This window comes from Panthera leo, chromosome A2 (genome assembly GCF_018350215.1).
Source record: "Panthera leo isolate Ple1 chromosome A2, P.leo_Ple1_pat1.1, whole genome shotgun sequence".
NCBI lineage: Eukaryota > Metazoa > Chordata > Mammalia > Carnivora > Felidae > Panthera > Panthera leo.
Genome location: NC_056680.1, coordinates 21,478,212 through 21,619,460, shown reverse-complemented (window position 1 = coordinate 21,619,460; position 141,249 = coordinate 21,478,212). Strand labels below are relative to the sequence as shown.

General features: G+C 50.7%; 3 protein-coding genes and 1 long non-coding RNA gene across 9 annotated transcripts in view; 2 read left to right on the top strand and 2 right to left on the bottom strand.

Moving 5' to 3' along the window:
• The window catches only part of DCP1A (decapping mRNA 1A), a 56,541-nt gene extending 25,356 nt beyond the window's left edge, over positions 1-31,185 (top strand). For all 5 annotated transcript variants that reach the window (XM_042929671.1, XM_042929674.1, XM_042929672.1 and 2 more), the window contains 7 exons: positions 3,092-3,158; positions 8,590-8,728; positions 13,774-13,887; positions 22,521-23,270; positions 25,219-25,284; positions 26,683-26,901; positions 27,212-31,185. In XM_042929671.1, coding sequence (XP_042785605.1) covers positions 3,092-3,158; positions 8,590-8,728; positions 13,774-13,887; positions 22,521-23,270; positions 25,219-25,284; positions 26,683-26,901; positions 27,212-27,292 — 1,436 coding nt within the window. In that variant the 3' untranslated portion in view covers positions 27,293-31,185. The remainder of the gene's footprint in view (positions 1-3,091; positions 3,159-8,589; positions 8,729-13,773; positions 13,888-22,520; positions 23,271-25,218; positions 25,285-26,682; positions 26,902-27,211) is intronic.
• Positions 13,742-32,921, bottom strand: LOC122214457. Its single transcript, XR_006199871.1, has 2 exons — positions 32,654-32,921; positions 13,742-13,870 (listed from the first exon to the last, which is right to left on the bottom strand). It is a non-coding gene; the product is annotated as an uncharacterized LOC122214457 (long non-coding RNA).
• Positions 32,922-53,832: 20,911 nt separating this feature from the next.
• On the top strand, positions 53,833-79,808 carry TKT (transketolase). 2 transcript variants are annotated; one of them, XM_042929670.1, is made up of 15 exons: positions 61,770-62,211; positions 62,743-62,788; positions 64,150-64,267; positions 65,127-65,240; positions 65,997-66,094; positions 69,915-70,106; positions 72,090-72,208; positions 73,668-73,861; positions 74,638-74,802; positions 75,890-76,046; positions 76,177-76,307; positions 77,201-77,284; positions 77,392-77,485; positions 78,690-78,812; positions 79,532-79,808. In XM_042929670.1, the coding sequence occupies exons 1-15, from the start codon at positions 62,130-62,132 to the stop codon at positions 79,705-79,707; spliced, it is 1,893 nt and encodes a 630-aa protein (XP_042785604.1). In that variant the 5' UTR covers positions 61,770-62,129; the 3' UTR covers positions 79,708-79,808. The 2 variants fall into 2 exon arrangements, with proteins under 2 accessions (XP_042785603.1, XP_042785604.1); XM_042929669.1 differs by lacking the exons at positions 61,770-62,211; positions 62,743-62,788 and adding an exon at positions 53,833-54,050.
• A 20,124-nt stretch (positions 79,809-99,932) lies between these two features.
• On the bottom strand, positions 99,933-129,679 carry PRKCD (protein kinase C delta). The gene is made up of 19 exons (XM_042929668.1): positions 129,462-129,679; positions 125,625-125,738; positions 113,407-113,540; positions 112,100-112,299; positions 110,722-110,782; positions 110,389-110,551; positions 110,267-110,298; positions 108,870-108,955; positions 108,449-108,578; positions 107,664-107,764; positions 106,896-106,983; positions 106,579-106,676; positions 106,234-106,407; positions 105,953-106,044; positions 105,301-105,363; positions 104,152-104,290; positions 103,800-103,988; positions 103,068-103,196; positions 99,933-100,658 (listed from the first exon to the last, which is right to left on the bottom strand). Exons 3-19 carry the CDS (start codon positions 113,519-113,521, stop codon positions 100,500-100,502), a joined length of 2,019 nt encoding a protein of 672 aa, XP_042785602.1. The 5' UTR covers positions 113,522-113,540; positions 125,625-125,738; positions 129,462-129,679; the 3' UTR covers positions 99,933-100,499.
• Between the last annotated feature and the right edge of the window lie 11,570 nt (positions 129,680-141,249).

Genomic DNA, 141,249 nt, shown 5'->3' with positions numbered 1-141,249 from the left:
CTTAACCTAAACCTTTTTATGCAAAAATTAACTCAAAATCAATTACCAACTGATGGAGCGCCTGGGTGGCTCAGTTGGTTAAGCGTCTGACTTCAGCTCAGGCCATGATGTCATGGTTCTTGGGTACAAGCCTGCATCAGGCTCTGTGCTGACAGCTTAGAGCCTGGAACCTGCTTCAGATTCTGTGGCTCTCTTTCTCTCTGCTCCTGACCCTCCCCCCCCCCCCAAATCTTTCTCAAGAATAAATAAAACATTTTAAAAAAGTGATTACCTACTGAAATGTAAAACTATAAACCTTTTAGGAAAAATCATAGAAAATTTTGTTACTGCGGGTCCATCAGGAAAGAATCCTTGACACCAAAAGCATGATCCATAAAAGGAAAAATTGGTAAGTTGGGCCTTGTCAAAGTTAAAAATCTTTGCTCTGGAAGGACCTTACTAAGAATGAAAAACAAGCTCCAGATAGAAAATATCTTCAAACCACATATCCAACAAAGGCCTAGTATCTTGAATATCTAAAGAACTCATAAAATTCAACAGTAAAAAACGTCCAATTAGAAGGGGCAAAAGACATGAACAGACATTTGACTAAACAAAATATGGATGACAGAGAAGCACATGAAAAGATGTTCAGCATCATTATTAGCTTCTAGGGAGATGTAAACTAAAACCACAGTGAGATGCCACTATATACCTGTCAGAATGGATGAAGTTAAAAATAGAAGAACAGATGCTGGCAAGGATGCAGAGAAACTGGATTGCTCATGTTACTGGTAGGAATATAAAATAGTACCAACACTCTAGAGAACAGAGTTTCTTCTTTAAACTGGACATGCAACTTCTGTGACTCAGTAACTGTGCTTTGGGGCATTTAACCCAGAGATGAAGACTTACATTCACACGAAAACCTGTGCGTGAACATTCATAGCTGCTTATTTGTTAACTCAAAACTGGAAACACACCATGTGTCCATCAGTGGATGAACATTTGAACAGGTATGGCCACACCATGAAATACTACACAGCCGAAAAAGAGAGTGGGGGTGGGGATGAACAATTGGTGCAAGCAACAACTTGGATGAATATCCAGAGAATTATGTTGGGTTAGAAAACTCAATCTCAAAAAGTTGCATGTTATATGATTCCCTTTATATTCTGTAACATTCTTGAAATGACAACATTAAAGAAACAGAGAACAGATTAGTGTGTCTGCCAGGAGTCAGAGATGGGGGAGAGGGACCAAGGGAAGAGGGTGTGGCTATAAAAGTCCACCAGGGATCTTTGTGGCCACAGCAATGTTCTGTAACTTGACTGTATCAATGTCAGAATCCTGGCTGTGAAATCATACTATAGTTTTACCAAACGTTACCAATGGAAGAAACAAAGGGCACATACAGTCTCTGTTTATTTTTTCCAAGTGTGTGTGAAGCTACAATTATTTCAAAATTAAAAGTTTAATTTAGCCCTTTTCCTTTGGAGCGCCACTGAAAATCCTGGTGTCGCCATGGTGTTACCAGTATTGCAAGAACAAAACATACCCAAAGTCTCACTTCGGCAGAAGTGTCCCTGATGCCAATATCCACATCTTTGACCTGGGGCAGAAGAAGGCAAAAGTGAATGGGTTCCCACTATGTGGCACATGACGTCAGATGAATATGAGCAGCTCTCCTCTGAAGCCCTGGAGACTGCCTGTATTTTTGCCAGCAAGTACATGGTGAAAAGCTATGGCAAAGATGGTTTTCATATCCAAGTGCAACTCCACCCCATCCCCATCATCTGTATCAACAAGATGTTGTCCTGTGCTGGGTGGGGTTGACGGGCTCCAGACAGGTATGTGGAGTGCCTTTGGAAAACCCCAGGGCACATGGTTAGGGTCCACAGTGGCCATGTCATCATGTCCTTCCAGAAGCGTGTGATTGAGGCCCTACGCAGAGCCAAGTTCAGGTCCTCTGGCCACCAGAAGATCTTCATTTCCAAGAAATAGGGCTAAGTTTAATGTGGACAAATTTGGAGACATGATGGCTGAAAAGCAGCTCATCCCAGATGGCTGTGGGGTCAAATACATTCCTACTCATGGCCTCTTAGACAAACGACAGGCTCTGCACTCATGAGAACCTCAGCACTGCTCCCTCCTTATTCATGCCCACCAATAAATTCTACTTCCTGTCTTAAAAAAAAAAAAAAAGTTTAATTTTTAAAAAAAGACATAATGATATCTGCACTGCCTGTACCAGTCATTTTAAGTATGAAGGAAGGTGCAGCCTGGGCCAAGCTGTGAGTATCATGGTGGGCGCACGTGGTAGCAATGAGCCATAGCTATTCATATGTTTGTTTTGACTTATAATTCAGTATTTCTGTTCCACCTTATCCAAAAAGTGTTTACAGTGGTTTTTATGTATTGTTAACCTTTAATTATAAAGTTCATTTATCTATTCACCAAATAGTTTTTGAAGGTTTTCTTAGTGTTGATCACACCACACGTGCTGGGAATGAAAAAGGAAAAGAAGTGTGATAGGCTGAGCTCAGCCCCAGCATTTCCATTTCCTGCGTGAACGATGTTGATCATAGGCTGGATCTGGAGCTGGTGTTTGTTTTTATTGTAATTACTGATTCCATATTTCAAGCTTCGAAAGATTGATGGAGGTTCTGTTGTTTGGTTCTGCTGGTGGGTGAACTTGGTTTTCGATAATTAAGACACTTTTTTTCACATTTCACTGTCAATTTGAAATGCATCTCTCAATGTTGATTCTTAGTTTAACAGCACTTTCCTTTCTTGGTAACACAGAAAATAATGGTACCTCTTACACTTAGTGGCACCTTAGGCTCAATGAGATCTGGAAATCATGTCTGAAAACTTTCTTTCGCAATTTTCATCTGAATATTTTACCTATCTTAATTTTATTAATAATTTTATTAAGCAATTTGAGAGGCTTTTTTTTCTTTAGAGGAACTCTTAACAATTTGAGGGTTTGATGGTAAATTCTGTTGGTGGTAAATTCTCTGACATTCCGTGGTAATAATATAGTATTTACATATACTCAAATGTTGAAACCGCATTTCCCATTATCTTTTTTTCTCCTTTGTTTTTCAAGTGTCAATATACAGCATCTGGTTTTACGATAAGAATGACTGTCACCGCATAGCCAAACTCATGGCCGAGTAAGTATTTCTTTTACAACATAGATCTAATTAATGATATATGAGAGATGAAAAATCACTTTCCCCCTCACTTCTGTTTGCTACTGAGTCTACTAATTTGTTTCTCCCCTGATTTCCTGCTTATTGTCCAAAAATTGGAAGAGGCAGAAAAGCTTAAAACTAGAATTATCTGTAACCCTACTACTCCCATTGTTAGTGTTTTAGTCTGTTTCCTTCCCGTCTTTTTATTTGTACATTAGGTCGGTGTGTGTGGTGGTTTTTTTACAAAAACAGATCACCCTGTACCTCCTACTTTTCAGTTCAACAGCCTTTTTCCAGTTTACGCTAAAGAGTCCTCTGTGGCATTTGTAATTTTATCCAGTCCTGAAGACAAATCTTAATTTAACCAAACCCTTATTGTTAAGCATGTGCTTAGGGCTGACCCCAAAGGACGCTATCACGCCCAGGGCACAGGCAGGTGGCGCTAGGCTCTGGCGAGTGGAGTGGTGCGGCGCTCCGCAGCCAGTAGAGAACTCCTGCCCACGCCTCCTTGACGTGAACTCCGCTGTGGCGCCGACTCTAGGTGTAGTGGTCCCCCAGTTCACTGATGGGCTGTGTTCCAGGAGATGCTTTGTATGTCAGAATCTTGGAATTGGAAAGCAATTTCATTGAATGAGAGTTCTAAAGGGTGGCTTACTGTCTTTTCTCAAGCTAGCCCGCAGGAGCCACCCCTCATCTGGCTTCTCTGTGCTGCTGGTGCTGCTGGTCTGGGTTCTGGGAGCCCGAGACACCGTGGCGCTGGAGAGGCCTGCGGTGCTGCGGCCACCAGTGTATTCTGGCTCACCTGTGTTTCCTTTTCGGTTTTTGCCTAAATCTCCCCAGAGGTGTGAACCCCCACCCCATCATCGGAATTCCTTTTGTTCTCCTGCAAGATTTTTATCTACATCTTTGGAAGAAAACTGTCTTAATTTTTTAAGAAACAGTCCAATTTCACACTAATTTCTATAAAAGTGTAAATAAATAAGCCCCAAACCTCAATTCCAGGCATATTTGCATTTTAAAAGAAGCCCATATGGCTAAAGCAAAGTTTTAATCGAAGACCACTGTCATGTCCTGATTGGATGTCTGTCCGCCTTCTGCTTTGATGGCTCTGGCCGTGAGCTCACAGGATAGGCTGTGTTTATTACTGTGGGCACACACCCCTGAAGACATTGTTCCAAATGAACTTGCATCAGTCATGTTGGAAAACATGTTGCCTCTCTAGAAACACCCTTCCTTCCTTCCTTTCCTTTCCTTCCCTTCCTTCCTTTCTTTTTTTTTTTAATTTATTTATTTTTTTAATGTGTTTATTTATTTTTAAGACAAAGAGAGACAGAACATGAGCAGGGGAGGCGCAGAGAGAGGGGGAGACACAGAAGCAGAAGCAGGCTCCAGGCTCTGAGCTGTCAGCACAGAGCCTGACGCGGGGCTCGAACTCACAGACCACGAGATCATGACCTGAGCCAAAGTCAGACGCTCAACCAACTGAGCCACCCAGGCGCCCCCTTCCTCCCTTTCTTTTAATGTTTTACTTATTTTTGAAAGAGAGAGAGAGAGAGAGAGCAGGGGGAGGGGCAGAGAGAGAGGGGGACAGAGGATCCGAAGCGGGCTCCCTGGCTCTGCACTGACAGCAGAGAGCCTGACGTGAGGCTCCAACTCACTAACCTCAAGGTCATCATCTGAGCTTTGCGAAGTTGGACACATAGCAACTGAGCACACTTTATTTTTACAACACCTTTCCCTGGAAATGAATTAAAACTACTTTTTTTACAAAGCCATTTACTTATTTGATGACTACTTTTTGTATTTTTGAAAGTGACAGCAAAGGCAGTTTACTTCAAATTACTTAGAAGACACAGATGTATTGATTCTTGGTTATCCTGAAATCCAGAATATTTTTCTGAAATATCTAAACTTTGGAATATGTTAGTATATAGACTTTCTCCTGCAGGTTGAGAACTTTTGGGCCCCAAGTAAGAAATATGTTTCTTTTAGCTTTAATAGCCACTTACAGGAAACCATTTTGAGCTTTTGTCTAAACTGTCAGGGCCAGTGGTACCCCTCATACAAGACTTCAGGTGGTAAATGAGGCAGAAGACTGAAGGCCTATCTGAAAATATTGTACTGAAACCAAAAGTAGGATGAGGAAGTAGAAACAGAAAGCAAAAGGGAAAAGGAGCATTTGAGTTTCTTTCACAAGAAATGCCCAAAAGAAGCACATTTGCTTACGCTTCCAGCTGGTTTTACTAGAAGCAGGGGAGTTATTGAAAGTGATTAGAGAGTGTCCTCATGAAACTGTTAGTAATGAGTTTTCAAGTGCCTGGCCTATTTATGGCCGAAGAGAACACCTTATATGTTAACATGAACTTTGTGATAAATGGTGTCGTGGTCACCAAAGATAAAGAAAAGACTGCTTTATCTTTCTTTGCTCTGACTTTGCCTGTGTACAGCCTCTGTTTGCTACATAATTCAGAATATTATCTCTGCCCACCAGAAATACAGGTGTGTATTGGCATATTGTGTTTGTGTCTCAATAAATGTGCCTGTCGGTGCCCATTCTGTTAAATCACTGTTTCAACAGCTGCAATATAATAAAAATTCTCCAAGTAAAGAAGTTGACTTATTCCAAAAGATGTTTATAAAAACTGAGAAGCTCTGCGGTAGAGCATGCACACCTCTAAACCTGTACTGTATCCGAATTTAGAAATCCTCTCTGGTCAGTGGCAGGGTTGAAAATCCACTAAACTTGGGAAATGCTGACTCTCCTAAAGAGGAAATCCACCCTGCCAGAAACTCTTCCTAACAATAAATACTTGTTTGAACGGTTGCCTACGAAGACTGAAATTTGGAGAACTCATGGAAGTGAGCCTTATTCCTGATTTATGGGTAGTCTTGAGGGCATATTTGAGAAGAGGGTGCTCCTCAGAGAGTTTGGATTGGAAGAGGCCTGATAGAGTCCTGGCATCTTTCCTGTCCCTTCTTGCCACCTGGACATGCTGTTGAAAGCAGAAGTGAACATTGTAAAGAGGCCTCTTCCACTGGTCTAATAGTGGTGACTATTAGAAATGTTTTTGGGGCACCTGAGTGGCTCAGTGGGTTGAGCGTCCAACTTCAGCTCAGGTCATGATCTCACAGTTCACGAGTTCAAGCCCCGCATCGGGTTCTGTGCTGACAGCTCAGAGCCTGGAGCCTGCTTTGGATTCTGAGTCTCTCCCTCTCTCTCTGCCCCTCCCCCGCTTGTACTCTGTCTCTCTCAAAAATCAAACATTTTTTTAAAATTAAAAAAAAGAAAGAAAGAAATGTTCTTTTGGGGGGTGCCTGGCTGGCTCAATCAGTAGAGCATGCAGTTCTTGATCTCAGAGTCTTGAATTGCAAACCCCATGTTGGGCATAAAGCTTACTTTATTAAAAAAAAAAAAAAAAAAAACTGAACCAAAATTACAGATCCAGATACAGTCTGGAGCAGGGATGAGGGGAATACCAGGATGGACAAACCAGGCAGCCTGGCAAGAGGGAGGAGAAACAGGCTGTGTGACCGGAGTCTTCAATGAAGGTGAATTCAAGCTGGTGCAGCTTGTAACTGAGTACAAATACAAGTCTCTTGAAATAGCACTCTTTTTTTCCCCCTCGTTATTAAAGGAGTGCCTGTTAATTATGGAAAATGAAGAAACGGACAAAAAAGGAACGGGAAATTGCTTGTGATCTACCATCAAGAAATAACCAACGTATATCTCTCCAGTCTTTTTCTCCTTTGCAACAGGCCTCACAGTTGGGGCCATATAGTCTTTCTTGACTGGTATGGATATAAATGAGACAATATGGATGCTAATTGGTCTGATCTTCATATCACATACCAGTCTTCTTTCATTCTACTGTAAAGTCTGTGACTGTACATTTATTTCAGAAATAATCATCGTATTCAGAGCTATAAGCATCTAGATAGAGAAATAACACCATTACTGCAAAGCAAGATCTTCTAAACAGAAATCTTGCCTTAGGAGAAGATTCTGGTCAAGTAAATTTGGGGAAATGTATAAGCCCACCCTTCTTGGAGAATCAAATATACTTTAGTACGTTAAAAACTCAGAATGAGTCTGCTGTTGAAAAAAAAAAAAAAAGTGCTTAATACTGTTTAACCCAGTGTTTTCAAATAAAAGAACCATCCCACGCACATGAATGGGAGCTCCTAGGCAGGTTGTTTTAAAGCAGTGAACTGACACTAAAGTGGCCTATTCTTGTCCTATTCCTGTTGTTCAAAAAAACCCAAGGGGGCACCTGGGTGGCTCAGTCGGTTAAGCGGCTGACTTTGGCTCAGGTCATGATCTCGTGGTCCATGAGTTGGAGCCCCGCATCGGGCTCTGTGCTGATAGCTCAGAGCCTGGAGCCTGTTTCAGATTCTGTGTCTCCCTCTCTCTGACCCTCCCCCGTTCACACTCTGTCTCTCTCTGTCTCAAAAATAAATAAACGTTAAAAAAATTAAAAAAAAAAAAAAAAAAAACCAAGAAACAGATCTTCTGCTACTGAATTGTTTTATTGCCTGTCCTTATCACCATCCAGAAAGTTTTCAGCTTATACAATAATCAAGTTATGCTGTGCCCATAATATCCTGTGGCAGGTAATCCTGTTCATTAGAGCTGGGATTAAAACCTAAATGAATCTTAAAAAGAAAAAGACCCCAGCCCTCTCTGGCATTCTTAACCCTCAACTTTTCTTGCTTTATTTTCAAGTGCAGAATTAGCCTGAGCACCAATCAGAATGAATAGCACTGCCATGATCACCCTGACCTCACCACCCACTTGGTGATTTCTAAGGAGAGAATAAGGGAAACCTTTGAAGATTTGCTGAAATCTTTTTTTTTTTTTTTTAAGAAGCTCCTCTCCCTCCCTCTCCCTCCCTCCCTCTCCCTCCCTCCCTCTCCCTCCCTCTCTCTCCCTCCCTCTCTCTTCCTCCCTCTCTCTCCCTCCCTCTCTCTCTCCTTCTCTCTCCTTCTCCCCCCCTCCCCCAGTCCAGTGTCAGTACAGACTTGCCACAGTGGTTGCTCAGCTATGCACCCTGCCTGTGTCTTGCTGACTACATGCTTTTGAAAATGTACTTCACCTGGTAGTTTGAGTTTGAGACTTCAAAAAAGAGAAATAATTTGGTCATTTTTAACATATCTGCTCCTACCATCTCTAGAAAAGAATTCTGTACTCTGCCCTTCTAACAGTGAGACACATCAGTTGGCATTGTTGCACATGAGCTGGTAAAGCAGTTAGTTATGTACTCCCAATACAGACCGAGGCCCTGCAATTGTATTCGGAGGAAGCGTACCCTATGACATTCTTCCCGCATCCTCAGAAGACAAACACCAGGAGAGTTCGTGGGTCAGATTGTGCCTAAAGAAGTCTTTCTAAAATCTGGTTCTCCTCCTCTAGTGTGGTAGAAGAGGAGACACGGCGGTCCCAGCAAGCTGCTCGGGACAAACAGAGTCCCAGCCAGGCTAACGGCTGCAGTGACCACAGGCCCATCGACATTCTGGAGATGCTAAGCAGAGCCAAGGATGAATATGAGAGGGTGAGACGGACTGGGAGGACCAAGAGGGGAGAAGGAGGCAGGTGGGGAGTAGGGGGAGGGGGCGTGGGGGCATGTGCTGGGGAAGTCACCCCTAGGCCAGCAGAGATAATTAGTCCAGAAAGAATACATGTCTCACAGTTTTTAGCCTAAAAGGGAAAGAAATTTGCTTACGTCCAAGCCCTTGACTTGGTGTGAAAGTTTAGAATGCTCTTTTTCTATTCCCATAAAATTACTGAAAAATGGTTTCAGGGTGCAAAAGTTAGCCTGCAGCAGGTAGTTCTTCAAAAGCTTCTTGCCTGTTCTTCACCCCTGCGGCCTCTGCTAGGGCTTAGGAATATGTGTAGCCTGATCATTTGCACCTGCTAATACAAAGGGTATATTTATGGTCTGCAGTTGGTGGTAGGTTCACAGCCTTCATTAAGCATTATTTGGAATTCTACCCACTTGTGAAGCTTTTCTAGATTTTTTTTCTTTTCTGTATATTAGTTTAAAAGTGAAAGGATGGCGTTTTCTCCCTGAAATTGAATAAAATGGAAGTTGTAGTGCATTTGTTAACTTATTCACTACACACTTACGAACCGTCCACTATGCGTCACGCAGTGGGCATTTCATTAGTGGTCTTCAAACTGCGTGGCTTTGGAACTGCCCTGACTTTTCACTTGACATGGGCCCCTGAGAGCTTCACACTTCATAGGAGGCAGACTGAAGGTTTCCACTGCTGCGCTTTGTTTCAGTGGAATTGTAATTGTCACCTTACTCTTTACTCATATGTGATTAAGTACTTTTCTTTTGTTTTTTGTGTAATCCTCACCTCACCAAAAGTTCCAGGGACAGGTGTGAAAAGCACTCTCTATGGTGTGTTTCCCAAACAATTCTGCTCTAACACTAGACTCTACATAGTTAACAGGTGACCCTTAGGAAAGGTTCCAGTTGGTCAAGTGAGTTAAGGAAATGTTGTTAACATGGCTCCTCCTCCCCATCCTCCTGGGGCTTTGGGCTTTGCAATGCTCAAGACTCTGAGGGGCCCTACAATAAGTACAGCAGCACCGATTCCCAGGTTGATCGAACTATGGGACCATTTTTCTCATATTCCACTTCAGCATCTCAAGAATCTAGAGTTTAGGGAGCAGACTTTGAAACAGTGCTCTGGAAGGTAGTTTCCTCTAACAGTGCTCTGGAAGGTTGAAAAGTCCTATTCAAACACCAAAGGAAATCTCACTTCTGAGGTGGAGAAGTGTACATTAGAGCCCCTGAGAAGTTCAAGTTGCATCCCATTCCTCAGTGTCTCATAGAGAATTAAGAGGAATTTATGCAACTCTGAAAATTAATATAGGAAAAGCAGTCATCTCTGTAGTGGATGCATGAACACTTAGGATCCTAACTGGATGAGAATAAATTCCGAGAATAATTGTTCTTTTAGGTCACCTTATATTCCCCCAAATTCCCTCTCATATCCTTAATGAGATCTGGCTATCTATATAGATGACTTGTTCTGTTTTTATAGAGGCCTTTTTGTGTTCTGAGAACAGGTAGCTAATAAATCCAGGGCTCTGTCACGCATTCCTAGTGATGACTAGATCACGGTGCCACACGGGACAGAAAGCGTAGGTGCTGTGCACCAGAGCTGGTGCTCTGGGAGGTGGCCTGGCTTACTCCTCAGCCTAAGAAGCAAGTAGCCACAAAATGAAAGAAGGAACAGAGCCTTGGTTTTGTCCACAAAGCTATAAAGGAACTCTAGGTCAAGCAGGCAATCTGAAAATGTGACACATTGCAAAAGGTAAGAATATGGAGAGCACGGTAATTACCGTTGTAAAGAAAATTCCCCCATGCTATGGAATAAGTAAAGTGATGTCTATGGCTAGATTAAAACTAATAAACCTTTGGGAATTTTGTAAATCTTTGGTACTTCCTTTTTATAATGCATTCTTTCTGGTTTTGAAAACTATCTGTAAATAGGTGGAGCTTCCTGAAAGAGCAGGTTTTTTTTGTGTCTACACTTGCCTGTCGTCCAACCAAATGGGAGTTGGAATTCGCAGTGACCCGTGAATTCATAGCCAAGTGTTTGCATGGGCGCTCTCAGCTGCCGCGCAGCTCCAGATGGCCCTTTGTTTATCTGTAGTAGAGACTTAGATTGACAGTCTAGGGCAGAGGTGCAAGCCATGCCTCAGTGATGGCATGTAACCCCAATCCTAAATCTCCCCCACCCACCGTGAATGAAATTCCACGCTTTGCGGTGAAGGATTTATAGTAAAGACTGTTGGGAAATTACAACTCTATAGTAAACATTTTCTCCTAAAGTCCTATAGTTTGTTTTAACCAACTTACCTTTTTTAAAGGTAAGAAACAGGCCCCCAGGTGGCTGAGTCGGTTGAGCGTCCAACTTTGGCTCAGGTCACGATCTCACGGTTCATGAGTTTGAGCCCCGAGTCAGGCTCACTGCTATCAGCATGGAGCCCGCTTTAGATCCTCTGTCCCCCTCTCTCTCTGCCCCTCCCCTGTCATACTCTCTCTCTAAACAATAAACAAAACATTAAAAAGTAATAATAATAAAGGTAAGAAAGATAGCTAAAGCCACAATCCTTTACAGCGGCCCCTTACTGAGTTGCTTGTAGCCACAGGATATAATCCTGGATTTTGGTTGAGAGGTTGTTTGTATTTCATATTTAAAGATTAGAGTAAAAGAAAAAAACATAATCCCACCTCCTAGAAATAATCACTGATAATACTTTGTATCCTTCCAAAAATATGTGTAAATGTGTCCCAGAGTGTGTGGTATGCTTCTCTACACTAGTTTTATTATTAACTAGTTTTAAAAGTCGCTTTTATTAACTCTTTTGTAACCAGGTTTTTTTTTCAAAGAACAATACCTTGATGACAGTAGCTATTTATTCATCTCACAGGGGAGTCCCTGTGAGATTTCTTTCGGTAGAATGAAAACTTTTTGAAAAAGAGAAGAGTGGTATTCATAGCTGCATGTTTTTTCTCCCGTGCTTTACGTAAACAATATGCTGTTCTTTTCTGATTCTCTTAAGAACTCAGAAATATATCCTGTGGCTAAGTCTTCGTGTTCAGCATTTTCTCTTAAGATAAACTATTTGAAATACAATTGGTAGATCGAAGGATTTTGTCATTTTTAAGGTTTATACTAAATATTATAATAAAATTACCCTCCAGAAAGTTTGATTGTCCATTTCCCCGAATCTGTACAAATAGCAAGTGTCCTCTACAAACTCAGATTAAACCTTCCGAGAACAGCCCTGCACGTGTATAAAAAAAATGTCTGAGACCTTTTAAAGCACAGCCCATCTTGTAGTTCATGTTGAGTTAAGTAGAGGAGACTAAACTGCCCCAAAAACCACATGGGCCATGGAAGCACATGTAGTGGGTGGGCCAGGGTAGCCCTGATGCAAACAGAACCCGGCCCTGCATCAGAGAGTCATGTGCAGCTCAGCTCCAGCCAGTTGTTGCAAAGGTGTCCAGCTTCTCTCCGAAAATAACAAGCTGGGATTTTTATGTGAAAACTCCCAATTTTGAAAATGTTTCTGAACATTGTATACCCTCTGCTCTTAGGAACTTGTTATGAACATTGTTTTGAGCTTTTCTGTGATGCAGTTTAATTCCAAGCATTCTCCATAATGTGTTAGTACATACTGATGGTGGTGTTGCACAAAGGGGTAGAAAATAAGATATTTCATAGGCAGTTGAATGGGGTTAAGAGGTACAGACTTCCAGTTATAAAATGAGTAAGTGATGGGGATGAAAAATACAGCACAGGGAATATAATCAGTAATGCTGTAATAACTTTGCATGGTGACCACACTTGCCTGGGTGAACCCTGTGTGATAGGTAGAATTGTCTAATCACTATGTTGTGCACCTGAAACCAATATAACATTGTGTGTCAACTGTATTTCAGTAATAGATGTTTTTAAAAAGATATTTCATAGGCTGTCCCAGGCTATTTCACCTCTGTCTAAATGGATAACACTGAATAAAAAGTGTTATGAGGATTACGTCATTTGAATAGAATAAATGCATTTTAGCCATTCATTTAACATTGGAGTACCTAACGCTGTGCTAAGTACATGTACTTATTCTCTGCTATCAAAATTAATGTGTCCCTGGACTGAAGTTTGGGGCTTCGTTTTTAAATCTGGTCTCCTGAGTGTTCTAAACTGTTTCTGGTGTCCATTGTGACATGGGTAATGGATCACATAGCCCAAATATAATAACTTCAGTTCCTAAGAATTCATAATTCTGTGCCCACCTAATGATCTGTTTTTAGGATTCTCTGTGCCCACCTAATGATCTGTTTTTAGGATTCTCTTTAAGACCAAAAGTATTTTCACTTTTGGTGTTACATATAAGTTAACAGGAATTTTAAAACATTTAATGACTGTCATCTTGATGGTGATGCTTAGAGATCTTTTTAGTTTAAGTTTTAAGAGTATACAATGATTTCAACCAATAGTGTTGGGAACAATTGGCCATCCACATACATAAAAAAGAAAAAAAAATCCATAACATAAACCCTATACAAAAATCAACTCAAAATGGATCCTAAATCTAAATTTAAAACTACAAAAATTTAGAAGAAAAATGCATTTTACCATATGACCTAGGTATACCACCGCTAGGTATTTACTCTAGAGAAATGATGCTTTTGTCCACACAAAAACCCGTGCATGAGGTTTTATGAATATAAAAGCTCTATACGTAATTACCAAAAACTGGAAATAGCACAAATGACCTCCTATGGGTGAGTGTTCCACAAGACAGTAATGTGATCATACAGTGCAACACTACTTAGCAGTAATATATGCACTTCAAGGGATATAAAAACAATTGTCACTATTATCTAAAACCAAGTGCTCAACTGTCTAGAAATTTTGTTTTTTAAGTTACTTACCTGAGGGTCCAAAGCAAAACATTTGGGGGAATTTTTGCTTGTTTTTAAAATAGCATTGCTGATAACCTCAGATGTCTTATGAGCCAAATAGTAGTCAGCAAACTGTTCACATGATATACTTTTCCTTTTAATTTCAGAATCAGATGGGCGACTCCAATATCTCCAGCCCTGGGTTACAGCCAAGCACTCAGCTCTCCAATCTGGGAAGCACCGAGACTCTAGAAGAGATGCCATCTGGGTCACAAGATAAGGTTTGTACAATTAAAGCCCTAGCTTTGCCCAGGGTACAAAACACAGAGTAATATTTTGTAAGGATATCAGTGAGGTACAAAAAATATTTGTTGTTTACCTATCGAGGTGGATACATACAGGCAACAACATGGTAACTCCTGTCATTTGCCCTGTGTTTCCGTCTGGATTTTGCAGGAGCCTCCACTCTGGTTATAGAGCTTTTGCCATTGCCACTCCCTTCCCTGCTCTTCACCCAGCAGCCAGAGTAATCCTGATAAACCAGAAGTTAGAGCATGACATCACTCTGCTCAAAACCGCCCAGTAGTGTCCCATCGCCCTCCATTAAAAGCCAGGGCCTTGTCACTGGTCCATGGCCTCCTGACCCCTGCCTCATCTCTTACTTCCTGCCTTGCTTGCTTGGCCCCGGTCTCATTGGCCCTTCTGCCTTTCCACAAATGTGCCACGCTTGCTCCTGCCTCAGGACAGGCCTTTGCACTTGTTGCCTTCGCCTGGAGTACTTTCCTCCCATATAGGGCTTGCTCCCTTTCTTCCTTCAAATCTCAAGCATTCTCCATACAGGTGAGGCCTTCTCTGGTCACCCTGTTTTAAAGAACCCTTACCCCTGTCCTCCCATGCCTTATTTTCTCCCTAAGGCTTCACCAGCTAACCTGGTTTGCTGTTTTCTTACTGTGTGCACTATGTCTCCTCCCCATCCGAATGTAAGCTCTCGTGGGGGCAGGCACTTCTGTCTGCCTTGTTTGTTGCCATATCCCCCGCACTTAGCATTGTAAATATTTTTTGACTAAATTAGTTTTCTTTATAACCAATGGCTTGATAAATGAACAAATACCAAGTAAAACCCATAGCTTTTTAATTAAACTTATTTTGAGATAATTACAGATTCACATGCAGTTACAAGAAATAATACAGAGGGGCACCTGGGTGGCTCAGTAAGCTAAGCGTCCAAGTCTAAATCAAGACATCTCAGGTCATGATCTCATGGTTCGTGAGTTTGAGCCCTGCATGGGGCTCCGCACTGTCAGATTGGGGTTCTCTTTCCCTCTCTCTCTGCCTCTACCCCTCCTGCGTGCACGCATGTGCACACGTACGCTCTCTCTCTCTCAAAATAAACTTTAAAAAATAAATACAGAAAGATCCCATTTCTGTATTTACCCTTTACCCATTCCCCCCACTGATGACAGCTTGCAAAATAAAGTACAATATCACAACTAGGATACCGGTAATATCTACCCATCTGGTTCACATTTCCTCAGTTTTATTCATATTCACTTCTGTGTTTATGTGCATATCTGTATTTCTGTGCAATTTTATGTCATACGTAGCTTTGTATATCCAACACCACAGTCAAGATACCGAAGACTTACATCAACACAAGGATCCTTTGTGTTGTGCTTGTATTCTCACACTGACTCCCCTGTCATACTTCCTTTCCCTCTCCTCCCATCCTTAACCTTGGTAGCCACGAAGCTGTCCCCATTTCTATAATGTCATTTCAAGGATGTTATGTAAATGGAATGATATAGAAACCTTTGGGATTTTCTTTCTTCATTTAGCATGATTTCATTGAAATTATTAGGTTTTTCAGTAGTTTGTTCCTTTTTACTCTTCCACCCAGTCAAGTAGAAGTACCAAAATGTGTTTAACCATTTCTGGCAGTTTGCCTGTTGAAGGACATCTGGGTAGTTTTCAGTTTTTAGCTGTTGCAAATAAAACTTCTGTGAACATTTCTGTACAGGTTTTTGTGCAGAAATTTCCATTTGTCTCGGATAAATGCTCAGGAGTGCAGATGTTGGGTCATTTGGTAATTTCATGTTTTAGTTTATTAAGAAACTGCCATAGTGTTTTCCAGAAAGGCTGTACCATTTTACATTCCCATCAGCAATATATCCATAATGTTTTTAGATATTTAGATGATGATTTAAGCCAGTTTTTTAATACTATATTCCCAAGCTTCATTTTTACTGTGTTTGCATTTAGAGTCCTGAAGGTCAAACATATATTAAAAACTGTGCTATATAAAATGCAATTTTTGCAAAACATGTGTTGAGGGAGAGAAGGAACAGCCTGCCTGTGTTCCTTCTGGTCCGGCTTATCCGCCCTGGGTGTTCAGTGGAGGCAGTCACTTCCCCTTTGCTTTCTGAATGATGGGCTTAAGGGTTCTTGCACTGCCAACTCCCAGAGTTCTTGTCAGAACCAAATGAAGAAACAGACCCAGGACCCAGAGAACCATTTAGAGCACAGACCTTAGGATAAAAGAGGTTTCCTATTACTGATCAGTATTATAATTCAAACCAGGCTCAGGAAGACAATGCCTGCTTTCTGAAAAGGTAAACAAAGCTTCCCAGAGCCCTGCCCAATATCCAGAGTCTGGCCTCGGCACCGCAGCAGAGTACTCTCACATCTCAAGAGTACAGCAGGTGGCAGGCCACACTCTTCTTGGCTGGATAGATTTTGCAGTGGGTTGGAGCAGCACGTATTACCATGGCCAGGAGAAGGGCGGGGAGGAAATGAGAACTACGAAGAGATTTCCAGGCAATTGCAAACAATCAAAATGCTCTTAAGCTTTGTTTCTTAAGTCCAGTAGCACCTGGTGTCAGCATTTTTATTGTACAGAGAATAGCTCTTCACATGGCAACATAAATTATATAATCATGAGATGAAGGTAGCATTAATACCAGTATTGTATGTGTGTGAAAACTGAGACCCAGGCTAATTTTTTTTTTAATTTTATTTTAAGCAGGCTCCACATCCAATGTGGGACGTGAACTCACAACCCCGAGACCAAGAGTCACATGCCCTATTGACTGAGCCAGCCAGACACCCTGAGACTCACATTAATTTTGTAAAACTCTAGCCGCTCTAGGATTTGAACAGTTTCTTACTGGGATATAATTAATACATAGTATACATATTCAAATCTAAAGTGTCAACCTTGTAACATTTTATAAATGTAACTTAAACATTGTAACTACCACCAAGATCAAGAGATAAAAAATTTCCATCACCTTAAAAGCAATAAAAAATGAGTTCATTTGCCGCAAATAGGGCAACTGCAATGAAAAGGAGAAAAAAATCTTAATCATTAAGTTTATTTTATTTTTTTTTTAACGTTTATTTATTTTTGAGACAGAGAGAGACAGAGCATGAACGGGGGAGGGTCAGAGAGAGAGCGGGAGGCACAGAATCTGAAACAGGCTCCAGGCTCTGAGCTGTTAGCACAGAGCCCAACGCGGGGCTCGAACTCACGAACCGCGAGATCATGACCTGAGCCGAAATCGGACGCTTAACCGACTGAGTCACCCAGGAGCCCCTTAATCATTAAGTTTAAAGACATTTATTTTTATGCATAGCTTCCATTGTATTATACATTAGAGACTCTTTGTAATAAACTTTCAAACCAAGTTAATAACAGGGGGAGTGAGAAATGGACCCCAAAGAATGCCTTAAGAACCATAAAACACTGTCCATTGAAAGATGAAGGAAGAGTGTGAGGGGCACCTGGGTGGCTCCACCAGTTAAGCATCCGACTCTTGATTTCGGCTCAGGTCATGATCTCACGGTTCATGAGTTGAAACCCGGCATCGGGCTCTGCCCTGACGGCTCAGAGCCTGCGTGGGGCTTGTTCGTTCTCTGTCTGTCTGTCTGTCTCTCTCTCTCTCTCTTTCTCTTCCCCACCCCCTTTTCCTCTCTTTCTCTCTGTCCCTTCCCTGTTCACACTCACACACTCTCTTTTTCTCTCAAAATAAATAAACTTAAAAAAGAAAGAAAGGAAAGATGAAGGGGAGTATGACGAGCTGTAGCTGCTCAGCCTGTCAGCAAAAGCTCCGGTGTTGGATCTGTGGGCGCACAGGGTTCCGCTGGGCACACAGAGAATTGTACCCTCCCGTGAGAATAGTGCTGCCGCTATTCCCTCCTTCTCACAGTCTTCTGAGATCCCAGTTTATAGGTCAAAGTGATCTGGATATTGTCAGAAGCCATGTGATTGACTAAAATTAGCTTAAATCCATAATCAACCCTCCACACAGATTGTACACGTGTTTAGTAACACTGCCACCTGGTGATGAGGAACAAATGCTGTCAAGTCCCGATAATATTAGGTTCCATTTCAGTTTCACAATTCACAAGTCCCTTGGGACTATTTCCCTGGTATGTTTTATATTGCTTTTTGGTTCCTAAATAATACATAGCTTCTGGTGTGCCCAGTACACTGACCAGGTCGGAAATCTGACATGGACACCATAGGTCCAGACAGAACTAGGAAATTCCCTAAGTGACAAGAGCTGTGGGGTGAGGAAGGAATAGAAAAGCCTAATTCAGTATATTGGAATTTGGCGGTGCACGTACTCTTCCTCCCAGAATCCCATTTCACAGGGTGAAATGGTGAGACTAACCCTTGATGTAAGGGAAGCATTGCAAAACATGGAGTCCAGACTTGAAGCATATTCAGACATGAGGCAAGAAGAAAATTCCCCTTTTCTGTGGATGAGGCGAGGTGAATCCATGAATAAGTAAGTCCAAGTACCAGAGCAGTGCAGCCAGTTTTTCTTGTCCTGGGCAGAAGGTAGAAGGGTCCTCTCAAATGCAGAGACCGTAAAGCTTTTGTGTGGAGAAGCATGCTTCGTTCGCGTGTCTCTTGTGACTGATTCAGCAGCCGGGTACATATTTCCAAAAGTTGGGCACGGTTTGACCTGTAGCCATCTCTTAGGTGTATCTCTGTTTTCCGGAAGTCCTTATCGTTATCCAGTTGAGTAGGTGTCCTAGACTATACTTATTTGACATCTCAGTGCAGGGGCATAAGGGTCAAGAGCATGGACTTACTGTTAGCACTGGGTTGGAGTCTGGGTCTGTTGTACTTGGGTGTCACCTACAAAGTGGCAGTGCTACTAGCACTGCCCTCACTGATGAGTGATGCGTGTCAGGTGTGCAGCACAGGGACCCCCCCCCCCCCCCCCAACACACACACACAGTACATGTCCTGTCTGAGGTCAGTCTTCCTGCTGTCGTAACTTCGTTTATCTCTTCTTACAGAGATTCCTCTGAAACCCTAATGAATTACCACACATCCTATTCCAGAGACAGTCAGAATGTTTTTGACCTGGCAGAAGTTGTAGGGAGGCTGCATGGAGAAATCTCGAAGCTTTCTGCTACTTTTGCAATCAGGGTTCAGGGCTCTCCAATATGGTTTCTTTTTTTTTTTTTTTTTCTTTTTCTTTTTAAAATTCTTTTTTTAATGTTTATTTATTTTTAAGAGAGAGTGCAAGTGGGAGAAGAGCAGAGAGAGAGCAGACCCCAGGCTCTGAGCTGTCAGCACAGAGCCCGACACAGGGCTCGAACTCATGAGCAGCAAGATCATGATCTGAGCCTAAGTTGGACACTCCTCCAACTGAGCCACCCAGGTGCCCCAGTTTCATTTTTTAATGTGAAGTCAATTTTAAACTGTTAGAAATACTTTTTTTTTTAAGCATAAGTGTAAAAACATTCAATATGTACATGCAGGTAATCTTAATTGTTCAAAAGTCCATTTATGTTCCACTAGACAGGTAAAAATTGCTACCTGAATCATGCCATTTTTGAAGCCAAAGGTGTATTTCATGTTGAGTTATCTCTATGTCGTGTTGATTGCTCCTTTTCTTATAATGTAAAATATCTGTATTCTTACCTGGGAAAGACTCAAGTTTTTGCAAAGTAGAATAGCCCCAATGTGGTCTGTATTTCCAAAGTATGTACATCCACACGTTGTTTTGTGTGTATATACATACATATAAAACAGGATGTGGTGGTTAAGATTGACATTTGTATTAATGAATAAAAATTAGTGTAGTTTTCCAGTACTTTTTGCCAAGCAGTCTTGACCATTTTGTTCTAAACGTAATGTGTATAAAAAGAGAATTAACCCAACTCAAAAATGGGCAAATGACTTACATAGTCATTTTTTCAAATCTACAAGTGGCCGATGTGTTGGCAAGAACGTAGAGAAGTTAGAACCATTTTGCATCATTGTTAGAAATATAAAATGGTGCAACAGCTTTGGAAAACAGTTTGGAAGGTCCTCAATTCTATTCCTGGGTGTATACCCAAAAGAATTGAAAACAAGGATTAAACATACTTTACACCAGTGTTTGTAGCAGCATTATTCACAATAGCCAAAAGGTGAAAACAGCCCAAGTGTCAATGCTCAGATGAATGGGTAGACAAGATGTGGTATATGCATACAAATGGAGTATTTGTCAGCGTTTTTAAAAGGAAGGAAATTCTGACACATGGTACAGCATAGATGAATTTTGGGGACACTGTGCCAAGAGCGAAGTCAGCCAGTCACAAAAGGCTATGTACCTCTACGAGGTACGTAGAGTAGGCAAATTCATAGGAACAGAAAGTAGAATAGAGATTATCAGGGGCTGTGAGTGAGGAAGTAGATAATGGTGGTAGTTATACAGCATTGTGAATGTACTGAATGCTGCTGAGTTTTACACTTAAATATGGCTAAAATGGTAACTTTGGTTATGTATATTTTGCCATCACTGTCAGAAATCGGTGGGGAGGAGTGGAATTATGTCTGTGCTCATCAGTGGACATTTATGATGGCAGAGATCTAAAAGTGCATAAATCCTAGTGCCCATCTGGGGAAATGGAACCTATGCACCCCTACTACTAGTTATGTGGCCTGGACAGAGAGGACGAGAAGTGTGTCCCAAATGGGAATTTGCTGTCTGTTTTTGAATTACCTTGAATGGATTTGAAATGATACCAGTGAGTTTTAAATAAACAACTATGTCTTTTTTTTATATTTAACGTTTATTTTTGAGAGAGAGAGAGAGAGAGAGAGAGAGACAGAGCACAAGCAGGGAGGGGCAGAGAGAGAAGGAGACACAGAATCCTAAACAGGCTCCAGGCTCTGAGCTGTTAGCACAGAGCCTGATTGCAGGGCTTGAACTCATGAACTGTGAGATCATGACCTGAGCCGAAGTCAGACGCTTAACTGACTGAGCCACCCAGGAGCCCCAACAACTGTGTCTTTAATGAGTCATTGCATCAGGGCATGACGGATTTATAATACTACAGCCTTGATAGCCCATCAGGTGGTAGTGTTATTTTGCATCACGGGGTATGATATTCCAGAAGGATTTGATGAATTTTTAATATTCTAACATAGTATTTGATGTTTCTTAAAACATGTACAAACACAGGTTTATTATGATTGCTAGTAAGACTGTCTGGTGTTCATATAATGATAATAGCCAACTTCCATTTATCGAATGCTTGTTGGGCACCAGGTATCATATTGAGAAATTAACTTTCACATCAGCTCTGCGAGAAGTAATTGCCATTATTGCCCCCATTTTTCAGATGAGGTAACTAAATAGACTATGATTTTCCCAGCTAAGCTGGGAATTAAATCTGGGTGTCTTTGATTTCAGATCCTAAACTCTGCAACTTTTTCAGAAGTAAAAATATAAGGAAATTAAACTGTATACAATCTTTTGCATTTTTTTTTTTTTTTTTTTTTTTTACCTCCCCCTTCAGAGAGCAGGGAAACCTGTAACTACTTGTCACACGGATGCAGCGAACACTTGCTTGGGAAAACCAGTGCTTTTTTCCTGTAGAAATGTGGTCACACCATAGTGCACTCATCCTTCTGCTTCAGGGGGCATGTGGTGTCGGGCCTTTATCGGCCTTCTGAGGAACCGAAAACCGTGTGTTTCAGTGAACCGTCTTTTTCCACGTGAATATATATCTGAGCAGCTAAGTAGTGTACACGCTTATGGAATAAAACCATATGTCGAGGCTGTATGTGTTTTCAAAGTACTTAGGTTAGTTCCCCACTGGAACACAAGCCCTGTCAGGGTCAGACTTTGTTTGTTACTCCCTACTGTGTCCTGGGGGCACAGGTCAGCACAGGTCCTGGCACCCTGCAGGCACTCTGAAAATAAAGGGCAAACGAATATGACCATAGCACATGAAGGGAAGGTGTAGGAAAGCTCAGGAGTGGAAAGCGTAAATATTCCCCCTCCACATCATTGCAGTGGTATCAGTAAGCCAGACCACTACAGCAGATGCAAAGTGAACATTCTCAGATGTTCACATGTCTGCTTCTTCTGAAGGAATCTGTGATCTTGTAGTAGAAAGGAGGAATGGCCTGCTATTTTAAAAAACAGTTCAGTTTATTTTCTGGTACTTAAGACCTAGTCCTCAAGGTGCAGTGCCTAGCTTTTTATCAAGAACTATGAAAATAAAGATAGGATTACTTACTCAGCGTTTGGTCCCTCTGTCCTCTTGAGTATTATTTCCTTGCTTGTGTTACTGATACAGGGCAACCAAGCACTATTAACTTTGTAATATTTCTCCTTTACGTTATATCACTTTGCCAAGAAAACAAGGTGAATTCTAACACTATCCTGGGAGTCCCTAAAACTTGGATCTTAGTACGAATGCAGATTTCTGCCCACCAGCTTGGGGAGACAAGATGCATTTTGGCCTTAGTCCCTAGCACATCTTCAGTTTGTTCCATTTCCTTATTTTCAGACTCCATCTATCGTTGCTTCTGCAAAATGTTTTGGTTAATGGGAAAGAAGTCTGGTTACACTGGTTTGCAAGAGATTTCTTTCATTGGGCAGTTTGATTTGTTTTTCAGTCTGCTCCATCTGGACACAAACATCTGACAGTGGAAGAATTATTTGGAACCTCTTTGCCAAAAGAACAGCCAAGTGTGGGTCTGGATTCAGAAGAAGTGGAGAAGCTGCCAGGAGATGCCTCCCAGAAAGAGCCCAGCTCATTCTTACCATTTCCCTTTGAGCAGTCAGGAGGAGCCCCTCAGTCGGACAACCTGGGTGTCCATCCTGCCGCCCACCACTCAGTCCAACCTGAAGTCCCCACCCCGGTGCTGATCACTCCCGCCTCCATCACACAGTCCAGTGAAAAACAGGCCCCCGTCTATGCCGTCCCGTTGCGCCCTGTGCTCAGTCCGACTCTACCAGCAGAAGCTCCTACGGCACAGGTTCCCCCCAGCTTACCCCGAAACGCCACCATGATACAGGCGGTGAAGACCACGCCGAGACAGAGGTCTCCACTCCTGAGCCAGCCAGTCCCTGAGCTGAGCCACGCCAATCTGACTGCCACCCAGAGCCCCTTCAGGGCCCCACTGAGTGTGACAAACACAGCTGGTACCTCGCTCCCAAGTGTTGATCTTCTCCAGAAACTCAGGTTGACCCCACAGCATGACCAAATACAGACGCAGTCACTTGGGAAAAGTGCCATGACATCCGGCTTTTGTTCAGCAGCCGGCCAGCTGGCCACACCTGAGAGCTTCATAGAGCCTCCCCCTAAGACTGCAGCCGCGCGAGCCTCAGCATCCCTCAGCAACATGGTGCTTGCTCCCCTTCAGGTACCGGCAGGAGGGTGGGGGGCTCTAACTGGGTAGGATGGGGCTGCAGAGGCCTTGATGTTGACGCCCATGAGACAGTCGCTTCAAAGAGACGACTGTTCCGTACATCCAGGGCCGGAAGACAGGAGGTGGAAAGCCCAGTAATGAACAGCTAGACCGTTGGTACACGGTGTTGTGACTCAGTTCCACTTCCCCAGATATCTCAACTGATACAAGCTAAAAAACAATATCGGTATTTTCCTGTCAGGGCATGCGTTGTAGGGGGTTTTGTTTGTTTCTGTGTGACAATTCCAGGAGTCTGCATTTGACTCAGGACCATAGATCCAGATTATCCCCAGCGTTGTCCCATCCCCAACTCCCTTGGTACTCACTGAGTGCCCACCTCGGGCCATAATCACATCCCAGATTTGGAGATACGGGATCAAGTAAAACTTCCCAATGAAGCTCATATTCAGCTGAGATCTGAAGACTCAGTAGGAGTTAGTCAGCTCTTTCCTAGACGTAGAGAAAGTGTTTGAGATAAGGAAAATAGTGTGTGCAGAGGCCTGGAGATGAGAGGCATTTGCTGAACTTAAAGACCTGTAGTGTGGCCGGGCCTCCTCTGGGAGGACCTTGGGGGCATAGGTACTGGCTGAGGAGCAGGACTTTGTAAACTCCGTGAAGCAGTCCAAGGCTTGTTCTCACAGCCCCAGGGGGCCTTTCTAGGGCTTTAAGGGGAGGTGGTGAGCTGGGAAAGGAGAAGCTGGAAGTAGGGCCACCCGAAGGAGGCCAGACAGTTACCCAGGCTTGAACTGGTGCGGCCTGACTTCGAGAGTGTGGACCAGCAGGTTTGTTAACAGGTGTGGGCAGTGGGGCCTGGTGGTCGATTGGGGGTGGGGTGTGAAGAAGAGGCTTGCCACTCAGAGAGGGATGAGGCTGGTGAGTGTGCAGATGAGAGTCAGCTCCAACGGCGGTGATGCGTACGAGATCACACAGCTTCTCGAGAGGGGCAGAGTCTTCTGCTTGAGAGCAGTGTTGCTTGCCTCCCAAAACTTCAGTCCTGTGCCCTTTGACAAGAATCCACATCATACCGAATCTTAACATCATACCGAATAGTATTATACAGACGAGCCCATCATAATAATCGTGTGTGATTTCTTAGTTAGTGGACTGTTCTGTTCCAGTCCTTTAAAATCTTGCACAGAAAGAAAGGGAGTTCAGTATCTTGGTTATATTGTTCAATTTTCATTTGGGGCCATTTCTGTTGAGGTTCTCTGTAGTATAAGCAGAGAGAATGTTATAACAGATGGGTGTCACCCCCTGACACACCCGTGCCACCACTGTTCTGCCCCCTCCATGTTTTGGCCTTGGGGACAGCTCCCAGCTCTCCAGTGAGCCTCCTCACAGGGGACACTTACATACGTGTATATTTCCATTTCCATTTCATTTAAGGCCTGGGGCTTCACTGAATTCTAATGCATTTGCTCTACAGCAAGAAGTTCTTTGTCTCCCAGTGAAGGAGGACAAAATGTAGCAAGCACATGGAAGGAAGGTGACTCTGCATGAGGACTGTTTAGTGCCGCCCTGTGCAGAGTCCACACGGCCTTAGCAAGGTCTCGTGCTGCCAGAACATGGCATCTCTACAGACTCAACAGCAAAAATGTGCTTGGGCTGTCCCAAGCTCTTAGATACAGGTTTCTGCTTTCCTTAGAGACCTCTTGACAGCTCTGCACACAGCCCCTCTCTTAGGGAACCCGAGCGGTTCGGAGGCTGTCCCAGAGCCCTGGCCTCACAGATGACACATTGGTTACGTTGTTAAATGTTGCTGTCAGCCTCTTCCCTCAGGAATCTAGGAGCTAGTTAATGTCTGAACTATTCCTTATTGCTAATGTGGGTTTATCCCCGGTCGCTGGGAAATCTTCATGGAAACTTGTTAGGTCTGTTCATCTTTTCTTTTTAAACATTGCAGTCTATGCAGCAAAACCAGGATCCTGAAGTCTTTGTCCAGCCTAAGGTGTTACCCAGTGCCATCCCGGTAAGGACCCCCTTTCTCTGAAGAACACATTATATTTAAGTTCTTCTGCTGTGTGTGCCATAGAATGTTGTACCTTTCAAGCCTAGAGCCCTCTTAGATGCCCCTCCTAGGCCAGGCTCCCCTGCCACCCCAGCCGAGTTCATCGCCACGGCCCCTGTGGGCTTCCAGTCACCCAGTCACCCTGGGCCTCCAGTCACCATCTCTGTACTGATGTCTTCCCTGACCGTACGCGGGGCAGGATCAGCCACCGGCTGGGCTGGGCGCTCTCTGTGTGTCAGCTGAGTGCACGTCAGCCTGGTTTCTGTGAGGAGGAGGTGCTCTTTGCCCCGGAAGAGCTGTGATGCCCTGGTTACGAGTCGCTGTTGTGCTCTGGGCGCTCATTGCTTCCCGCAGCCATAACGACAGCGCCTCCCGGGCCTGTGCACTCTGTCCTCTGCTTGTTCTCTCCTGCTTCACTTTTTAAATGTTTTCCCCACCCTCCATTACCTACCAACCTCAAAGTGCACACTTATTTTTTTCAGTTCCTAAACTTCTATGTTCCCATTTGCCTTTGAGCCTTTGCACCCTCCTCAAGTCTTAGAACTTCAACTGCAGCCAGCTCCTGACTGGTGGTATGAACTGGTCTTCCCTATATCTCATCCTGCTGCGTGGGGATCAGCAGGGGCGCTCAGCCTGGCGTGGCACCAAACTGTGGCAGTTTATGAATGGGAGGGGTGACAGAAGACAGGAATGTAAATGTCTGCTGATTGTATCAAATGTGGGAATTATTAAAAATGCTGATTATTACTGGCTTAGTGTAGAGAGAGAGCAAGACAGACTGTGAGCAGGGGAGGGGCAGAGAGAGAGGGAGACACAGAATCTGAAACAGGATCCAGGCTCTGAGCTGTCAGCACAGAGCCCGACGCGGGGCTCAAACCCACGAACTGTGAGATCATGACCTGAGCTGAAGTGGGATGCTTAACCAACTGAGCCACCCAAGTGCCCCAAGAGGTTGTATCTTTGATACCTGTAGTGGTATAATAAATGTATTAAACACTACAGAAGAAACTAATGCTTCATATAACTGGATTTTTTTTATTCCCCCCATTTTTTTTTGAAGTAAAATACAGATAAAGTGCAGGTGTTTTATGAGTTTTAACACACATATATTCCTTGGGTAACCACCCAGTCAAGACATGTAACATTTCCATCACCCCAGAAAGTTCCCTCTTGCCCTCTTCCAATCATTCCTGTGCTCCCCATATAAAACTTTACATTTTTAATTACCATAGGATTGTTCTTACTGTTCATATCTGGCTGTGGTCCTATTTCCTTTCTATGATGATCAGACTTGGCATCCCAATAAACAGGCCCTTCGTCCTTTAACAAGCTTTGTTCATGACCATTGCTCCCCTGCAGGTCGCAGGCCCCACGCTGGTCACTGCAACAACCATGGCAGTGTCCTCAGTCCTGCTGTCCCCAAGTGTTTTCCAGCAGACAGTTACAAGGTCCGCAGACCTTGAGAGGAAAACAGGCGCCCCCTCTCCCCTGACTGTTGGAACATCAGAAAATCAGAGAAAGCCTTCCATTATTCTCAGCAAGTCTCAGCTCCAGGATACATTAATACATCTAATAAAGGTATGTAGGACATCAATGGAGTCTTTAAACTTTCATTCTTTAATTAAAAAAAAATATGTAAGTTCTTCTTAGAAAATCAGTTCATGAAGTAAATTCAAGCCTAGCCAGGAGTAACGTTTCTCTCTTTCTGAACATACACTCCTAGTGGAAAAGTGACTGAGTGAATTCCGAAGTATGGTTTGCACTTGTCTCTGGGTGGTGAGATTCTTTGGGTGATTAGTTCTACAAAGCATTATACAGGTTTTTTCCTAAACTTTTGTCAAGGAAGTAAGTTCTACTGAGGTAAATGAAACATTACCATCTCTTCCAGAATGATTCCAGCTTCCTCAGTACACTTCACGAAGTCTACTTGCAGGTTCTGACCAAGAACAAAGACAACCACAACTTATGACTGGAGCAGGAGAAATCCGAAGGCAGAATGTCGACCTCAGAAACAAATAGGCCTCGTCATGGAAACTTCTAAACAGAACTTTAAGTTGTGAGAATCCTGAAATTGAGCCTATGAGAAAGAGACTCATTCCTTAAGAATGTTTTCCAAGTGACGTTCTCAGTGATAATGGAGGTTTCACTGTGAAGCATCACCAGCAGACCTTTGTTTTGACAAAAAAAAAAAAACAAAAACAAAAAAAGACCATTGTGTTAAAATTGTGTGGGTGTTTTCATCAGCTCTAAGAAAGGATGTGAAATTAGGAGTCTGATTTTCAGCTTGCTTTCACTTTCAAGGTCTTAGGAGGGGTCACCAGCCTTGCAGCAGAATTCAGCCCAGCCGCGCCCCTTCCCCTGCTCCTCCCCACCCTAGAAACTCGAGTCTTAGGCTCATAGTCAAGTTCTGAAAAGAGCAGAAGTCTGCTCTGTGCAAAGTAGCTTTGAGTTTTAAGGATCAGAGTTTAAGTTGGCGAATTAAGACTGATTTGTTCCAAGTGAAGTATATTTTATATGAATGCCCCGTCTGGGCCTTAAAAGTTCTGAAATTTCTCAGTTGTGCTTTGTTTCTAAGTGTCCCCCGTGCTGCCATGCAGCGGCTCCCAGGGCAGTGATACCATGAGAAGAGGGCCCCGCCAGGCCCTGTGACAGTATGGGAGTAGCATGTCACACCTTGGAAGCAAAGGCTGGGGCTGGTAAAGACCGAACGCGATCAGAAACCTTCACTTTACGTTAAACTCTTGAGTGGTTTGGACAGTGTTAAGTTTTGTGTGAAGTGTAGCCTTATTTTCCTTTTCTGTCTAAACGCAGAAATCATTGTTGATTGTTTTCCTTAACACTTTGACAAAAGGACCAGTGGACCAATCTGACAAAGCCATTCTGGTTCCATTCCTCGAGTCTACTGAGAGTAGTTTTAAAGCTATGCAGAAAAGGGAGCTTTTATTCACACTGCCCTTACTTTATTGTAGAATATGGAGGTAAAAACAAAGTGTGAAATTCAGAACTTTACCAATGTATTCCTAGGCTGTGAGTACTTGTGCAGCCCAGAGTGTGAAGATGTGTAAAGATGCTTTGTTATGCTGCTATTGACCTGCCATGATTTATATTTATTCTTTTATGGCATGTAATGGTGATTAGTAATATTTTAATGTAGATTTTGATTTATTTCAGCAATAGTAATTTTAAGATACTCTTTGAATGAAAGTGTCTTCGTTTCTATGATACAGATCATTTTGTAGTATTTAACCAATTAAGATGCACTGCTTACTTTTCTGAGCACTATTTAATGATGGGGTAAAAACCCAATTGGCTCAACCAGCTAGCATAAGGATTAGCTATGAATAATGCTGATGGATGTGATGGTTCCTCGGAACAATCATTTAAGCTTTAATGGTAACTCAATCATAAATCCATAGATTTTTTTTTTTTTTCCTAGCTGAGATTTTAGAAAACTACTTGTGAATGACATACTTGTTTTAGTTTGGTCTTAGTTCTTTTTTAGCATAAAGAATACTTTAATTGGCTTTTGTTGGTCTAAACATGCTTCCTGGGCAACTTTTCTGCTTGTCAACTTAGTGTCTTCTCTTCCTGTCTACCTGGTTATTTGTGAATTGTTCAAAAGTCAGGGAAGCTCATACATTCTCATACTCCATTGGGAATAGTTTGTTTTCAAAAGTAGTGTGTAAATTCAGCAACCAAAAATGAATTGCTCGTACATCACCCAGGAAGGAGAACATCGAAGTAAGATACAGAGTGTTACAGCAGGAGATGGTGTTGGGGGAGCCCATGTGACTCCAGAAACAGGTTTTCTCAGAGAAGAGGTTTGACTACACCCCCAGTGTAGCTTCAGTGGGCTTTGGCACGTGGAAGAATCAAGGGATTCTTGTTGTGATAGGCATTTGACTTGAAATGCCTTGAGTATGTATAATATTATGTGGGAGTTAAGAGCGACTATCTTAAAGAGGGTCTGCAGTCAGATCTGTTAACGTTCACCCTTTAATTCTAAGCAAGGAATATGTTAGACAGAAAAGAGAATCTATGATAAGGTTTCTTTAGTGGGAAGATAAACTTTTAAGTGCCCAAGTCATGGAGACCTGAAAAGGGTAAGCCTGTTTCAACTCTAAGATTCATGTATGATTAACTTAAAATTCAGAAGCCAGAAGTTCACTGTCACGATTACCAGGAAGTTTAGGCCAGAATGAGTCCCCAGAAAAGTCAGGCCAAGCCTAAACAGTTGCAGTTGTATGACCCTGGCCCGGAAGTCACAGCTCAGTTGCCTTACTCCTCGGTCACACTTACTATCCAGAACCTCATGCTGGCTTAGGTTGCATGTTTATGTTGCTGCGGTGACTTCACTGGAACCTTCACTTCAAACCTTAGTTCAATCAGAATGGACATCAAAACACAGATGCTTCTTGCTAGTTCTGCATTTATGCCACCATGTCCATCTGTGCGCCACCCCCCCCCCCCCGCCCCGCCGCCCCAGGCCAGTGGGTGGCCCTGCTCTTGTGTTGTAGTCACATGGTGTCCTGAATGGACTCCTGCACCTCCCAGACAGCCTTGTTCCTTTAAGGCAGAAACCCCTCCTCGTCGTGCGTCTCTCCAGAGTTCCTAAGGTGGGACTTTGAATCCTAAGTTTCCAAGTGACTGTCAGTGTCAGGAGACGCCTCTCATACTGTCTACGTGGGAGTGTCCACAGCTCACCTTCCAAGGCTTTTCAGCAGGCTTCACAGAGTGGTGTCTTGCAAAGAGCCCAAGTTGACTTGGGTCCTTCTCTGCTGAAGGCTGCACACACCTTGTTTAGAATGTGTCCGGCCCAATTTTGCATGTCAAGCATCTGTTCTTTTCCTGCCTGTGTTTCCTTGTAAGAACTATAAACCCTATCAAATCCTGTACTAGGTAAATATGTTTAAACCATGCAGCTTTATTCTTCCCCCCCACCCCCCCAAGAATGTAGCTTGAAGTTTTCTCATTTGGGTAGAAGAGGCCATAACTGCCATTGTATTACTAATAATGCAACATGAAATTGAAGGTGCCTAACTGCTTAAAAAACAAAATCAGCCATCACACAGTAACTGGGCAAAAGGTAGAAACAGGAATGAGAGGGGGCACAGGCACGGGGCGTCTGGTCCACGTGAGTGAGGACAAGGATTCACGGGGACGGGTGTCCCGCATTCTTGCTGCATATTTGCTGCTGAGCACACGTTTCTTTCTTACCTAGCTTTGGTTTTCTTCGGTTGTGTTCAGAGTACCTTCTGGAACCAAGAGTGCCCTGTGTTTTCAGGTGTATAAAATGTTAAGATCTAAACCAAGTAAAGCACCTTGCACGGGCTTTTTAAAAGCTGTGCCTGAGAACATTTCCCTGAGTGGGCCGGGGCCTCAAGGAGCCTGTTTTCCAGCAAATTCAGCAGGAGAGATGTGTGCAATGTTTCACTCGGTTTTGTATTTGACATCATTTAAAATGCTAAGATGCAATATCATTCACTTTGGGGAAAATGCAGAAGCGTGTTTCCCTTTTACCTGTGTGATCCTTAAGAAATGTGTTTTTAAAATATGTGTTCTAAATGGTTTTTTATTCTGTATTACTGCTTTGGCCATGTGGCTCTCATGACTTTCCGTGTACCAGATTCTCCGCTCCCTGAGACGCGGGGGTGAGAAGCTCTGGAATTACAGCAAGATTTTGTTCCATGAGCGCAATACTGCATCATTAACATTTTTAATGGTATGGATTTTATACCATCTGTGTATGTTTGCAAATATTAAGTTATTACATGTTTTCAAATGAGCATTTTTCATCCTAAATTTTATATGTTTGCAAATATATTTTTTTAATAAAAGTTCAAAACCAAGTTTTAGCACCTACTACATTTTAATTGTGTTTTTATTTAATTTATAGAAATGGAACTTCTAAATGAGTTGCTACTGTTTGCCAGAGCCTCGCACTGGTGAGATGGGTTAAGGTGAGAGAGCAAAGCTGCCAGAGAAAGCCTTTGGCTGTGTGTTTCCATCCTGGGCCCGGCCAGCTGGGCCACAGGCCACACGGGCTCCTGGGCCTGAAGACCCTGAGTCCTGGCGTCTGTGGATGAGGGCCTCCTTCCCTGGTAGCTAAACATTAAGTGTGTAACTTCTGTGAGTAGACAGCTAAAGAACTTCATTTACTCTGCTGTGGTTTCCCCAGATACAGAGTATGCTTTTTCTTTTTTCAAAATTTTATTTAAACTCTAGTTAGTTAACATACTGTGCAATATTGGTTTCAGGAGAATTCAATGACAACAACTAGTGCTCATCATGATAGAGGGTATGCTTTTTTTTTTTTTTTTTTTTAGAGAGAACAAGCACAATCCAGGGAGAGGGGCAGAGGGAGAGGGAGAGAGGGAGAGAGAGAATCCCAAGGAAGGTCCATGCCATCAGTACAGAGCCCAACATGGGGCTCAATCTCATGAACTGTGAGATTATGATGTGAGCCTAAATCAAGAGTTAAAACACTTAACCTACTGAGCCACCCAGGCGCACTGAGAGAGGATCTTAAGCAGGCTACACGCTCTGCATGGAGCCCAACTCAGGGCTCTATCCCATGACCCTGGGATCAGGACCTGAGCTGAAATCAGGAGTCGACCACTCAATTGAGCCACCCAGGTGCGTCTAGGTTACGCTTCTAATCACAGACAAAAACACTGTTCTGTGGGAGACTCTACAATCTGGGGTCAGTTCCCACATTCACTCCATTCATGAGTATCGAGCTATAATGTGCCCGGCATCCAGGATGGTAAGGGAAGAAAGAGGGAGGAAACTAGAATATAATCATTATAGGAAATAGAGAAAAGTTTAAAGAGGAAAAAACTGGTTAATCACCCATCTCCCTAACAACTGTTAACATTTTAGTAAAATCCAAACGAAATTTAGTTTAAATTGTCAACAATTTAGTTTCCAAGCAAAATTCTCCATAAAATGTTTGTTATTCGTGCCTACTTTCTTTTTTTTTTAATTTTTTTTTTTTTAATGTTTATTTATTTTTGAGACAGAGAGAGACAGAGCATGAATGGGGGAGGGGCAGAGAGAGAGGGAGACACAGAATCGGAAGCAGGTTCCAGGCTCCAAGCCATCAGCCCAGAGCCTGACGCGGGGCTCAAACTCACGGACCGTGAGATCGTGACCTGAGCTGAAGTCGGACGCTCAACCGACTGAGCCACCCAGGCACCCCACGTGCCTACTTTCTTAAGGCAGAGGATAAGCTAGCCTGTGTTTTATGGCTGTTTATACACACGCGCGCACACACACACACACACACACAGCCCAGTCATGTACAGCCGCATGCTCCTTCAATACTTACGGATTGCTGTTCCTTATTTTCTTGGATCTTCACGGTGAACCATTTTAGGGAGAGGAAGTCGAACCTAAGAGCGGCTGGGGTTATGTGCCAAAGGTCGCTTATTAAGCCAGAATGAGGTCACAGACCTGAAGCCAAGCAGGCCGGAGAGCTGGTCTAGAATTCCTTTCTTGACTCTGCTGTCTCCATGATCAATCATCCTGGATTGCTTTTTGTAGTTTCTTAGGTCTCGTTACCACCTCTACCAGTGTTTGTTAAAAGCTAGAGTGGTCTGCTCACCTGCTGGTTTGTATCTGTCAGCGCCTAGGAAACCAGGTAACTAGGCTCATTGGAATTTCTTGAAAAACTAAGGTCAGTGGGTTCTGAATAAGAGCTGTAGCAGATGGGTTTTAGGTTTCTTAGTTGTCTCTAATGACGTGTTTGTGTGTTTGGTTTTTGGGGGGGGGTTTTGGCCAGAGGCACTGGTTGTGCTTAGACTGATGTCAGTCCATCAGTCTGAAAAGGGCCCCAGAATGTGGAGCCCAGAAGACAGCCACAGTCCACAGGAACTGTTTTCTTACCAGGTCCCTGTCACTCCAGAAAAACGAGTCTGGTGCTGCCTCAGCCCTGGCAAGGCCTGGGTGGCTCCCTCAGCCAAACCCCCGCCCCCCATTTTCTGTGAAGTCTCTCGAAGATTTGGCAGCGGTGCCCTGGTTTCTGAAACAGGTGCAAACCTGAACCCCTGCACACATTGCTACCCAAGCCCCACTTTGTTCTTTCCCTGACATGTCCCCACTCCCAGAGATTGTCCTTGCCAGGCCTCTCACGGGCAGGGGTCTCTGCCCGAACAGAGCTGGACACCCTCTTTGTCCCACTGGCACTGAGAAGCTTTCCCGACTGAGGTCGGACCCCCACCCTCCACCAGGCTCTCTGGGTGGGGAAGGGGAGTCTAGTAATGGCGTGTGGGCTGTCGCCCCCGTTGAACATGAACGTCCAGGGGCTCTACCCCAGCAGGCACCTCGCCCCCTTTTTAAACAAATATTTTGTGATTCCTCCTTTATTATCCTGACCTGGAATTCACATAGAATATACCTATGCCTGCACACACAATTTTAAAATAATATCCTGGGGCACCTGGGTGGCTCCGTCAGTTGAGCATCTGACTTTGGCTCAGGTCCTGATCTCACACTTTCATGAGTCCGAGCCCCACGTTGGACTCTGCTGTCAGTGTAGAGCCTGCTTTGGATTGCCTGTCCCTCTCTCCTCCCATCCCCTGCTTATGCACTCTCTCTCTCTCAAAAATAAATAAATATTTTTTTAATAAAATAATATCCTAATTGTGATATAAAGGAGAAATTTTAGGGGTGCCTGGGTGGCTCAGTCGGTTAAGTGTCCAGCTCTTGATCTTGGCCCAGATCATGATCTCATGGTTTGCAGGTTCAAGCCATACCTCAGGCTCTGTGTTGACTGGGCAGATTTTCTCTCCCTCTCCCTCTCTGTCTTCCCCTACCCTGCTTACACACATGCACGCTCTCACTCTCAAAAATAAACATTTGAAATTTTTTTTAATTTAAAGGAGAAATTTTTAAGTATTATAATGAAATGCTCCATATTAAGTATGTAAATGTTTGAGCACAACGACACACATTCCCCAAATTTGTAGAGAAGCCCTGCTTCACTCTGACACTTGTCCCCAGCCCACTCAAAAGATGGCTGCTCTCTGGGCACCTCGGTAGCTCAATGGGTTAAGCCTCCAACTTTGGCTCAGGTCATGATCTTGCAGTTCATGAGTTTGAGCCCCACATCAGTTCTGTGCTGACAGCTCAGAGCCTGAAGCCTGCCTCAGATTCTGTGTCGCCTCCTCTCTCTGCCCCTCCAGCACTCATGCAGTCTCGCTTGCTCTCTCTCTCTCTCTCTCTCTCTCTCAAAAGTAAATGAGCATTGGGGCACCTGGATGTCTCAGTCGGTTGAGTATCCGAATTCGGTTCAGGTCACGATCTCACGGTTCATGGGTTCGAGTCCCACATCAGACTCACTGCTGTCAGCCTGTCAGCATGGAGCCCACTTCAGATTTTCTGTCTCCCTCTCTCTGCCCCTCCCCTGCTTGTGTTCTCCCAAAAATAAATAAATATTTAAAAAATCAAATCAAACGATCAACATTTTTAAAAAATTAAAAAAAAAAAAAAAATGATGGCCCTCTCCCACAACCACAAAGGGCCTGGCCAGGGCCCCGCACACCTGGGAGCCAGCCTCCTCCACCCCTCCGTCACCGCAGCCTGGCTCTCTGCTCTCCGTGCCCAGACTCACTGTGCCTCTCCCAGAAAGGAAACTGAGGAGCCCTTTCGGTTCTTCAGACCTTGGAGAGAGCGAGGTCATTAATTAGGACTCCTGGAGGGCCCTGGGGTCCTGAAATGATGGGCCGGTGCCATGGCTGCTGCTCTCTCGACCAACCACCACCTCCCCAGGCTGTGTCTCAGGGAGAGGGCAGAGGAAGGCCGTGGGAAAGGCGGGAGGAGGCGACACACCAGACACTACTTGTTAGTCCTCATCTGCCCCTCTCGGGTGGGGGCGTCGGCCCTTCAGCCCCAGACACCTTGCTTGACACCAGGTGTGCATGCTCGAGCAGAGGCACCCACACCCACGCATGCGTGTGCCGCTCCCGTTACACCGTGACTCCCTGCGAACCGGACTGCTGGAGCCCCTCTGCACCCACACCACGGCCCACGGTAGGGATGCGTGTTACAATTGGTGGAATCGAGTGAATTTCACCCTCAGGACCACCTGGGAGACACAGGTCGTTACTTCATTTGTCTGATGAGGGAACTGGTGATTGAGTCATTTGCCAAAGAGAATCAGCCCAAGTTCACCCAGATAGAGGGCAGCAGAGGCCAGAGTTGAACCCAGCTGGGCATGCCACCTCCCTCTGGGTTTGTGGTTTGTGGAGAAAGCCATGGAGGTTCCTAGACAATTGCAAAGAGCATTTTGAAATGGCAGTGGTGTTGCTCCCCCTGACAGGGGCCACTTATCCGTTAAAGGACTGCCTCACCTGTTGTGATTACTCCCAGTCACCTCCACACATGTGGCTATCATAGGTCTTCCTCAGCCCTAGGCCTGAAGGGGACAGGGCAGGCCCAGAGGCATCCTGTCGAGACACTGCCTAAGCAGGGTAACTGAGGCCCAGGGCAGGAGGCAGGTGTAGACCCAGCCTGCTTTGCCCCTCCACAGCCATTGCTGCTTTCCAATTCAGTGTTTTAGAATTTGAAATGGGTTTACTGTTTTGTTTTGTTTTTTAAATTTTTTTAACGTTTATTTATTTTTGAGACAGAGAGAGACAGAGCATGAACGGGGGAGGGTCAGAGAGAGGGAGACACAGAATCTGAAACAGGCTCCAGGCTCTGAGCTGTCAGCACAGAGCCCGATGCGGGGCTCGAACTCACGGACCGCGAGATCATGACCTGAGCCAAAGTCGGCCCCGCTTAACCGACTGAGCCACCCAGGTGCCCCATGGGTTTACTGTTTAAAAAAAAAAAAAAAAGGCACAAAATGGAGCTACTTGTGCTAAGCCCCAAGTCAGCAAATTAATTCCTAACCTACTTGCAGATTCAACCACTCCCTGGGAGTGGAATTATATTTTGTTGTTGTTGTTGTTGTTGTTGTTGTTGTTTCAAATTTTTGTTTAAATTCTAGTTAGTAATAGCCAAATTATGGAAAGAGACTGAATGTCCATTCATCAACTGATGAATGGATAAAGAAGATGTGGTTTATATATTCAATGGAATACTACGTGGCAATGAGAAAGAATAAAATCAGGTCATTTTCAGCAATGTGGATGGAACTGGAGGGTATTACGCTAAGTAAAGTAAGTCAGTCAGAGGAAGACAGATATGTTTTCACTCATATGTGGATCTTGAGAAAGTTAACAGAAGGCCATGGGGGAAGGGTAGGGGAAAAGAAAAATAGTTACAGAGAGGGAAGCAAACCATAAGAGATTCTTAAATACTGAGAAAAAACTGAGGGTTGGTGGAAGGTGGGATAGAGGGGGAAATGGGTGATGGGCATTGAGGAGGGCACTTGTTGGGATGAGCACTGGGTGTTGTATGGAAGCCAATTTGACAATAAATTATATTAATAAATAAATAAATAAATAAATAAATAAATAAATTCTAGTTAGTTAGCATACAGCGTAATATTGGTTTCAGGACTGATGGGTTTTGCCTGGAGTGGAATTTCAAACCAATCAGTCTAGAATTTCCTAATCAACACTAGTAAAGTAATTATGATAGACTTTGGCCCTTCCCCCAGAGGAAGGTAACCTTGCCTGAAATAATCCTTTGTTTTGTTTGTGACTTCCTTGTCCCTGCCCACTTCTGCCTACAAAAGCCTTCTACTTTGTAAGCTCCTCCTTGCTCCTTCTCCATGCTACAGGAGATGCTGCCCCAGTCATAATCCATTAGATCTCAAATGCACTCCATCGAATTTTGTTTTTTAGCAGAGTTGGTGGCACCAGTGGATTCTGGCGTGAACTTCCACCAGCATTTGGGGATCAGAAACACAGGTGTGGTACCCATGGGAACCCCATTTTGATCCTCTTTCTTGCCATTTCCGAGGGCCATGGGTAAGTTCTTCTTGGTCCTGAGCTCTGCCCTCTTTGCATTGAGGACCTGATCTAACTGGCTTTCCAATACAGGGCTGGTCAGCTTGAGCTGGCAGACAGTTCCACCTGGAGCCAAGCCCCTAGCCTTTCAGACCAAACTCCCAGGTTTCTGATGGAAGACCCTCAACCCTTAGTTCTGTCCAAAGATCCGCATAGGAACTGTTCACGTCACACACAGTTCTCCAACCATGCACAGCCCCTAGCCCACAGTTTGGAGCTGCTGGTTCAAGGTGACATAACTCCTACTGCTTCCCTCTATCCTCCTCTCAGTGCTCAGTCTAGTAATCCTCCATCCAAATGGTCTTTCCACTCCAGAGACTATTAAACGTTTATTTATCTTTTGAAATAATACCACCAACCACTACAGGTGAGCCTCTCAGGCATCTTTCACCCCTCAGTCAAAGGCCAATCTAAGGGCCATGGTCATGTTGTCCCTTCATTTCCAAATCTAGGCCACTGGTTATTGATCTTTGGGGGTGACTCTAGATCTTATGAAGATGATATCTTCTGCACCCTCTTTAAGGATGCCTCTCAGGTCCATGGGGTTGTTTAATACTGCCAGAAATACTTGACATTTTGTAACTGAGTCCAACCTGGTTACGCTCGATGAACAACAAGCCAGTTGGGGTAGGGAAAGCCAGCAAAACCAGGAGATGGCAGACTACTGTCCCAAAGAACCATTTCCTCTGGGCATGAATTTTGAGCTTCTTTTTAAGTTAGCAAAAGGAGGGAGAAGGAAGGTGCTGGAGTCAAAGGTGACTGGCATCTGTAGACATCCAAGGAAAGTCCTGTAATTTCTTTGCACCTGTTCATTTGATCTTTGTGTGTAGGAATCCGATCATGTCACTCCTGTAGATATTAAACATTGCATAGTCATTTCTGTACTCCCTTATCTCCTTGAATGAGGCTGATTTTGGGGAAAACACTTTTTTGCAAATCTCAGCTATAAACAAAATTTCTTTGATGACTAACATGCCTATGTGCAGGGCTAAGCAGAAGTTTCCAAGCTCTGTGTCACAGCAGCAAGGGAAATGGAAGCAACATGGAGTCAGACATGCTAAGTTTCTCCCTGTGACAGTTTGTCCCAGCTAAACACTGACAAGATATGTGAAGAAATGTGTAAGTAGCTCTGTGGTCAGAGGTTATCCAGGTTGGGGGCTGATATTCAGAGTCTGATATTCAGATATTCTGATATTCAGATATTCAGATATTCTGATATTCAGAACTTTTTTAGTTAGATCTTTTCCCCTAAGCTAAATGTACCCCCGGGGGGAATAAAGACATCCCAACACAGGTGGGTGGGTGTGTCAGTCCTTTGATACCATTTAGACAGTAACATAATTCGTTGAGGAGATAAAAACAGCAGCTCTTGTGTTTCCAATCTAGTCAGGGTTACAAGACCAGAGGTGTGGCCCCAGAAACAGTTCAGAGTCCACCACCAATCCTTTTTACCAATCCCAAACCTCCCCTATTTATCTCAAAAGCCTAGTCCTTGTGCCTTTGAGATGTAAATGTCCCACGTAGTCTTCTCCGTGCACGTTCATGTGTGTCCCACATAAATGTGTGGGAGATGTGTGGAATTTTACACCTCCAGGTGGTATTGACAAAATTAATTTGTAAACGAGCTCTAGTTTAATTGGCTTAAAGAAAATTAAGTGCTGAAATAAGTTAAACTCTGAGAAATATAAGAAACTTAATCCAAATGAATTTCTGGTTCACATGATCTGGGAAACTATTTGGTATTAAAGCTAGTTTAAGTTCGTTGGTTTAATTAAAACAAGCATGTCTATTTTTTTAAAATTATTCTTTAATGTGTATTTATTTTTGAGAGAGAGCAAAAGCAGGGGAGGGGTAGAGAGAGAAGAAGACACAAAATCCTAAGCAGGCTCCAGGCTCTGAGCTATTAGCTCAGAGCCTGACACGGGCCTCAAACTTACTTACAAACAGTGAGATCATGACCTGAGCCAAAGTCGGACGCTCAACCCAGTGAGCCACCCAGGCACCCCTGAAACAGGCAAGTTTCTAGAGTTATCAGCGCTAAATATAATACTTTTTTTCTACCCAGGTTTCCTAACTGGTCAAATGTCATATTTGTGTAGGTGTATGTTGTCAGTGTTCCAAAAATTGTATGCAATTCCTAAAGTCTGATATGTACTGGCATTAATGTTATCATCATAATTTCAGTTATTTAAAAATATTGTGTTTCACAGAAATGACCAAATTTCCTTTTCAACTCCATGATAATGAATTCTCATCAGATCTTTAACAATGGACATTTCTAAGTCTTTGTCATTTGCAAAGAGCTGGTATTTTACTCTGATGCTTGTGCCTGTAAAAGTGCCCCATCTTCTGGGAGACTCATGAAGCATGCTCTAGGGTACAGGTTCCTGGTAACTTGAAGATCATAAAACTGAACTGGTAAGAATTTCCAGAAGGGATAGACAACCTGGATCCAAGGAGAACAAGAGTTAATAACACGAGAACCGAAGAGCATGATTACAGTTGTTAGGACATGCCTGTAACTGGACGGAGTCCTGAATTCTTCTAGTTTCCTCTATCTGGCTCCAACTCAGCAACCTAATATTTCCAATTTTCTCCCATCCTTCCAATTTGGAATCACTAAAAACAAAGACTGCCCTTAGATCTCCTTAGAAGGAATTACATCAGGTCCTCCTCACCACCCAGATGGCTGCCAAACTTCAGGGACTTGAGTCTTGGTACACTTCCATTTTTTTTTTAAGGTTTTTTTGTTTTTTTTTTTTTTTAAGTAATCTCTACACACAACATGGGGCTGGAACTCACAACCTCGAGATCAAGAGTTGCACACCACCAACTGAGCCAGCCAGGTGCCCCTCACCTGGGTACACTTCTTACAGCTGAAGGAGGCCCCACCAGACACCTGGTCCTATACAGACCTGTATCTTTCCAGGTTGTTGCTAAGGGCAGGTAACCTTTCAGACTGCTGGATTTGTCATCAAAAACTCTGATCTGTCCATGATGCTAGAGACCCCCTGGTCTGTTTCCCTATGTCTGGTTAACAGCCCTAAACTTGGGGAGCATTGTGTCCAAGCTCTACGCAAAATAAGGACACAAGGGGAGCTCCTGGGTGGCTCAGTAGGTTGAGCGTCAGACTTCTGCTCAGATCATGATTTCATGGCTGGTGGGTTTGAGCCTCATGTCAGGGTCTGTGCTGACAGCTCAGAGCCTGGAGTCTGCTTTGAATTCTGGATCTCCGGCTCTCTCTACCCCTCCCCCGCTCGTGCTCTGTCTCTCTCTCTCTCTCTCTCTCAAAAATAAATAAATATTAAAAAAAAAAAAAAAAGACACAAGGAAGGGTAACCAAAACTGCCTGTGTTGTCTACCAACCCTTAAAATTACACACGTCTCCGTGGCAGTTACCTTTCCAGTCCTGACCCAGAAAGTCAAATGGAATTACCAGGAGGCATTCATGATTCAGCTTTGGCTTCCTTTGGCAGGGGCCCTGCTTCCCTACTTAGGAGTAAATGTAAATGAGGAACATCTCAAATGTAAATCAGGAACATCTCCTTTTTTGTTTGTTTGTTTATTTATTCCCATGAGATCATGACCTGAGCCAAAGTCAGGCACCCAACCAACTGAGCCACCCAGGAGCCCCAGGAACCTCTCCTTCATTCTTGAAAATACTGCAGAATCTGCTGGCCAACAGAAATGCTTAGACTGTCTGGCCAAAGTTGTTCTTGATTACATGATAGCCCTTGATTATCTTTTAGTTGAGCAAGGAGGTGTCCACGCTGGGGCCGACACCACCTGTGGCACGTGGATTAACACTTTTGGGGAAGTTGAAACTCAATTACATAGGATCACTTAGCAAACCGCTCAGTTTAAAAAGGTGACTCCTGGAAGGAGCCTGGGTGGCTCCGTTGGTCAAGCATCCTACCCTTGATTTCAGCTCAGGTCATGATCTCAGCCCCGCATTGGGCTCTGGCAGCACGGAGCCTGCTTGGGATTCTCTGCCTCCCCCTCTCCCTGCCCCCTCCCTCACGTGCGTGTGCTCCTCTGTGTGTGTGTGTGTGTGTGTGTGTGTGTACACGCGCATGCTCTCTCTCTCTCTCCCACCCTCACAAAATAAAGAAATAAGCATTAAAAACAAAAAAAGTGACCCTTCAAGGGGGGTTGACTTACGTTACTTCGATTGCTTTGAGTCTCGGCTCCTAAGTACACTCTAGACGTTGGGACTTATCTATTTATAATAGTCATAGTTATCTCCCTGGCGCATTGTATTCTTGCCAAAGCTTTAAATGCACGTTTACAGCTGCTAACCACCAAGGCAATGACCTCCCTAAAACTGGAATGTCAAGAAAGGACTAAACAAAATAACCGACTAAAAAATTGTGAGCCTGAATTGTGGCCTATGAATACTACAAAGATTCAGCAAAAACAAACAAACCCTGCCTGACCTGCGAATGTCTCCCAGAGGGTCAGGAAAAGCTGTAAGAATTGGCAGAGCAGTAGCTAAGAGTAGCTGGCTCTGATGCCGTAAGTGTGGATCGCATCTCCCTCAGGCTGAGATTCTGATCAAAATGGGGGAGTTATTAAAAAAAAAAAAAATGGCCCCAAATGGAGTAATTTGTACTAAGCTTCACGTCAGCAAACCAAAACTTAGTACCTAACCTGATTGCTCAACTCAGCCTTTTCTGGGAGTGGAATTTTAAAGCAGCCTGGAATTTCCTGACCAGCACTGGTGAGGTCACCTTCATGATAGACCCCTGGCCTTTCGGTTCCCGCAAAGGAAAGTACCTTTCCTGAAATAATCCTTTCTTTTGTTTGGGACTTCCTGGTCCCTGCCCCCTTCTGCCTGCAAAAGCCTTCCACTTTGTACAGCTCTTCTGAGCTCCTTTCTACTTGCTAGATAGGACGCTGTCTGATTCCTGACTCCTTGAATAAAGCCAATTAGATCTCCAAATTTACTTAGTTGAACTTTGTTTGTTAACAATTGTCTCAATTGCCCTCACCCATACCAGCTTGGCACAGGTACAATTTTTTTTTTTTTTTTTTTTTTTTTTTTGCAGGGAATACTATTCTTTCAAAACATGCTGTCCATGGTCACCTCTTCCTTGGAGCCTTCCTTGATCTGCAGCCTCAGCAGGCAATTCTTTGTCCAGATCACAAGACAGATGCACACATGGCCCCTGCTAACCTGTGACATCCTCAGAGCCAAGTACAGAGACAGGACCACCTTCCTTCCCTGAGCATCTAGCACAGCACCGGCACACAGGCCTCGGTACGTGGAATGAATGAGTAGACATGGAGTCAGACATGGAATGAATGGTGAATGAATCACAGGCCAGTGATGGCAGCAGCTCTTCTCTGTCCTGACTGGGTGACTGGCTGCAGCTGTGCTTCTGTTTTGCACAGGAGCACAGAGCAGATGCTTTCCGGAGGCCTCACCTAAGTCACCAGAACAGGACAGCAGACTGGGTGCCTGGGTGCCGTTGCTAATTGTGGGGAGAGATAGTAGAAGGCCCTGTGTTTGGAGGGCTTGGGACTTTATCTCCTCACTAATCCTCCCACTCCGCCCTCTGAGGGAGGCCCCGCTAACGGCTTCATGTTTCCCAGGAGGAGCTGTGGCTCAAAACAGGAAACAATCCCTCTCCGTGCCTTTCTCCGGAGAGCTATAGTCCTGCCCTAAGTAACCATTCACTTCAGCTATTCCTCAACAACCCCCCCTACCCGGGACAAAATCCACTTAATCTCTCCACACTTAAACAAACATATTCATCTTCAATATCCACGGGAACAGTCTAGCCACCTCCACCAGCCTGGCTTACTCAGGAGCTAGCGGAGAGAAGGACGAAACTGAGGTTCTCCCCACTCAGTCCTGCAGACCACGCAAGGCAGGGCCCAGCTGCCCTAAACGTGCCCTGAGTGTCAACAGTGCTGCCCTAGCCGGGCCTGGCACGGCGCCCCTGGGAAGGAGCTGACGGAGACTGTTGAGGCAGCTCCCTGCTCCCCACCCAGGGAGGCGCCCAGGCTGCACTGTTCACACTACAATGACGAGGCACCTTTCCTTTGTGCACAAGGAACGCGGTCCTGGTGGCGCTTGGCTGGGCTCCACACTGGTGCTCGCCTTCCATCAGTGCCAGGTCTCTACAGCCCCAGGCCTTCCGGGGCGACTCCAAGGGTCAACCCCCCGGGTTAGCCCTGGTCTGCAGGAGCAGCCAGAAAAAAAAACCTTCTTCCAGAAGCACAGTGCTGGCTAGAGCGAGAGCACAAGTATTCCTGTTATAGTGTGAACCCAGGAGCAATGCAAGCATCCACCCAAAGGGGACAACAGCTGACTTCCTCCGAGCCGGCGACAATCCTGGGGGAGAAAAGCATGCAGACTCTGTGGGGAAAGACTTAAGATGCACAGTGACAAAAGCAAAAGCAACACGTGTAAAGGGTTTGAGACCTTTTTAAATTTAAATTTAAATTTTTAAAAAATGTTTTAATGTTTATTATTTTTGAGAGACAGCATGAGTGGGGGAGAGGCAGAGAAAGAGGGAGACACAGAATCTGAAGCAGTTTCCAGGCTCTGAGCTGTCAGGACTGAGCCTGACGCAGGGCTCAAACTCATGAACCATGAGATCACGACCCGAGCCGAAGTTGGATGCTCAACCAACTGAGCCACCCAAGCGCCTCTTCATTTTAATTTTAATTTTTTTATTTTTATTTTTTCCAAGCAGGCTCCACGCCTAGTGCAGATCCTAATGCGGGGCTTGAACTCATAATACTGAGATCAAGACCTGAGCTGAGATCAAGAGTCGGATGCTTAACTGACTGAGCCACCCAGACACCCTCTTATTTAATTAAAAAAGAAATTGTTTTTATTCAGTAATTTCTGTGCCCAACATGGGGCCTGACGTCATGACCCCAAAATCAATGGTCAAATGTTCTACTGACTGAGACTGCCAGACGCCCTGCAACCTGGGTAGAAAAAGGGGGTGGGGGGGCGCCTGGGTGGTGCAGTCGGTTAAGCGTCCGACTTCAGCCAGGTCACGATCTCGCGGTCCGTGAGTTCGAGCCCCGCGTCAGGCTCTGGGCTGATGGCGCGTCAGGCTCTGGGCTGATGGCTCGGAGCCTGGAGCCTGTTTCTGATTCTGTGTCTCCCTCTCTCTCTGCCCCTCCCCCGTTCATGCTCTGTCTCTCTCTGTCCCAAAAATAAATAAAAAACGTTGAAAAAAAAAATTAAAAAAAAAAAAAGGGGGGGTGGGGGGGAGACTGGAAGGAAATACACAAAATGTTGACCGTGATGATCTCTGGATGGTGTGATTTTGGGGGATTAAGGGATCCTTCTGTGTGTGTATCAGTCGAGGTTCAGAGAAACAGAACTCAAAGGAGGTCTATATTAAGAGCTTTGTTGAAAGGGATTGACTTATCCATCGTGGGCACTGGCCAGGCAAATCGTGGACATGCAGGGCAGGCCTAAGGAAGGGCAGCTGGGCTTTTAGGCACTGCTGCTTCAAGGACAGTAACTTTTTTTTAATAAGATTTTCTCTTTTTTTCTTTTTTTAAGGTTTATTTATTATTTTGAGAGAGACAAAGACAGGGCACATGGGGGAGGGGCAGAGAGAGAGGGAGAGAGAATCCTAAGCAGGCTCTGCTCTGTCAGTGCAGAGCCTTATGGGGAGCTCGAACTCACGAAACCGTTAGGTCATGACCTGAGCTGAAATCAAGAGTTGGACGCTCAACCGATTGAGTACCCAGGTTCCCCTTAAGATTTTGTTTTTGAGTAATCTCTACACCCAGCATGGTGCTTGAACTCACAAACCCGAAATCAAGAGTCTCATGCTCTACCAACTAAGCCAGCCAGGTGCCCCACTTTTTTTCTTTAGCCTTTCAACTGAATGAATCAGATCGACCCAGATTACATCTAGAACAGTCTCCTTTACTGAAAGTCAATTGATCACAGACTTCAAACACACCTAAAAATACTTTTCTAGCAATATCTAGTTATTGTTTGAACAACTGGGAGACTATAGCCTAGCCAAAATGACACCTAAAAATGGACCATCACAGTATTTTTGTTAAATTTCCTAATTTTCTACAAGGAACATGTGTTACTTATATAATGTGGGTTTTTTTAAAGCAATGAATGACTACCATGAGATACCATTTTGCATCTACAAGATGGTTAAAATAAAAAAGACCTGGGGTGGGGCACCTGGGTTGGGTATCCAACTTCCCGCTCAGGTCATGATCTCACAGTTCATAGGTTTGAGCCCTGTTTCAGGCTCTGTGTTGACAGCTCAGAGCCTGGAGCCTGCAGCCTGCAGCCTGCTTCAGATTCTGTGTCTCCCCCTCTCTCTGCCCCTCCCCTGCTAGAACTCTCTCAAAAATAAGTAAACATTAAAAACAATTTTTTTTAATAAAATAAAAAAGACCTATGATAACAAACGTTGACAAGGATATGAGGAAATTGGAACCTTCATCCACTGCTGGTAAAATTATGTAACCGTTTTGGAAAACCTTTGGTGGTTCTTCAAACAGTTGTTTAAAAAAAGACACAATATGGGGCACCTGGGTGTCTCAGTTGGTTGAGCGTCCGACTTCAGCTCAGGTCATGATCTCGCAGTCTGTGAGTTCGAGCCCCACGTCAGGCTCTGTGCTGACAGCTCAGTGCCTGGAACCTGCTTCGGATTCTGTGTCTCCCTCTCTCTCTGCCTCTCCCCCCGCTCATGCTCTCTCTCTCTGTCAAAAATAAATAAGCATTAAAAAAAATAATAATAAAATAAAATTTAAAAAGACACAATAGGGGTGCCTGGATGGCTCAGTGAGTTGAGCATCCAACTTCAGCTCAGGTCATGATCTCATGGGAGTTTGTGAGTTCAAGCCCCACATTGGGCTCGTTGCTGTCAGCACAGAGCCAACTTTGGATTCTCTGCACCGCCCCTCTCTGTCCCTCCCCCACTCATGCTCTCTCTCTCAAAACTTAATAAACACTTATTAAAAAAAAAAGATAAAAAAGACACAATAGACCCAAAAAGGAGTCATTTGTGCTAACGCCCACATAAGCAAACCTAACTTAATTGCAGATTCAGCATCTCTCAGGAGTGGAATTTTATTTATTTATTTACTTTTTAATGTTTATTTATTTTTGAGACAGAGAGAGACAGATCATGAACAGGGGAGGGTCAGAGAGAGAGGGAGACACAGAATCTGAAACAGGCTCCAGGCTCTGAGCTGTCAGCACAGAGCCCGACACGGATCTTGAACTCACGGACCGCGAGGTCATGACCTGAGCTGAAGTCGGATGCCTAACCGACTGAACCACCCAGGCGCCCCATCAGGAGTGGAATTTTAAACCAGATCAGTCTGGAAACTCCTGACAAGCATTAGTGAGGTGATGTGTGTAAAAGACCCCTTCACTCTCTTCCACCAAGAAGGATGACCTTGCCTAAAATAAGCCTTTGTTTTGTTTATGACTTCCTGTCTCTTCCCCCTTCTGCCTGTAAAAGCCTTTTCTGTTCCTTTCTGCTTGCTAGGTGGGATGCTGCCCAATTTGTGATTTGTCAAATAAAGCCAATTAGTTCTTCAAGTTTACTTGTGTAACACAAGTAAGCACAGAATTGCTGTATAATCCACGCCTAGATGTATGCCCAAGAGAATTGAAAACCTATGTCCAAGGGTGCCTGGGTGGCTCAGTAGGTTAAGCATCTGACTCTTGGTTTCAGCTCAAGTCATGATCTCACAGGTTTGTGAGTTCAAGTCCAGCATTGGGCTCTGCCCTGGCAGCGTGGAGCCTGCTTGGGATTCTCTGTCTCCCTCCCTCTCTCTCTGCCCCTCTCCTCTCTCTTTCTCTCTCTCCAAAAAATAAATAAGTAAACTTAAAAAAAGAAAATATCTATCCACACAGTTTTACATCACCATTTAAAGCAGCATTATTCATAACAGCAAAAAAATGGAAGCAACCCAAATGTCCATCAACCCATAAATGCATGAACAAAATGTGGTCTGTCCATACAATGGAAAATGATTCCTCAATTTAAAAAAAAGGAATAATGCACTGATTTGTGCTACATACAACATGGATGAGCCCTGAACATATGAAGTGAAAGGAGTCCGTCCCCCAAAACATGTATTGTAGGATTCCATTTATCTGACACATCTAGAATAGGCAAATTCATGGATACAGAAAGTAGCTTTGAGGTAGCCCTGGCCTGGCAGGGAGGGGTAAATAAGGAGCAACCAGTAATAGGTGTGAGTTTCTTTTTGGGGTGATGAAAATGTCCTAAAATTGGATCATGGTAACGATTGTACAATTCTAGAATTCTATGATTGCACAATTCCAAAAATCACAGAATTGTACACTTTAAAAGGGTGGATTTTGTGATGTGTTAATTATATCTCAGTGAAGCCATAGTTTTTAAAAAGAAGCATTACATGAGAAAGGAAGGAGCCACGTGTGTCTGGGTCCCAGGAAGTCAAGGAGCTGGTGCGTCATCTCCTGTCTCCAGGTTCCCTTTCCCATCCGCGCCTCCTCCCCATGTGCCTAGGGCCCCAGGGTCTGCAGATGTCCAGGAGAAAGTCATGTACAAAATTCTATTCAATCAAAGAGGATTCTCTCTTCTCATTAATCTTCCCTTGGCATGCTGGCCACTGGGGTCCAACCCCTCTTACTGCCAGCATAACACCGCCAAGAATAGCTCCCAAGCCTGTGAAAAAGACAGCAGCCTTGCAGCCCTGCTAAACTCACTTGAACTGGCTTCCTGCAGGCAGAGAGTAGCCCAGCAAGGCTCTGAGCCAGCACTCTGGGCCTGGCACAAAGAGGAAACTCAGCCTCTGTGTTGCAAACATGAACCCATTTCCTAGATATGAAGAAATTGAGGTCCCGTTCAGAAGGGCAGGGATCCACCCAAGGCCATGCAGGTTTCAGATTCCCTCTTCCACTTTCTACCCTGAGTGCATGCTGGGACATCTCCAGTGAGAGACAAAGGTGACTGAGTCACAGAACCACTTTCTAGAGAGTTCTTTGCCAAATATGTATCAAGAGCTCTAGAAGGGTTGCCACCCTCTGACCCAGTACTTTCCTATTTAGAACTCTGGGTTCTGGAGATAACCTGCCAGGAGGACAAAGGTTATAGGCACCAAAATGTTCACTGCAGGGTAATATAGAATGGTGAAAAATGGACACACTCCAAATATCCATCACTAAGGGGGGGCTAGTAAATGAGGACATCACTCTATGACAGGACGATACACAGCTAGTAAAAATGAAGTCTCGGAAAAATTTTAGAATGCTGATGAGAAAATGTAGGAGAAAAATGGCAAATTGTATACGATCCTGACAATGTGTTAAAAATAATAATTTTTAAAAAGAACCCGTAATAGCAAGCACATATTGAGCAATGACTCTAGTTTTCAGCCGCACCTGATACCTGGGGTCCAGATGTGTCCTGCTCCCCCTCTCCAGCCCTTCTCCAAGACCTTGACCTTTGACCCTGCTTTATTTTCTTTATAACAATCCTAATGAATCAATATTCGTCAAATGAACAACTTTTAACCTTCTTTGGATGGAATTATGCATGATTTTATTTTACTTTAAAATTTTTCTGTACCTTCTAGGTGTTTTTTTAAGCTAATTAATCAATTATTTTATGTATTTATTTTAAGTAGACTCCATGCCCAAGATGGGGCTTGAACTCACAACTTTAAGACTGAGAGTAACATACTGTACCAACTGAGCCAACCATATGCCCCTATACCTTCTAGGTTTTTGCCCAAAGCATGTTTTACTTTTATTTTTATTTATTTAAAAAAAATGTTTAGTGTTTATTTATTTTTGAGAGAGAAAGAGACAGACAGAGCATGAGCAGGGGAGGGGCAGAGAGAGAGGGAGACACAGAATCTGAAGCAGGCTCCAGGCTTTGAGCTGTCAGCACAGAGCCTGACGTGGGGCTTGAACTCATGAACCGCAAGATCATGACCTGAGTGGAAGTCAGACTCTTAACCGACTGAGTCACCCAGGCACCCAAAAACCTGTTTTTAAAAATAAAAACAAAAGCAAAAACAAAAGTCAACTAAAAAAAACCAAAAAACAAAAACAGAGTTTTCATGAGTTGAAGCTTATGTGATCTCACCTTCCTGGGGGCAACATTATCAAAAAAGGCATTTTCCCAAACATGCCTCCAGAATGAAATTTGGGGCATTGAGAGGAAAGATGGGTTTATGAAAACGTAATCAATGTACAAGCCTATAGAGAATGCCCGCGGTGGGCCCTCTACTCAACCTCGGTGGCCATGAGGCTAGACACACACTCACATAGGAATTATTCCAGTTCCCTGCAGGCCGCAGCCCTGGATAGGAGTCCAGGAAAGTGTCTGGAGGCCCCGGACTCGGATGCTGGCTCCGATGCAAGCCCAATGCCAGTGCCCAGCCCAGGCGTGCCGCAGGAGCATACACATGGGCCTAGAGCTGCCAAAGCGATGCCCAGCACTGTCACTCAGGAATGCAGCTGCTTGGGACTGTTCACGCCTCATCAGTGCCTACTCAGTGGATGTGCAGGAGCACATCAGGGCAGCTCTGCCCCAAGCTTCACGTGGATAGCAAAGCAAGGACGGGAGGACGAGCACCCACCGCCTGGGGGTGTGCTCCCAACCCCAAAACAGCCAGGGCCGCAGCCTGGCTTATGAAACACAGGGGCAGCTTTACATAATCATGGAAAATCAGGAGAAAAAGTGTCTTCATAAAAAGGCATCTCCTGACCTCAACAACATTTTTTCAAGACAGAATTTTGTTTTGCTTTTTTTGGACTAGAAAAGTCATCCGTGTTCACTGGCACTAAATTCCAACAAAAGAGAAATCTGAGAGTCCACCTGCCTATCTCTGCCGGCTCTCCTCGTCCACACAAACTTACAAACACGCACATACAGGGGCAGCATGCACACACATGCTTTTAGCTTTTTTTTTTTTTTTTTTTTTTTTTTTTTGAGAGAAAGAGTGCAAGCAGGGGAGGGGCAGAGGGGGAACAGAGGATCCAAAACGGGCTCTGAGACAGCATGACCTGAGCCGAAGTCAGATGTTCAACCTACTGAGCTACCCAGGCACCCCGTTTTGTGTGTTTTTTTTTTTCTTTGACAGAAGTAGAATCACACTCAACCTGCTGTTATACATCTTGCTTTCACCCTGTTACCAACATATCACAACATCTTCCCACCAGATGCTGAAATTTCAATGCCTAACCAGCTGTAGCATATTCAGCCCTAGAGGGCACCCAGCAAAGTATTGACCCCAGGTCTGTTCAGCTCCAGAACCCAAGTCCTAATAGTCTTCTCGATGTTTTTCTCTGCAGAGCTCTTAGAACCCCCAAACAGAATTGCCTGAGAATCTTCTTAGAAGCGCAGGCCCCACCTCAGAGACTCTTGTTTCAGAAGGTTAGATGTGGTGCCCAGGGAGCCGCATGCTGAGTAACTGCTTCAGGCAATTCTAATGATGTAGCCACTGAAAGGACTGCCAAGTCTGGTCGTAGGGGCCATTAAGGAGCTGCATTTCCCCCACAGGCCCTCCTGATTGTGGTCCCCAAGTCAATAAACTCTGAGTAAATGAGTAAACCCATTTCTGAGGTTTGGTCTTCATGCTGATCTGGTAAAATGACCACTCAGGCCTCTGCCAGTCCCTGTCCTCTGCTGCCCAGACCTGTTTGCAGCCGGGGTTTCCCTCAGGATCATCTCCCAGGTACGGAGCTTGCTGTCTAAGGGCGTGAGCATTGTGGGAGCCTTTGTGCTGGAAGGGCTGGCTGGATGCCATGGGCCAAGCAGCAGAAGAAGCTGGGCCTTGGCTCTGCCCTGTGCCTTAGTTAAAGCACACAGGCTTTACAGGGGGCTACGAAGGTGCTGTGGTGATGCCGCCTGCACTCTCCAGGGCAGGCAAGAGAGGGAAATGGCATGAGTGAGTGTACGTGTGTGTGTGAATGTGTGTGTGTGTGACCATGTGGCAGTCCCATGGTTCCAGCCATCTCTGCTCCCGCTCGCCCGGCCCGGCTCCCCGCAGTACCCAGCAGAAGTGGGAAAAGCATGCCTCCCACTCCCAGTCTCCCATACCAGTCGCCTCTGCTCAGCATTGCTGATGGGTCCTGGCATTTCCTTCTGAAATGTAGCTCAGAATTCTGTGGTCAACATTCAGCTCCAGGCAGCCATTACAATCCATCAGCACTGTCGTGGTGACCAAAAGCTACCCCCAATAACAGTGCTAGGCTGTATGTTACCCCTCAGCACCCCAGTTTCCCTCTCAAGCCCCTTCCAGTGATCCTGGAGGTCCCTGGGGAGCCGGCTGTGGAAACTTACATGGGGACTTGCATTGCCCAGGTTGCCCTAAGTGTGCCCTTCTCCCCAAGTGCTGTGTGGGTCCTGGGGATGGCTCAGCCTCCTGTGCATGACTCTGCTTTCAGGTCGCTGTGGCCTTTTGCTGACACCTGATGCTGGCAGCAGGACAGCTGTGCCACCTCCTATCCTCCAGCAGTGTCCCTTTGTGTCCCAACTCCTAAAAAGCCAGATTCCCTGCCCTGATGTCTCCCAGGGACACTCTGTCCCTGGGTGCAGCTCTAGCAGTTGCTGGCTGTGTGACCTTGGACAAATCATGCAACATTATACTTTCATTCCCAAGGCATTTACTGAGCACCTACTGTATATGAGACACAGTCGTAGTCCCTGGGATAAAGCTCTCCAGGAGGTGGCAGGGGACACCACAGATGGGAAGGAGGGCTGCTCTGGATCCAGGCCACGCGAAGGGTTCAGGAATGGCATTACTGACTTGGGGAATAACACATGCAAAAACCTCTAGGTGGAGTGGGCTTAGTGTTTTTTAAGGAAAGCAAAAAGGGTAGTGTGGCTGGAATGGTGTGGGTGTGGGGCACCATCAGAGGACAAGGGAGAGAGGTGGGAGTAGCAGAGCATGCACACCACAAGGAAATGTGTTCTACGGGTGGAGGGAGAGCAAGGGGAGCTTAGCTGGGAGGCAGCAGAAGTTCTCTCTAGCAGCCCCAGGGAGCATAACCAGGAGGCTGAAAGAGGATGGGGGTGATGGGAAGGGAGTAGAGGAGCAAAATGGCAGCTTGACACCAGGCATAAAGCCGTGACCAGCAGGACCCAAGGTCTCCCTCCCGATTGCCATGTGATTTATGAGGTGCATGTGGCTGAATAATGACTCAGGACCTGGGGACAGGAGTACCCACTTGGACAAACACCTCCAGTCAACTCAGGATTCTGGTCCCGAAGTGGACCCTGGGGAAAGAAAGCCAGGAGCCCCTGAAATACGATTGAAGCCAGGATGAAACAGATCTCATTCACCTGGACCCAGGATGAGAAGCTGCCCCCAGGGGACCCTAGAGCCCCATGGTGGGGAGGGGGGCTCCATCACTACTGGGTCTCCAGAGCCTGGTTGAGTGTCCTGCCATCATCAGAGACCAGGGTGGGTGCAGAGTGGCAAGGATTAGTCCCACCGGGCAGATGGGGAAATTGAGGTTTGGAATAGGAAACCACTGCTCTAAAGGAAATAGAGTTGGAAGACACAGAGCTCTCAAATGGTTTCAAAGCCATGTCCTCTTTTTAAAAAAATTGTTAATGTTTATTGATATATTTTGAAACATAGTGCAAGTGGGGGGAGGGGCAGAGAAAGACAGAGACAGAGACAGAGAATCCAAAGCAGGTTCTAGGCTCTAAGCTGTCAGCACAGAGCCTGACCCGGGGCTCCAACTCATGAACCTCGAGACAATGACCTGAGCCAAAGTCAGATGCTTAACTGACTCAGCCACCCAGGCACCCCAAAAGTCATGTCTTCTTTATTCAGACCCTGCCAGGCCTCTGACCATGATATACCCTGGTGATACCTCCCTTTGATCTTGCAGCCCTTAGGCCCTAATAATTTGTGAAAGGCCTGCCACTTGTAATTTCTCAGTTAACGTCAGCTGGTATTATCATTACTACTACTGCTAATTCTCATTTTCATAATCCCCATCTTATAGGCCCCCAAAGCCCTGGGGCTTACTCTCTTGGGACTGGGGCTTGTAGATGGAGCCATTCTGCTAGGGAAGACCTCTGCACCCACAAGCCATGTGACCTTGGCTGGTCTCAATTTGCTCATCTGTAAAATGGGTTACCAATGAAACCTCCCCTCTCAATTCCACCAGAGCTGTGCGGAGGAAGGAGACAGAACATTCTGCAGTGAAGATGTGAGTCAGGCAAATTGAGCTAAGCCTAGAACCTGGAGTTATTATTACTTGTCTGTATAGTTAATTCTGGCAGGGCAGTTCTGTTTCAGGAGCCTGGCAGCCCCAAGCTGCCCAGCAAATGTCTGGGTCCGAACAGGGGGAGGGGGAGGTTAGGCAGGTGGATAGACTGGGGCTGGGTCCCTAGGCGCCCAGGACGGCGTGGTCCTGGGTTTCCCAGAACGGCGCGGGAAGGCTAGGCCACTGGCCGCTCTTGCGGCCAGGGGGCGGGGCGGGGGCGGGACGAGGAGGGCTCCGCGGCGCAGCGGCCTGGGGTGATGCCGGCGCCCCGCCCTCGTGGGCGGGTCCGGGGAATCTTAACTCGCCCCTCGCGGCGCCAGGCCTAGGCCCTGCCAGTCATCGCCGGAGCGGTAGTGCAACCCGTGCGTCTCCGCGACCGCGTCCTCGTCCTCCCCATCCGCTTGCCCGCCCGGCCGCGCCATGGAGGGCTACCATAAACCTGATCAGCAGAAGCTGCAGGCCCTGAAGGATACGGCCAACCGTCTGCGCATAAGCTCCATCCAGGCCACCACGGCGGCCGGCTCGGGGTGAGTGCCAGACGCGTGGCGGGGGAGGGCGCCGTTCCGAAGGCCGCGGTAACTGTGGGCGCGCCAGCTCCGTGTCGCGCTGCACTAAGCCTCCTCGAGGGAGGCGGCCGGGTCGCGGTCAGGTAGCAGAGGCGCGCGCCTTGCAGGGCCCGGGCCGGAGGCGCCTCCCGCCGCGGCGCGCGCTCTCTGGCCGGCTTCCATCCGGTGGGCCGCGGCTCCCGCTGCGTCTCGGGCCCGCCCTGCCCCTCGCCGGGCGCCTGCTCCCTTGCTGCTCCGCGGCGCGCGGACTGCGCTTGGGAATCCGGAGCCGAGAGGGCCACTATTGTTGCACTGTGGCCGAGAGCCCGGCCCTGTGCCATGCGCTCTGCACGCGCGGCCCTCTGTGGGCGGCACCGCCAACGTTCCACCTTGCGGATGGGGAAACCGAGGCTCCGAGTTTGAGTCAGTTGCTCAAGGTGACACACGGCGAGGGCTGCAATTGAAATGCAAGCTGCCCTACGCGAGAGCGTCTGTTTTAACCCTTCATTTTGCAGGTTGAGTGGGGCCGGGCCCTCTGTCCGCCTCACGACCTCTCCCCTTCGCCTCTTCACGTTCCTGCCACCCTTGCTTTTGGGTCTGATTCTGGAGCAGGGGTCTGCTGAGATGCAGAGTGGGGAGGAAGTGGCCGTGTGGATGCAGAACCTCGGCACGCGGCGTGCAGGGGAGGTCTAAGACGTGACCTGCGGGCTGGAGGCGGGAGGAATGGGAGCGGGGATTTGGAAGGCTGAGAGAACCGAGGATAGAGGACAAGGTCCCAGGGCATGGCCAGCCGCCAGGGGCAGGGGCGGGAGGCCCATCCCCCAACATCCTTTCCCGCCAGGCTTTCTGGCTGAGAAGGTGCTGAAAGGCTGCTGCTGACCCCAGGGAGCCGCCTCCGAAGGTAGCAGGGACATAATGACAGGGCGCTGTGCTGCTGGAGGCAGTCGGTGAGGTCCGTTGAGAGGGTGGGCCAGTGAGTTAGTTACTCCACAGGCTTTCTCACTCTGTAAAATGGGAACAGTGGTAGCTCCCACTGAAACTGGGTGGTTTCAGGGATTCCAGCACCTCCCTTGGGGCCTGGCATGAGGCTGCAGAGACTGCCCTGTGCTGGATTGATGAAGTGATCTTGAGGGTTGGGTAGGGGTGATTTTCCAGGAATCTCTCCAATCAAGCTGTGTGTTTAGAACAACCCCAAAATTCTGGCTTCTGGCCAGTGTCATACAGGGTACATTAATAAGTAAATCTCTTCTGACTTTCAGGATGGGTACTCACTTTTTATGCCTTCAAGACCTCCAGTTCTCAGAAGGGATTAGACCTCCCCTGGCGGGCAGCTTCTCCTGCCCCCCCCCCCCCCCCCCCCCCCCATGCATGCTTTAGAGCTGTTATTTCTATCGGGTTTATGTCAGACTTGCCCATTCTGTGTGACGTCCCTTGCCTAGGCAAGGATTTGCCTTACTCGCAGTGCCTCTCCCCTGCCAGACACCTTGCAGTGCCCCTCCCCTGCCTGACACACAGTAGGTCCGCACACCTTGTGTTGCTTGCTGGGTACTACTAGATCTCCTTCCCTTGACCATTTCAATGGGGTCATTCACCCTGCAGGGCCTTATTGATCCCTACTGTGTGCTAGGACCTGTCTAGCCAGGCTCTTGGGGATCTAGCTGCAGAGACAGCAGTTACCCGACTAAGTGGTGTTACATATCTGAGCATCTTGCAAGGCTAGATATGACCTGCAGACAATTGCAGGGTCCTGCCCCCAAATGGGTATCCCTGGCATGACACAAAGCATCCTTTATTGCTAATGTTGTCTCATGCGTTTTGAGAATAACCGTATGAGATAGATGCTGTTACCTGCACACTTTACAGATGAAGAAACTGAGTTTAGGGTGTTAAGTGAGCTGCCCAAGCTGCTCATTGGTGGCTAGCTATTCTGTGCTCCCAGTGAGGGGCTAGGGTTGATAGGAAGACTCACGGGGCTGGCAGGGAGTGCCAGGCTGGAGAACGGAAGTTGGGGAAAGGAGAAGGCCAGATGCAGTAATGGCAGGTATCAGTCAAGTCAGTCTGAAGGCACTTGGAGAAATGAAGTAACATTATAATGGAAGGGGCCTCCCAGGGGGAACTTGGAAAAGGGAAGACCAGGTGCAGTGATGGCAGATGTCACTCAGTCTGAAAGCATTTTGAGAGAAATAAGATAACATTACAGCTGTTGGGGGTGGGATCAGTGGCTCTCCTGGGTCTCTGTTACGTGGTTAAAAACCTACAGGAAGAAGATACAGTGTGTGGCCCTGAGAGACACTCAAGTTTACATTGTAATGCCTTTTGGAGAAACTCACTGATCTCAAAAAGTGTCCAGTTGCCAAAAGGAAAAAAAGAGCATAGAAGACATGATTCCTGTGTTGTTTGTGAGTGTGTAAAGACGCAGGAGAGACTTAGAGAAAACTTCTTTTTCAGAAGGAAGTAACACTGCTACACAACCCCTGTCACGAGGGGTGTTCGAGGGTGTGTGCTGAGCTCTGTGTGTGCACAAAAGATGGCAACAGAGGACTCTGGATGTTCACCTTGAGGCCCTACCCACTCCCCACAGGGAGTGAGGCCCTGGCCCAGTCTGGGCAGCAGCCACAGCCAAAGTGACCATCCCTTCGGGACACCCCTTTTCTGGGGAGCTTACGCCCTGGGGGAGAAACAGTGCTTGGGCCAGATCTTTTCATGGCCCCCCACAGGGGCTGCGCTCACACGTTCTGGGTTCAGGAGGGTTCTGGATTCTCAGGAGCTTTCCCATTCCTCTGCCATCGCTGACCCCATGTCAGCTCCCCAGGCCCCAGGGAGTAAGGACACTGGCCTCTGTGTCAGAGGCGCTGAGGGACAGAGCCTCACAGAGGGCTCTTTGTGGAGGCAGCTTCAACAATGGCCAGGCTTCTCCGGGGTCCTATCCCTGCACATGCTGAGGGAACTGTGGCAGGGAGCCAGCTCATCTAGGCCTTAAAAAAGTGAAACCTGGTGGCCTTGTCAGAAGTGGCCTGGCTGCTGAGGCTGGTGATGAAGATTTTGTAGCTCTCATTGACCGGGGCTCTGGGCTGTGGCATTATCCAAATAGTGCTGAGTGCTGTTGGAGGACACCTTTAGAATTAGGCCTGAAGTGTGGGGTGGGGGGAGAGGGGGCATGATTTGTGCCTGTAGCGAGTCCCTTGGGTTCTGACCCACAGTGTTGGGAAGGATACCTGGGAATATAATGTCTGGCCAGACCTGGCTGGTGAGCAGAAGATGACAGGAACCTAACCCAGGCCCTGTTCTGAGCATCTGCAGCGTCCGACTTCAGCTCAGGTCATAATCTCCCAGTTTGTGAGTTCGAGCCCCATGTCCGGCTCAGAGCCTGGAGCCTGCTTCAGATTCTGTGTTTCAGTCTCTCTCTGCCCCTCTGCCACTTGTGCTCCGTCTCTCTCTGTCTCTCAAAAATAAATAAAAATGTAAAAAAAAAGAAAGAAAGGCCCTTCCCATCCCAGGGAAGTTTCCCCATCTTGAAAGGAGAAGTCCTTAGGTGGTTTTCAAACTAGATCCCTCACGAGTAGCCTGGGGGAACGGACTGAGCAAGCTCTGGGGTCCTGCCATCTGCTGTTATGAGCTCCACTTTCTGGTAGTCCCTGTAACTTTGAAGTGACAGGAAGGACATACCCAGCTTTGGCATTCGAGGATGCTTTGGCTGAGTGCTCAGAGGGCCCCTTCATGGCCTAGGCCCTTTTGAGTCTCTGGCCCCATGTATGCCCTGTCTCTCTGGGCAGAAAGCTGCTGCCTGGGCCTCCTTTTCCTTGGGGGCTGATTTCCACCCTATCCTGATGCTGACTGAGGCAAGAGCACACACAGCCCATTGAGATTTCCCCAGCAGCAGCATTTCCCAACTCAGTGTGAAAACACCAGCCTAGAGTGACTCAGTTCTTCGCCTGAGTGACCTTGGAACTCAGCAGTGCTGGTGGTCAGTGTTTCTTGAAACCAAGAACCAGCTTAAGGTCTGACTGAGACGTTCCATGGTTTCCCGTCAGCTCTGAACGCATTGTGGCCCCTGTCACAGCCCTGGTCCCTGGGCTTTACTTCCTTAGGCAGCTCTGTGGTCACTAGAGCCTGGGTCACAGCATCTGGAACTTCCACAGCTGTTTGCCCCGGATGCCTGGAGTGCCCTGAGGGTGGGGGCCTGCCCGGAGGTCTCTGTGCTCTTGCACTGACCAGTAAGGCAGAGTCTGCTCAGGCTGTTTGTGGGGGTCTAGGTGAATGACTCCAGCGGCAGGTGGGCCCGGCTGGCTGGGCCTGCACGGTTTGGGCTTCTTGTTCAGAAGTTGCACTTGTGGCCTGAATGGATCTCTGAGGGCTGTACGACGGGACAGGGAAACGCGGACATTCGAGAACTTCCTCCACTGGGGGCTCCCCACCCCTTTTCCTCCTTTGAAAAACAAATCTGGGGGCACCTGGGTGGCTCAGTTGGTTAAGTGTCCGACTTCCATTCTGGTCACGGTCTCACGGTTGGTGAGTTCGAGCCCCACAGCAGGCTCTGCGCTGACAGTGAGGAGCCTGCTTGGTACTCTCTCTGCCCCCACCCCCACCTCCTCTCTGCCCCTCCCCTGTTCACTGTCTCTCTCAAAATAAATAAATAAACTTAAAAACAATCTGCGACAGCTCTATTGGGTATTATATGCAAATCATAACATTTTAAGTGTATAGGCCATGGCTTTTAGTAAACTTAGTAAATTAACCGTGATTGATCATAAGTTTTAGGACACTTCATCATTCCTAAAAGGCCCCTCTTGCTCATTTGCACACACTCCCAGCTCCCAGGCGACCACTAATCTAGTTTCTGTAAATTTAATTCTTCTGGGCATTTCATATCCGTGGAATCATACATAATGAAATCTTTAGGGTCTGGTTTTTTTCACTTAGCATAATGTCTGGAAGGTCCTGCATATTGTAGCATGTGGCTGCAGCACTTAGTTATTTTTGTTGCTGAATATTCTATTGTGCGGGGATATACCACATTTTATCTGTTTAGCAGTTTCTCTTAGTATTTAAATTTTTTTTTTAACATTTATTTATTATTGAGAGAGAGACAGAGCATGAGTCAGGGAGGAGCAGAGAGAGAGGGAGACACAGAATCCGAAGCAGGCTCCAGGCTCTGAGCTGTCGGCATAGAGCCTGATACGGGGCTCGAACTCACAAACCACAAAATTATGACCTGAGCTGACGTCGGATGTTTAACCAGCTGAGCCACCCAGGCGCCCTGATTTTCTCATAGCATTTGCTTTTGTCCTAGCTCTTCTGTTGGTAGACTCTGTGACCTTGGGCAAGGCACTTCCCTTCTGTGAGCCTTAGTGGTTCCATACTCAAAATGAGGAAGAGGTTAACTTAATCTCTGATATGTTAAGTGCAAATATCGAACAACTGCCATTTTTCTGTGCACTGTGCCCAGCTCTTTACACATACACTACCTCATTCCGTGAGGTTCTGTTACTATCTCCATGTTTACCGAGGCTTAGAGAGGTCACATCCTTAGAGGCTGAGGGCCAGATACACCATTTATTCATTTGTGCATTGTGTGCCAGGAGCTGTTCAGGCCTGAGGATACGACAGTGAAAAGGCTCAAAGTCCCTGCCTGCCTGGAGCTTGTGTTGCAGTAGGATAGACAGGCAGAAAATAGGCATGTGATGTCAGGTGGTGGCAAGTGTCAATGCGGGGAAGAAGAGGTCTTTTTATTTAATTTATTTATTTGTCTATTTATTTCTTTAGAGAGAAAGAGAGAGAAAGAAAGAATCTTAAGCAGGCTCCATGCTCAGCACGGAGCCCAACGCAGGGCTCGATCTCTTGACCATGAGATCATGAGCCGAAAATCAAAAGTTGGACGCTTAACAGACTGAGCCACTCAGCCGGCCAGAAGAGGTATTTTTAGATAATGTGGTCAGGTAGGGCTTCTCAGAGGAGGTGGCATGGGATAAAGCTGGGAAAGTCTGGAGGCAGTCTTTCCAGGCAGGAGCCAGCTAGGACCGTCTGGGAACAGAAAGAGGTTAGGACTGCTTTCAAGGTTCACTTCCACCTTGCACCCTGGGATTCCCTCCTGAGTATTTTTGTTTAAATAAATATATGCCTAAACAAGAATATAAATAATGCTGGGGCACTTGGGTGGCTCAGTCAGTTGGGTGTCTGACTCTTGATTTCAGCTCAGGTCATGATCTCAAAGTTCATGACCTGGAACCCCACATTGGGATTCTATCTCCTCTCTCTCTGCTCCTCCCCTCCCCCAAATAAATAAACTTTTTTTTAAAGATATATAAATAATGCACATGTTATAAATAATACACTGTATGCACCTACCACCAGGCTTAAGAACCTAGGACATTACAGTGCTTTAACATTCCTGGGTGTCCCTCCTCCTCCAGAAAGAGCTACACCCTGAATTTTGCATTTTCAGCCCATTATTTTCCTTATTGTTTTAAAATATTTGTATATCTCTGTAAGTAGGATGGTCTTCTCTGGTCTGCAGATCCTTCTGTAGTGCACTTTGCTCACATGTGGGTGTTGGGTCTGTGTCATTTGCTCATTGTCCCTGTGCTGCAATGTATTCCCTTACCTGAGCATAATATGATGAGTCTATTTTGTTGATGCACACATGGGTGGCCTCCAGGAGTGGCCATTGTAAACGATGCAGGGACAACTCCTGTGTTTCCTAGAGGACACATTTTGCTGGGGGAACGTTCCTACTAGTGGAGTTGCTGGGCCTTAGTGAATGTGCATCTGCAGCTGCTAATTGGTTTCTTTGTAACAATTCGAAGATTACTTGGGTTTTCTATTTCTTCTTGAGTCAGTTTTGATAAGTTATTTTTTTCTTAAACATTTTCCTGTTTTGAAACTTATTTGCATCAGGTTGTTTAGAGTATTGTATCATCTGGTATGCCTGTCCTTCCGCTTCTGACACTGGCCTTCTCTTTTTCTGGATCTTGCCTTATAAGAAGTTTTCTAAATTTGTACTCTTTTGTTAAGAGCTATCTCTTGGCTTTGATTTTTTTTTTTCTTATTGTATATTTGCTTCCTGTTTCATGAATTTCTATTTTTTATTATCTTTCTACTGTCTGAGCTCACTCCATTTTTCTAACCTTCTAAGTTGTTTCTTGACTATGGGTTTTCAACACTTGTGATTTTTACTTTCTTCATTGGGTACTTACTTCCTCTTCACAGTAGATGACTTCCTTTGTACTTTTACACGTTGGGGTCTCCCTTGGTGAGGCTGTTTGGCATCCCTGGTTTGTTCTTTTGCTGAGAAGCCTTGTGACTCCTTGTGATTTGGCCCAGCTTGAGTATGCGTGGAGAAGCGTCATTTTTATGGAGACTCGAAGCCATATTGATAATGGAGAGTAGCCTAGTCAGAGGGGTGAGGGACCTTCTCTGCACTTTTCCTGCAGAGAAACTGGTGAAGATATGGAGTGCATGCTAAAGGGAAGAGGGGGAACACCTGGAAGAATGTGTCTTCTGCTAAGTGGGACCATTGAGACACTTATCAAGCCTTACTCTAAGCAGCCAGTGCCCCCTTCATAGGTTGAACAAATCGAGACTGAGAGTGGACCGTTTACTTTGGACAAACTTGTAGTCCCCATGCGTCACAGGGAGTAGGATGTAGAGTACCCTACAGCCCCCCACCCGTCTCTAGCCAGTCCCGCCCCCCACCCGTCTCTAGCCAGTTTGTATCCATGCGTGTGTCACAACACCAGGGGTGGGGCCTCCACCCCCAGAAGTCTGCCCCCAGGCAGGCGGGGGTTGCTGGGAAAACTCAGGCTCTGAAGCCACAGACTCCATACACTTTGGTCCCTGAAGTCCCTGTAGTAGGTTGAGCTTACAAGTAACCATCTCCTGTGTGCTCAGCACTCTATAGTTTACAGCCACATCTCAATCTTTGGCTTGTTTCTTTCCTCCTGCCTGCCGCATGGTCAGCAAGGCGTCATGGTCCCAGCCAGCACGTGAAGAGTTGGAGTAGCACTGAGAGGTTTGGCATCAGGTCCTCCAGCAGATGGTGTGGCCAGTGGTGACAGATGCATTATGTTACCAGGCCTCCCGGCACCCACCCCGCCTCCCACCACAGCATCCCCATTTACAAGTGAAGGACCTGAGCCTTGGGGAGGTGAAGCACTTGTTCTTTCTTTACTCTGTGGGTACCAGGCCAGCAGTGAGGCTGGGATGCAGGCTTTGGAGGGAATAACACTGTAGGCTCACTCACCATGGACCTAGCAAGGAAGGGTTAAAATCAACACTCTTCAGCTTCTGGTGTGTCTTCACAGCTGACCTTCTGCCTCCCTCCGCGTCTCCTCTGCCCAGGCCTGGGCATGAAGCCCCTGTGGGGAATGTCACCTGGGTTCACATGGTGGGCGGGGCGGGTTGAGCTGTTGCACCTGCCTTCCTTCCTTCTTCTCTGAGAGGTTGGCCCACTCTCCACCCGCCTCCTTCCCCAACTTCTCATCATGGGGTCATAACTTCCGAAACATGGGGTCCTCAGAGACTGGGCCACCCTGGGAGGCTCGGGAGGCCTGACATCAGCCTAACTGGTATTGATGGGGATATCCTCCAGCTGAAGGTCAGCACAGGAATGAGGGAGCGGGGTTCCTGCCGGCAGAGCAAGGTTTCCTATTTACATCTCCTCACCTCCCTCTTTCAGGCCTAGTGTCTTTTCCCCATGACCAGGAGTTCATAGAGATGGCTAAGTATAAGATGATTGTGTGCCGGGAATGTGGTACTAAACCAGCATGGGCAGTTCTGGGTTTCTCTACTAATGTGTCTGCGCTGGGAGTGACTCACCCCCTAACCCAGTGGGGGGAGCAGACTGGCAGGGGAGGAGGGAGGTGCGCGTGAACTCCAGATGTTGCATGCCCCCTTGGGTTTGGCATTGGGCATGTTTCCACGTGGACCTCCGAGCAGCATCAGAGGGCTATGCTAAGCTGCATGGAGTGGGTGGCTGGGAGGCACTGGGCTCTGAGGCTAACATATTGACAAAACTGTGGACAAGGGAGGCTTCTTCAGGACCAGCCAGGAATTATAGCATGTCCCCCAGTCTCTAGCCCCAGTGCTGGGCTAATTGTGTGGGGCCCAAAGAGACCTGAACAACTCTCAGCTAAGGTAGAACCTTTGCACTTTCTGTTGTTAACACAGGTTGTTATTTGTTTTCTCAAGTAACTGTATTTCATAGAGCAAGAGGCTAAAGAAAGGGGAGACCCCTTGACCCCACCACTCCAGGGCCGGAAGGGCAGTCTCTTGTGTCAGCGCCCCCTGCAACCCTTGTCATAGAAAGGGTTTTCATTTTTTCATGATCTTAGCCTTTGTGGAAGATGAGATTATATGTTTTGCCTTTTAAATTCTGCACAAAGGCTTGGCTTTTAATGGCTATACCAGCTTTTAAAATGCCCGTTGAAAAGCTTCCAGGTAACCAGTGATGTCTCGGAGAGCCCGAAGCCCCACTTTTCCGACTGCTGACCCCATGGACTGAGGCTGCTGGGAGATTTGTATTCATTCTATGAGCCTTACTACCTCACCCCCCTGCCCATGGCCTGAGAGAGCCAGCACGCTTGGCAGCCTGGGAGGGCAGGGTATCCCTCACAAGTGGGCACCGTCCTGAGCAGTGCCTCCGGGATATAGCTCACGGGTCGGACATAAAGGGGTCACTGCTTCCCGGTTGCTGAGCTCTCCCAACTGCTGTTAGGAGCCGTGAGGTAAGAACTAGGCTCTACTTTCCAGCCTCGACACTGCCTTGCACCGGGTCTGTTCTGGGCCCAGTCTCCAGGGCCCCTTCTTTCTTATTCTAGTCTGGCCCCAGAAATATTCAGTTGCTGTGTCTCTGGGGATCTGGACTCTTGGGCCCCAGGAGGGTGAGACCCCGTGCCACCAATACAGCATCCTTGAGACCCCGTGCAGCCCTCCCAGGAATAGGAGCACGTGGCTCTGATTAGCCAGGCCTGTGACTCCTTAGCACATGCACCCCCCAGGACCCCATATGTGGGCCTGAGGTGAGTGCTGTAGGTCAGAGGCCCAGGGCCATGATGCATGCGTCTGTCTCTCTCCTGGCCCACAGCCACCCCACGTCATGCTGCAGTGCCGCGGAGATCATGGCTGTCCTCTTTTTCCACACCATGCGCTACAAGCCCCTGGACCCCCGGAACCCTCACAACGACCGCTTTATACTCTCCAAGGTAGGAGCCCAGCCTGCCAGCCTTCTCCTGGGCCAGGTGTCTCACGGGCCCTGGAATGGTGAGAAGGTGCCAGCAGCGAGTGATCTCCAAGGAGACCTACCCCCTAGTGTAAGCCTGGCCCTGGCCCACCCTCTCCACCCACGCTCCTCGTCCACCGGCTCGGCCCAGCCTGTCTCTTGGTGTCTTTGTCTGTGCTGACCCAGCTGGCACACTAAATCCACGTTAAGAAATAAACAGCTGTTGATAGGGGACCGTGAGAATGATCTGCCAGGTGTTCTCCCCTGTTTCGTGTCAACAGGTAGGACTCAAGTCCATGTCTGGGGTACAGCTTTGTGGCTTTGTGCACACATCTTTCTGTGCTGGGCCAGCACTCCAGGGCCACTGTGTGCTCCCTGAGGAGTGGCGCACCACAGCAGGGTTTGGGATGAGCCGCCCTGTCCTGCCACTCACTCATGAGAATCACAGCCACAAACTATTCCACAGACCCCTGAAATCCACCTGTACCCAGCTCTGGCCCTGTGGCCTCTGGGCTCCCAGGGCAGGCATGAGAGCTTAGAAGGCTGTCCAAGTCTGCTCACATGCCAGAAACCAGGGATTAGGGCTGCCGGCTGTCTGCTGGGGATTTGGCATCGACCGGCCCCACAGCTGTGCTCCCCCTGCACCTGTCCCGGAGCCCACTCGGCCTTGGCTGTGGGAGCTTTGAGCTGGAGTGGGATGAAGGGGGAATGTGGCCTTCACTTGCTACTGCCCTGGAAGGGCCAGCGGGATCGGCCAGGCCCCGCTTTCAGTGTGTGGCAGGAACAGCCCCCAAGTCTCAGCTCCCCAGCTGATGCCCCCTCCACCGTTGATCCCCTGGCAGGGCCACGCGGCTCCCATCCTGTATGCTGTATGGGCTGAGGCCGGCTTCCTGCCTGAGGAGGAGCTGCTGAACCTGAGGAAGATCACCTCTGACTTGGACGGGCACCCTGTTCCGGTAAGCAGCCCCCACCTCGAGCAGCACAGGCCTCTGTCTCCACTTCCTATTTTTCAAGGGCTGTGGGAAAAGGGGGCAGGGTGCTCACCGAGAAACCGATGGTGTGGAAAGGGGGAAGAGGGCGTTGAGGTGAAGACGGAAGGATGTAGTGGGGGTTTCCAGGGCACAGTCTTCACCCCAAGCTGGTCCTTAAAGACAAGCAAGGCGTTTTGAGGCCCCAGCCCAAGGATCAGCTGCAGAGACGACCTCTCCTCAGGCACCACACATCCAGCCTCCTTGCCCCACTGGGCTTCCCTGGCTGTGCAGACAGGTCCACCGGGAAGTCAGTGAGGGTGTCACAGTAGGATGCTGGTGACACCCCAGGGAAGGGTCCCAGCTTACTCCTTGAGGTGCTGGCTCCTGCGAATGTTCGGAATTTGTGGGTCACCATGAAAACTCACCCCTGCCCCTCCCACCGAGCCGGGCACACACAAGGGTCAAATGTTTCATCAGTCTTGTCATAGACTCCTCCCGGACACTGTGTAGTAAGGTGGGTGATGTGGGAGCCTGAGGTCACACAGCAACCTTGTGGGCAGGGCTGGCACAGTTACCGTTACAGGAGAGTGAGAGGTCACACCCTGGGTGGAGGCTGCCTGCCCTGCACCTGGATCAGCGGTGGGGGAGGGCGGGCCCAAGACCGGGTTCTGGGAGGGTAGTTGGGAAATGCTATTGCCTGCTGTTTCCCCTGTGAGTAACTGTGGCTCTCTGCTATGACAGAAACAAGCTTTCACCGATGTGGCCACTGGCTCCCTGGGCCAGGGCCTTGGGGCCGCTTGTGGGATGGCCTACACGGGCAAATACTTCGACAAAGCCAGGTAACACTCGCACTCCCCAAATGCTACCCTCAGTAGTTTTGGGAGGGGTCCTCAGTGGCCCGCCTTACCGTTGCACCCAGGTACCTCCTCTTGGGGTGGGGAATAGAAGCTGAGTAACCATGCATGCGGGACCATGACCGGCCCCATTTCTAGATGAGGAAATAGGCTCATAGGAGCAGAGACATGCCCAGTGTCCCTTCCTAGTGACGGCAGGGCCAGGAGTACACCGAGAGTCATTGGGCTGGTAAATTCCTGTGGCATTCCCCAAGACCAGCATCTGGACCCTGAAGTCTCAGAAGGCCCCACCCCTCCGGTGTCTGGCCACATGCCCAGGCTCGAGCCACATGCCTTCGTCGTGGGGAAGGAGATTATGTGTTCTGCAGGGTTCTGGGCATCCCTGAGCCCCACCTGTCAGCCAAAGAAGAAACAAACACTGGGGAGATTGACCTGCAGAGGGTGGGCAGAGAGGTTTGCCCCTCCAGCCCAGGGACGTGTGGAGGAGAACCCCCTTGCGCCAGATCTCAGTCACAAGGCTATGTAGTGTGGCCAGATTGGGCCTGCAGACCGGTGTCTTTATTGGTAGGAGGGGAGAAGTGTTGGCTGCGTCAGATGGTTCCTTCATTCCTTTATTGACTGGGACCCTGTGCGGTGCTTTCTAGGGTTTCACCTTGATAAGCCCCCTGTGGGCTGGGTGGTGACATGACTACACTTACCCCTCTCACAGATGGGAAAACTGAGGTAAAATACTTTCCTAGTGGTGGCGGCAGGATTTGCACCCAGGACCAGCATCCAGAGTGTATTAAGAGGCCCCAGGCTGCTCTGAGGAGCCCGAGGGAAGCAGATTCTGGGAGCCCGTGAGTAGGATTCCTGGAGGAGTCCCTTCCCCAGTGCCCTGCAGTCCACTGGCAGGACAAGGACCACAGCCAGGGCAGTCAAGAGGGTATGGTGGTCACTGTGGATCCAGTGAAGAGAAGGGCTACAGAGAGCCTCATAGGATGTGACACTATGTGCAGGGGAAGGGGCTCCTGAGACCACTCTCCAGGAGGTGAGCTGAGGCTGGGGGCTTTCAGACCCTCTTGGGGCCAAGCTCAGCTCCACCAGAAGTGATTCACCATGAGGTGAAAGGCACAAAGAATGGGATGTATGTTTAAGAGTATTTTATTTGGCCCAGAACCAGAGATGTGAGTTAATTATTCCCTACAGATGCTTGAAATAATTCCCTGTGAAGGGTCATTTCCTGACCCTAACATAATGGAACAAGCCAGTGTAGGGAGAAGGGGTTTAGCTGGGTTCTCAGCAGCCAGGGCTGGCTAAGGCTCAGGCCCTTAGACTGTACCTTGTCGGGAGCGGGCGGGGATGTCAAGGGAATTACCTGGCTCCGGGAGGTAGCGGCAGCGGCCTGATCGAATAGATCTGGCCTCGGGTCACGTCTCTCCTGTCATTCAACCAAGAAACATACGTCAAGTTGGCTCACTTTCATTTCTCTTTTAAATAATTTTGTTTGAGTTGTCGAGTACAGTTACAGCTCATGTGAAAAATATGGAACAGCATTAAAAAGAAATGAACCATTTTCCTAGTCTCAGCTACCTCCCATTTGAATCTCATTTAATGTACCATATTTCCTCTATGTTATTGAGAGAAGAAACTTAGAAATTTGTAATCTTAGTATGTATACAATTTTACATTCTGCTTTTTAGAAAAATCTAAGCATCGTGAATATTTCTCCCTTAACTGTCAAGAGCTAGTTTTTTGCTTTTTTTTTTTTAATGTTTATATTATTTTTGAGAGACAGAGAGACAGAACACAAGCGGGGAAGAGGCAGAGGGAAAGGAGACACAGAATCCAAAGTGGGCTCCAGGCTCTGAGCTGTCAGCGCAGAGCCTGACGCAGGGCTCGAACCCACAAGCCATGAGATCATGACCTGAGCCGAAGTCGGATGCTTAACCAACTGAGCCACCCAGGCGCCCTGAGAGCTAGTTTTAATGATTGCGTAGTGTTCTCTTTTATGGATATAAACCTGTTAGGCAGTCCTGTTGGACATTTGAGGTGCTCTTCAGATAACTTCTGCAGCAAAGGTAGGCCTCTCTTTAGGGTTCCTTCTCTTCAGGGTAGTTCATGACCGTGGGCATTTGCAGCCCCCTCTCCAAATCTAGCAACTTCAGTACAGAGCCTCAGGGTTAGCCCCAGCTTCCGTGGGGCCCCTTTCCTGCTCATGGGCTGCCAAGTGTCTCCTCAGGATCTTAGCACGCCCTCCTGATCTGAGCCTGAGGCTATGCTCCACCCTTGGCCCCAGTGTGACTTCCCTAGAAGTGGGCTTGGCCTTGGGAAGGCAGCCAGTGTGCTTCCGTGCAGTCTCCTGGGGAAGTCAGGTTCCCTACCAGTCTCCATCAGGCTCCTCACTTTCTGGAGCTTCTGTACCAGATGCAACCCCTGCAGCATCTCTGGGCCCCCTTGCAGCCTGCAGAGGGGACAGGAGACCAGCGTGGGGACAGAACACAGCTTCAGACAGGCCTCTTCGAGTGTGGGCCCTGAAACTCCTGCTCTTGGCCCAGGACCCAGCGGCCTGGCCTGCTGGAGGCCACAGAAGGGAAGGCACAGGCAGAGGGAGGATGCTGGAGCCCTCCCTGACCTGGCGGCCTGCAGAAGTGCTGAGTCATGCTGACAGCACACCCCGGCTGTCCCTGCCTCTTTTCCAGCTCCCCTGCCTTGGCCTGGAAGTCGGAGGCCCTGAAGCTAGAACAGTTCAACTGCGGCCCACTCCAGGGCTTGCCTGCTGCAGCAGCAGGCAGCTGTGTCCCCTCTGAGCCTCACTCCCTGGGGCCACACAGCTGGACCCCAGGCCAGGAAAGGGAAGGATCTCCATGTCCTGTCACTGCTTCCTCTGTGTGTGTTCCTAGACAGCAAGGAATGAACAGTGTGGGCTAAGGTCCCCAGCTGCGTGATCTTTAGACAAGACCCTCGATTTTTGAGCCTGTTTTCTTGTCCGTGTGATTTGGGAACAGCAAGTACGCTTACCTCAAGGACAGGGCTACTCAGTACAGGGAACCCCTAGGTGCCACACACAGGCCCGTGGATGATGAGGTCATTGGATCTAACGCCTGTGGCCGCTGTCCCTCAGCCACCTCCGTCCCCCCACATCTCAGAGTCTCTGAACTGGTGTCCCTTCCTCTAGCCTCATCCCCTTGGCTCCACCCTCCCTGGGATCTAAGGAAGGCTCTGTTCACTAGGTAACTTGCCCCCAAGTTCAGTGCTCTTTTTATCAGGTAGCACTGCCTTTGAAGCCATCATGATTGCCTTGTGGACTCAGGACAAGGCCCCCAGGACAGAGAAAGGGCTGGGCCTAGCGTGAGTCTTGGGGTGAGAAGCAGCCTTGGAGCCTCAGGGAGAGCCCATCCTAGGATGCACTGTTCCCACCGTGATCCCGGTCCTCAGATGCCCCTGTTAGTGACCCTTCTCTCACCTGACAAATTGCCCTGGGATGCTCCTGGTGCCATGTCTCGGCCTCCCCATCCTGCCCCTGGGATCGAGTCCCCAGGGCTCCCCAACAATACTAGTTGGAGAGGTGGAGAGAAGTAGACCCACCCCATGCAGGTGTCTCAAGTCCCGTGCCCCCAGTGAGAGTAACCCCACCAACTGTTCATTTACTCAGCAGAGCCCTGGGTGTGGCCCCAGCTGGGCAGCAGGGACCTGACGGATGGCACTGTCGGATGTCTTGTGCGGCTGCTGTGCCCTTCTCTGGGGACAGCTCTCCAGGAGGGATGGGCTGGGAGCACGGGGCCCCGGATGAGGGGTTAGCCTCTGACCCACTTCCTTTCTGCAGCTACCGCGTCTACTGCATGATGGGAGACGGGGAGCTGTCGGAGGGCTCTGTGTGGGAGGCCATGGCCTTCGCCAGCATCTACAAGCTGGACAACCTGATTGCCATTCTTGACATCAACCGCCTGGGCCAGAGCGACCCCACCCCGCTGCAGCACCAGGTGGACGTCTACCAGAAGCGTTGCGAGGCCTTTGGGTAAGTACAGGGAGGGCTGTGGCCTGAGCACGCTCACGGCAAAGGAGCCATCCCAGCTGGAAGCTTTTCAGGTTCAGGGGCTGAGTCAGCTGCGAGCCAAGCCCCATCTAAAGAAGGTGTCTGTTTTTCAGCGTTCGACTCAAAATTTCAGACTTAAACTAGCAACCCAGGCCTCCAGCTGGAGTTGTGGGCTGAGGCCCACTGTGAGTGAGTTCCTTTATTGGCGAGGCTGTGGGACATGATAGTTCTCGAGGGGTTTGAGCATCCGTCCGGTGGCTACTACCTGTGCGTGGCCCTAGCCAGCCTGAAGGGCAGAAGCAGGCCCCCTCTCCTGGTGAAGTGGGAAACACGGGGTTTTCAGATTTCCTCAAGGGGCCATGAATGGTTGGGAATTTGGGGTCACGTACTCCCAAGCAGGGAGGTCATCTGGTGGGTGTTAGCCAAGGGGGGCTCTCACCTCAGTGTCCCTCCCCTGACCCAAATAAAAGCTGTGCTTGGTTGAGGCTCTAGGGAACCCAGGCCCCCGCACTCATCCTCTGCTGAGGAGGCCCTGGGCTGGGGCTGTGCACGGTTCCAGGGGCCAAGGGCCTCCAGGGCCGCTCTTGTAGAGGAGTCTACCTGGCAGAGGTCAAAGGTGGGATTGCAGTCTGTGGTTACATAGCAGCCACAGGTTGTTCTCTCTGGTGACTGACCTGACAGAGGAGGACACTGGGCCACCGGTGTCTCTAGAGCCTCCCCAGGCTGTGTTGGCTGGGGACTTGCAGCATAACCCTGGCAGTGTCCCTGGGTCTGTGTCCATAACCTGTGTCCACAAGTCCTGGTTGTGTCAACAACTTGCATTGTGAACTTGGGCAGGCAGGCTTGTTCCATCCTCGGTGCCTCAGTTCATGTGTCTATAAAATGGAGGAAACAGAGTGCCTGGGTGGCTCAGTCGGTTAAGCGTCTGACTTCAGCTCAGGTCATGATCTCGTGATCTGTGAGTTGGAGCCATGCGTCGGGCTCTGTGCTGACAGCTCAGAGCCTGGAGCTGTTTCAGATTCTGTGTCCCCACCTCTCTCTGCCTCCCCCCTGCCCCATCTCTCAGAAATAATAAACACTAAAAAAAAACATCTTTACATTAAAAAAAAAAAATGGGGGAAACAACAGTACCCAGCCCAAGGGATTGTGGTGAGGCTGCAGTGGGTTCATATGTGTGGTGCTCGGTGAGTGCCCACAGAGTGAACACTCAGGACACGTTAGCTGCTATCTTATTGCTACTAATTTTGTTGCTGTTGATTGCTACTGGAGTCCCAGAAAGGAGGGCCTAAGAGAGAAAGTTCAGCCTGTCCAGGCTCCTTCCCTTCTATCTTTGTCAGCCTGGCTCACTTTGTGTTTCCAGCACCACATCCAGCATTTATGGAGTGATGAGATGTGTTCCCTGAATAAAAGGCCAACAGCAGACACATTCCAGACCCAGTGCATTGTCCCCAATGCAGCTTTCAGGAAATGAGTAGATTTCAGGGAAACCAGTAGATCAGAAATGAAAGAGAAAATAAATGGACCAAGCTTTGCAATACTTAGGAAAGAGAAAGAAAATCTATTCAGAGGCAAATAAGAGGAAGTAAAAGAATATGTACAAAGGAGAAAGAAAAAGAGAAAATGAAACCAAAAGTGGAAAAGAAAGTCCAAAGTCTTTTTTTTTTCTTTTTTTAATGTTTACTTTTGAGAAAGAGCAAGTGGAGGAGGGGCAGAGAGAGAAAAGGAGACAATCGGTAGCAGGCCCCTGGAGGTTGGTGCAGAGCCTGATGTGGAGCTCGAACTCCCTAACCACGAGGTCATGACCTGAGCTGAAATCAAGGGTTGGATGCCCAATCGACTGAGCCACCCAGGCGCCCCTGACACTCTTCAGTGTTTCCCAGCCTATGGCTGTGCAGCAGAGTGAGGGCAGCCCCTCGGGGGGTGGGCCCCGTCCCTCACTGCTCACTCTCCTTCCTCTGTCCCCAGCTGGCACACTGTCATCGTGGATGGACACAGTGTGGAGGAGCTGTGCAAGGCCTTTGGCCAGGCCAAGCACCAGCCGACGGCCATCATCGCTAAGACCTTCAAGGGCCGGGGGATCTCAGGTCTGTCTGCACACCCTGCCTCGCTCACCCCACCCCTGGGACCAGGCCCTGTGGCCAGCGGAGGCAGTAGGGCTTTCCACAGGTGGGGGTGGTCTCTGAGGTCCTGTGTCTGGGGTAGTACTGACCCTTTGCCACCTTACACCGCATGCACCTGTCTGGGGAAGGGGAGGCAGGCGATGCTGTGCTCTGAGAAGTGACTCAGTGGTCAGCGTGGCTGAGCCAGGATTGAAGCCCAGGTTGGGCAGGAGGAGAGGAGGGCCTGCAGGAGGACTCACGAGTGACACAGTCCCCCACACCTTTCCTGGTTGTCATTTGCACGGCATCCTTGGCAGCTCTCGCCGTCTGCCCTGAGTGGAAGGGCTGGCACAGAGGGTCCAGAGAACCTGGGAAGACCGGGTAAAGTGCGTCCAGAGTCCTGTATGAGCAGAGGGCCTAGAAGGGTCTGGAAGATGTTCCTGGCTGGGCCTGAGAGCATGATGCAGGTGTAAGCCTCCTCCCCAGCACTCAGGCTCCTGGGGCTCCAGACCCCTCGGGCTGAGGCAGCCCTGGCCCATGGTAGACATGGGAAAACATGGCTAGAAGTGGTCAGGGAACTTGCCCAGGGACATGGGGCGTAACTGTAGACCTCGGGCCAGCTTCCCTGTGCCACGCACTGTGGCAGCCCACCTGCCCACGTGGACTCAGGAAATGAGGACAAGTAGTGCTGTGTGGGAGAAGGTGCGTGGGTCTGGAGCCTTCTGGTAGAGGGTGGACATCAAGGAGAAGACCCCTGGGTATCCTCCCCACCCCAGTGCTGCTGCCTGGCACTGATGCCTCAGGTGTTACCATCAAGTGGGATCTGGAAACCGCAAAGCTTCTGGGGCAGCGGTGGTCTGTGGGGGTGCTGCATGCTATGTGGGAGGGTCAGTCCTTGGCTCTGCCTGGGCCGCAGTGACCTCAGAGGAGGGGGCTCTTAAGCCTTGCTGGTCCTCACACAGCAAGGCAGCATGGTGAGGAACGCGCCTGGGTGCCATTCTGCTGCATACCAGTGTGTTGGGTGACCTTGACCGTGCTCCCTCTGCTCTGGGCCTCAGCTTTGCCTCTCTCATGGGCAGCATTCCTCCTGACCAACCCATTCAACAAACTGAGTAGGTTTCTACAACAGATCCCTCCCTGCAGGTAGGGAGGCAGTACAGCGGCCCATGCATGCTCCCCTCCCCCATTGGCTGTGGGCTCCTGGAGAACTGCCGGCTACTTGGTGGGCACCAGGCATGTGGACTCCTGGTCACCACGACCCTCTTTTCCTGACCCCCGTAGCTCCCAGTACAGGGCTCTGCCTCACTGGGGCAGCATCCTTCCTGCCCTGTATTTTCCCCTCCATGGAGGCCTTCTGGCCTGCCCTCAACTGGTGGAGCAGTTTCCTGGCCCTCGGGAACTACTGTCTTACTGGGCCCTCTGCCCTCCTCTGTTGCACCCACAGGCATAGAGGACAAGGAGGCTTGGCACGGGAAGCCCCTCCCCAAAAACATGGCCGATCAGATTGTCCAGGAAATCTGCAGCCAGATCCAGAGCACAAAGAAGATCCTTGTGACTCCCCCACAAGAGGATGCCCCCTTAGTGGACATCACCAACATCCGCATGCCCAGCCCACCCAGCTACAAAGTTGGCGACAAGGTACAGAGTTGGGCCTTGCTTTTCTGGCCTGGCTGGCGTGGTCGTTGTTCTCTGGTTTCCAGAGCCTGGGGCAGAGATGTGTCTCTGGGAGGCTCAGAAAGGGAGAGAAGAGGGATTTGCTGGTGAGGAGGAACCCTGAGGTGTTGGTCCTGCCATCTCCTCCGTGCGGACTGCCAGCTCTGGAACTATTTACCTGCACAGGCTCAGAGAGGACAAGAGACTTGCCCAGTCACACAGCAACCTACTGGCAGTGCTGGGATCAAAGCCCACAGCACCTGAGTGTCTCTCCATCCCTGGCCCTTCACCCTGAGTCCCTAGGTCTGAGCTCAGGACTCTTTCCCCCCCCCCCCACCCCCCACCCTCTGGTGTGTGGCCTAGCAGAGCCTCAGCAGGCCTATCCTGCTCCAGGGCCCTCCCCTGTGTGAACCATTACCAGGCTTTATGACTCCCAGGCCCTCTGTGTATTCCTGTGTGGAGTGGGGTAGATTCATGGACCTCTGTCACAGGAGTGGGGGGATCTGTTAGAACATCTGCAGCTTGGAGGGCTCACAGCTGGGCTCAGGACAAGAGGCTGCAGGCACTTCCAAGACCTGTAGAAGTTCTCATTGGCAACCTTACAGAACTTAAATTTCCATGGGACTGGGTGTTGCCGGGCCTCCTTTTTCTGCCCCTATTGTTCTCCTTTTCCTCCCTAAAAGCTGCAGCCCCTCCGCTGAGGCCAAGCCAGGCTTCAGGCCATCCCGGTGCTCAGAGCCCTCATGCTCTATCCCCCACAGATAGCTACCCGCAAGGCCTATGGACAGGCCCTGGCAAAGCTGGGCCGCGTCAACGACCGCATCATCGCCCTGGATGGGGATACCAAGAATTCCACCTTCTCAGAGATCTTCAAAAAGGAGCACCCAGACCGATTCATTGAGTGCTACATTGCTGAGCAGAACATGGTGGGTGCTGGGGTAGGCAGGCGGGCACAGGGCCAGCCACAGCCTTGGGGCTGAGGTCCTCCTGTTCCCCTGGGGCAGCTATGTTGGCAGTGTTAGGTGCCTGCTGGAGGCCATCCCAGGGAGACCACAGGAACCGCCAGGACCTGGCATTGACCTCGAGTACTATAGTGGCAAGGGAGAGGGATGTGCCCGTGATCGTCGGGTGCACATATCCCAGATGAGGGTACAGACAGGAGCTGAGTGAGGCTGAGATCGCACGCAGGAAATGCGGTGTTGAAGCCACGCGTGCTGGTGAAAGGTGTGCGAGGCCTGTCTCTTGGGGTAAAGGGCCTTCCAGGTGGTAGGACAGGCACAGTCACAGGCTGGAACCTAATGGGTCCAACAGCCCTGGTCCTCTGGCCAAACTGCCCAGCCTGGCCTACAAGCCCCCAGCGACTGGGAGCTTCCTCTGTCTGAAGGCCGTCTGGCCCTACCCTATCCAAAATTCTTTCTCCCGCTGAAGTTCTGTCTCTGAGGCTTCTAGTCTGGGCAGCTGGAGGGTCCAGACCAAACTGGCAGGGTGTGTGGGCTGGCGTGGGCCCAGGGGCTGGGGAAGGAGGACTCACATCAGGAGGCAGCCAGTTTGGAACCACTGCCTGCATTCGGTGCTTCTAAGCAGGGATTTGGGTCTGGAACTTCCTCAGGCATAAAGAGGGTTGGGGAGGACTGGTGTCTGTAGAGGGCTGGGGGTTGGCCAGGAAGATGGGGCCTGGGGTTTTGCAGAACCCCAGGAAAGAACATCTGTGTCCAAGTTTATTAGCCTACCCTCTGCAAGGTCTTGCTTATTTGCTAGAAAAAAAATCCCCAGGAAAGTAATTTTAAGAGAATTTTTGACATGGCTATTCCAAGTCAAAGGAGTTTGATGTTCAGAGACAGACTGTGGAATCCGTGGGTACCCAGGGATCTCTTGCATGGGGAGAAGGGAATTCACTTACTAGGATGACTGAATCCTCCGACCCTCAAGAGGGGTGAGATGTTCTGGGCTCTCCGGCCACCCTCTCCCCCCTCTTTGGGGCCGACACTGACCACCCCCCTACCTGCTTCCCAGGTGAGTGTCGCCGTGGGCTGTGCCACACGCAACCGGACAGTGCCCTTCTGCAGCGCTTTCGGGGCCTTCTTCACACGGGCCTTCGACCAGATTCGCATGGCGGCCATCTCGGAGAGCAACATCAATTTCTGTGGCTCCCACTGTGGTGTGTCCATCGGTGAGTTGAACGGGACCAGGACGCTTGCACCTGTAACTTCCCCAGACTTTCAGATCAGGAGGTTGGGGATACAGGATTCCATTCCATGAGTGGGGGGCTTATTTCAGTTGTATCCTTTCCCACACCCCAGGGGAAGACGGGCCCTCTCAGATGGCTCTGGAAGATCTGGCCATGTTTCGGTCAATCCCCACTGCAACCGTCTTTTACCCAAGTGATGGTGTGTCTACGGAAAAGGCAGTGGAATTAGCAGCCAATACAAAGGTTGGTCACATGGCTATTCTTTTTTTTTTTTTTTAAATGTTTGTTTATTTTTGAGAGCAAGTGGGACAGAGGATCTGAAGCGGGCTCCATGCTGACAGCAGAGAGCCTGATGCAGGGCTTAAACCCACAAACCGAACCACGAGATCACGACCTGAGCCAAAGTCAGACACTTAACCGACTGAGCCACCCACAGGGCCTGGTCGGTCACGTGGCTATTCTTGACCAGTATGGGCGGGTTGGTGTCAGCATGCCAGCCAAGAGCTGGTCTGGTCATTGACTGCCCCACAGTGGTGTCTCCTGAGCTTGCCACTGGTGTTTGTAGTTTGTAGAGGTTAGATCAGGAAAAACAAAATACACATGCCCCTTCCTGCCGCATAGCAGACATTGCTAACCCAGCCCTGTACTCTCCCCACTGAGAATCTGCAGCTCCTGCACCATCGGGCCGTTGACGCCTGTCTGCTCCGCCAAGCTGGGCTCTCCAACACCGAAAGAATGGGCTGAGTAATATGGTTTGGACCAAGAGCCACAATGCGTAGACTGGGGTGCCCCCATGGGTCCCCTTCCTCTGCCAGATGCCTTCTGAGGGAAAGCCCGACTTAGAGACCAGCCTACCTGAAAGAACAGCCATTTTCTGTCTGGGGCCTGGGGCTGGCCAAGCTGCTGGGCTGCTCTCGCTCAGGAGGAGTGTCTGGAGACGTCCACCCTGTTGAGGAATGACAGTCCCTTTTCCTACTGGAGGGGCAGCCAGCATGAGGTGGCTTGTCACACACCCATGGGGGGACAGCATGGTGGAGATTTGCAAATGAGGAAGGCTGGCCTTTCTAGAAGGAATCCACTCCCTGAGGTTGGCCGCGCCGCCTCCTATAATCCTTTGTCATTCTGCTCTGTTCCAGGGTATCTGCTTCATCCGGACCAGTCGCCCAGAAAACGCCATCATCTATAACAGCAATGAGGATTTCCAAATCAAACAAGCCAAGGTCAGTGCCATACATGGCCCTGGTGAGATCCCCAAAGCATGCCCGAAGCCAGGGCTCATCCCAGGCCACCAATCCCTGAGCCTCATTGGCATCCATGTCCTCCCCAGGTGGTCCTGAAGAGCAAGGATGACCAGGTGACTGTGATTGGGGCCGGGGTGACCCTGCACGAGGCCTTGGCTGCTGCCGACCTACTGAAGAAAGGTGAGCAGGGAGGGACCCAGCACGTCCCAGATCGGGTGCTGATGGTGTACTAGGTCTTGGGGGTGAGAATGAGTCTCCTCGAATTAAATGGTAGTGATAAAAGCCACCTTTTGAGCACTTGTGACTATGTGGCCAGCATGATGCTAAATGCTGGGGCTGCAGTGGCCATAGGCCCAGGGCCACGGGGCCGGACTTGAGGTGCCTCAGCACGGTGGTCAGAGCAGAGGTCTAGAGCCTGCCAATAGGCCTGAATCGCCACTTAGTGGGGGCACTGGTTATTAAGCATCACCATGCCTCAGTTTCCCCACCCATAAAATAGAGATACTGTTTCCCTCCCGGTGGGGCTGTCCTGAGGATTTAATAAATGTGACCTAGCATTGTTATCACTGCAGGCTCACAGATGTTAGCTACTGATACAGTAGGGGAATTAGCCCCCACCCACACCGCAGAATCGCAACAGACGCCTCGTCGTAGCTGTGCTGAGCAGGAAGGAGAAGGCAGACATGGGTGTCCTTAGGAAAATGACCTCAGATGTGGGTAGGAACTGATAAGCAGAGAGGCCCAGGCAGAAGGAACAGTGTGTACAGAGCTCCAAGTTGCTGGAGAGAAGCCAGGGGCAGCCCAGCCCTGTCAGGGATGGAGACCCAGGGGGAAGACTTGAAGCAGGCACGGGACAGTCAGACTTGTCCTTCTGAGGCCATTCTGCTGGGTCCCCGCCTGACCTGGCACCTGGGCCTGCAGCCACCGCACCCCGTGAGCCCTGGCCCTGTCTCGCGTCAGACACCTGGAGCTGTCCTCTGGCTTTCCCTGTATCTTCAAAGGCACCTGGGAGGATGAAGCAAAACTGTGCAGGTCCCTGCCGTGCCACTCCACACTCTTTGGTGGTGCAAAGGCTGAGATCTCCTGACCCAGGATACGAGGGAAGAGAGGGGCGCTTCTGTTCCCCGAGACCAGATGCTCCTAAACCAGGGAGTGCGGGATGCCAGAGGATGTGGGCATCACAGATCAGCAGAGATAGAGGGCAAGCCACTGAGGGTTGGCAAACACTAGCCAGGTGGAGGGAACAGAGGGACGGAGGATGCAGGCCTGTAACTGTGCAGCGACTCTTCAGACACCTCTGCCTGCCCCCACCTATCAGAGGACACACCCACAGCATCCAGCACATTCTGCTCAAACCGCGCCCTTGTGTTTTCTCCCCTCACAGAGAAGATCAACATTCGTGTGTTGGACCCCTTCACCATCAAGCCCCTGGACAGGAATCTCATTCTCAGCAGCGCCCGAGCTACCAAGGGGAGGATCCTCACCGTGGAGGACCATTACTACGAAGGTGACGAGCCCGAGCTAGAGAGGCAGGGGCAGACGGGTCAGGGGAGGGCCAGGGCCACAGGACCACAGTCAGAGGGCTGGACGTCTCTCCATCCCCCGCCCCAGGAAACCCAGAGCCGTCCTGCGGAGCAGCTAGTACTTGGCCTCTTAACGGGCCCCAGGCTTGGCCAGGGACCCAGCAAACGCAGCTGCTGGCATGGCTCCTTGGAGCCCCTGCCTCCCAGGGAGCCCGTGAGGATCTTGACCTTGCCTCTAAGAGTAGAAAAGGTGGCCTGTGTCCCTGACATAGTTGGGCATTAAGGCTGTTGTACAGGATCGCACTGGGAAAGCAACACAGAATCTCTGTCTTGTACGGTCCTGTGCACAGCAGCCCCTCACTAGCACACTCCATGTGTCCTCCAGGACAGGCTTCACGCCAGGGGAAGAGATGGACCTAGTCTCTGGGGTCAAGTCCAGATGCTCATTCGTTTATAACCGCTGCCCAGAGGATGGTGTTAAAAATGATACAGAGGCTGCATTTGGGCCTATGACAAAACATAAGTATCGTGAGTGATTGGTGATGTCTGCTCTGGCCGCAGGCCCGGAGGAAGGTGTATGTGTGCGGTCTCTGTCATCCTTGGGTAAAGGAATAAACTCAGATTAGCAGAGGGCCGGGGAGGAGGTGCCCACTGCTCACCCTGAGGCCCACATCACCTGACTCACCTCCTTTCCTTTACCCAGGTGGCATAGGTGAGGCAGTGTCCTCCGCCTTAGTGGGTGAGCCTGGCATCACTGTCTCCCGCCTCGCCGTTGGCGAGGTACCAAGAAGTGGGAAGCCAGCTGAGCTGCTGAAGATGTTTGGCATCGACAGGGATGCCATTGCACAAGCTGTGAGGGACCTTGTCGCCAAGGCCTAGTAAGGGTAAAGTGTGCAAAGGGTTCTACACATTCCCGAGATTCTGGCAAAGGTGCTCAAAGATGTAGTGAGAGGATAATAAATTTATGTTTTGAGAAAAAATGAATTATCCCTGAAGTGTTTATTTGACGTGAATGCAGCCAGTGCTGGTAGAGGGCGAGGGAAGGCATCTGGGTCTTGGTCAGTCACCTCCCCTGGGCCCAGCATCTGCCCTCAACCGCCAGAACTGCTCCTGCCCCCAGACACTGCCAGACAATATTAAACTGCAGCCTGCCTTCCAGCCCAGAGGCCACAACGCAATCTCACCTCACCCTCAGCCAGCGGCCCCGTGGAGGTGAGGGAGCCTCCTCCTAGTCTGGAGGGCCCCTCAGGGCCGCCTCACCTTCCTCACAGCCCTGTAGTCAGAGGTCTCCCTGGGTAGGGAGGTGCATTTGTTTATTGTCCCAGCTCCTCAGGTCCTCTTAACCAGTAGCCTCAGAGAAGCAGAGAGAAACAGGGCAGCCCCTCTCCTGGGGAAGGTGACCCCCTCAGGTTGGCATCAGAGCGGCAGGTGGTGAGGCAAACGAGGAGGCCCAGCTGCGACCCGGCACCACAGACCAGAAGTTCTCAATCCCGTGTGCAGAGTTTATGAAGATGCAGGTTCCCAGGCCTTGCCTCTGGAGCCTGGGATTCCATGTGACAGCGGGTCCAGGAGCTTCTGTTTTCACGCTTAATGGGCTCCGCAGACCTGTGTGCCAGGCCTGCCCCACTGCTGGTTCTCTCATCCTGTGACCAGAGGATTAGTTCTCCCCCTACCAGCCTGAGCTCAGCTGGGGGGCGAGGGGGGAGCAGGCACTACAGAAGGCCCACATGTGGGGGCCGTGGGAAGCAGTCTAGACCTCTCTTACTGCATGGGAAAGGGAGGTGGGGGGAGGATAACTGTCAGCCACAGCACTGGGTCCTGACACAAGTGTGATTGCCCCTTTTTGTATAATCCAAGATAAAAACAGCAAAACCATAGAACAAAAACCAAGGTCTGCAGGCAGCAGCCCCGAGACTGAGAGCTGCGGTAGGTGTGCCACCTGGTGGCCATGCCTGGTACCGCGATGCCTTAGAAGCACGAGGAAATCCAGACAGAGCTGGAGGTGGGTGTGCCATCTCGTGGCCATGCCTGGTACTACCTGGCCATGCCAGGACAGACTCCTGCCTGGTACCAATGAAAGGCCCTCCCGGCCCAGCTGGCAAAGAGGGGAAGCTGGAGATCACATTTCTTCACACCACACAGTCATGCACGTGACATGGCTACGGGGGGTGTATGGGGTCATTTACAGTCCCCAAGCTGCTCAAAGGAGGCTGCAACTTGCGAGCCTGACAAAGGGGCAGGCAGGGAGGCGGCAGCCTCAGAAATCTCCACAGACCAAAACCCTCTGGTGTAAGAGACCTGTATTCTGTTCCCACCTGCGCCACTCTCCACTCTGCCACTGGGGGATCATCTCCCCAAGCCTCAGTTTCCTCATCTGTGAAATGGGAATAACGGCAGCACCTCCTAATAAGGCTGCTGTGAGGACGCAGTAAGGGATGCAGGAGTACCATTAGCACTGTGCCAGGGAGCTGAAGACAGCTGCAATTCAGAGCGAGTCCCAGGCAAGGGCATCAGCTCTACCGGTAGAGTGGGCACTGGGTTGTGTGTGACCACAGACGCGTATTCAGGACACACAGCGTTCCACCTGCTGCAGCCCAGGCTGGTTTTCAACACCTGTTAGTTTTTCGCGGCACTGTATGGATATACTATATTTTATGTATCCACTCATCAGTTAATGGATACTTGAGTTGTCTGTATATATTCAGGATACAAGTCCCTTATTAGATTTATGATCTGCAAATATTTTACCCTATTCTGTGGGTCTGTCATTTTAAAAATCCTTTTTCTTTTGAATTATAGATTCACAAGAAGTTACAAAGAAAAGCATAGCGGTCTCTTGACCCGTCGCCCAGCTTCCTCCCAATGATGGCATCTTACGTATTAGCACATTACCAAACCAGATAATGGACACTTTCACAATGTCTCAAGTGACCACAGACTTACTCGGATTTTACCAGTGTTCATGTCTTTCTCATTCATAGGACCTAAGGGTTTTCCCCTTTTTTTTTTTTTCTGTGAGGAGGATGGGGAGGCAGGACTGTGAGATACGTCACCTGCAGTTAGGGGGGTGGGGGGGCCAAATGATCCTTCCCTCAGTGAAGTTCCTCTGCTTCCGAGGGGCTGAGAGCCACACAGATGCCTCTTGCTGCAGAGCTGGGGTCATAACTGTGCTGCCCAATCCCACCAAAGATTTCCTCCCAGATGGTGTGTTGGAGGTAGGGACCTGGGTCCCCCTCACAAGGAAAGCCACCACCTCAAACAGTCTATCCCTGCTTCCCGGGCTCCAGGATCCGGGGCTTGGGAGGATATTACTTTTACAACTAAAGCATTTTGGAGGCACGTTCCAGTCACCCCCTCCCCCCCCGAATATGGCCCACCTGGGCCTTCCCTATGCTCTCTCTGTCCCCCTCTGGGAAGGGGAAGAGGTAACAAGACATCAACGGGACACCAGGCAAATGCCCTGGGCAGGGTTCCAGAAATCACTGACCCTCAGGGATCTGGGTGTTAGGGATATGTGGATTTGAAGTATGGATCACAGACAGTACGTAAGTGCAGAAAGTGGGAAGAGGAGGGGACAACCATAGGGCTCCTTCCCCTGCCCCAAGTGGCAGCTCAGTGGGGCCCCCCAGCAGGGATACTGCTCCCACTGTCCACTCCAGAGAAAGGGGGTCACCCAGACATGGCCCCTAGTGCAAGAGGAAGAAAGTTTCCCCTGAAGTGGATGCCACAAAGAGGCCCAGGTTGGGAACACAGGGTCTGTGTTCCGCCTGTTTGGTGCTGACGTACTTGAGGCCAGGTGCACCTGTGGGAAGAACGAGCCTTTGGTCCAGCTGGCAAGGCGGGAAAAGGCTGGGAACTTTCCAGGGCTGTCCTCAGGGTTGGGGGTCCTGCTGCTGCCCCTATGACCTGGGCCTGACACTGGGACTATCCTGCTCCCAGCCCCTTTGGGAACTGGGAAGGACAATGTGAGGGGCAGGGAGGGGCCCAGGAGCTGCGGAAGCCTCTATGTTAGTCGGCTCAAGCCACCATAATAAAATCCCACAGGCGAGGTGGCTTCAACAACAGAAACTAAGTTGTCACTGTTCTGGAGGCTGGGAGGTCCCAGATTGAGGTACCAGCCAGCTTCTGGTGAGAGCCCATGTCCTGGCTGGTAGACGTGGCCTGCCCTCCACAGACGTGTGGACACAGCGTGCGATCTGGGGTCTCTTCTCATAAGGGCACCAGTCCCACTGGGTCAGGGCCCCCCTGCTCATGACCTCATTTAACCTTTAGGTGCCTCCTTAGAGGCTCCATCCCCAGATGCAGTCACATTGGGGTTAGGGCTTCAACCTATGAAGTTAGGAGGGACATAGTTCAGTATGTAAGAGCCTCCAAATCTACCAAGTTCACAGCTTGCCTCCTGCTTCTGCCTGAGTCTCCATCACTCACCAAAGGGGAGTTTACTGGTACACAACTTACACACGGCCCGTCTTGATGCTCCTGTTGGTGACTTCAGATCTGAGCATTCAGTAAATAACTCTCGTCACATATGTTCTCGGAGGGGAGGGTGGAGGACAGCTGACCAGGGTTTTAACAGAAACTTCCTGTCCATGTGCCACACCCTGAATTCAGGGGGTTTCCACCTCTCCTCCTCCATGCTCAAAAGACAAGGAACCACTACCCAATTCAGAACCGGATGAGAAGCTTTCTCTCTACAAGAGAGTATTTGGAGCCAAGCTGGGGTCCACCAGGGTAGAAGTGGGGGGGAATCGCACGTTAGCTGATCTCAGGGACACAGTTTCAGCCGCTAGCCAGTCTGGCCGTCAGCAGAGGCCAGGGTTGCATATCCTGGAAGACTGGACCGCCACCATGAGGAACGGACTCATGGACCAGAGACCCCGGGCTGCCGCAGTGCCTCCTGGCAGTCAAACAGCACCGAAACTGCAAGATTCATGCTGGCACAAAGAGGAAGCTTTCAGGCAGCTCCCACGAGACTGCACAGGGCTCTTCCCCACTAACGCCCCAGGTCCTATTGATTTTACTGCCTACACAACCCCCAATGTGCCACTTCCTGCCCCATTCATCCTAGTCCAGACCTCCATCACCTCTCCCTGCTCAGGTGACAATCAATGGCCTCCAGCCACCTCTTGACCTCTTTCCATCCCTCAGCTCATTCTCAGTGTGGCAGCCCAAGGAACCTTCTAGAACCTGGTACAAATACTCTCCTGTTCAACAGCCCCCTTCCCATGACTCCCACCAGATGAAGCCCAGACACTGGCCGAGGCCCTGAGTGGCCTTCTGCCCCCACTCGGCTTCCCCTCAAACTGTCTCCCCCTCACTGTCCAGGCCCCAGTGCAGGCCCAGTTCCAGCTTCTCTCGGTCTCTCCCACTTCCTCTTCTGCCTCCTACCCCTCCCCAGTCTGGGCTGGTGCCTAAACACTTAGGGCTGGGGAAAACACAAGTCAGTCTGGCCCAGGAAGAGAACAGGGACCAAACAGGAAGAAGCGAGAGATTGGTGGGGGTGGAGGGTACAATCAGAAGAGGCTTCTGGGAGGAGGTGGCATCCAGGAAACAGACTGGATTCTGACAGAGTGGGCTGTGTGTGCATCGGGGGTGGGCGAGGGCCTTCCAGGAGAAAGGCACAGGCTATCTGGGCAACAGCAAACATCTAGCTTGACTGGAGACCTCGCGGAAGGGGTGGAATGATATGGCCTTGAATACTTCTGATTTTACTTTTGCAGGAAGAGGAACTTCTTTCTTTCCTTCTCCAGTGTTTTACTGAATGCTTTCCATTGCCCAGGTTCTGTGCAAAGAGGAATCCAAAGGTGAGCCAGCCCCAGTCCACGGCCTCCAGGCCTGTGACTTCCCAAAGCTGGTTAATGAAGAGATAGGAGATTTCCTTCCGCAAGTACCAGGTCCTAGGCCCCAGGCAATGCCTTCCTGTGGCTTTCCTTAGCAAAGAATGCAGACTACAAGGCTCAAAAAGGGGTTTGCTAAACCAAGAGAAAATAAACGCAGAGAGTACTTGAAGTCTGAAATTAAATCAAATTCAAACTAGTCAGACTTTCCAGAGGTTCCTAAACTTCCCAAACCAAAATATCATCGGACTCTCTGTTCATATCGCCCACACGCTTGGGAAGTCTGTGCACAAGCCGGAAGTGCGGTGGTGATCTCCAAGGCCACTCACCCTCTCACCAGCCTCTGGAGATAGTTAATCTAGACATCGTGGGGGCAAAAACTATCTTCCCCACTCCACTGCCTCACTGTCTGTGCTCACGTCCGTCCTCTCTCTCTCCTCCCAACTCAAACACAGTAGGATAACAGAAGGTGGGGGAGGGCAGGATGAAGCAGAAGGAGAAACTTTAATATTTTAACCCAAAATTTAATATTTAAAAATTTTTTTTAATATTTATTTTTGAGACTGACAGAGAGCCTGAGTGTGAACAGAGGAGGGGCAGAGAAAGAGGGAGACACAGAACCTGAAGCAGGCTCCAGGCTCTGTGCTGACAGCTCAACATGGGTCTCAAACTCACGAACCATGAGATCATGACCTGAGCCAAACCAAATGTCAGATGCTTAACCAACTGAGCCACCAAGTACCCTTGATTTGCCCGGACTCTGTTTTGGTTTTGTTTTGTTTTGTTTTTGGCTTTAGCAAGGTCTGTATTTTCTTTCTTTTTTTTTTTTTTAATATGAAATTATTGTCAAATTGGTTTCCATGCCTGGACTCTTAAGTACAGTCAGAATCCACTTTCTTTCTTGTTTTTTTTTTTTTTTTTAATATTTATTTTTGAGACAGAGAAACAGGGGAGAGGGGCAGAGAGAGAGAGACACAGAATCCAAAGCAGGCTCCAGGCTCTGAGCTGCCAGCACAGAGCCCAACGCGGGGCTCGAACTCACAAACCGTGAGATCATGACCTGAGCTGAAGTCAAATGTTTAACCGACTGAGCCACGTGGGTGCCCCAGAAATTTAATATTTTAATAAGTTGTCAACCAATGACAGATAATAAGTTTCAGGCTTTCTGAACTAAATATTTCTAAATTCTCATGCTTTAGAGGATAACCTAGAAAATGGCCTTCCTGAGATCTCTGGCTAGGAGAAATCTCTTCCTCTCTTCTCTGTATTTCTTCCTTTCATAAGGGAATTCGATTTATTACCTTCTATCAAGGCAATGTGTTCTGAGTTGTGAAATCCTTAAAACCTGGGTAATTTCTTGGTTCATCTTTATTTTCTCCACATAGCCAGGGACAATGCTTTTGCACAGGGCAGATGTCACATGAATGGCTGTCCAACAAAGTGGGTAATTAAGAGTAGCAAAATAGTGCATCAGCCTGAGAAAACTTTGTGATGGTGGTTGGAAGAGTTCCATGTGCAGACACATTGCCGAAGTTTTCCTGCATTTCGTCACCATAGAAACACAGGAGCGCGTCCACTCCTATAGCGGGAATGACTTTTACTTTTATAAAGGAATGTTAAATCATGTGACCTCTGGGATGGCTTTGCCTGCCTTTGCACCTCCAGATGACAGTTCGCCGAAGCTTCATTACTATGCCAGCCACCCACACAGTCACTGTCGCTGGTGTTCTTTGTTCCTCAGTGTGGATCTATATTTCCATCTGGAATACTTTTTCTTCTGCTTGAAAGTCTTCCTTTAACATTTTCTATACATGTTGGAGATTAATTACTTTGGCTTTGGCTATCTGAAAAACTTTTTTTTTTTTAAGTAAACTCTGCTCCCCAATGTGGGGCTTGAACTCACAACCCCGGATCAAGAGTCACATGCTCTGAGTGAGCCGACCAGGTACCCCTGAAGACTCTTTATGACACCCTTGCAGGCCATAGAATTTCAGGTTGACACGGTTTCCCCCCCGCCTTTGATATTTTAAAGATTTGTCCTCATTGTCACCTAATTCACATGGTTTCCAAAGAGAATCCTTGTGTTTTTTGGTTCCTCTGTAACATGATGTTTTTCTCTGGCTACTTCAAAGATCTTTTTACCACTGGTTTTTATCAATTATTTATGTAATTCATTGTGACGTGTTTTGGTGTTGTTTTCCTTCTGCCTAGTGTGTTTGGGGTCCATTGAACTTCTTGGCTCTGTGGGTTTATAGTTTTCATCAAATTTGGAAATTTTCTGCCATCATTTCTTCCAGTATTTTTTTCTTTTGCACCATTATCCCCTCCTCCTCCTGAGATTTCCCTTATGTGTAGATTAGATTGCTTAAAATTGTACCACAATTCAGTGGTGCTCTGTTTGTTTTTTTTTTTTTTTTAATTATTTTTTTCCTCTGGGCTTCATTTTTGGATACTTTCTAGTCCTGTGTCTTCAAGTTTACTAACTGCTTTATCTGTAATGTCTAATCTGCTGTTAATCCCAACCAGCATGTTTTTCGTCTCTAGAAGTAGGATTTGGGTTTTTCTATCCTCCATATCTCTGAGGGGTTTTTTATTTTTGTTTTTGTTTAATGGGCTATAATCTTTTAGCAAACCTGAGTGGGAGGTGCAGAGATTTCCCATATACCCCCCCATCTCCACATATGCGCAGCCTCCCTCCCTATCAACATCCCCACCAGGGTGGTGCATTTGATACAGTTGATGAACTTACACTGACACATCATTATCACCCCAAATCCACAGTTTACATTAGGGTTCACTCTTCAGGTTATATTTTCTGTGGGTTTTGCACAAACATATAATGGCATGTGTCCACCGTGATAGTAACATACAGAATAATATCACTGTCCTAAAAACCCTATGTGCTCCTGCCTAGTCATCCTCTACATAACTTTTTAAATACATGGAATACAGTTATAATAACTTTAATGTCTTTGTCTGATTATTCTAACATTGTGTTGGTTCTGGGTCAGTTTTTTTTTTTTTTTTAATGTTTATTTTTGAGAGATAGAGCGTGAGTGGGGAACAGGGAGAGAGGCAGACACAGAAATCCGAAGCAGGCTCTAGGCTCTGAGCTGTCAGTACAGAGCCCAATGTGGGGCTCAAACCCACAAATTGTGAGATCATGACCTGAGCTGAAGTCAGACACTTGACCAACTGACCTGCCCAGGCGCCCCTGGGTCCTTTAAGTTTATTTACTTAGTTTGAGAGAGATCGTGCAAGCAGGGATGGGGTGCAGAGAGAGGGAGAAAAAGAATCATAAATAAGGTCCACATCATCAGCGCAAAGCCCGACATGGGGCTCGAACTCACAAACTGTGAGATCATGACCTGAGCTGAAATCAGGAGTCAGACGCTTAACTAAGCCACTGAGGCACCCCGGCTTTGGGTCAGTTTTAATTGATTGATATTTCTACTATTTCTTTTCATGTCTGGTTATTTCTGATTGGGTATCAGACATTGTGAATTTTACCTTACTGAGAACTGGATATTTTCTGAATTCTCATAAAAATTATCAGGCTTTTTTCTAGGATGTACTTTCTTGGTATTTTATACAGTAACCCCTAAATCATGAGTTTCTGCAGTCTGGCTTCTGGGAACAGATCCTGTTCCCACCCCTATGTGGGTTCTGAGGATTGTTCCCTCTGATCTACACAGAGGGCTCTTTCCCCAGCCTTGGGTCTTTTCCTTGCACATACGTACCAATGGGCACTCAGCTGAGTGCTCAGAGAGGATCCTGGGCATCTCTCCAGCCTGCTTTCTCTCTCTCTCATCTCCAGTAGGCTACACTGAATTCTAGCCACCTTGGCTTCCCTGAACTTCTAGCTGCTTCTCCTCAACTTGAGGAGCCCACTGGGCACCACCTGTGTTTCCCTCCCTGTCCTCGGCCTGGAGACCGTCTCCAGGCAGTAAAGCCAAGGCAATCGGAGGGCTCACCTCCTTTGTGTCCATCTCTCAAGAAGCACTGCCCTTCATTGCCTGATGTCCAACATCTTGAGAACTGTTGTTTCATTGATTTTTTTTTTTTTTTTAGTTTTTTTTGAGTCAGGAAGGTAAATACAGTCCCTTTTACTCCATCTTGGCTGAAAGCAGGATTCTACATCCTTTATTTAGATAAATAAATTGTGTGATGGAATATCTATGCATGGAAAGCAATGCTTTAACCAGTCACAGAAGACTACATATTGCATGATTCTATTTATATGAAATGTCCTGAAAGGCAAGTCTATAGTCAGAAAGTCAATTAGTGGTTGTCTAGGGTTGGATAGGGGAGAATTGGGGGGTGGCGGCTAAAGGGTGTGGGGTTCCTTTCTAGGTGATGAAGCTGTCCTCACATTGATGGTGGCCATAGTGCCACAACTCCACGAACACACTGAAAGCCACTGAACTTTGCGCTTTAAATGGGTGAATTGTATGGCATGAGAATTTCAAAGTTCTCACAAACAGAAAAGAATGGCACGTGAGCTGCAACACTTAGCAAAAATCAATTTTGAAAGCATGCCCGGGGGATATCCAGGGGCAGCAGGGTCCTCAGGACACAGATACTGTTTGTATGAAGCTTAAACACAGGCAAAACAACTCCCTAGACTATGTTCAGGGACGCCTATAGGCCTGTGGTGCAGAGAAATGCTCCACATACTAAAAGTGGCTTCTGGCCCCTCTGGAAGAATAGAGAAAATGACAGGGGTGTGTGCTGGGGAGGGAGGTACAAAGGGGGCAGTTTTACCTCCAATGTTTTATTTCTTAGTCTGGGGCAAAATCTTTCTCTATCCTTTCCTATATGCCTTAGAGTTTTAAAAAAAATAATAATAATGTTTATTTTTGAGAGACAGAGACAGAGAGACCAAGTACAAGCAGGGGAGGGACAGAGAGAGAGGGACACAGAATTTGAAGCAGGCTCCAGGCTCTGAGCTGTCAGCCCAGAGCCCGACACAGCTCAAACCCACGAACCATGAGATCATGACCTGAGCCGAAGTCAGAGTTGGAAGTTCAACCAATTGAGCACCCCTGAGAGTTTTCTTAATAGGATCACTTGTAGGACCAATCACTCTGCACTCCCACCCAAGTCAGGCACCCTGCTTCCTCGTGTAGTCCAAGCCCCTTGCCTGGGTCTGACTTCCCATCTCATGCAGGTGCAGAGAGAGCACCAGAGAGTTTAAGAACCCAACCTTTTCTACTTGAAGCTTATTTTCTCTCCCCCAGAGTAATGCAGCTTTGCCATCACCCTTGCACATGCCGTGTGTTTCCCAACCTTCTGAAAGCCCAGGAAAAAGCCTCCCAGCTCCTAAAGACAGCTGCCAGTGGAACCACGTGAGGTGCTCCTCTGTACCTCCCCCCAGGGCTCTGCCCTCTCCTGCCACCACCCCCCACCGCCTCCAAGAAATGCCAAGCTCCTAGTAACCCCCACCTTCAGGCCGCATGTCCAGCAGGTACTGGTTGAAAGACTTCACTGAAGCCCTCCTCTCACCTCCAGCTGGTGTCCCTCCCTGAGAGCTCCATTTCTAGCCAGCCTCATGCAGGCTCGGGGCTGAATCAGGCCTAGCCCCTAGGTGCCAGGTGGGGAGAGGGGGGGCCCAACCACAGATAGGCAGGGCTGGGAGCAGGACTGCCACTCAGGGGACCACTTATCCCTGGGGGACCTGTATATAAAGGGCTCTGCCCAGCTCCCAGGCCTCTGCACTCACCCCTGCCTGAGGCTGCTTCTCTGCCCCCAGCCTCTCACCTGCTCATTCTTTAAAAAAAATTTTTTTTTAACGTTTATTTATTTTTGAGACAGAGAGAGACAGAGCATGAACGGGGGAGGGTCAGAGAGAGGGAGACACAGAATCCGAAACAGGCTCCAGGCTCTGAGCTGTCAGCACAGAGCCCAACGCGGGGCTCGAACTCACGGACCGCGAGATCGTGACCTCAGCCGAAGTCGGATGCTCAACCAACTGAGCCACCCAGGCGCCCCTGCTCATTCTTTTTAACTTAAAAAAAAATTTTTTTTATTGTTTTTTACTTTTGAGAGAGAGACAGACAGACAGACTGAGAGCAAGCAGGGAAGGGGCAGAGAGAGAGGGAGACACAGAATCCGAAGCAGGCTCCAGGCTCTGAGCTCTCAGGACAGAGCCTGACGCGGGGCTCGAATTCACAGACCGTGAGATCATGACCTAAGCTGTAGTCGGCTGCCCAACCGACTGAGTCACCCAGGCGCCCCTAACTTTTAAAAACTGAAATGTCACCTCCATAAAGAAAAGCACATAGAACAGATACACAGTGTAACAAATCGTTAAAAAAAAAGAGATACCTGTGTAACCAGCAGTCAGGTCAAGAGACAGAATGCCTGGCAGTTCTTTAAAAAACACCTTTAAAACTCACGATACATTCTGAACGTAAAGATAGGCACAGAGATTAAAACAGCAGCTACAGACCCTCCATGGAGTTCCATGAGCCTCTAAAGGTTTTCCTTACATGCTTCAGATTTGTCTTAAGAGGCAAAACATTACAGATGGAGGTTGAGCCCTTCAGGTACCCTCCAGACCCCATGCATCTCCCTCACCCCCAAGAGGTGGCCAGTGTCCTGGCCCCACATTCCCACCCCTGATCTGTGAATTTGAACTTCACACTGAACTGCAGTCTGAGCTCCACGCAGTACTATTTCATCACTTTGCACTTACCCTTCCGCAATGTGATCTGCCCTCAACTGTGGATTTGAGATTTTATCAGCGTCGAAGCCCTGAAGCCGGCAGCTTTCTCCCACAGAGAAAGCAGAGGAACCAGGATTCTGCCGCAGGAATCCACCTGCAGTTCTGGATCTAGTCTCCTGTTGAGGACATTCAGTTGTTTCCAACTTTGTATTTTACAAACAACGAGGCAACGAACATTCCTGCACCTGTGGCTCTCAATGTCCCCACCAAGACTTTCTCCAGCAGTGCAAACTCTGGGTCCTCAGCCTCCCCAAAGAGTACCAATTGCCTTCCAGGAGAAGGGGGCCAATTTACAGCCCACCCTTGCTAACAGGGACCCACTGCTTCGAACGTCAGCAATTAGCAGATGGTAGGGGTTGCAAGGACCTACTCATTCTTTAGATCTCCAGATTAGATGTCTCCTCTTCCAGAAGGCTTTTCTCAGTCCCCGCTGCTCTCCCAGGAAAAGCCAGCACACCCTCTCCGTACCCACAGTCCACCAGGCACCTCACCCCATCCTCCTGCAATTGTCTGCTCACACACCTGCCTCCCCCAGGAGACCATGAGGCCTGTTCCTTGTTTGCACCGGTTTCCTCCCATCCTGCAGAGGCCCTGACAAACAGTCAGTGCATACTAAATGCTCACAGAATGAATCGGCTTTCATCTGGGAGTCATGACCAGAAATGTACTAGAAAAGCCACCCGTGCAGGATCTGACCTTCATAGCTACTCGAGAAACATCAGTGCAACCTGCCTATCCCCGCAGCCCAGATGCTACCAGCAGGAGATGCATTTCGGGGCCTCGGTGTGGGGGGCAGGGGGGTTCTCCAGCTCTGCCTCTGCAACATGCTGGGGAGGCTCATGAGGCTTGAGGAGAGATTTCAGCGTGGGGTGTAAGACCCACACAGGAGGGGGCAGGGGTTCTTTCTGCCGCAGCCATAACTTTCAATAGAATTTCATGACAGTGGTAATTACTGCCTTTCATATCACTTGGTTTTAATTTGTGCCAAGAGTGGGGGTATTTGACATTCAATTTTTCTTTTTCATAACTTAAATCCACATGAGACCCACTCACCGTTCATATCAGCCTTAGTCCCTCATTGTCCTGCTGTCGTGCTGGCTCATGTCCCGAGCCCCCAGCGAGGGCAGCAGTGAAGGACGTTGCTGCCAGGTCTGGAATCCGCTCCCGACTCACAATCCACTGCTCTTCACTCCCGACCCAGGGAAACTACGTCCTTTCCCTTTCTACAGGTTTCCCGGATGCTACTAGTCTGGGCTTGTACTGACAGCCTTGTTATGAGGCAAGCATGCATGAAGTAAAACATTCACGGAGTTCATAAGAACAATAGTCTCAGATTCCCTGAGTGCTTACCGGGTGCCAAGCTGCAAGAAGGCTTCCATGCAGTAGCTTCACAACCTTATAAAGAAGGTGCTGTCGGGGTGCCTGCGTGGCTCCGTCGGTTAAGCGTCCGACTTCAGCCCAGGTCATGATCTCACGGTCTGTGGCTTCGAGCCCCGCGTCGGGCTCTGTGCTGACAGCTCAGAGCCTGGAGCCTGCTTCGGATTCTGTGTCTCCGCCTCTCTCTGCTCCTCCACTGCTCATGCTCTCTGTCTCAAAAATAAATAAAAACATTTTAAAAAAGAAAAAAAAGAAGGTGCTGTTATGAACAAGCTACAGGTGAGGAAACTGAGGCTCAGAGAGGCCGAGTAACAGCTGGGGATGGGTCAGGCAGGTGTAGACCTCTATCTGGCTCCACACCTGCATCCTATGGGTTGGCCATAAGCACTGCCACCTTCTGGCACACATTAGGCTGAGTATGAATACGAGCCCGACAAAAACAGGGGCGTTTGATATCCAGCTATTGACAAACCTGCATGAGGATTTAAAGACAATCTTTTTTTCTTTTTTAAACATACATTGTTTTCAGGGCACCTGGGTGGCTCAGTCACTTACGTGTCCGACTCTCGACTTTGGCTCAGGTCATGACCTCATGGTTTGTGACATCAAGCCCTGCAGAGGGCTCTGTGCTGACAGAGCAGAGCCTGCTTGGGATTCTCTCTTCCTCCCTCTGCCCCTCCCCCGCTCAAAATAAACAAATAAACATTAAAGAAAAATAAAACCACTGGCACATTTAGAGGAATAGCTTTAAAAAATACATTGTTTTCAAACGGGGCACTCAAAAACATTTAAGCTTAACGAGATCCATTTTTAATTCAAAGCAAGCCTTTTATGAAATGCATTATTTTTAACTTATTTGATTCAAAGTATGCTTAATTGTTTCTGAACTCATGATTTAAAACCCAGGAAGTTGCTTCAGAGGATTTGCCAATATTATTGATGGCAGGTTTCTACTGGACTGTGACCAGCCGCAGCTGCCTTGCTCTTAAATGGGCTTTGGACCTCTGCCACCCACCAGATGGTGGACATCACCTTCTGAGGTCGCTGGGTTCTGGTCACCTGCCACTGCTAAGGCCACCAGGCAGGACTGGCAGCCTCCCCTGCTTGTCCCTACTTACCCTTGGCCTCTCCCCATCCCAGAGCAGGGGCAGGGGACAGAGAAGGAGGGGCAGGACAGTGCTGGGGGTATAGCAAGTGCTCAGTGGATGCTTCATGCTCACTCGTGTTCATTCATTAGCGTTTCCTGACTGCCCACTGTGTGCCAGGCTCGGTGTGAGCCTGCAGTGGACAGAAAGGAGGAGGCACGCTGCTGCCCTACGGGAAGGGGAAGGCTGGGGACACAAGTGGCTGTTCCCCCTGAGGGTCTGCCTTTGTCCCAGCTTCTGCCTCCCTGTGTGACCCAGACCAGCCCCTTTCCTTTTTTTTTTTTTGTTTTTTTTGTTTTTTTGTTTTTGAAATGTTTATTTTTGAGAGGCAGCGTGAGCAGGGGAGGGGCAGAGAGAGGGGGACAGAGGTTCTGCACTGGGCTCCATGCTGACAGTAGCGAGCCCCATGCAGGGCTCAAACTCACAAATCGCAAGATCATGACATGAGCCAAAGTCAGTGGCTCAACGGACCAAGCCACCCAGGTGCCCCCGCCCCTTTCCTTCTTTAAGCTCAGTTTTCCATCGTGAATCCACAGAGATCCCCACTGAAGATTCACCCTCTCTGAGGGTCCTTTCAGCTCCATGGCAGCTTGCCCATGCCCCATCCTAGCTGCCCTCCATTGTCTCTGCCTGTCACCAGGCCCACCTTCCCTCTTCCTGGAGCCTTTGGGGACCAGGGCAAGGGAATCACGTGCTCTCCCTAATAGCTCCTGAGCAAGCCCTGGAGACTGTGGGAGATTTCTTGTCTCTGCAGAAAACATCACAACAGAGACCCCAGCCCAGAGCCCCAGGGCAAGTTGTCCTTGACCTCTCAGAGCCTCAGTTTGCTGATTTATAAAATGGGAAGACTACCAGTTTTCTCCTCATGGGACTGTTGTGAGGATTAATTGCCTTTGATGCTGTAGGGAAAGCATCAAGCACGGTGCTAGACCCAGGGTGTCCCCTTCACGAGGTTTTAAAAACACACACAGTAAGTGCTAGATCAGCCCTGTTGAGTGACAGCTCCAAAGGCTCCCTGTTGAGCTCCTGGCACAGAGCAGGCACCCATTCTGTGTCAGAATGCATGAATTTGGTAACAGAGCCCCAAACTGCCATGCCACCCACAGAAATCGTCCCTCCACCAACACAGGTGAAATCAGCAGAAAGCTAAACTCCCGTCTCAGAAGAATAAAAAGGAAAAAAATCTTCCCCCAGAAGACTTGGAGCTTTGTATGGTGCTTAATGTGGGCTGAGCAGTAAATGGCAGGGCTTTCAGAGTATGTATTTCTCAGCAGGGAAAGAGAATAAATTGGGGGTCTTCTAAGGCCGCTGAAAAAGCCTGATCTGGGGACTGGTGTTAAAATTTCAAAGGTTTATTTTTTATTTTTTTAAATGTTTTTATTTATTTTTGAGACACAGAGAGAGCATGAGCAGGGGAGCGGCAGAGAGAGAGGGAGACACAGAATCTGAAGCAGGCTCCAAGCTCTGAGCTGTCAGCACAGAGCCCAACACGGGGCTTGAACTCATGGAGTGTGAGATCATGACATGAGCTGAAGTCGGACGCTTAACCGACTGAGCCACCCAGGCTCAAAGTTTCAAAGTTTCAAAGGTTTAAATCACTGAGACTACAGAGGGTTGTGTTCGAAGTTTCAAAGTTTCAAAGATTTAAATCACTGAGACTATAGAGGGTTGTATTCAATCACATGAAAGACCCAGGGAGTGCCCCAAACCTCACAGGTCTGGCCTCACCTGAGCCGTGCTGACTTGGGCCTAGAATCCACCTTTGAGGGTCTTCCTTTGCCCCCCTTCCCCTTCTCTGCTACCAGGTTCCATTTTCCAGTTGCGTGCATCTCCCCTTCGCCAGAACCAAGGAGATAAGAAGGTGCCTGGGAAGGTAGTCAGGACTCAGGGGAACCAACAGGAGCTTTTCCAGCCTCTAACCACACACAGGGTAGTCTGAGGTCACCTGCTGGGCACAGTCAGGCCGCAAGAGGGAGCCAGAGGTCCCATCCAGCTTAGAGGGGCCAAAGAGAAGGCAGGTGCACGGTGGGCTCCAGAGTACAAACCCCCGGCCTGCTGGAATGAGGCCAAGAGCATCAGTGGGAGGTCCTGGACTCACTAGCCCCTCCCACCTTGGCAAACTCGACACACCTCTTTTCCTGCTATTAAAACTTGAGGAGAACAGGGAGCTCCCAGCTCATATCAGCTATGCACACTTTAATAAGGAATAAATTAAGGAAATGTGACTGTAATGTTGGGATGAATGCCAGAGAATGGGTTAGAGATATGGACTAGCCCCAGGATCCTCTTACAGGTCAGGACAGACGTCTAGATGTATAACCTTCGCATCCCTGAGTCTCTTAAAAATGGTCCTCCAGCATCTCCTTGCTGGAATATTTCCCCAGGGACTACTGACACGATGGGGATTAAGAACTCAACAGTATCTGGCACAAAGCGGGTCCTCCCTGGCCTGAGCCTGCAGCAAAGCCAGCCACCAGAGGGCGCTGTAGCACAGTCAGCTTCAGGCTTTCTGGCCACGGAGCTCCTGGACTCAGGGTCCCAGCGGTAAAGGCTGGTGACTTCACCTTCCAGGGTGTGGCCTGTTCAGAGCAGCGTTTCCTTTTTTTTTTTTTTTTTTTTTTTTAAATATATGAAATTTACTGTCAAATTGGTTTCCATACAACACCCAGTGCTCATCCCAAAAGGTGCCCTCCTCAATACCCATCACCCACCCTCCCCTCCCTCCCACCCCCCCATCAGCCCTCAGTTTGTTCTCAGTTTTTAATAGTCTCTTATGCTTTGGTTCTCTCCCACTCTAACCTCTTTTTTTTTTTTTTTCAGCGTTTCCTTTTTATTATTTTTTTTAATGTTTACTTATTTTTTGAGAGAGAGAGAGCCGGAGAGGGCAGAGAGGGGGGTGGGGGTGGGGAAACAGATGATCCGAAGTGGGCTCTGAGCAGAAAGACTGGTGCAGGCCTGAACTCAAGAGCTGTGAGATCGAAGTCAGACTCTTAAACCAACTGAGCCACCCAGGTGCTCCAGAGCAGCGTTTCCTGACTTCCCTTGGATGACTGGGCAAAATGCAGATTCATGGCTCCCACCTAACTGGCTCCCAATCCTGATGCAGGTTGGACCCTCCAGGGAGCTTTAAAAATGCTGATGCCTGGTCCTTCTCCAGAGATCACCATTTTTTATTAGACACAGGCACCCTGAGCATGGGGTTCCAACGTGCTGTCAGCGCTGAGACCTGCTGCTTAGAACTTGGCATAGTGGCCATGTCTCATCAGTACGTGCTGCACGCTGAATTTGAGAGCCTTAAAGGGACTTTGGTCTGGGCAGTCCATTCATTCATTCAGCCCTCTCTGTAGCCCCGCCCTGTGCTCCCAGAACCTATGGGTGCCTTCATAAGCTGGCACATAGAACTACTGGGTGGAGTCACTCTGAATCTTTCTAACTTGCTCATTTTGGTCTCCTGGCCTTGCACCACTTTTTATGTTAGGAAAGTATTCAACCAGCTCCCCAACTGCTGGGCTTTCTGCTTCCTTCCCAATTAATCCATGAGATGGCAGGCATCCTGGGCCAGTCTCCTGGGGCCTGTGGGTGAGGTTCCTCTGAGCAGCTCTGCCTGAGAAGGGGGATGGCTGGGACATGGGGCGGGGGCGTCTGAGGTTTTAATCGAAACTGCCAAGTTGCCCCCCACTGTCCAGTCAGAGGCCCAGGAATTCAAACTGCACGTGCAGCTGGTAGGTCCTCTGTCCTGATTGAGGGAATGGAATCACATGACTGCTGTTGACTAAGCCTATTTTTGTGTCCTGAGTCCGTGGGGAGCTCTTAGAGACCTCCTCCTCACCCACAAGCAGCAGCATGGTTATCCCCACTTCACAGAAAAGGAGGTTGAAGCTCCAGGAGGTTGTCACTCCCTGAGGTCACCAACTAGGGACAAGCAGGAGTCGAACCCGGAGCCATCTGACAGCAGAGCCCATGCTCCTGCCCCCCAGGCCCTCCTGCATCCGTTACCATGCCTGCCTAGCACTGAGTTTGAGGCCTGGCACACATTTTGGGCAGGGCACAGCACTCCATCTGACCCCTGCAGGGGGTGAGGGGGGCTGAGCTCACTGCTCCGTTTGCACACCTACTTGGTAGGTGGAGGGAACAGCCTGCCTGCTTCTGGACCCCCAGGTTTCAGTGTAAATGTGGTTCTGGGCCCAGCCACAAGAGGCATTTCCTGAGGCTGCCGGGTCAGGCCTGGCACCTACCCAGCTCTGACAACAGGCCTGGAGCCGCACAGCCTCCCAGGGAGTTTGGCAGCACCCTGGCCATTGCTTCCCCTTCCCAGGCTGCTTGAGGTGGGCTCCACAGGCCCAGCCCCTGCCCTTTCCTGGGCTCTGCCTGGCCCCGTGGGGTACAAGCATCAGTCCTTAAGGGGCTCCCTAAAGCCAAGAGCTCCTCAAAGCGGCAAGATTGTCCCATTTTACAGATGAGGGAACTGAAGCTCAGTGAAAAACCTCGTGGATGGCAGAGTGAAACTCAAACTCCAGGCTCCTGACTCTCAGCATCACGTTCTTCCCATCACCCTCTGCTGCCTCTGACTGATAAACCACTCATCCCCACTCCACACAGGAGGAAGCTGGGGCTCTCGGTGCAAGGCTCTGCCTTGGAGCTGCAGAACAATGGAGAGAGGCTTGGAGTTCAAACACCAACTGTACTTTCGTTCTAAACTCACTCTGCACAGCCCCACGGGGTCTCTCGGGGCCTTGTGTGTATTGCAGCAGAGGTAGGGGTCAGGATCCCCCAGCACAGCCCATGCCACGCTGTCTCTTCCACCTGACCGTGAGTCCCACTTCAGGGCTTTTCACTGCTGTTCAGCAGAGGGGGGATTCAACAACTGCTTTCCAGAGAGTACGGCTGGTGGATGGACAGGGGAGGGGGCCTTTAGTCTCTCTGGGGAGAGTTTGCTGCCCCCATCCCCGCAGCCCCCTCCCCTGGCCAGCACCAGCCCCACCTCATCCCACCTCTCTCCAGCCTTGGAAACTTGTACCTCAGCCCAGAAAAATGAACTTGCTGGAAGTCAGCTGCCTGGCTGTCAGGGCCAACCAATCAGGCACTGGGGCATTTTGCCCACCTCCAGGGATGAAGGGCCAGGGGCTGGACCAGGGGGGCTGGAGGGCAGGCCCTGCCTCAGGCCTGTGGCCCAGAGAGGGGGGGTGGTAGAGAAGGGGGGAGGAGTAGGGGAAGAGGCTGAGAGGAAGAAATGGGAAGCCAGAGGGAGGGAAACACCGAGGTGGCGGTAAGGGAGATCTGCCCATGCTCAGGGGTCACTGGTCGCCACCTTTGTCTCTCGGAGCCAGTGTCCTCACTACACCGCAGGCACACTGGAGCATGGTGCTCAACCCCGATGCAGCTGCTCAGCATGTTCTCATCCTTCTTCTCCCATCCTGCTCCCCTCCCCTTCCCCAGGCAGGCAGGGACTCTTGAGAAGTAGATTCTAGAACTCTAACACAGACTTCTCTGTGGCAGGGACAGGGAAAAATAGCGATGAGATACAGAGTTCCATCTAGTTATCACCTCGCCTTGTCCCCATTTTACAGTTGAGGAAGCTGAGCTTTAAGATGATTAAGTGATAGGCCCATGTCTTTTGGCTACGCTGGGATTTGAATCTAGAGGGGCCTGAAGCCTCAGCCCTATTTCCTTCCTCTTCTCTGTCCTCTCCAGTCCGGGCCAGCCTCCAAGACTTTGCTCATGTCTCTCTGCTCTTCCAGACTGGCCCTCACTCTCCTAACACAGTCTGTGGTGGGTCCCACCTCCTCCCATCGCCCCACAGACACATTCAGGACTCCCTTTAGCCACCCAGAAAAAGGTTTCTGCTTTAGGCCCAGGGCCTTAGAGGCACAGGAAACCCATAAATACAAACACATTTGCATGAAAACCCAGGCGTCTGTGTTTGCAGCTAACAGCTCAGTTAGCTTCCGGGATAGAGCTTCCAGAAGTGGGAGCAGCGGCCACCAGCGTTCCTGGGACAAATGTGTCCCGACAGCCAGGTCAGTACCATTTGGTGTTTATTCAGACACACAGATAAAAGAACCTGGTGGTTCAAACAGCTTGTGCTCTTTTTTGTTTTTTGTGGTCACATATATGTATCTGTGTATATATGTGTATATATATACATATATATTTTAAAAAATCAATAGATCGCCAGTCCCTCATATGTTTCTTCTATACTGAGCAATATATACAGCCTATTATATATATATATGTGTGTGTGTGTGTGTGTATAATATATTTTTTCAATAGATAACTACATTCAAGTAATGAAACACAGGATTTACAATTTCCCTCTGATGGCAGAGGAAAAGCAAATTCACACATAGTTCACAGAAGTACCATAAGAGCCCAGCCAGACAGGAGCTGAGGCCCCTCCTGGAGGTAAGGGGGTGGCAGCAGCAGAAATCAGACAATCACACTGTTGCTCATTGTTGGTGGGGGGGGGCGGGCAGGTACCGATGAAGGGGGACGCCCAGTCTGCTCTGCCTCGGGCTGGATGGGCAGTCCGTGCTGGCTGACGCAGGCTCCCCAGCTGGGGAGGGTTGGGGGGCATGTCTGGAAGTCTCACTTTTCCAGGAGTCTCTCAAATTTGGGGTTCACGAAGGAGAAGCCAGCAAATGCAGTTTGATCCATGGAGTCGATGAGGTTCTTGTCGGTGTAGGAGAGGCGTGCCTTCTCGTTCAGGAACTCCTGGTCAAAGTTGCTGTAGTCTCCAGGGGACTTCTGTGGGCAGAATGCAGGGGCAAGTGAGTGGGACCCAAGGGGTGGCCCTCCAAAGGTTCCTGAGTTCCCAAGACTGCGTCCCAAACACCTCAGAATCCCCATAGTGCTGGGCCAGACCAGAGCTGGCCTTTTTTTTTCTTTAATGTTTATTTTACTTGTTTTTTTTTTTTAATGTTTATTTATTTTTGAGAGAGACAGAACATGAGTAGGGGAGGGGCAGAGAGACAGGGAGACACAGAATCCAAAGCAGGCTCCAGGCTCTGAGCTGTCAGCACAGAGCCCAATGCAGGGCTCAAACTTGTGAACTGTGAGATCATGACCTAAGCTGAAGTCAGATGCTTAACTGACTAAGTCACCCAGGTGCCCTGAGCCAGCCTTATTAAGAACAGAAAAGGGAGTCTCTCCCAAGAGCCTGAGAGGATCCCAGCTGGATAGTGGGTGCTATCTCACCAGGGGGGATAAAGGAAGCCATCAAGGAACTCTGGGCCTGGATAAGGAGAGGTGGGCATCATCCTGAACAGGGTTCTAGCAAACCACAGCCCGTGAGCGAACCCCACCCACCAAAAGCTTTAAGAATGGCTTCAAAAAAAAAAAAAAGAATGGCTTTCACATTTTTAATGTTTAGTAAAAAAAAATCAAAAGGAGATTAATATTTCATGATATGCAAAATTTAAATGAAATCCAAATTTCAGTGCCTGTAAATAAAGTTTTATTAGTATAAGACTATACCCATTCGTTGATAAATCTTCTATGGCTGCTTTGAGACTGGCCTGCAAAGCCTGAAATATTTAGCACCAGCCTGTTCCAGGAAAAGTTTGCCAACTCTGCTTCTGGCGATACAATGGAATGATACTAGATCTCAGGCTGGTGGCCTTCAGGCCAAACTGAGCAGGTAGGTACAATCATTTTGACTGGTACTGGGTTTTTAATGGGATTTGAGTCAATTATTTTATTTTTTATTTTTTAAAAGAATTATATATATATATAATGTTTATTTATTTTTGAGAGAGAGAGACAGAGCATGAGTGGGAGAGGAGCAAACACAAAATCCAAAGCAGACTCCAGGCTCCGAACTGTTAGCACAGAGCCCGATGCGGGGCTCAAACCCACGAACTGTGAGATCATGACCTGAACTAAAGTTGGACGCTTAACAGACTGAGCCACCCAGGTGCCCCTAGCCAATTATTTTAAAATTGGACAATTTGACATAAAAACCCAGATTTCTGGCTTTTGAAAACTGGCAGAGCAAACAGCCTTGGCCCCATTTCCCGGGAGGTCCACTCTTGGTACTGAAGCCCCTCGGACAGCTCGCCAGAGGCCCCATAATTTCCCACTGACGGCCCTGCTGACCTACACACCTGCCCTGTGTTTTCTAGTGCAGAGAAATAAATCGGCCCCTCTTTCTAGCAAAAGCGAGAGACCGAAAGCAGGCTGTGTGGCCTTCCTACAGCTGGCCTGGCCTGGTGATACGGTGCCCAGCCCAGGGGCCCCCGAGTTTGAGACCCCTGGAGCAAGGGCGATGCTCTCTGGTGACAAAACACAAATGTGGGGCACATTACACAGGCTGCCTGCCTGGGGGCAGTGTGTCCTGACAGAGACAAAGGAAGCGAGAGGGAAGAGCTATGGTCAGAGAAGGGCTACAGAGTCTAACTTCTTACCTAAGAATTCTGGCCCCAACCTGCCTCTGCTCTCCTGCTGGCTCCTAGGTGGCCTCTGTAGATTCTGGGCCTTTGTGTGAACATTCCTCCTCTGTCTGGAATGCCTCGCAGCTGCCCTCTGCCTGGCCTAGTCTCCCCACCCTGCCCATACCCCACTTCTTCTCAGACCCACTCTGTTCTCTACATCTGGGCTCCTGCTGACAGACCCTCCCACCCCCGCCCAGTGACAACTGGTCATGTGTGGCCTTGTGACAGCTCTCGTGCTGTCGTTTCCTATCACAAATGATCATCAGTGTGCAAGTGATAATCTCCCCCAGGGGCTGGAGTTTCTCTGGCTCTGGGCCTGGGAGTGCAGCTCAGCACGGTACCCATCAGGCACTCAACAGGCAGCCAGCAGGCTCCCAGCATTTCCAGTATTTCTTGGAAGACAGATGGGAGGGAGGGAGCGAGGTCTTAACTCTGATTCCCACAGCCTAGTCGCCTGCATACAGGGGGCCCTAAAGAATGTCTGGATCTGCAGTTCCCACTGTTTCTTGACTGACTGAGTGAGGGAGAGAGAGGGTAAGAACACAAGGGTAGAGGCTGTGACCGAATGTGCACGTGAGGCCGGGAAAGCAGGTTTGCTGGCAGAATGGAGAGGAGGAAGGCATGTAAATGAAGCAAGAGAGAAGCAGAGCAAAGGAGATGCCCAACAGGAAGGCAGCGGAGGGCAACATCCAGTAGGGGCCCCCATGGGAGTGGGATCACGTACCACTTTGGGCTTGAAGGGCGGTTCCACGGCTCGTTTCTCCAGAAGAGTCCAGTTGATGGTCTTGAAGAAGGGGTGGATTTTGATGTTCCCTGTCACTCCCAGCCTCTTGGTTGTATCCCTTTCAAGCAGCTGCAACCCAGTAGGGGCCCTGGTTAGCACCTGAGGGCTGCAGGGAGACCAGAGCCTCCACAAACCCCCCGAGCAGGCCCAGGGGTGCCCAGGCGGGTCTAGTCCAACCCAGCAGCACAACCCAGGGTCCCTGGAGCCAAGAGGGTCCTCTCTGGCCCCGCTGCACCGCTGGGCCCCTCAGAGATGACAGTCCATGGAGTAGGGCTGCCAGGACTTCCTGCTGGTGGGACCGTGCTTAAAAGCAGTAGAGTTCATTGGGTGTTTATTGTCTGCCTGGCATAGACCTGAGCACCACACGTTTATGGTTTTTTTCCCAAAAACTCTGTGAGGCAGTTTCCCCTGTAGCCTCCATTTTGCAGACAAGGAGACAGACTCAGCTGAGCTTCAGCTTATGACCCTAAGCTCATAATCACCATACCAGGCTGACTCGGCGCAGTGGACTCAGGAGCTCCCGGGAACACGGAGAGCGAGCGATACCCCCCAGTGTGTTAGGACCAGAGCATCAGTGAGGCTACCATTCCAGAGATGAGGGGCTTCTGGCCATCCCACGATCTGAATGTGTACTGACCCCTGCCCCAGCCAACCCAGCCCGGGGCCTCCCACCTTCTCCAGGATATCCTTGGACTCCTTGGTGATCCAGCGGGGATAATGTGGTGTGTCCACGCGGATGGACTCAAACAGTTCGTCCTCATCGTCACCATGGAAGGGGGACTGACCAATGAGCATCTCATAGAGAAGGACTCCAAAGGACCACCAATCCACGGAGAATGAGTACTTCAGGCCCTGCAGAATCTGGGGCAGGAGAAGGGGTGCAGGAGCTGAGAGGTGCCCCAGGGCATGCGCAGCACCCACCAGGCCTCTTCACCCTCCTAGCTGTGGCTTGGACATCACAGTCCCCACCCCCACTGAGACAAGGTATCTCACTGGGCTGGTGGCTAGGACGGTGCCCACTCACCTCGGGGGCGATATAGTCAGGGGTGCCACAGAAGGTGCTGGCCTGTTTCTCCCCGAAGATGTTCTCCTTGCACATCCCAAAGTCGGCGATCTTGATGTGGCCATCCTGGTCCAGCATCACGTTGTCCAGCTTGAGGTCCCTGAGAGGATGGTGTGGGAAAGGGAGTCATCAGGGACCAATCCCCCTCCTCTCCCCTCAGCCCCCATGGCCCCATTTCCAACCCTGTAAGCCTAGGAATCTCCCCAAGGGCACAAGGGAATGACAAAGAGGCAAGGATGCAGAAGGAGAAAGACGTGCTAAAAACGGGTGTTCCCTGCAAAACACCTGCTGGTGTGCTACATGCTGGATATACACCATCCTACTTCCTAAAGCCCGAATCGAGGCTCAGAGCGGTGATGTCACTTGCCCAGGGTCACCTAGCTGGTCAGCGGTGGAGGCGGCCCCGAGCTCAGTTTGGTCTGACTCCATGAGGGCAGGGACCACATCTGCTCTACACAGTCTGTGGTTGGAGGAGGTAATTTACGCACACGGTAACAAGTACCAGAGAAGGGCAAACAGCACAAAGTCCATTTTCCCTAACCTCGATACCCAGAGCAACTCCAGGCACGGACAAGCACATCACCATGTGCCGCTCGCCCCCACCTTCTAAATCCTGAATCCTAATATTCAAGGCACACTGTCCCACGGATTAGTAACCCACCTGGCAACGTAGCTTAGCCCCGTCCCACATCAGTGCACAGAGTTCAGTCAGCCTTTCTGATGGGTCCTTACTAATCCACTGCAGGACGGGACTGTCATTTATTAGGTGAGAATTGATGGAACCAGTCCCTACTGATGGAAGCTTAGACTGCTCAGATGGGGCCTCGGAGCAAGATCGATTGCTCCAAGGAAGGGAGACACTACCAGGCAGTGCGTACTCCCACCAGTGGAACCAAGTATGGGCAATGAGTCCCCAGTGCCTGGAGCTGGGCCAGCCTCAGCAGAGGGGCCACAGGAATCCCAGCAATGGAGTAGGAGGTTTAGGCAAACACCCAACTAACAACGGACTCTAAGCAGAGATAGGGCCATGGCTGGGCTGGGCCTCACTCAGAGCATTGTGGGGTGGAGCTTTCCCTCCTGAAAGGCTCCCAACCACTCCCCTCCTCATACCTGTAAATGATCCCTTTGTTGTGTAGAAACTGTAGTCCACAGACGATCTCGGCTGCATAAAACCTGGATGACAGAGAGAGACGAAGTGTTCTGGGATTTCCGTGACCAACCCCTGCTTCTTCCTGGGCCCTCACCCCTATCCCCAGGGTCAGGAAATGCTGCAAAAAACCCCATGGGCCACCTGGGTCTGATTAAGCACATCTTGTATCAGGCAAGAGGGGGAGGGGGCCTGGCAACCAAAAAGAAAATTATTAAGGAAAAGCTCCAAATGAGACAGTTCTGTCATGAGTGTATACATTTATACAGACATACACACACACACACACACACACACCACAGAGTTTGGGAAGGGGTACATACTAGTCTGGGGTCCTGTGTTGTACACCAGGGTCCTGTGTTGTACAGCATTACCATCTGCAAGGCTGCCCAAGCTGAGGCTCAAGGAGCAGGGGACAGGACCCCAGTACGCCTGTGCTGTGCTGTCAGCCAGAGCTCACTCACCACCCATGGCTTCCCATATGGTGGGGATAGCCCCAGGCACCCCAAATCTCTCCAAGCCCAGCTCTAGCCCAGGCTGGCTTCTCCAGGGACAGGGAAGAAGGAAAAGAGGGCAGACCAGCAGGGCTCCTCCCCCCACAGGTCCCTTACATACGTAGCACGGTAGAGCTCGAAGCGGCCTTTGTCCTGGATGTGGTACATCAGGTCCCCCCCGTTGAGGAACTCCATCACGAAGAACAAGTGGTCCTGGGGTGGAAAGAGCAGTGAGCAGAGGCACAGAAAAGGGCTGAAGCAACTCTACTGAGGGCTACCAAGGGCGGAAGGAATTAGGGGACAACTCTGCCCTGGAGGACACAAGCAGGGGAGACATGGCCCCGCTGGGAGGCCAAGGGGGGCTGTGGCTCCAGACACAATGACAGTGGGAGGGCTGGGTACCTTGGTCTGGAATGTACAGAAGAGGTGGGTGAGAAAGGGATTCTCCCAGGCGAGTGCCAGCACCCGCTTCTCCACCATGGTGCACTCCACATCATCATCGATCAGAACCACGTCCTTCTTGAGGGCCTTGACCGCAAAGAACTCCTTCCTGCCCTTCAGCTCTGCAAGCAGCACCTGATGGGTGGGCAGGATGTCGAGCGGGGGGAAGGCCAGGCCAAAAGCTAGGACACCACAACCGCACCCCATCAGGAAGAAGCCAGGTAGGGTGGGATGCAGGTGCCCCTGGGCTCCTGGGTTCCTGGGCCCAGGTCCATTGAGTTGCCCCAGGGCCAAACAGCCCCTTACCTTCCCAAAGCTGCCTTTGCCCAGGACCTTGTGGAAGGTGAAGTTCTCAATGTTGCACCTGGTGCTGCCCTCCCAGATCTTGCCGTAGGTCCCATTGTCTGCCCAAGAGATGGCACTTTAGACTCAGGTGTCTGTCTGCTGAGTCCCCTCCCCTGGGGCCAAGTGGTGGGGTGGGGTAAGGGGCCTCAAAGAGGAAGGGACTCCCTCTCCAGGGGTGGTGTCTCCCTTCAGGTCTCAACAGTAGAGGGAGGTTGGGTCCCATCTTGGGTCCTAGTGGGGAGTGGGAACTTTCCGGGGGGAAATGGGCCCAGCTTCACCTGCGACAATTTCTCCAGAGATTTCTGGCTTCTTCTCAAAATTCTGGTAGATCCCAACGGGCTCTGTTTCTGACTTCCGGAAGGGTCTCTGGAGGAGAGGGTAGAGGTTAGGGAGACATCCAGTCAGTCATACCAGGATCAGAACTCTCAGCCAAGAAGGAGAACCCCAACCATCCATGACTCCACTCTCAAAACCAATGGGGGACAGCAGGGGCAAAGCCCAGGACTCCAGGGAGCGCGCGCGCGCGCACACACGCACGCACACACACACACACGCGCACACACACACACACCCTGTAGCACAGGGATACCTTGATGGCCTGGAAGGCACTGAATAGAAAGAAAATTTTGTACATTGAATCCTCCCACCACTTACTCAATGGATTATTTGTGTTGCCTTCACTGGTAATTGATTCTAGAATTTTACCTTAAAGTGTTATGGCATTTCTCAAGCTCCACCCACACCCAAACACACAACATACACAACACATAAAACATACACACAATAAGGGCTCTTAGTTCCAAGCATTCCAACCTTGTGGTCCTCCGGGCTCACCAAGTACACAACCACTTGAATAATTTCTTATATGAGAACAAGCCCACCGCCTTCTGCTAATTCTTGGACTACATCTTCCAGAAGTGGGGTCATGAATACAAATGCTGCCCACCCACTCCACACCCCAGGGTTCTCTAATAGTAGCATGAGCCCTGACGGCCCACCCCCAATCCTGCCACCTTGTGTCCAGGGTTCCCACCGTGTCTGCCTACCTGGCTCACTTGGTTCAACGCCTCAGCCAAGAGCTTCTGGTTAATGCCACAGAGGTTGGCCACCTTCTTCTGGCACTTATGGTGCACATTCATGCCACAGTCTGGGGTGAAGCAGACACAGGGCCATCAGGGCCCCCGCTCAGGCAGGGCCTGACAGGCTGCCGGCAGGCTCTGGGAGAACTGTCCCCGTCCCCCCAGGCTCAGCCAAGTGCAGAGAGGAGGGGAGGAGGGGAGGAGGGAGCAGGAGGAAGCAGGGCTTTGGTGGAGTCTGCTGGGTTTCTGGTCTTTAAAAAAAAATGCATCTGAAGCCATCATGAGTGCTTTAAATCTTTCATTATTTAAAGAAGAAAAAGAAAAAAAAAAGGCACAAGATAGGAGACCTAACTCTAAACCCTTCAAAGAATGTCTAGGGCAACCTAGACAAGCCACTTTTCCTCTCAGGGGGCCCCCTGTTTCTGCCTCACTAAAGCCTGGGTCCAGGGAAGGGGTCTGTGAAACGTGTTTGCTCAACACCTTCCGCCTGCTTGTCCCTCAGTGATTCCCTGGGCCCTACTCTACTCTTACCCCTATCTTCCACTTGAGGACACTGAGCTCAGAGCAGTGGGGACTCCTGGTCACACAGCAGGTAAATGGGGAAGCCAGTGGGGAGGGGACATCGAGGCCTTCCCCAGCAGCGGGGCAAAGGCAGCATTAGTTAGTGGGAGTTTAGGAGGTCTGGGTGGGTAGGCACCAGCTGGGAGTGCCCTCCTGCCCAGCCCTAGTCCCCGGAGCTGGGTGGCACGCACCTTCACATTTTAGTCCCTGCTTCACCAGCCCCCAAAGCAGGCTGCCACAGTGGTCACAGAAGGTGGGGCTCATGTAGTTGTAAACCTTGAATCGGTGCGGCATGTCGATGTTGAAACGTTCTTTCTGGAACTGGGAAGGAGAGTGTCACAGGTTGAGGGTAACATGCCAGCTCTAGCTCCTTCCTCAACCCCTAGTTCTCCTCAACCCCGTGCATGGCAAGATGCTCAAAAGGGCTCCACTGGGCCATGGGGTAGGGGGGGCAAGGGGGAAGGTACAGGAACTGGGCAATCTGGAAGTCCAAGGAGGCAACCAAGAAAAATGGGGAGAAGGACAAGCTCCACAGGGAAGGGGTGGGGAGAACCCAAATCCCTCCCAGCTGGCCAAGCCCCCCCAGGTCCCCCGCCCTGGGCCCAGCCTCACTATGGTGTCCCGGCTGTTGGCTGCGGTGCCGGTGCACCGGCCGATGATCTTGTCGATGCATTTCTTGTGGATGGCAGCGTTGCATTCTTGAGGAGGCACAGGCCAGGAGGGGGATGGGAAGGCACCAGGAGGGGCAGAGCTGTGAGCTGGCGCCCACTGGCCCAGTCCAGCCCTCTATACAAAGCCACTGTTTTCCCTGATCGCCCACACCCTCACCCCACAGACGCCTGGGGCCCACAGCTTGCTTTTTCTCTCCTCCTGCCTGCCCTTGCAGGAGGGGCCTGGAAAGGGGAGGAGCAGGGAGGGCGGGCCAATTGGAGGATCTCAGAGATTAGGGAAGGTTCAAGGGGTCCTAGTGGGCAGTGGGGGCAGCAATGAGGGCACAGAGTATTGCAGTGAGAGGACTGCAGGCAGAGAGCCCCCTGTCTCTCTGCTATGCTTGGGACAGCAAACGGGTCCTAAGCTCTCTCATGCACATGCACACACATGCGCACACACACCACCACCACCACCACCACCACCACAAAGACACCAGAATATACACACTGCTGCATAATGACAATACGCTCTCTATATAAAATGCTTACTATGTACTAGTCACCTAAACTGCAGCTTTATACATTTTATCCCATTTGATCTTCATAAAGGCTATTATCCCCATTTTACTGAGGCACAGAAAGGTTAAGTCACTCTAAGGCCCTACAAATAGGAAGTGGCAGAGTTAGGATTCAAACCCAGGCCATCTGGCTCCAGAGCTTGTGCTCAATTTTTTTTTTAATGTTTATTTATTTTTGAGATAGAGGCAGAGCATGAGTGGGGGAGGGGCAGAGAGAGAGGGAGACACAGAATCTGAAGCAGGCTCCAGGCTCTGAGCTGTCAGCACAGAGCCTAATGTGGGGCTCGAACCCATGAACCATGAGATCATGACCTGAGCCGAAGTTGAACGATTAGCTGACTGAGCCATCCAGGTGCCCCCAGAGCTTGTGTTCAGAACCAGCACCACTGTGGAGGTATCTTATATGTGTGTACCCATATACACACATGTCTAAACAGAAGCACATGTGCAGCCAAGGGTATACTATAAAAGGTCTAATAGCCTCTGCAGGGGAAAAGAGCCGTGAAAAGTAGCATTGGCTGATTTCTATGTAAATACTGCACCAAAGCCTGGGAAAAGACACAGAGAACTGGCTTTCATGAGCCAGAGCAAGCCCACTCATGCACCCACTGAGTGTGGTTCTCGTACATAGACAATGACGTGGAAAATCTCACATGCACGCATGCAAGCACACAGAGTCTAGACATGTGATCCCTGCACAGGGACATGGGCTTTCCTGAGAACGCACGCAGGTACTGGCAGACACACGTGTGCAAACAGACCGGGCAGTGGAGACACTTACGCCTGCATTTGTAGCCTTGCTTGTTGAGACCCCTGAAAGGCAAATCCCCAGGCAGGGTGAGTTCTGGGTGTGGGGCCCTCCCTCCCCAGACCCCACTCTCAGGAGGCACAGCCAGCCCTCACCAAACAAAGTCTTTGCATACAGAACAGAAGGTGGGCTGTCTGAAGAAGGTGGCAATAAACTCATGGTTCTTGATGTAGTGGATCTTGGCCTGCTTGATGGCTCCACGGCGGTTCATTGTTGGAAACTTGGCCTCGTCTTCACCCCGCATAGACTGTTTGCAATCTGGCGGCGTGGAGTAGTGAAGTCAGCCCCAGCCCCGGAAAGGGTAACATTCCTGTAGTCCCTCCCAGGGTGGCCCTGGACAGACTGCCCACAGGGACTGCTTCCCTAAGGTTCTGTCCTGGCTCTGGCCTCTGAACCTACACCCCCAGCCCAGATAGGGAGGGTCTTACCTATGTCTTCCAGGAAATACTGCACAGACATCAACACCTTGGCCTGGGGTTGCAGGTCCAGCTGCAGGGGTGAGGGTAGGGAAGGGGTGGGGGTGGGGGGTCAATGAGGGCGGGCTCCAGCCATGCTGGACTCAGAACCCGCCCCCATGGTTGGTCCCCCAAGGCCAAGGGAGTCCTGGCAGCCTAGCCAGACACCTGTCTGCCCAGTGTGGGCACGGCCCCGCCCCTGAGCCCCGCCCCCACCCTCTACCCAGAGGTATTATTACATTTGGGGAAGTGAAAAGATCCAGCCCACACCCAGCCCGGCCACATGGCCCAGGAACAGAGTGGGAAGGGAAACTCCCCACCCCCACTCCTGGCTGCCCCCTTAACGAGGATCTTAGAATGCCCCCCCACACCCCCAAGTCCCTGCACACACAGAGACACAGACACATGCGTGTTGAGACACCCACACTGGTTCTCTGTGTCCGAGTCTCTGCATGCCCAGCCTCCTCACATAGACTTGGCTGCTTCTGGCAGGACCTTCACCTCTGCCAACACCCATGCCTGGTGACTGATATCGTTTCTTGGTGGAGTAGACAGACAGCACAGCAAGTATCTCTACCTGACCAGCCAAGTGTTCGTACAGCCCTAGGTCAACTTCTCTCCTGGCCCCTTCATACCTCACTGGAGGCTCACCAGAGTCCCTCACAGTCATAGTGTCTTTCCAGTGGGGACATCTTGGATGCAGGAGCCCACATGTAACCCCAGGGGGCAAGAGGTGCTCTGCCAGCGCTGACATCCGTGGCCATGAGGGCCACATGGCCATATGCGTGTGCAAAGTCCAGGTTTCAGCAGGTGAGTGATGGCCATAAGCCTTCCCTTTCTCCCACCTCCTCACCGTTGAGGAGACATATGTTCCCTAATGCCTGCCTGGGCCTGGAATATCTGTGAAGGCTCCAAACAGAACTTGGAACAATGGGGGCCTCTGAGAAGTGGGTGCGGTGCCTGGTGGTGGGGCCAGGACATACCCTTACATACATTCTGAAATGTTTTACCTTGTGCATATCGTGCTTTCACAAAATTAAAAGGGAAAAGAGTCGTCGCAATGGCAAGGATGGCTCCCTTGAGCACCTACTATGTGCCCAGCGCTACAATAAGCCCTTGGCATCCAGTGACTCATGTCACCTGAACAAATGACCCTGAGGTGGGGTCTTTTGCTAGCTTCTCCTTTTACAGATTCAGAACTGGGCTCAGAAGGTCTGGGATCTGGTAAATCACAGAGCCAGCACCGATCGCAGAGCTGCTCCAGTGGCCAGACAGGACCTGCACCCCGCAGCCAGGCTCACCCAGGGGCCCACACACGTGCGTGCACACGCTGCAGCCCTCACGTCCTCACCCAGAACTCGGCCTTGCCGTTGTTCTTCTTGCAGCGCTCGGCCAGTACCGACACACCCACTGTCACCTCAGACATCGGCTCTTCGGCTGCCCGCATCAGCACGATCTGGATGACGCGGCCCTCGTAGATGTGGGCATCGAACGTCGACTTCCACTCGGGGTACATGGTGGGCTTCTTCTGCACCAGTGTCTTCCCGCGCTCTGCAACATGGCCAGGCAGGCAAGGTCCGGCTGGGGTCCCTCTGTCCCACCACCCCACCCCCAGACTTCCCATAGCCTTCAGCCAGAGAGAATCCTCCTGGCTCTCCCTCTGATATTTCCACTCCCCCGCCTTCACAACTGTGCTCTGCTCACCTCCCCAGCCTCATGTCATTCCTAACACACCCTAGAGCACACAGCTGCCTGCAGCTCCTCTAGGAAGCCCTGCTAGGTCCCATCCCAGCCCCTGCTTTTCCCTCTTCCTGTGACCCTCTTCCTCAGCCCCACTTAGCTGTCACCTCCCTTCATGCACTCAGTGAACACATGTGGAGGCCCGTCATGCCAGCCTTGGCATTTGGAGGTGAAGCACACGACAGAAAGAAAAGTGAAAAACAGTGCCTGTCTCCCTAGAGCCCGGTCCAGGGCAGAGACATGAGCCCATTAATTCCTCAAGTAAATGTTAAATCACAGCTGTGATGAGATTGAAGATGGCAAGGCCAGGGCTTTAGACCTGCTCTGGGTCATGGTCAGGTGGCATGCCCCAGCCTAAGGGTCAGGGAATGCCTCCTGGAAGAAGGGACAGCTCAGCTGGGACCTAAGGGATGAGCCAGGGGCTCAGCAAGTGAGGACAGAAGCAAGAAGGAATGGTGTGAGATGTTTGCCTCTTCCAGGAGGACCTTGCTGAGCCCAGCCTGGGACAGTGCCTCCTGTGGGCTTCCCTGTCACGGGACTCATTGTCTGGCTCCCACACCTGACTGTGAGCCCCATGAGGGCAGGGCTAAGTCAGCCCTGGAGCATGGCAGTGTCCTCAGTGCCCAGCACAGGGGCTGGCACAGATGAGCATGAGGAAATTGTTGGGTGAACCCACCAATGGGGGAGGAGCCAGAATCCCCCCTCCCCCCCACCTCCACCCCACGATCACCCTGGAGAAGGCTCTACACAGCCAGTGCTAGAGACCCTACGGGCACTCGGTGGTCTCCACGGTCCTACACCCACAGCTGGGCTGGGCCGGGAGGTGAGGATGAGGAAGAGAAGGATCCCCGGAAGTTCTAGGGGAACAAGGCATGGGCCCTGCAGGGCCTCCCACCGAGCCTGGATTCTCAGTCCTACCTGTGCTAAGTGCCTCCTTCATCTTCACGGCACAGAAGGGCTGGCTGGCCTCATCCGCGGCCTGCAGGGAGCCGAGCTCATAGGAGGTGAAGGCGATACGCAGGAACGGTGCCATGCTGGGGCCTGCAGTACGGCTGTACGGACAGAATGGGTGAGGCTGGGCAGCAAGGGACAGTCCCAGGAGGCGCTGCTCGGGTGCCCCCGGGGGACTCTCTCCGCATTGAGTTTGGCCCATTGAGTTAGTGCTTACAGGGCGCTAGTTCTAGTTGCCGTTGTCAAAACTGAGAAGTTTTCTGGAAGTCTGGATTTGTGGCATCCCTGGTAAAATGAAGATGTGACCTCAAGCACACTGGGCAACAGCTGGCTGGCACCCCTGCCAGTCTACTCCAGGCCAGGGGCCCCCTTTTTACTCCTTTCCAAAACCTACCGGGACCCTGGAGGCATTGAGTCTGTGACCACGAGTCATTTATTTGGGGACTCATTTAAGGCCCCTGTAATACCCAATTCCTGTGCACATACTATGTGCTGAGCACTCGGTATATGCTGGGCTCCAGCACGTCAGTGCCAGCCAAGATGGGCAGGACGGTACCCCCGCCTCCCTGCACCCTGTTCCCTTGCAGATCTTCTTGGTTTTCGAAGTTTGTTTTTTATTCATAACTACCCAGGAGGACAAATAGGGCCAAGATGACCACCCCCACCGTTCAGATGGAAAAACGGAAACCCTGAGGCTGAGCCAGAAGCTAAAGCTGAGATTCCACTAATTAAGCACCCACTTCATTCAGGGACCAGCGCAGGGAAAGGCCCCGCCCTCACCCCTGACCTTTTGAACGCCAGCCCCTCTGGGTCAGGTGCCCCTCATCCTACAGAGGTTGCCTGCGCTTTCCAACTAATTTTTCCCAAATATAAAACTATTTTAATGTTGAACGTAACACTGAATTTGTTTTTTAAACCACACAGGTCACCCCCACATCTCGCCCTATTCCTTGCTCTTCCTCAAATCAAGGGTCACTAAAGGAGGTGACCCTGAGGGTCTTTTGGGTTGTTATTCCTGGAGGAGGGCCACATGTGCAAGCCCCTGGGTGTACCCTCATACACCTACGTGGACACTGGCTCTGGGCCCCACACACGAGGCTGCTCCATAAACATGGTTGAACGAACACTCACTCATGTACATGCACATACGTATGTACTCACTCCATATTGAATGTAAGCCAGCGTGGCGGCAATCTCAGACACGTGCCCCTAGACCCCCCCCCCCCACACATACATGTGAATATGCCAGAGCTGCCCTGCCCCCGGGATAGCTCCCCCAGCTCCTCCACAAAGCAGCCAGAGCAGCAGCCGGGTCTGCCGAGAGCTCCCAGCCCAGATGAGCTCACAGGAAACACTGACCTCAGCCTGAAGCCCAGCCCAGGGGCCCCGCCGGTCTTCTGAGGCCAGCAGCCAGGGGAGAGGGGAGGCGCGCCAGGCGAGGCAGACCCCACCACGTCCCCTGCCCAGGCCTGGCTCCTACTCAGAAGGAGCCAGAATGGGTGTGTAAGCTCACATCTGAGCTCAGGTCCCAAAGCCTTCAGCGTAAGACCAGCCAAACCAGCCACTATGACCTCTTGGTAGGCAGGGAGGAGGAGCCGGCCGTGGGGGGCTGCTGGCTCCTCCCTGAACTCAAGCGTGTGTGAGTGTGTGAGTGTGTGAGTGTGTGAGCTGGAGTGTCTGAAGGTGTGAGTGGGTGGCACAAAGTGGGCACTGAGCTAATGTGAGTGGGAAAGAGAGCAGGCTGCATGGGCCAGGCTGGCTGTGTGTGTGTGTGTGTGTGTGTGTGTGTGTGTGTGTGTGTGTGAATCTGGGTGAATGTCCCAAACTGTCGGGCAAAAAGGACATTGTGCCCTTCGTGAGGCCACCCTGCTGGCCTGGGGACCCAAGGTGTGGAGCACCCAGCTGAGTTCTCCCTGGGGGGTCCAGATGATCGGCAGGGCCCCTGCACAGCACACGTTTGCCACAAGTTTGCATCCACAACTCCCAGGCCCGACCCCAGCAGACACGCTGGGCCGTGTGCTTCCCAACAGGATAACCCTGGGACCCAGGGTGGGGCACTGACGGGCTTTCTGAGTGTCTCAGAGGATGAGGGCTGAGTGGTCACACAGGCAGGGACAAAGGAGCAGTAGTCACGCTGCAGGGGCCTGGGTTCCTGCGAGAGAGGGGGTCAGGGTAGCCTTGGTGGCAAAATGATCTGGGCATTTGAGGCAAGCGGTCAAGATGCCTCCCCACCGCCTCCCCTTGGGGCCCAGTCCAGATGGTCCCAGCTCCATGACCTCACCCACCTCTGTCCATGGGGACCACCCCAGGGGGCTGCATGGAGGAGATGGAATCAGAGAAGCCCCAGGAATGTGAGGCAGAGCCCAGCCTCGCAGGCCGCCAATCAGGCCTGCGCTCCAGCACCCAATGATCACACTCAGAGCAGCTGCTGCTCAGTTAGAAGCCACTGGAGGGAAACCGTAACCACAGCAAGCCCCAGCCCTGGCCCCAAACCTGTACAGCCAGCCCGCAGTGCCATGAGGAGGGGGACCCATGGGGCTACTCAGCAGCAACCCCAGGGTTGGGTCACCCAAGCCCCAATTTCGTAGACTAACACTAGGGCATGGGCCCTCCACCCCCTGCACGGCCCAGACCCCAGGAGGGAGACAGACACCATGAACCAGGATCTTCTTCTATTACCACGTGACCCTGAGAGAGGTCTTGGGTCCTGCACAGTGAAGCCAGCACTGCCCATCTACCTTGCAGTCTGAACACTGGTGGGGAAACCAGGGACTGAAGTAACAGCACAAAAGCAAGGTGTGCCGATTATTTATAGCCCCCATGCAAATAGGCCCAGGCCCATAGGCCCCAAAGGAAGGCCACTGGCTCAGCCTCACTGCCGCTCTGCCAGGCCATGGAAGTGGCAAGGGCTGATCCCACACAGACCTCCATGGGGACCTGCCCCTCAGAGCTGGCTGAGGCCAGCCAGGCCTTTCCCAGCTAGCAGTGGGCTGTTAATCTCTACTCTCCAATTTCTTCAGCCCATAGCAGAGGCAGCCCTATGAAGTTGGGGGAGCACCGGACACAGAGTCAGAGGATCTGGGGGTGAATCTCAGCACCCTCACTTTTAAGAAGGATCATCCTTCCCTAAGGCCAACACACACCAGATTAACCTTGTAATGGCATTAGCTCACTTCGTGTCCGTGCTGGTTCTGGAAGTGGGTATTTTACTGATGAAGAAACAGATTTGGAGAGGTTAAATGCCCTGCCCAAGGTCACACAGCCAGTAAGTGGTAGAAGGATTTGAATCCAGGCCTGCATCTTGCAGCCGATGTTCTTTCCCGTATACCATGTCAGGAAGAAGAGACAAAGGGAAAGAGGGAGCAAAGGTACAGACAGATAAATGTGCCAAGCACTACACACAGACACTGAGGACAGAGGAAACAAGGAGAGGGGTAAGGGCACCAGGAGAGTGGTGCCCTGTGCTTAATCAGAGTCTATCTGCCCAACCCCCTCTGGGCCGGTCCTAGACCTGACCTTGAGGACCTCTTCCTTTTCTGTATGAGGGTGGTACAGACCCCTGAATTCTACCTTCCCGCCCATCCCAGCCCCTTGGGCCAGCCTCTGGTGCTCAAAACCTGGGGAAGCCTAGGCCATACTAGATTCCAGTCCCAAGGCATGAGGGCCCACTGACTCGGCTCCCCACCCCACCCTAGACCAGCCACCCAGAGGTAAGGAAAGGTGGTGCTGGGCAGGACCAGAGTAGGCAGGTCACCTCCTCCAGGGCAATGTACTCCCAGGCCGTCCAGGGCAGTGGACAAGGCCAACCTTGAGGTGAGCAGAGTGACCACACTGGTGAGGACTCCTGGGGCACAGAGGACAAGTGTGCATGCTGCACATCCACGTGTACGCCCATGAGTGTGTTCCAGCAATGGGGGTGATGTGGGAGACATGGCCTGAGGTGTGCCAACCGGAATAGAAGTGTACTTTCTAACTCTTCCACAGCAATCATGTGTAATTTGTTCAATAACAGTTTTGTTAAAGGTGAAAAATAAAACCCATTAAGTCAAAACATATCTAAGAGATGGACCTTTAGACACTGACCCGCCCATCTCCTCTTTGCAGGGAGGGGGAAACCAAGAATGAGGTCCTGCAATGAGAGTCTCCAGGTCCCCAGACCCGACCTGGCCCCTCTACTCCGGTCCTTCCCTGGCACTGGATTCTGTCTCATAGGCCACAGGGACATGCCCACTGGACCGAGGAGCAAAGTGGGGCCCCAAGAAGAGAGACTTGGCCAGGCTCTTAGGGAGTGTGTGCAAACATAGATGGAGGCTCCCTCAGAAAATCTGCCAGAGAAATAAGAGGGGGCAGGCTGAGGTCGAGAAAGGCAAGCAAACAGAGCTGGGGCACCTGCTGGGGCAGAAGACGCCCTCCTCCCATGCAACCCTTTCCCACACATATCTGCCCAATCTTGGGGCCAGCCCCTGTCGCCTGCCCATGGAAGGCACCACCCGCTGCCAGTCAAGGCTGGGTGGAGGTGGCTGCAAAGTGGAAGCAGTGTCGGCCCAGGCTTTCCTCGGGATACAGACCCGGCCTGGGGAGTAGTTCAAGGTCTAGCCCACTTGGGCCTAAAAGGATGAATGAAGGAGGGAGGACACATGAGGCCCAGGGAGTGGGAGGGTAGGCCAGTGAAAGGCAGTGTGATCAGTAGTATGGAGCAGGGCTGACTCTGGCAGAGCAGCAACAGGGCAAGGCAGCCGGGCTTGGCAGGGAGGATGGCCTCCCCAGATGGCCTTCCCAGACGGAAGCAAGTCAGAGAGGCCACAGGGGTTTCACAACCCAGGAAATGGGCTCAGCAAGAAGAGCAGGAGGTGGGGGAGGGGAAGGGCTAGGCAAGGTCCCCTCTAAGGCCCTTCCACCAGGGCCTGTGCCCCAGCCTCCATATGACCAGCTTTGTCTTGGAGGAGGACCAGCTATGGTCTCAGATCATGGCCAAGTCCCAGAGCAAGTCCAGACACTTGCTCCCAACCCTCAACCCCCACTCGTGCTCCTTCTTGCCCCGCCCCTCACAGACCAACCACTGCAGTGGACTCTCCTCCCTTTCCCCAGCGACCCCTATCAGTCACCACCAACCCATGAAACCTCCTGGGCTCCCACTGCCCTTGGAGAAACCCCAGACCTCAGCCTGGCCCTGGCTTGCTTCACCTCAGGTCTCACCTCTGGCTACTCTGTGAACTCCTGTCTCGCTTTTAAGCCCCCTCTTTTACATATGCTATTCCCTCAGCCAGAATGTCCTGAATTCCTACATATCCTTGCAGACAGTTCTAAAGGCCAACCCTGGGGAATCAGGAAGCCAGCTTCTCCCCTGCCTCATGTACTCACTACAGGTACCCTGTGCAGTTGTCTGAGAAGTGCATGCTGAGGACCTGGGTCTGTTCTCTGGGCACTGTCTCAATCCCTGTCTTGGGCTTCTCAGCTCTGGCCACACATATGAATGTCCTGGGGACATTCAAAAATCATTCTGCCAGGCTGACCCAGTCCACAGGGATCCAGTGGGAATCACAGGTGAGGCCTGAGCAGCATGAATGAAGCCTCTGCAATTGCAAAGGGGTGGTCATACCCTGAGAACCAATGAAAGAGGTGGACCCTCTTCCCAGGAAAGTACGTACAGGTGGTGACATAATTCTGCACACGATGGGGTGGGGGCTCTAAGTCCCAAAGGCCCAGTCCAGCCCTCCTCAGGCCCAGCTAGCAGGCACCACAGTGACAAGACATACTGGGCCATGGAACTCACAGCTAGGAAGGTAGGGGACAGTCACATAAATATGTAATTACAGAGGAGGATATGACCGCTGCTCAGGTAGTGAGTGGAAGGGAGCGAGAGGGGCTGGGGTAGAATGGGGACCAGGCTTCAATCTGAGAGATGTGCAGGGGTGCAGCTGGCCCAGCCAGTCAGAGGATCTGGAAGGGTCTGAGAGGCAAGACTTGGGACCCTGGCTGTCACTGGCTCACACTCACTCCTGCCAGCACATGGTAAGGGGAGGGGTGAGGATAGGACCTTCTTGGGGGCATAGTCCATGCCAGGCCCAGGCCTTGAGTCACTCAGCTAGTCCTAGGATTGGGGAAGCCCTGGACTCAGTCAGAGGGAGAGTTCCAGGTACCCCCTGAGGGAGAAACAAAGGCCCCTTCACGGCAGGACTGAGGACAAGGGGGCCTCTGTGAAGAGCTGGGGTGGGGGGTACATGAGGGTCTTTCCCAGAATAACCGCACATGTGTGCACACACGGGCACACCCACCAACCCAAACACACAGTTACACATGGGGAACCCTGCTTGCAGTTAGACACACACACAGATGGTTGTAACCACAGGCACATACACACTCCTAGGATGACTCAGTGACACACACTGAGAAACACCACCCCCCACAACCGCTGTCACCTGTTGACAGACATCGATACCCTCATGCACTCATAAGCACAGAGAGATCTGTGTGCACACACGGTATCACCAGCACAATGGACAGAGATATTCCAGGCAGACACAGGGATAAACACACAAGTCTGGAAGCACCCACACACGTCTGGCTAGGGTCTGGCACCAGGAATGTCCAAATGTAGCCTTTTCGACCACAGCCCCTGGGGCACAACGGCTAAGGAGGGAAACAGCAGCTGGGTGTCAGGCAGGCTGGGCCTCTCCACGGAAGGAGGCAGAGAAAGTCCCTCCTGGCCCAGAGCAAAGTCCAAAGTGCACAGAGGAAGAAGTGGGCCAGTCGCATACATCACTGGGCAGGCCTCCCCGCCCACCCGTCTGAGGGGACAGCGGAGGCTGAGGACGAGACCGGGGGTCACAGGTGGCAGTCCGAGGCCTGGCACACGGAAGGAGGGGAAGGTTCACACCTGTCAGGTGGGGCGGCCACGCCAGGTACCTCACACATGACCTCCAGTGAGCTCAGACTCACTGAGCAGAACTCAACAAAAAGAGAGCAATTCACCCAAAGCCACAAAGCCGATGGGGCAGCCTTGTGGGGAGGCAGAGAGGGACCCTCCAGTTCTAACTCTGGAACTGGCCACCTGGCCTCCTGTGGGGTGAGGGCATGTCCGTGTGCCTGGGGGTGGGAATGGTTCCTCCTCCAGCCTCCAAAGAGGTGGGCCCCGAATCTACTTCCTCCACCTTGTCCCTCTGCACCCCCAGAGGCCTCCTTCCAGATTCCCATGGTTCTCCCCATAGTTGACATTAATCTCTGTGTTTGGGAGAAGGTGAAATGGGCGCCTAAGGCTTTTGCCACCCATCACCACAAGGGGAGCAGGACTCGGATGACGCCTCCCCATCTGGGGATCGGGAGAAGCCGGGAGAGAGGCAGGGCCATGGCGTGCCATCCCATGGCGGGCAGTGAACACAGGAACTTAGGAGTGGGGGCCTGGGTGTGAGTTGGACAGGTCTAGTTCAGACCTGATCTGTTCCTTGGTGCCCTGTGAGCCTGGTAAAGGTGCCCTGGCATCCTCGTCTGTAAAAGGGAATGATCTTGCCCTGCCTAGGAGGCTGTGCTGAGTGCAAGACCTGGCACCATCATCCTTATCACCACCTCCACCCTCACACCTGTCCTCTCCACACCTGCCCCCCTGCCCATTTCCAGCCGTCCTGTCACCAGGATCAGTGGTAAAGGGGCTCTCTCAAGCCTCCCACCCCTGTAATGCCCTGCTCTGGACTGCTGCTCTGGGAAAAGACCAGGCTTGGCAAAGGCAGCCTGAGACCTTTGGCAGACCCTGGGCTAGCTGCTCTCTCTCTCAGGGCCTCGGTCTCCCTGTACTGATGATTCAGACCCACAAGCTTTCTCCAGCCCTAGTACTAGAAGGCCCTGCAATCCTCCTGTCTCCCTCCACCCTGGTCCAGGCTCCCAGCCCCTGCAGCCCACACCAAGCAAGCATCTGATCTAGCCGCTCCACTGTGCCTGTTTACCCAACAAGCCAGTGACATGATCCAAAGCTTCCGGGGCTGTTGTGAAAACAGTGGCTCAGCCACCGCAAGCCTGCCCTCCTGGGCACCTTGGCAGGGACCTTTGAGGGACAGCCATCCCAACCCCATACCGAGGGCCTCTTGAACTTGCCCACCAAAGACCCGCCGAACCCCGTCCTCCCCAGCCCAGGCTTGCACGCTACCTCTTGACTCTCACGTCTCTGCTTTCAGCTCAGGTCCCACAAACTCCAGGCCTGCCTGTGGGCCCACCTGCCTCCCCAAGCTCACCATGCTCTAGAGACACTCAAATGCACTTGAGCCAGGCTTCCTCATGTCCTCCATGCAAGTGTCCCCTCATCTCCTAGCAGGGCCAGCACTGGCCCCATGACACCAGAGGAGGTGGGGGGTTCACCCTCCTCCCCACACAGCATCACCATCAGTTCTGTGCTGCATTCTACCCTGAAGTCATCTCTTCTGTCCACCGCTGTCCCCATCCTAGCACCCCATCACCTTCCCCAGGCTCTGCACCTGCTTGCTCTCCATCCTCTGCTCTGGCCCCACAGTCCTTCTGCCCCAGCAACTAAGGCAGATCTCGTCACTCCCTGCCCAAGTCCCTAATGGTTACTTTTTCCTTCCCAATAAGCCTAGGCGCCTCCCCCAGGCCTAACCCACCCTCCCTGACCTCCTCGGCCACTGCCTTCCCCTCACTCCTCTGCCCCAGGCCACGGTGACCCCTTTCAGTTCCCTGAACAGCCAAGTTCCTTCCCGCTTAGGAGTCTCCGCACTTGCTATTCTGTCTTCCTGCCCCTCCTCTGAAACACACACTGGCTCCTTATCATTCAGGTCTCAAATGGACAACTCCTTGACCTTCCCATTTCACAGATGAGGCAGCTGAGGCTCAAAGCAGTCTAGTCCCTGGCTCAAGACTACACAGCCAGTAAATATCACGTGAGAATTCGAACCCAGGTCTGTCTGGTGCTTGCAGAGGTCTTGCTCCTAAACCTTCAGGATATGCCCTCACTCAAAACTCCTAGCCCAGGCCCCTGCCAATCTCCAGCCCTCCAGTCTTCTGGCCCCCGCCTACAATACCACTATCATTACCACACCAACACCCGAGGCCCCCAGCCTCTGGGCCCTGGAGAGCAAAGGGCTTCCCCTCCCTGTCCCTAGCACAGGCATGTCCCTGTCACCAGCTGCCACGTGTCAAGGATGTATGTATGGACATGTGTGTAGGGGGGGTTTCTATCCCCAGATGTCTACCCCCTTCCCAGTCCACAGGCTGACTCCAGGGGTCCAAAGGGCAGGCAGTCTGGCAGGAGGGCTCACCACCCACCCCCCATCACCAGCGTCAGTTTCTCCAGGCCCAACGTCCCACAGGGGACCAGAGTCAGGGAAGGGGCCCAGGGGAGGCTGAGGGGGCAGCAGGCAGCTGTCTTTCTCTTCCCTGCATCCATTTGTCATGAGATCTATTTTCCTCCCTTTGAAAGGGAGTGAGGGGGCTGGGCTGCTGAGTGGGCACAGCTGCTCTGCTCTGCCCTGCAGCTCCTCTCCTCAGAGGACATGGAACGTACCCTCCCCACCCTGCAGCATTGCCACCGGGAGGCAGAACAGAGCCTGAGACCTGGCTTCTCAGCCGCGTTGTGCAGCCACCTGGCCCTGTGACACTGGGCCAGTGCCCAGGCCTTCAGACAATAATAACCCCACCATCAGTACCACTTGCTGTTTTGGGGGATTGTTACCACAAACTGAGTGCTAAGTGCTTTACATAACTCCAGTTTCTACCCCTTAAACACTAATAAAGTGCCAGGCAAGTTGCTAGCTACTTTGCATACATTATCTGTAGCTTCCGGCACAACCGCAGGAAGATGGATGCTATCATTGTCTCATCTGTCAGAGAAGAAAGATGAGGCACCAGGCATCAAAGCCATTTGTCCAAGTTCATTCGTACAGCTTGGAGCCGGCTAATCCCTGAGACGTAACCCAGCCGACGCCAGTTCACGCGACGCAGCTCTGCCTGCCAGAGTTAGCGCTCTGAGCCTCTGAGCTCAGAGGAAAGGAGGAGCTGGGGTGATGGGGGTTGCAGGGAACTTCATAGCCTCAGCTCCCCAAGCCCTCTCCTCGGGCCTCTGTCAAGGCCTGGTCAGCCCTGGCAGTGGGAAGCCTGGTCAGTCAGCCTAACCCACTGGTCAGGCACTGCTCCCCTCACAGGCAAGGCCGGGGCGGGGCAGGCCACAGCCGGACGGCTGGTCAGTCCCACTCTGAAACCACTTCCTGGGCAGCCCAAGGGAAGTGAGCCTCCGGAAACACCTCGGATGGACAGATCTCTCCCTGCGCCCAGGCCTTGGAAAGTGTACAGATCGCCCTGGGAGAAGTACCCTGCTTGCCTCCCAGTCGCCAGAGCCCAGCAACTCCGCTGTGGGCACTGACACTGCGGGGACAGAGGAACTGATTGGACCCCCACCCACCTTCGAGCACCTTAGCCCCATGACCACAGGCAGCCCACTTCCTCCTCTGCGGCAGCAGCCACAAACGGTGCCAGCACAGCTGAAGTCGTCCCCCATCATCCCTCCCCCACCCCCTACAGAGTCCTGGTCAGCCGGGGCGGGGGGGGGGGGGGGGGGGGGGGGGTGGTCTGGCCCAGGTGAGCAGGATGGCTGGTGAATGCCTGGGCAGGCAGAGCCCACCTCCTGGTGTGGCCCAGCCCCCTGGAGCACCTGTGGTCACAACCACACCTCAAACCTCACCCTCAGTGCCAGACGCAAGCTGGGTTGTGACCCTGACCAAGGACCCCATTTCCTGACCCAGGATGGGCAGTGTGGTATGTGTGGGCAGGCTTCTGAATGCAAGGGTGACTGGCCGAGCACCCGAGTGCGTGTTTGAGCATGCCTGTGGATGTGTGTGCGCATGTGTAGTGCGTGTGTGGGCACTTGAGGGTGTGCAGGCCTGGGCGCAGAGGGCAGCTCAGTTTCTATATCCCTGTGTGAGCATACCTGTGTCTGCGCCAGCTGGGAGGTGAGGTTTGAGCTTTGAAAGTGGGCTGGCTCCAAGACTAATTGGTTGAATTTCTTAGGGAATGGGGCTCAGTGCTGGGAGTCGGTGGGTCCCTGACCTCAGGTAGCAGAGGCCTCCAGCCCGCCAAGGACACGTCACCTCCTCCCCTCACCAGGTTTGATGGTAAGTTGAATAAACAGCAGACCCAATGATGACCCTCCCCTTGTTTAGCCCCCACTCCCATCCCAGGAGCTAGGGCCCTGCCCTCCTGCCCTCCTTCCCCTCCAAGTTAAGCTCTGAGAGCCCAGCCCCCACTGATCTATTCACCACCATCCCCCACCCCTGCTGCCCCCCGAAAATCTGTAGATACCAGTAGAGGCGGGAGTAGGGCAGTAGGGGCAGGAGCAGGGGTTGATCAGGGAGGTCTCCCTGAGGAAAGACCACCTTTGCCACCCCTCCCCACTGTCACTCCCTAGGTTCCAAGTGCCCTCAGCAACCCCCCCCCCAATCACACCCCAGAATCTTATCCACTGAACTTTGGACATTCGATAGGTAACTCTCAGGGTTGTTTTCATTATAATGAGGGCAGAAGGAAGGAGGTCTGGCCCCAAAAGAAGGAATCTTTAGCTTTATAAGGAGCCTGAGAGAGTGCAGCCTTCCCCAGTATTACTTAGAGACTGCCTAACTCACCCAGAATCTGGAGGCTGGGGAGGAGAATTGTGTATCTCTCCTTCACCCCAGAGAGGATGGGCAAATGAGGGAACTGGGATGTGGAAAAGAACTCAGGAGAGATCTCATTCCATTCTCAGTTTGGTGTCCAACCCACTGTGGGGCCCAGGGCAAGCCTCAGTTTCCCTGTGAGATGATGAGAACAGCCTGAGGCAGAGACAAGAGGCCATAGAAAAGCTGATACATCCACCCTGAACCCTTGGCACATACCCCGCCTTCTTTCTAACTGACTAGCAAAATGTCACCCCTCCTCACCCCAGACGGCCGGTGGGCCCCAGGCCTCTGAGCTCCAAGGCCACAGTCTTCCCTGGGCCAAAAGCCAGAGTCAGGCAGGGAGCCCTCATAGGCAAGGCCAACTGCTGCCCGCTCTGGGCACCCAGGCCCCTCACTCAACCCAGGGACTCTGTGTGACCCTTCCCCTACCCGACCCAGCCCCAGCCCCAGCCCCAGCAGACAGGGAGGAGCCCAAAGAGGAAGGCCACCCCGGCACACTGTCCATATGTCCATCTGTCTAGGAGGATCCAGTCTTACCTGGGGCTCCTGGCTCCCCCTTGCCCTCAGTCCTGGCTCCCGCTGCGGCCACCGCCACACTACCACCACCAGAAGTAGGTCCGCTGCCCTCACCTGGGCCAGTTCCAGGCCGACCTGCAGGAACAAGAGGCAACAGCTGAGCTGGGAGGCACTGCCAAACAGGCTTTCCCCATCAGTCAGCCCCAGAACAGCCAACGCAGGCCCGGCTCAGCCCCATCTGGCTCTGAGACCTCAGCCTCTTTGGACTCAGTTTTCTCTTCTGTGAAGTGGAGTGTTGGGCCCAACTTCTCCAGGGCACCGGCCCCATGTCCTCTCCACGCTAGGGGTTGGATCGCTTTGTCTCAGCCCTCAGAGCATTTCCAGACTACAGACGCAGCAAGAAAGCTCCCACTGTCCGCCCGAGGTTGTCCTAATCTTCCTGTCTGCAAGAGGTTGCCCTATGACTTAGGAGACCTAGTGGCAATTGGGGAAGCCACTGCTCTGTGGCCTGGGGTAATTTCCCTGAGACTCAGTTTATCTTATCTTTAAAATGAGAAGACTACATCTCTCCAGGCGGTTCTGAGGCCCCAGTGATGCGGCATGATATAGCTCCTGTGCTAGACTCACCTTGGGAGTACCAAATGAATAGTGACATTTTTAAAAAAATGTTTATTTATTTATTTTGAAGGAGGGGGCAGAGAGAGAGGGAGAGAGAATCTTAAGCAGGCTCCACGCTGAGCACGGAGCCCTACGAGGGGCTCGATTCTGAACAAGGAGATCACGACCTGAACTGATATCAGAAGTTGGATGCTCAACCAACTGAGCCACCCAGGTACCTCGTGACACTTTTTTATTCTTTGTTTTACACCTTTTAGCTCAGGTGATTCTCACATTAATATTGTGCCCATTATACAGCTGAAAAAAACCGAGGCCCAGAGAGATCCTAGAAGGAAGGAATGGCAAAGGCAGCAAGCTGTCCCAGGTCTCCTGGCTGAAAGGCCTGGGCCTCGGGGCACCTGGGTGGCTCAGTTGGTTGAACGTCCGACTTTGGCTCAGGTCATGATCTCGCAGTCTGTGAGTTCGAGCCCCATGTCGAGCTCTGTGCTGAGGGCCAGAGCCTGGAGCCTGCTTCGGATTCTGTGTCTCCCTCTCTCTGACCCTCCCCCGTTCATGCTCTCTCTCTCTCTCTCTCTTTCTCTCTGTGAAAAATAAATAAACTTAAAAAAAAAAAATTGAAAGGCCTGGGCCTCCACGAAAGATTCCTCTCCCCAAGATGTGAGCTCCTCCTCCCACTGAAGACCCCCATCACCGCTCCCTAGGGACTGAGGCATCCTCAGGCTTGTCTGTACTTTATTTCTAATTTTAATTTAAACTCCAATTAGCTGTGGCAGCTAAATGGTGTCAGCATCCTGCAGTCAAGCTCCAAATCACCCCCCCGAGCCCCTTCTTCCCCATCAGTGTTGCTGAGACTGGGCAGGTGTCAAGTGGGCTGAATAAGGCTGCTGGGGTCTCTGCCAGCCCTCAGCCCTTCTGAAAGCAGTCTGGTAAAGGGCACGGGAGGGGGCACCAGACACATCACAGAAAAGAAACTGGGTGGGGGACTATCTGGGCTTTTATTAGCCCAGCTCTCAGGAAAATGGAGACCATAGAGTAGGCAGGGGAGAGTGGTCTCCAAATAAGACTTAGCATGTGCTGAGCTCTGACAAGCAAGCCTGTGTTAGAGGACTGTTGCCACAGGACCTCAAGTCCTCACAGCAACTTTCTCCGTTCTGCAGATAAGGGGACTCAGCCTTAGAGAGGCCTAGCCCCAGTCTTGCACCCGTAAGAGGCACAGTGAGTATTTGAGCCCTAGGTCTTGGTCACAGCACTGCAAACCCAAAGACTTGCCCTCGGGTATCCTTCAACTTGGGGGGCAGAGGAAGGCAAGAGATAGAGGCCTTCCCCAACTCCCCAGGAACCAGGGCTGGCCTTGAGGTGCCCCGTGCACATCCACACCCTCACAGCCTCCCACATGCTCACACACACTGGGGCTCTCACCTTCCCGCCCAGCACTGTCACCTCGGGGCACAGGCACCACACTCTCAGTTCCCTACAATCATAGGGACTCCCTAGCACACAGACTGGCAGTTTCATACAGTCAGACTGTGAGTCTCCCACCAGTCACACACTCACCAGTCTCGCCCAGCCACAGTTCTGAACACACCAAATCCCTTATACCAGCTTATAGCTAGGTATAGCTGTCCAAACACCTCTACATCACACACACACACACACACACACACACACACACACACAGGACTGCCTTCTACCGGCCTGTCCACCGCACCCCAACTCAGTCCACAGCAGGAACAAGGAAACTCAAGGGACCAGTCCCCTCCCTTGGTGACCAGGTCAGCCTGGTCACAGAGGCTCAGTAGCAGAGGGAGAGGAAGAATGAGTGTTACACACGTACCCACACTCAGACACACACATGAGCCGGGTGGGGTAACACTCTAACACAAGGCTCCCAAAACTAACAGTTCAAATGTATTTGGCCAGTGGGTCACCATGGCACGCCCAGAGTACAACATAGGACTGTCCAGGCACACAAGGGACACATAGGTACACAAAGACACACACACACCCCAACACATTGACGGGAGTCTGGTGATAAAGAACACACCAAGACATAGTGCACACAGAGTTGCGAAGGGCACACAGAGCCTCAGGACACACAGACATACACACATGTACATAGGGAAGGCACACAGGTGGGAAAAGACCACAGAGGCAAGTTCCAGACACAGTGACAAAGAACACACAGGCAGACACAGACACACAATGTACCTACATGTCCAGATACAGGCAACTCATTACAAGGAGTCAAGTCCAACCGTACAGCGTAGGGACCAGAGGAGAAGGGGATGCCCTTAAGCACAGCAAATCCTCTGACCAGGTGTGAGTGGGGGGCTCAGTGGGGCTCTCCCTTCTCACGGGAGGAAATGAGAGTCAGAGAAGTAGGACAGTTCTGACGGTGCCCACCTCCAGCCTCTTCACCCCGAATCTCCTCCACTCTCTCCCCTCACCTGGCCGGGACCCACGGGGGGAGGGGTGGCGTCTGAATTGCGGAGGGGCTAGGACCGACGGGACCTGGAAGGGGCCTCTAGGCGAGGGGGCTCAGAGGGGCGGAGGGGTGGGGCGGTAAGGGGGATGGTGGAGACTGGAGCCACGCCCAGCCGGAGACAGATGGAGAAAGACCGAGAGAGACACCCAGACTGAAAGGAGAGAGCGAGCGAGAAGGAGGCGCCGCTCCGGCTGGGCCGGGCAGGGACCCAGGGGCGGGCGGCGAGGCAAGGCGGGCGGCCTGGCTTCTGCTCCGCGGTAGAAAAGGAGAGGCGGCGGGACCGGCAGGGGGCGACGAGCGTGGGTTGGGGGCGCGGCTCTGGGAGGACAGGATCCAGGGGCGGCGGGAGGTGCGGTGGGGGTGGGGCACGCGGAGGTCTAAGGACAGACAGATCAAGATTCGGAAGACGCGGACGCGGGAACACATGAGGGGGTGGGGACAGATGGACCGACCGAGGGCCCCAGGGAATCGACGGGGACGGGCGGACGCTCGGAGGGTCTAGGGACATACTGGCGGGTAGAGGGGCCGGGAGCAGACCAACGAGAGGGCCTCGGCCCGTACCGCTGAACGGAGGGACAGACCGACGGACCGGGGACGGTGGCACCGGCGGGTCTCGGAGCGCGGCGGGGACTTTCGCTGGCCGCGGCTCAGTTTCACAGTTTTGGAAACGAGAACCGGATTGGAGAGGGGGAAGGGAGGGGCGGCGCGCCCTAAGGGTAGCCCGGCTCCCTCGTCCGGTCCCGGCCCTCACTCACCTCCCGCGCACCTCCAGGCGCCAGGGGTCTCGACGTCTGGGGTCCAGCTCCCTGCTCCGTTCCGGGGCGCGCGCGAGGACGGGGGGTCGATGCGGGCCCGACCGGGACGGGCCCGGAGGCCGCTGAGTCCCGTCCGGGCCTCAGCGCTGCGTGCGGATGCCGAGGGTCGCTCCGGGGATCCCGGTGCCGCAGCCTCCCTCTCTCGAGCCGCTGCACACGGAAGTGCAAGGGGGCGGGGCGGCGCGACCTCACCCAGGTGCCTGCCACGGCCCCGCCCCCGCTCAGGGCCCGCCTTCACAAGGGCCAGCCCCCTAAGGCCCCGCCCCCGCCGCGGAGAGGAGGGGGTCCCGGCCTCCTCCTCCCGGTGCCGGTCACTCTCGGCCGGTCCCGGCGCACCTCGGCCCCTGCCAACCCTTGGCGCGCGCACCAGCCCTCAGAAGGGGCGCCACTTTACAGAGGAGGACGCTGAGGCCCGCGGGAGGAGGACGCTCTCCCAACCCCCCCACCCCATTCTCCACCCCTCTCACACCGTAGCCTGGGAGGTGCCGGCGGGGCTTCCCCAGCTCCCAGCACCCACGCCCGGGACTCCCCACCGGCCAGCTGGCCCGCCGCGCCCGGTCTCTCTCTCTCTCTCTCTCTCTCTCTCTCTCTCTCTCTCTTCCCCCCCCCCCCCCCCCCCTTTTTGTTGGTGGGAGTGCAGACGCGGCTGGGCCCGGTGCCTGCTGCCAGGCCGGCTCGTCCCGTCCCTGGCCCTGAGAGTGGCTGAGAAAGCTCCAGGGTAGGAGGCTCTAGCTGGTCCATCACTGCTGGTCGAGAGATTCCAGGAGCAGCCCCTATCCTGACCCCTCAGCTTTCTGCTCTCCTGCCCCCACTGTCCATAGCTCCCCACCGCCCCTAATAGGCACCTGAGCTTCCTTCCACACTTGAAACTTGGTTGTCAGGCATAACTCATTCATTCACTGGGTACCCTCTGGGCCTAAAGTCTGGGGATGGTGAGGGACCCAAGGAGTCCATTCCCTTGCCTTCAAAACTCAGAAAGGAAAGAGCTGATGACTCCATACTCCAAAGAAATGTCATTTTCCGGAGGCAAAGAAGAGGGTTCCAGGTCCCAGACCTTCCAGGGGAACACCTAGACAGCTCTTCCCTGCTGAAGCCTAATGATTGGAAATGAGGGGCAATTCCTGAGGAGGCCTGAGTTGATCCAAGGGGTTCATGGCAGAGACTTTGGTTTTCTCAAGGAGCAGGTGGTGGGAGCTGTTACACTGGAGTGGCCTCCTGGGAGAATGGATAGGGACAGAGGCTGCCACATTGTGCAGGTTGGAGGACCCTGGGTTGTAAAAGATGTATGGGGAGAACAGGACAGACCAGGTGGGTCTTGGGGCTGTGGTTAGATTGGGAGGAGGAGGTGTTTAGTGAGACCTCCAGGGATGGAGAGCCCTGGCAGAGATGTGGATCCCAAAACTCTGTTTTAACGGGGGTGGGTTTAGACTGGAAAGAGAAAAACTACAATCACTCTTTTTACCACAGAGCAAACAGGGACACAGGTATCCTATACCTGGAAGGGAGGGCCTATTTTGAGAACTGGTTTATGTCCATGTTTGTAGTCCTATTGCCCCATTGGGGTAGGCTTTTTCCACCAAGCTGGACCCCTCTGACCACACTGGATATCATTTGGAAAATAAACCTTATGCCTTACCCCTCACAACAGGACCTTTGAACATTCTATTCTCTGGGCCCCGAATGCCATTTCCCACCCACCCCCATGTCTCTACCTGTCTTGGTTGTGTCCACTCACATGACACTCCTCCCTGATGCCCAGCTGTGAATCCATGGTACTTCCCTGAGCTAAGGGAACGTATTCATTGGTGTGTTTTGTGTCCTCATTCTCTCACCCCCACCCCACCCCATGGCTTCCCTGGAGCTGGGCTGGAGGGAAGGTGAGCTTCAGGTGACTTTTGTCGACCCGGGATCAAGTTTCCTTTCTGGCTCCTCCCTCCAGGTCTACCTCGGCTAAGTATTCTCTCCCTCAGCATCAACAATAGGTCCACCCTGTACCAAGGACTGCTGGAGAGAGGGCAAAGGAGGGTTGACCCTCGGGGATCTCCAGATCCAGCCACAGGAACTTTGCTCCCACACCCTGAGGTTCACCTTAGAAAATGGAAAGGAAGAATAATGGCTATCACTAATGGAGCTTTCCCAGTGCCAGACCCCGTGCCCAGTATTGGATATGTTCAATTCATTCAGTTCTCAGACCCTATAAGGTAAGGGTTACTGTTAGTGTCACTTTGAATGAAGAGCAAACTGAGTCTCAAAGAGAAGCAAGGCCACTTGGCCAGGGGTACAGAGCTAGTGAATGGTAGAAGCAGGATTCGAACCAAAGTCTGCCTAGCTCCAAAGCCCATGTTTTATGTCCGGAGTTCTCAATCTCAGCACTATTGCCCTTTGGGCCAGATAATTCTTTGTTATGAGGACTGTCCTGTGCCTTGCAGGATGTTTAGCAGCATGCCTGCCCTCTACCCACTAGATGCCAATAGCACTCCTCTCCCTCAAGTTGTGACAGATAAAAATGTCTCCAGACACTGCCAAATGTCCCTGGGGCAGGGAGAGGGGCAGGGGAGCAGGCAAAATCACACATTGTTGAGAACCAGGGCTTTAGAGCAGGGCTGGTATTGTGGGAGCAAGATTGAAATTAGACACCAGGAAGTACTTTCTGGGCCCTGAGGATTATGCAGACACGTGGGCTCAGGGGCTGTGAGCACACACTGGCCTCAGCCAATCTTTCTCTTCTGGAGACTTCAAGGGGAAGTGTGATAACCCAAAAGCGGCAGAGAGGCTAAGGCTGTGCAGGCCACACTGTGACAAGGGCAGAGGAAGGATGCAGAGACAAACACTGCGACCAGGGGTCCCAGAGAGAATAAGCTTGGGTGGGGTCCAGGGAGTCCAGACCAAAGTCAGCTGGAGCCACTGTGCATGGTGGAACTGTTCCTGGGTGCCACACTGGGTGGGCCAGGGCAGGGTCCATGAGAGCTTGCCTCTGTGCCCTCATAACCTGCCTGCTCCAGGCCTTCAAAGGGCCTACTGAGGCCTGGAAACTAGCCTTGGCTGTATCACATGCTAACTGTATGACCTGAGGCAGGCGACCACACCTCTCTGATCCTGAGTCCTCACCTGAAAAAGGGGCTGATGACAGACTCATGTCAGGGGCTGAGTAAGGGTTAGGTGAGATGATGTGCGGGAAACCTCAGCCAGGGTGGACACCTGGTGAGGGCTCAGCTCACACTGGCCAGGGGCACAGGTATCATCACTTTGCTGAGTCACAGGCTGTCAGCCTTGGAAGAGCCCTTGATGGCCTCTCATGACATAGGGTGTAAATCCCCAAGCAGGGCTGGGCCCATGGCAGCCACCAGGAAGTGGTACTTTCTCTTCTTCCTCCTCCGGGTTTGCAGCCAAGGAAACAGGCCCATCACAGATAGTGGTGGACAGCATCCAGTCTCCTACCCCCAGCATCCGCCCAGGGCTAGTTCTCTGTGGATTCCCTAGAGGGTTTGTCCAGAGGAGGGCTAGCATGACCAGAGCAGCCCCTACCCCACCCATAGACCATGAACCCTGGGGGCCCCCAGGCCCCTCTGCAGGAAATCCAGGACTCAGCCAAGCAACCTAGAAAAGGCCTAAACCTTCTTCTATCCCTGGGGCCCACCTACCTGAGGGCAGAATGGGGTCCCCCCCACCCTTGATCCCTGCCAAGAGTTGGTCCTTGTCCTGGCCTCTCTGCCTCTCGCTCTCTGTTTCTGCTTCTCCATATCATCATCCCCATCCCTGAAGCTTTGGCTGCCAGCACCATCCTCATCACACCCAGAGTGCTGGCTTGGCTAAGGTAGAGTCACTCATGTTTCTGGAGCAGGAGGCCCGGGCCAGCAAGGGTGTTGCACCTGGGTGATTTCTGGGGATGGCAGAGCAGTTGGGGGATGAAGGTTGGAAGGGCACATGGGACATGGTCCAACCTGTGGCTAAATCTCAGGCCACCAAGATGGTCATGAGCAGGGATTTCAGCCTCAGGCACTGGGTACGAGGCAAGCAAGGGCAGTGGGTTTGGGAGCAGCGCCACATGGTAGTAGAGTGCCAAGCCAAGTCCTAGAGGGGTCAGGTTCACATCCTCCTCACACCCTGGACCTGTGACTTAATTGTGCCTCAGCTTCCTCATCTGTGGAATGGAGATGATAAAGGTAATACTGGCCTGGTGGGTGGTTGGGAGGATGGGGGAGACCAGGCTCACGGGCCACTAGGCATGAGACTCAGTCTGTGTTGGTGTTAACTAGCAAATAAAGAGTTGATGGGGCCCAGCTAATAGTCCCCAAGTTCTGTAGTCAGTATATTTGTGTTCAGGTGAAACTTGGGAAATACTTGGGAGTAGGCAAGGGGCAGGTGTTTTCTGAGAGCACGGGACACAGGGTTTTTTCTGGAGCTATTACCGGTATGCAGCACCTGGCCTGCCCCAGTCCCACGTTGACCATGGCACAGCTCCTGCCTGCCTGAGTCCCCACTTCTGGCTCCACACCCAAAGGGGTGTGGAGGGGGGCTGGATAGACGTCGGTGCTGTCAGAGGCAGAAACAGAAGGAAGGCTTTTTCTTGACACAGAGACCCAAGGGAGCCTTCTCCACCACCTCCACCTCTCCCATCCCGCACACGCAACAGCACCCTCTGCTCTGCTCTGCTGGGTCTCACACTAGGCTCTGACACCTGGGAGTCTGAGCAGCCCAGTCACCCACAGGGCTTGCCAGCTCCCTGGCCTGGCCATGCCTCAGTTTCACTCCACACCCACCCCCCCCACCCCCCCCCCCTCCCCCCCCAGCACGGGTAGCTCACTGAGCCCTTTAGCCCGTGGGGAACTGGAGGCAGGCCCAGCGCGGGAAGGCAGCCCTCTATGTAGGGAGGGTAGAGAAGAACCGCAGGCACACTGGCGTCCCCCGTGCGGCACAAACATCCCATCCCCACCCCGACAGCCACACGCGCCCCCGCAGGCACGTCTCCGCGCTCGGGTACCCACAGGCCGGGGACCCGGCCCCGCCCCGCCCCAGGGAAGCCTTTCCGAGGCCGGCCGGAGGCCCCGCCCATCCCTGTGACGTGGGCCTGGTATAAAAGAGACTGCTCTATTCCGGGTTGCGCAGCCACCTGGAGGTTGGACTGGCGCTGACACCTGGGCCCCGGCGCCGGGCGGCGCCTTCTTCTCCTAGCCCTTCCCCGCTGCCGGCTCAGTCCCGGAAAGTCGGGGAGACCTGAACACGCCCATTTCATAGATGGCGCAACAGAGGTCCTGGGAGTGAAGGTGGTCCAGCATCCTGCTAGCTAGCTGGGAACCTGTAAGAAGATCGGAGGACAGGGGTGGATGGGGGATGAGAGATAGGGAGAGAGTCACAGAAACCTAGAAAAGTAATGTTACACATTAGCGGTTGCTGATGAAAAACAGAGCAAACAAGGAAAATAAAGACTAGCTTTCAGAGGAAAGTAGAAATCTCCCATAATTCCTCCAATAACTTAATCTCCCCTGACAGACCTACCCTCCACGCTGTGATTGCATCTTAGAAATTGTTCTGTTGGAGGCCAAAATCAGGGCAGGCTTTCGAGAGGAGATGACAGAGCACTATGGGGCTCAGGACCCCTTAATAATTTTGCCCCGAGATCAGGACTGGGGGATCCTAGGTTCCTGACCCAGATGTCACCCAGAGTTTGCCAACAGCTTTCAGCAGGACTGTGAGCAGGGCCTGAAAAGAAGTGGTTGGGCCAGTTGGACCAGCAGAGCCTGAGCAAAGTGCCCACACACTCCCATAGCCAGCACCCTCCATCCCAGGTCCTCAAGCGGTATAAGAGGCCCTGGGGCACCAGGACACCCTAGCCAACCCACTCACCTGCCCCCTCCCCCCCCCCCCCACCCTCCCACGGTTCATCAAAACCCCTGCCTCTGCTCAAGCTGTGCTTTGCCACTGGAATGTCATCCTGTCAAGTTCTTAACCATCTAACCAGGCCCCCTACAAAAAAAGTCCTCCTCCAGGGAGCCTCCCAGATGCCTGCCCCTAACCAAGGAGGTCCTCTGCTTTCTATGAGCTCTCCCCTCAACTCTACTCACCCCACCCACCCCGTCCAGGGTCTCTCCTGAGGCACCAACCACATGGGGCAGAGGCTCCAGAGTAGGAAGAACTAACATGCAGCTCCACACTAACTGGCTGTGTGACCTTGAGTAGCCCCCGTGGGGCTCCCTTACCCCTTAGGGCTGCTCTGAGGATGGATTGAAATGTTGGGAGCAGGGGTGCCTAGGTGGCTCAGTTGATTAAGCATCTGACTTTGGCTCAGGTCATGATCTCAGATTTCGTGAGTTTGAACCCTGCTGTGGGCTTTGTGCTGACAGCTCAGAGCCTAGAGCTTTCTTCGGATTCTATGTCTCCCTCTCTCAATGCCCCCACCCCTCTCGTGCTCTCTGTCTCTCTCTCAAAAATAAACTTAAAAAAACATTTTTTTAATTAAAAAAAGAAAGAAATGTTAGGAGCAGAAGACCCAGCCTATGCCCAGGACTAGAAACAGACTGCTACTGGGCTATCCAAGCCCATCTCCCCAGACTGTGAGCTCCCTTGGCCGAGACATACTTCTGCCTGCAGTGGGCAGAGACAGAAGTTAACCTCCTGGGGGATTAGAGTCTCACCCTCAGACTACTGCCCACCCCCACCGCCTTCACACGCCTGAGCCCTGCCTCTGCCCACAGGCTTCTGTGGGCACAGGCTGTGGCCACCTTGGCCACAGCAGCTAGGCAGGCAGCCAGGCTGCTGGGCAGGCCTGGGCAGCAGGAATGGTGAGCCCTTAGGGCAAGAAACACAGCCAGTTCCCAGGCCAGCCCCTTGGGGCCTATGAACAACTGGGCCCTCATCCCAGGGCAGTGGAGGAAGGGGAGGAAGAAGGCTGAAATTTCTGGATAGAGGATGGCATTTGGGTCAAGGCTGGGGTACAGAATCTAAGCCCTCAGGCAGATTTCATGTGGGGACATTTACACCCCCACTCTAGGACAGTGGGGGGAGGACTCAGGCCAGCTGAGTATAGCTGCAGCAGGCTTCCCCAAGGTGGGCACTGGAACGGAGGCCTCAGCTCCAGGTACCAGGCCCAGAATCACAGGAGCTGCCAGGTGTGGGGGAGATCTAGGATCATGCTTGGGGACCTTGCAAAGAAGATGAACTAGACTTTCAACTTGGCCTCAGGTTTCACAACCTGGAAGCCTGAGAAGTTCATGCTGACGTCTGCTCTAGTTCCATCATGTTACAAAGCAGCCATGCTGGTGTGTCCTCTGGGGTGGGAAGGTAGCTCCCCTGGGCCTGTGAGTGTGCCGGCACCACTCCTTTCCAGGGCAAGCCAGGAGGGAAGATAAAGCAGGAATTGGGGAAATTGTGAGGGGGTTTGAATGCTGGGCTTTAGGGGCTGCAGTGGGAGTGTTCTGTGGCACCTGACTTTGGGTTCTTGTGTGTGTACCTAAGGTCTGATGGTGTATATGTGGGTGGGTGGGGGTGGGGTGGTTGGAAGGGGGGTGTGTGGCAGAAATGCCCAGTTTTTCCTCCTGTTCCTCAAACCCCCTCCTTCCATACCTCCTTCCTCATGAAGCCACTGGAATCTAGAGAGGAAGGCCCCAAGGAAGCTTCCACACTTTCTCTCAGGCTTTCAAGAAGGCAGGTGGTTGGGGGTGCTGTGTGTGTGTGTGTGTGTGTGTGTGTGTGTGTGTGTGTGTGCCTGGCACAGCCATGTTACAAAGTAAAAAAATCAATAACATAAACTTTTCTTCTCTGAGGCAGAAAGTTTGTTCCAAAAGATGGGGAGGGAAGAAAGGATTCCCAGAGGCTGGGATGGATTGAAGTGAGCCTGCTCTAGGCAGCCTTTTGGCCTTCTCCCATGCTCAGTTTCCCCCACACACAGTGGTTGCCACCCCAGCCCTGCCCCAGGTCACTGTGGAAACTGCTACAGGTGTTTGTCCCCTCAGCACCTCAGTCTCCCATTCTGACTTCTCACATTCATCTGTCTCCACTGTCGCCATCCTGGCCAGGGCCACTGGTGTCTCTTGCCTGGCCATCTGCAGTGTTGTCTACTCAGGACCCCACCGCCCCACCCCCACAATTTTTTCTCCTCACAGCATCCACACAATCCTCCTAACATGTCAAGAAGTATGCACTCCCCATCCTGAAGGATCTCTCAGGACAAAGGACAAAGTCCACACATGACCACCAGGCCCAGCATGGCTTAGCCCCTGAACTCCAGTGAGAGGAAGTTCTTTCAGTTCCCACCGGACAACACCCTGCAATTTCTCACCTCGGGCATTTGCCTGTACAATTCCCTTTGCTTGGTGCTCCAGGCCCAGCTACCTCCTCCTCCATCTTCAGGCAGGTCCTCCTCCAGGAAGCTTTCCCTAACCACTTGTACCCACTTAGGCAGACCTCAGCCATCAAGGCACAGTGTGCCTTCTATCCCTGGAGAACACCACCACCCAGGATTTCTTCTTCACTCATCCCTGTCCAGCTGCCAAGCCTGAGCCTCCTCCCTCAGGTCTCCGAGGAAGAGAGAATAGAGTACAGGGAGAAGTAAGGGCAGGGGACAACCAGGGGGTCTCAGGATGACTCCCGGAGCCCTGTCCCACCTGCTCTATAGAGCCTCAGCTGATTGCTCCTATCCCAATTATCTCCTGAGTCTGCTTTCACCAGAGCCACCAGGTCTTGGGTTACCTGGACCTCAGCATCCTCCCCCACTGATCGTAGTCCCCTAGCTGAGTCCCAGCTCAGAGGGAACCCTAGTAGCTGAGGGCAGGCCTGGCATCCTGTGTCTTGTCTGATGGGAGGTAGGCACAAGGTAAACTTCTGGAGGACTAACCAAGGGTGGACCTGGAGCACAGCTGAGGCTAACGTGGGCCCCCAGCGGACACACGTGGGGAGATGCCTGGGCAAGCACCACAAGGCTGGGGGCTTGGCCTGCCATGCCTCTGACTCTGGCCAGCTGCAGGATCCCGGCAGGCCCCTGCCCCTCCAGGCCTTGATGGCTCCAGCTGTATGAGGGAGCGACAGCATGGTTCATATCAGTTTGCCACTAGGATGATACTGGGTCCTGCCAGGGGCTGAGCAGTTCAAAACAGCCTCTTGTTTAATGCTCAGGGCAACCTGCAAAGTCAGGGTAGCCCCAGTTTATAGGTGAGGAAACAGAGACTCAGATAGGTGAGGCTACTGCCCGAGGCCACTTGGCAAGTCAGGTGGCAGGGCCAGGTCCCCAGATCTGTGTGAGGCTACAGCTTCCAGGCTTTCAGGAGGAAGAGCTGGTGGCTTTAGAGGCAGGGGCCCCTGGTGGTTAAGCCTGAGACCCAGGCAGCCAGACTTCTCCGTGGTTCAACCTTCTCTGGCTGGGTGACCTTGGGCAGGTAGTTCAGCTTCTCTGAAACACTACGGAATGACCATGAGAGACCTAGTTCTCTGTGACCACAAGGATTAACTGACCAAGTGAGGGAAGGGGGAGGAGGATTCCTGCCTTCCCCATCTCATCTCTCCCTCCTTCCCAGGTATGCATGAGGGTCTGCCTAGGGCACAGATGGGAGTACAGTTTGGAGGGGTGTAGGAATCATGTCCTGCAGTTCTGCCCAGCCACACTCTTCTCTTTACCCCTTGGCTGAGAGGCTCCCCCACCTCCACCGAGAGCCCACTAATTGCTGTCTAATTGCCTACACCTGGGTAGAGCAGGCGTGCTGATCCCATCCCACAGGTGAGGAAACCGAGGCTCGGGTGAATCCTTGCCCTAGGCCACACAAGTTACTGGAGAAGACTGAGACAGGAGCCCAGGGCCTGGTTTGTCCACCTGTCCTGCAGAGGGTCTCTGGTCCCTTCTCTACACAAAGGATGGTGCTGAGGTGGGGGGCAGGCTCTGCCACCCAGCAGTTGGTTCTGACAGGGGCATGGCCAGGACAACTTCTCAGGAAATGGAAAGGGGGCAGATATTTACAAGACTGGGCTGGGCCCAGATTGACTTAGAAGTATCCCCACCAGAGGAGGGCATGGGGTCTAGCATGATTTGGGAGGCCAGGCACCTGTTTTCCTCTGGCTGGCAGGGATGAGGGGCTGGAGTATCCCTGCTGCCAAATGCATGGGTGACTACCCTCCAGAAACCCCTATTCCCTTTTACATGTCTATGAGATTCCCAGCTCACAAGGCAGCCCAGTCCCTGAGCCCGAGCCTCCTGAGATCAGGAACAAGAGTTAGCAAAAGGGCCTATCCTTACAGCTATTATGTTGGACGGCAGTGGCTAAACATAGGGGGCCCTGGTAGGAGGTCAGGAGCCCCTTTGGGATGATGGGGGCTGGCCTTCTTGCAGGGAGCTCAGCCCCTGAGCTGTGTGACCTTGGGCAAGGCACCTTGCTTCAACTCCCTTATCTATAAATGGGGCCCTTTTTACCCCTCAGAGCTCAGGGAGTGTGGACCAGACAAGGGTCTGGCACAGTGCCTGGATCAGATGCATTCTCCATAGATCACTGAGACTTCTGCTATATGACTTAATTTTGTTATTATCAGGGTGTATAGGGGGATGGGCAGGGAAGCTTCCATAGCCTGAAGCCTCTGCATTAAATGTAAGGTTCTTAGAAACTTAATGCAAGCCATTTCATCCAACTCTGATTTAACACTGTGTCATGGGAGACCAAGCTTCCAACAAGCAAAGTGACTTTCCCAGGTTACCAGCAACAGACTCCAACAGAGCTGAGAATAGAACATAATTCATTGTTCTTTCCTTCCTGCCATCATTTCACAGGAACCTACTGTGTGATAGGTTTTGTACAGGGGTGCTGAGGAAGCAAGGAAGGCTCTACTGCAAAGGTGCCCCTGGCCCAGGCCAGGAGGACAAGGGAAATGGGGGTGAGAAGACAGAGAAGGCACCCCAGGCAGAAGGAGGAGCTGGAGCAAAGACTCAGAGCTAATGAACTCACTACATCTAAGCCCAGTTCCAGTAAACAGTGAGGTGGGCCTTTGGGGCTTGTGCAAGGTAACCCAAGGGTCAGTTGTGGGGCGCGGGGGTGGGACGGTGGTTACATTCTCAGTGCCTTGGGTGCCATGCGGAGGCCTAAGCCTGCAGGTGGGCCTGTGCTGAAGACAATGGGGAATGAAGGCTTGGGGAAGGGGTTTCCCAGACAGGAATGAAGGGAGAAGATCAGGAGACTAGAGCTTTCTTTCTTTTTTTTTTTTTTTAATTTTTTTTTTAACGTTTATTTATTTTTGAGACAGAGAGAGACAGAGCATGAACGGGGGAGGGGCAGAGAGAGAGGGAGACACAGAATCTGAAGCAGGCTCCAGGCTCTGAGCCATCAGCCCAGAGCCCGACTCGGGGCTCGAACTCCTGGATCGTGAGATCGTGACCTGAGCCGAAGTCGGACGCTCAACTGACTGAGCCACCCAGGCGCCCCAGGAGACTAGAGCTTTCTAGGTAGAGGACACAACGAAAGCAAAAGCCTAGAAGCAGGAATGGCTGCAAAAAGCACCTTTAAGTGAATGGATAAATGAAGGCATGGCCTTTATTATTCATATTCATGCTGCCAGGCGTTCTTGGGGCCCAAGGGGCAGGGACTGGAGTGCCCTGCCCCATGCTCTTAATGGCCCTGGCCCAGTCAGGGTGGGGAGACAGAATTCTACTTGCTCAAGTTCCCAGCTTCCCTCCCCCAAGGCAGTGCCTGAGGCTGATGACAGCCTGCTCCTTGAGCATAAGGTTTGGCTACCTGAGAAGGCACCAGTGGGTGTGAAT

What these genes read in the sequence shown, in the direction of transcription:
- TKT (XM_042929670.1), top strand. Translation starts at nt 62,130, where the DNA reads ATGTTACCAGGCCTCCCGGCACCCACCCCGCCTCCCACCACAGCATCC. An exon ending in ACCGCTTTATACTCTCCAAG is followed by an intron (nt 64,268 to 65,126) that starts GTAGGAGCCCAG and finishes ATCCCCTGGCAG; the next exon opens with GGCCACGCGGCTCCCATCCT. An exon ending in AAGCGTTGCGAGGCCTTTGG is followed by an intron (nt 70,107 to 72,089) that starts GTAAGTACAGGG and finishes CTCTGTCCCCAG; the next exon opens with CTGGCACACTGTCATCGTGG.
- PRKCD (XM_042929668.1), bottom strand. Translation starts at nt 113,521, where the DNA reads ATGGCACCGTTCCTGCGTATCGCCTTCACCTCCTATGAGCTCGGCTCC. An exon ending in CTGACTATATCGCCCCCGAG is followed by an intron (nt 103,989 to 104,151) that starts GTGAGTGGGCAC and finishes CTCCTGCCCCAG; the next exon opens with ATTCTGCAGGGCCTGAAGTA. An exon ending in CCAAGGATATCCTGGAGAAG is followed by an intron (nt 103,197 to 103,799) that starts GTGGGAGGCCCC and finishes ACTGGGTTGCAG; the next exon opens with CTGCTTGAAAGGGATACAAC.